This window comes from Trichomycterus rosablanca, chromosome 7 (genome assembly GCF_030014385.1).
Source record: "Trichomycterus rosablanca isolate fTriRos1 chromosome 7, fTriRos1.hap1, whole genome shotgun sequence".
Taxonomy (NCBI): domain Eukaryota; kingdom Metazoa; phylum Chordata; class Actinopteri; order Siluriformes; family Trichomycteridae; genus Trichomycterus; species Trichomycterus rosablanca.
The window spans coordinates 6,858,398-6,980,293 of record NC_085994.1 but is presented as its reverse complement, the minus strand read 5'-3'; the positions used below and the strand labels follow the sequence as shown (position 1 = coordinate 6,980,293).

Here is a 121,896-nt window from a genome sequence, read left to right as displayed (position 1 = left end):
AGGTTCCACTCGGAACAGGCTTCGCCAGGGTCGACCAAAGAAGTTGAGTCCACGTGTTCGGCGTCATATCCAGAGGTTGGCTTTAAAAAATAGACACATGAGTGCTGCCAGCATTGCTGCAGAGGTTGAAGACGTGGGAGGTCAGCCTGTCAGTGCTCAGACCATACGCCGCACACTGCATCAACTCGGTCTGCATGGTCGTCATCCCAGAAGGAAGCTGACGCACAAGAAAGCCAGCAAACAGTTTGCTGAAGACAAGCAGTCCAAGAACATGGATTACTGGAATGCCCTGTGGTCTGACGTGACCAAGATAAACTTGTTTGGCTCAGATGGTGTCCAGCATGTGTGGCGGCGCCCTGGTGAGAAGTACCAAGACAACTGTATCTTGCCTACAGTCAAGCATGGTGGTGGTAGCATCATGGTCTTGGGCTGCATGAGTGTTGCTGGCACTGGGGAGCTGCAGTTCATTGAGGGAAACATGAATTTCAACATGTACTGTGACATTCTGAAACAGAGCATGATCCCCTCCCTTCGAAAACTGGGCCTCATGGCAGTTTTCCAACAGGATAACGACCCCAAACACAACCTCCAAGATGACAACTGCCTTGCTGAGGAAGCTGAAGGTAAAGGTGATGGACTAAACCCAATTGAGCACCTGTGGCGCATCCTCAAGTGGAAGGTGGAGGAGTTCAAGGTGTCTAACATCCACCAGCTCCGTGATGTCATCATGGAGGAGTGGAAGAGGATTCCAGTAGCAACCTGTGCAGCTCTGGTGAATTCCATGCCCAGGAGGGTTAAGGCAGTGCTGGAAAATAATGGTGATCACACAAAATATTGACACTTTGGGCACAATTTGGACATGTTCACTGTGGGGTGTACTCACTTATGTTGCCAGCCATTTAGACATTAATGGCTGTGTGTTGAGTTATTTTCAGAAGACAGTAAATCTACACTGCTATACAAGTTGTACACTGACTACTCTAAGTTATATCCAAGTTTCATGTCTATAGTGTTGTCCCATGAAAAGATATAATGAAATATTTGCAGAAATGTGAGGGGTGTACTCACTTTTGTGATACACTGTACATCATATGTCTATTAACTTTGTGGCTACTCAGATGGTGCAGCGGTAAAGTACACTAGCCAACTGCTAGAATCTCAGTTGTACTTTTGGCCAGTCGGGCATATGCACTGACATGACTGGGTAATGTCTAAAGAGGGCAGATGGCCGAAACATTCTATCCATCGGTAGGTGTTAGTGTCAGTGCGCTCTCAGTGCCGGTCCCAAGCCCAGATACATATAAAAGGGTTGCGTCAAGAAAGACGTTCAGAGTAAAAACTGTGCCATGTCTGGTATGCGGACCAGATACCCAGTGGTGATTGCTATATATAAAAAAGCAAACAGAAAAATATGTCTGATTTTGTTTCCTTATGAGTACCCCATTAAATTCTACAAAACGGTAAATTACCCATAATGCAGTTTAACTATTTACATAGTTAATAAAACATAGTTAACTACCATATTAGTACTCAAGCTCAATTAGAAGTAGTGACCTCCCCCCCCACCGATACTCACTAAGTATGGACTATCAATTCCATCTTGATAGTAGGCTAGCAAAATGCATTAATTTCTGCAGTTGGTGAAATCCAGTACACAAATTCATTGAGTAATAGGACTTTATCTGGCTTCAGTCCTTGCCTGGCATGTTCTCCCCACATCTCAGTGGGATTCCACATTACTCTGTCCTATCACCTTTGCTTCTTATCCAGCTTGTAATTCACTCAAAATCCAGAAGGTGTCACTAATGCCTCACTATTCCAAACAGTAAGAGTTCATTGAAAGAGTGGAGCATGAATACAGTCACATAACAGTGCTGACAGCAGCCAAGGATCTGGACTGCTTTGCTTGAGGGGGGCAGTGAGAAAATCTAGGGGTAACAGGAAGCTTTTGTGGATTTCTGCAGGTAGGTGCATGAATAAAAGGGACGGCGGTGGAAAGATGGAGTTGAAGGAGTTGATGTGGTAAAAAAGTAGATATGTTTAAATACTTGCGCTCAAGTGTGTGATAGAGAGGTGAAGACGAGAGACTACATACTTTAATCTATTAGACTCAATTGGCTGTCTGAGGGAGGACTGGTCAATAGGGTTCATTATTGATGCTTTAATTGCGATCTCTGCTGACTGGTCAAGGCATCTGCATAAAACATGGTCACTTCATGGTTAGTAGTGCATGAGACTCTACACGATACAGAGTTTGTTTGTTTGTTTATCAGGATTTTAACGTCATGTTTTACACTTTGGTTACATTAATGACAGTTCATCAGTTCACAAGGTTATATCGAACACAGTCTTGGACAATTTAGTATCTCCAATTCACTTCACTTGCATGTCTTTGGACTGTGGGAGGAAGCCGGAGCACTCTGAGGAATCCCACGCAGACACTGGGAGAACATGCAAACTCCACACAGAAAGGACCCGAAGCGCTCCACCTGGGGATCGAACCCATGACCTTCTTGATGTGACCTTCTTGCTGTGAGGCTACCCACTTAGCCACCGTGCTGCCCCGGTGGAAAGTTGAAGGAGTTGATGTGGTAAAAGTAGATATGTTTAAATACTTGCAGTCAAGTGTATAAAATAATTGGCAGTGTGATAGAGAGGTGAAGATGAGAGACTACATACTTTAATCTACTGAACTCAATTGGCTGTGTCTGAGGGAGGACTGGTTCATTATTGATGCTTCAATTGAAGTCTCTGCTGACTGGTCAAGGCATCTGCATAAAACATGGTCACTTCATGGGTAGTAGTGCATGAGACTGTCTGCTATACCATCTCAGGTGAAAATTAGTGGCCTGTGACTGCATGAGAGAGGAAAATCTGACAGTTGTTAATTTATTAAGGGACACATGATAATCTGCGGCTCTCCTTGGTCAGGGTGGGGGTGTGCAGGGGTGGAGGAAGTTACAATAATTGTTGCGGGGGCTATCTTCTTTGCAGCAGTGTGTTGGGGAGGCAGCATCAGAGCTGGAGATGCAAAAAAACTTAATAAACTGATCAAGAAAGCTGGCTCAGTCTTAGGCTGCTTACTGGAAGGCTTCGAGTTGGTGGTCGAAAGGAGGTCTTTATACAAACTCATTTCCATACTGGACAATCCATCACATCCCCTCCATGACCTCCTAGTCAGACAGCAGAGCACCTTCTTTTATTTACTTAATACTTTTTTCTATTGTACCTTGAGCTGTTGTAATACTTGACTTTCCCTCTGGGATTAATAAAGTGATCTCTCTATCCCTCCCATCCATCCATCCATCCGTCCGTCCATCCATCCGTCCGTCTGTCTGTCTGTCTGTCTGTCTGTCTGTCTGTCTGTCTATCTATCTATCTATCTATCTATCTATCTATCTATCTATCTAATCTTTCTTATCTATCTGTCTATCCATCCATCCATCTATCTAATAAGGCAATTGGATACAACCTGAAAACCCAAAAAGAACAAAGTAAGGGACATATTCCAGTTTCAAAGCTTTTATTCTGTATTTAAAACCCACATGGTAAATTAAAAACAAAACAATACAGATACAGATGACACAGATACAGACGAGCTTTTTAACTTTCCCAAAGCGTTACAATCACAAAAAGTGACCTTCACACCCCAGTCTGTTTACAGGGTACAGTACCTTCTGTGGAGGAATTATATTGCACACTAATTTACACACATCTGCACCAAACCAAGTACCTTAAAATGCTATAAAGTGCTAGCTTCATCAGAGCTCAAACTATCACTAAATCACATTTCAATCATGTCCTGTTTAATAAAGTAGTACAGTAAAGGCTACCTTAATACTCCACCATTATTAACACCACACCAGAAGCAACTGATAAAAACAGAACCGTTATTCTCCCAAACCACAACCACCCGATAGCTTAACATGTACAAGAAACAAACATTTAGTTACTCGTTTTAAACAATTACACACCGTAAAACTAACTTTGTGGAATAGTGAGAACATCTGACAGAAATGTGCATAGATTCCTTCATGAATCCATTAGAAAGTGTGTAGCTACATAGCTAGCAGTGTAACAAGAATTCTATTTTTTTTTCTTTAAACAAAAAAAGGGTTCCAAAGTGTGGAAATATTAAGACAATGTGGAAAAAAAGTCATTTAAAAAAAGGAAGAGGTAAATATGTGAAAAGAAACAGTTAGTGTGGGAAAGAAGCTAGTGTCTTAGGAAAAGCATAGCATGTTAGCATTTAATCACTATTTTGACATGTGACTATACCAGCTGTACTACACATTCACTTTATTCTTTACATCACAGATAAAATAAAGTCAAATGACAAACTTTTAGGACACAACAGTTAAAATCTATTATTAATAAGGAGATTAAAAAAAACACAATATGTAATACCTTTCTTCAAAACAAAGCTTTTTAAACATGGTATGCTACGTTAATATGAAACAGAAAGTTACATATCGAGTAATAAAAGGAGAAACTAATCCAGTGTGGAATGAAGTCAGAAGTTTAGAGGCTCCCACACTGAAGCAGGCTGTTAAAATTTAGGAATAAAAAACACAATTTGGTTCCAATAGAATGAGAAGCCGTCAATGCTTCAGCAGGTACAGTGTAAACCTAACCCTAAACCTAATGACTGAAATTTCAAAATTCCAAAATACAAAACGTTTAGAACCAAAAAGAGGCAGTTTACAGAAAGTCCACAGGGCAAGTACCTGAGGAATCCCATAAATCCCACTGTAGCTATCTCTATCCCAGTCAAATCGCTTTACATACCCAGTAACCCTGTCGTCCACGCGAAGAATTTGATCTCTCGCTTTCAAGGCCGTATCAGTTTTCCAGTTCGTCTCATCCGTATTTGTTCTGTACTTGTTCAGTGCAAATCAAACTGATCACCTTGTGTTAGGAATCGTACCCTGATTAAGACGTAGCAGCACAGCCATGATTTAAATGCTACTTTGCATTAAAGCTGCAGTGTGTAACTTTGGAACATTTAAAGACCGTTCTGTTTCCTTTACTATGATATATCTAAAGGTTGTGATCCTCTACTTAGGATATTAGCTTAATTCAAAATGTTCTGTCTTCATTTACACCATTAGGGACTTGTACCTTGGTTCAAGCAGTACATTTGTGATTCAAATTCTAGTTCACATTAAAGCTGCAATATGTAACATTCGGGAAAAGTGGTACTGCAAGTACCCTGATACATTCTGTAACATCTGTTCTCTATACACCCCTCCGGCCCGGATTGATCCAGCAGTTATGATCGCCAATAATGTTACATTCTTTTACCCCCAGTGTTACTGTCAGTGAGGGTGAACAATAAAGAATCTGATCACCTTCCCAGCTTGGGATAGATGGGCCATTTGGAGTCGCCTCTCGTACTCAACCGGATTTTACAGACGTCATTAGTGAATTAATACACATTTAACATCTAAGTAGTCACTTTAAATCTAATCCAAGAGCTACCCTAGATTTGAATTAGCATTTTGGATCTTTGTAGCACCAGAAGCAGGTTTCCATTATTCCATAATTCATATTTTTAACAATCATTTCATACCGCAGCTAAAAAGAAAAAAAGACATGTTGTTTATGCAAGAACTATTAAATGTGCATTCGATTACATTATCAGCATGTGTCTGTATATATTTATCCAACATTCCAGCAAGCGAGCAAGCACTTATATTTTAAGACACACTGGACGGCATTTATTCATAACATCGTGTTTAACAGTCATTTAGTGTCAGTGTCTTTACAGTCAGAATAGTAAACAATTAGGTGTATTCATTCATTTGTTGTTAGTGCACAGGTGTTAAATAGTGCAATATAAATTGAAGTTGTCCCACATGTGACCTTCAAACAGGTGATTCTGCTTTATTTACATTGAAAGGAATCATGGATTTTGCATTTCTGTGAGTACTGATGAGACTTGAAATAAATAATGCAAACCAAACACCTGTTTAGTTGATCAAGGCACGTAGGCACTGATGCGTGGTCTGTTTCTTCTTCATATTACCGGTGTGCACGTTTTACAGGAAGCTACACGTCATGGCCAAATAAGTCGATCGGAGCAGATGGAGGAAGATCAGCGGATCGGCTTTCACATGTAAGAGAGCCGCTTGGCCGTAATAAACTCCTCCAGGTGGACGGCTCCACCCCCCATAAGGCCGAAAGCGGGGTACATGGTACCAGAACAGTCCACCTGCCGCTCGTAAAGGCATCGCATTGTGTCGGCATCGTAGAAGAAGACACGGCCGGCGTCGTAGTCCAGGCAGACTCCGATTCGCTGAGGCAGAGGAAGGACGCGGCTGCCGGGCTCGCCCGCTGCAGCGGGGGCGGATGCTTTAGGGATGAAGAGCTTGCCCATGCCCAGGGTCAGCAGGGTGAAGGGTTGAGAGGGTTCGTAGCATGTATCTTCACTGCCGCTGTCGTGTCCGCTGTCATGGTCGAATCTGGAATGTAAATTTGGACTGGTATGAGTGAGTAAACTAGTGATGGTTCACTGGCAGGAAGAAGTAACTGCTTCCCTCTGATCACTTAAGTTATTGCTAGGGATGTAACGATGCCCTACAAGACAGTTAAAAATCGGTGCACATGTGCCACGATTCGTTATTCATTTAAGATGAATCGATATTCACTTTAAACAGCAGAGAGCAGAACAGCTCTCGCTACTCACCTCGCCTGGTTGACGGCCAAATTTATTTATGTGAGGATACTTTCTTTATTTGTATTATTAATTTATTTATATGATGTCAGATTTGTTTTAAAATTTCATTTCATTTCTTTTACACAATAAGCATTATTTGGCATAGTTTGTACCTACCTCAGAAATAAAAGGGCATTCATTATTTAGATAAATAATAGATAAGCACAAATACAGTATTTTATTTTTCTAAAGAGAAATAATAAAAGCAATCTTTGCCATAATTTGGGAAAAAAATTGTATTGTGAACCCAGTATTGTGAATCGTATCGCATCGTGGGTAGAGCGTATCGTTATATCCCCAGTTATTGCACATCGTTATATCCCCAGTTATTGCACATTGTGTACACAATAAATCACTTTAGATCTGGGTTAGTGAGCAAAGTTATCCAATATGTATAATCCTCTTGTGTAAAATGTCATTCCTCACTGGTTACACAATCAGTTTACCTCATTTCATTTGGTAAGCCAAGTTAGCTATTTAAAACACATTCAGGCATGATTTGAGCCAGCTTTTTTTTATAACAAACTCACACCCTACTTAGCTCTTCAGGAATGACCTTGTAGTCCTGCTTCAAACTGATATAACTCAGCAATAATATAAGGTCATTCTTAGGGAAATAGGACTCCACCAAGTGACTATGAGAGCAATCATCTCTAAATTGGAGATTTTTTTAGTAGAACAGCCACTCTTGGGTAGGTTTTATCAATGGTTGAGTGTCAACATTCAAGAAAGACAGAAGTACTGAAAAAAATGTACTGCAGACCTCCAAATATACCGACTCATAATGCAAATACACAGAGACAAAATGACAAAGCAGTACATCTAATATAAATAAATAAAATAAACACAGTGGATATAAAGTCTACCCACCTCTGTTACAGTGGCAGGATGTGATGTAAAAAATTTGACCAAGATAAATAATCTCAGAACTTTTACCACCTTTAATGTGACATCTTTTAGGGAGGAAAAAAAACGTAATGTGGTTGCATAGCACACCCTTTAAACTAACACTTAGTTGAAGCACCTTTTAATTACATGACAGCATTTAGTCGTTTTAGCATGGCACATCTTGACTTGGCAATCTTTGCCCACTGTATTGTATTGGCATCTCGCATACAGAGTTCTTACCAGGTCACCACATAGTTTATATATATATATACACATTTTCTCCCTTTTAGTGGATCCAATTGCCTGATTGAGTCATGCTTCCTCTCCAATGCCGATCCCCGCTCTGATTGAGGAGAACGAAGCTAACCCATGCCCCCTCAGACACGTATGCATTTTGTCACCTACACTTTGACGAGTGCAATGCGGATCAGTACTGTGTACGGAGAGACACACCCTGACAGCACTCTTTTTCCTGTCTCAATCAGCCAGAGGTCGCAATTGCATCAGTTATGAGGGAGTCCCTATCCGGCGTTTTAATATCCCACCCCTATCTGAACAACAGGCCAATCGTTGTTCATGTGGCGGGCAGAGCTGAGATTCGATACAATGTATTCGAGATCCCAGCTCTGGTTCCAGCGTGTGTTTTACCGCTGCGCCACGTGAGCGGCCCCACCACATAGGTTTTTTATTGTATTAAGGTCTGGGAAAGTTTGATCATCTTCTGGTGAAGCCATTCTGTTGATGTGGCGGTATGCTTTGGGTTGTTGTTATGCTGAAAAGTGAAATTCCTCTTCATCTTCAGCTTTCTAGCAGAGGCCTGAAGGTTTTTGTGGAAAACTGACTGATATTTGGAACTGTTCATGATTCTCTCCACTATGACTAAGCCCCAGTTCCAGAAGAAAATAAAACAGCATATAATGCTGCCACCACCACACTTCACTGTGAGTATGCGCTTGTTCATGTGCAGTGTTGTTTTGTGCTAAACATACCTTTTGGAATTACAGCCAAGACCATAACACATTTTCCCCACTTGCTTTTGGCAGACCTGATGTACTTTTTTGCGAAACCCCACAGCTCAGACATATGAGGAATACGGGAGATTGGTTTTAAGAGAGCGTGCACACTTGCTACCACATTAAAAGTAAAATAAATCTGAGATGATTTAGTTTGGTCTGCCATTTAAACAGAATGGTGTATACTTTTTATGTATTGTATATACTAAGCCAATTCCTTTAACACATACACCGATCAGCCATAACATTAAAACCACCTACTTGTTTCTACACTCATTGTCCATTTTATCAGCTCCACTTACCATATAGAAGCACTTTATAGTTCTACAATTACTGACTGTAGTCCATCTGTTTCTCTGCATGCTTTGTTAGCCCCCTTTCATGCTGTTCTTCACAGGACCACCACAGAGTAGGTATTACTTGGGTGGTGGATCATTCTCAGTGTGTTAGTGTGTGCTTTGCTGGTATGAGTGGATAAGACACAGCAGTGATGATGGAGTTTTTAAACACCTCACTGTCACTGCTGGACTGAGAATAGTCCACCAACCAAAAATATCCAGCCAACAGCGTCCTGTGACCAGTGATGAAGGTCCAGAAGACGACCAACTCAAACAGCAGCAATAGATGAGCGATCGTCTCTGACTTTACATTTACACGGTGGACCAACTAGGTAGGAGTGTCTAATAGAGTGGACAGTGAGTGGACACGGTATTTTAAAAAAACTCCAGCAGCGCTGCTGTGTCTGATCCACTTGTACCAGCACAACACACACTAACACCACCACCATGTCAGTGTCACTGCAGTGCTGAGAATGATCCACCACCCAAATAATACCTGCTCTGTAGTGGTCCTGTGGGGGTCCTGACCATTGAGGAACAGGGTGAAAACAGGCTAAAAAGGTATGTAGAGAAACAGATGGACTACAGTCAGTAATTGTAGAACAACAAGGTGCTTCTATATGGTAAGTGGAGCTGATAAAATGGACAGTGAGTGTAGAAACAAGGAGGTGGTTTTAATGTTATGGCTGATCAATATATTCACTTTAATGGTAATGTTTGTTCTTTACTCTAGTTCTACACACCCCTTCACACTAAACCAGCATGTTACCTCATCAAGTTTTACAGGCAGACATTGTTTACACATCACATGCAAACACTGGAAATGAACTAATAAGACATACTGTTAGTATGGAAGGTGTGGTTAAGGACAGCAGACCTACGATAATCTCAAGGAGGCACGGACTGGCTAAGGAGAATCTGGTTCTATCCGAATAACCTTCAAGTCAGTATTTTATTGCTGCTGTTTATGCACACGAACAGCTTTTAAAACCATTGTAATAAATTGCCTCAATCAGTTGAGTGCTGGTTTAATGAGCTCTGCTCGTGTCATGGAAAGTCCCTAAAGACAGAAACAGGTTTTCCTGCAAGGGGAAATCACAAGAGGAACTAAACAAGGATGTGCTAAGAAGCATTTAATACAGAGCCGTGATCTACTCCACTAAAACCCTAATCAGCTTATGAGCATGAGTGATTAATTCATCATAGCAGATACTACCTGGAACCTTTTTTTTGTTTGTTTTTCATACTTTTTTCTCCCCTAATAGTCGTATCCAATTACCCTGGTTGTGTTATGCTTCACCTCTACAACCCTCCACTGCTGACTGAGGAGCTTCGCAACCGACACACGCCCCCTCCATCACGTGAGCAGTACCGACTGCCTTTGTTTGCCTGCACAAGGCGAGTTCATATGCGTATCAGCTTTGTGCACGAAGAGCCACACTCTGATCAGCATTGTTTCCCAACTCTGCGCAGGCGCCATCAATCAGCCAGAAGAGGTCGTAATTGCACCAGTTATGAGGTCCCTATCAGGCTTCCTAACCCTGTATGAACAACAGCCAATCGTTGTTCATGTAGCCGCCCAGCCCAGCTGGATGGCAAAGCTGAGATTCGATTTGGTGTATTCGAAATCCCAGCTCTGGTGTGCTAGTGTGTTTTTACCGCTGTGCCACCTGAGCGTCTTGTTTTTTATTCTTGCTGAATTTTGTTTTTTTAGGATTTTATGGATTTTAACCTGGGGATCGAACCTAGGACCTTTTTGCTGTGAGGCGACAGTGCTACCCACTGAGCCACCGTGCCGCCCCATTTTTGCTGAATTACCTGAAATTAATTGTAACTTTAAAGCTTTAAGCAGACACTTTTATCCAAAGTGACTTACAATTCTGAACAGATACAATGCAAGAAATTGAGGTCTGAGGGCCTTGCTTAAGGGCCCCAACAGTGACTTGGCTACCACTGTCCCAAAAAAATGCAGGTAAATCCCCAGTGAACTAACAGATGATGTGATGCTGGACACTTCCATTAGTTTTTAACAAAATGTAACAAACCTACCTCGGGCTGCTGGTGTCACGTGGGTTGTGGAACCACTCGAAGGTCTTCGAGTCCGATGCCACTCCCACTTTCACCATGTAAGAGCTCGGCTCCACGCGGAAAGCCCAATAATGTCGGCCATGTGAGATGCCTGTATCGCCGATGATGTAATCGAGACAAACGTAACTTCCTGTCTGGACTCGATCAGCAGCCAGGAGGAAGGGCATGCCGGCCACGCTCTCCACAGAGTCCTTCCTCTTGCTTAACCTCAGACGCTCTGCACTGAATCCGCATTTCTCATTGAACAGGAAGCCAAACACTGAGGAAAAGACAACAATAAGGTATTAATGTTACAGAAGATCAATCCCAATTCCAAAGGGATTCACTGCAGCACTCTTAAGCTCTTCTTACTTAATCGATCCAGTGTATCTGCAGTGTGCTCGATTCCCTTGGACTAAAATATAAAAGGTTTTTCTGAGGCACACCTACAGTATGTTAAAAATGTTTTTGGTCAGAGCTGAAACTGACTAAAATAGACCAAGTGTATTAACCAAAGTCATTGGTATCTACAATTCTTTATTTAACTATTTGAAAGAAACTATTTAGGGCAGTGGTTAGGACAAATATTTATGTAAAAATGTTCATAATTTTTACCAGTTTTACAGGGAAAATGTGAAATACTAGTATCCATCTCATCTGAACTTTCATTGTGCCACATTCACACTGCTGTGCAACTGAAATCAGTGTCATGGTTGAGCATATGGGAAGGTCAGTCGTGTCACCTATTTGCCATCAAAACCCCATCCAAACAAATGTCGTTAGGGGTCGCCGGCGGATCGTGATCCGCATTATTGATTTGGCACAGCCGGATGCCCTTCCTGACACGACACTCCCTATTTATCCGGGCTTGGGATCGGCACTACAATGCACTGGTTTATGAACCTATAGGACAATTCAGTGTCTCCAATTAGCCTGGCTGCATGTTTTTTTTTTTTTTTCATTTTTCTCCCACTTTAGCGCATCCAATTTCTTCCCGTCAATCATCCTCTCACTAATGCTGGTCCCTGCTCCTGATTGGAGAGGACGAGGCTGCTCCACGCCCCCTCCGACGCGTGCACAACAATTGAACATCTCATCACCTACACTTGACTGGTGCAGTGCAGTACAGCGCTGTGTACGGAGAGCCACACCCTCTACTGCACTCCTTTTCCATCTCCGTGCAGGCGCCACCAACCAGCCAGCAGTTGTAATCGCACTAGTCTGAGAGAGAGTCCCCATCCGGCTTAATCCTCAGCTGGCAAGGCAGAGCCGAGATTCGAAAACGATGTATTCGAGATCTCAGCTCTGGCGAACAGCGTGTGTTTCACCTGAGCGGCCTGGCTGCATGTTTTTGGACTGTGTGAGCAAACCGGAGCACCTGGAGGAAACCCACGCAGACACGGGGAGAACATGCAAACTCCACACAGAAAGGACCCGGACCACCCCACCTGGGGATCAAACCCAGGACCTTCTTGCTGTGAGGCGACAGTGCTACCCACAATTCTTTATTCAACTATTTGAAAGAAACTTTTTAGGGCAGAGGCTGGGGACAAATAATATAAATATTTATTTTAAAATGTTCATAAAAATTATTAACCAATTTTCCCAAAGGAAATGTGAGATATTATTGTACAATATCCGTCTCATCTAATTGCCCAAACCTTGCCCCTAAAAACAGCACTGTTCATTTCTTCACTCGTGTACGTGAGGGCGCATTATGTCTCTCGCCATGAACAGGTCAGGTAAACTGTGTGCATTTAGGCTTGAGCTCCCCTTTCATGCCTAGCGATATGCCTTATGCCAGGAGTGGGCAATTAAATTTTGCAAGGGGCCACATCAGAAACTGGGACTGTTGTGGAGGGTCGGAGCAATAGACTGAATTTAATTGTAGAATTTCATTGTAGATTCCAGCTGAACACACACAACTGAAATTATTCAAATGTGCCCCGTTTTACAGAACAGCAGATGAGCAAGACGGCAACCAGGCCATTAACATGCTCTGCTGGTTTATACAAACAAAAGCTGGCAGGCTGGATTTGGGCTAAATGCACCATGCTATTTATGCCAGCATGTACACCTAAACGTGCTCTGATTAAAAGGGGCATCTGTCTGTATGATAATTCTATGTTAAATCTAACTGTATTTGATTTAGACAAATAATGGCAGGAGGTGGATTATGATGTGCCACCTGAACACAATTAGAAGTAGCGTCCACACACTGGTATGGTGGTACTGGTGATACTGGTGGTATGATGTAATAAGATAATTACACTACAGCTGAGTTGAGACGGGGTGAATTACCTGGAGCTGGGGGTGTGTGGAAAGACACTTCAGCGCTGTAAGGACTGTAAACGGAGTTGCGGCAGCTTTGTACCCTGAAGGCGTAGCGACAGTCGCTATCCAGGTTACACACCACGGTGCTGGAGCCGTACACCGGCTCAGATGTGCACCACTGGCTCTCCTCTTCATCCTTCAATCCCACTTTCTTGTACTCAACAACATGGTGGTCCGTTGGGAGAGAGTCCTCAGGTAATCTCCAGTGGATCAGGCCCTCGTTATACACACGGCTTTGAGAGAGGTCGATAATAGGAGGGTCAGGAACTGTAAAAAAAAATGATCAAAATGATTACCAATTAGCTTCTCAATGACAAACACAAGCAAGTCACAAACACACGGTTAATTACAAATGTATATTGGCTAATGTAATCATACCCAGTATTTTTTTTTTGCTTTTTTATTGCGTTTACTCCCTTTTTCTCTAAAGTCTAGCATAGCAATTAGTTTTCCAATGCTGGAGACCCTGATCGCATCCAAGAAGGGTATATTTGCCTGACACCTCCCTCCGACACGTGTGCAGTCCACAACCCCTCCGACCCCTAGTTCGCCCATATTTTGGTGGATTCACAGATGAAGCATGGAGAGTCACACACTAATCTCAACACTGCTCCACTTCTGTAGAGGCGTCTCGAGCTACTAACCAGAGTCCTTACACGGCATCAAAGTCCCCACCCCTTTTAGTCCGGTCTTTTCCCACCAGTTTTGTCTGCTGCAGGCAGAGCTGAGACTCAAACTCTGAGAGTTCAGAATCCCAGCGCTGGTGTGCTAGCGGAATATCCTGCTGTGCCATCTGGGCGCCAGTCATCCCCAATGTTAACAGTTATGTCAAGGAACAATAATGCATTCTATATGGACAAACAGCGGAATAATCATAATTGTTGAGTGTTTATTAATTTTAACAAACCATGAAAAAACTGGTTTGTCAAAAGTATTGTGGTTAGGGTTTCATGGCCAATCAGCTACACAAGCCTAAGATCACTCTATGTCATGCAAGGTGTTGGATGGAGGCAGAAGATTATGGCATAAAAATGCTGGACAGTGGTGGTTTTTGATTGGTTGAGCTGAGCCTCTTGGACCAAAAAGAGGATCTGCTCCAACAGCAATGCAGTATAATTATTGAGTACATTATGCTTCAAACCTTAAGCCGTGTCCTCTTTCTGCATGAGGATGCAACAGTGCACAAGACAAAGTTTGAGCTTTGGAGTGGAAGAACATCAGAGCCCATAAACCTTTGAAATGAACCTGAAGACCAGCATCAGTGGCAAAACTCAATGTGTTGTGGCCAAATTGAAAGAATTCTCACATTTATGCTCTAAAAGCTGGTGGAACGTGGAATAAGACCAACTTCTTTCCAGTCGTCTAGCCATCACAATTTGGCCCTTGTCAAACTCACTTAAATCCTCACGCTTGGCCATTTTTCCTGCTTCTAACACATGAACTTTGAGGATAAAATGTTCACTCGCTGCCTAATATATACCACCCACGAACAGGTGCCGTGATGAGATAATCAGTGCTATTCCCGTCACCTGTCAGTGGTCATAATGTTATGCCTGGTGGGTGTATATAACATGTGAATTATAACCTATCCCTGAGCTTCAGTAGACATCTATTTAGGTGTATATATAAACATTTTATAGCCTGAAATTATTTATAATTTGTAATAATAATATTTGGTGATTAGTATGTTCGATACAAAGAAGCTACACTATATGGCCAAAAGTATAAGGGCAATGGACCACAAGCTTTAAGTCATCCTATTCCAAAAACACAGCCATTAACATAAGAGTTTGCCCTCCTTAGCAGAAATAACAGCCTCCACTCTTTTTTTTTCCACAAAAATGTACCCTGTGTCTATGGAAATTTGTGCACATTTAATCCAAAGAGCATGTGAGGTCAGACATGGATGTTGGATGAGAAAGTCCGACTTCTCTGACAATAGACATTATTTGTTCCCAGTTTGTACCTTGAATGTCTAAGGATTGAACATTACATAATTCTGAGTGAAATGCCAAGGCAAGTTAACACTGCATAGTAATTAAGTGGGACCCAAAGTGAGTTCCATATTTCAGATCTTAAGTAGATCTTGAAAGCCAGACTTCTATAAACCATAATAAATGCATTTTACTCCCTCCAAAAATACTAAAAACAGAGGAAAACCATCACCAGCAGGTAAACAGACATAACCTCAGAGCGAGGACGAAACAGAGATTGTCACTGTGACTATGCAGCCTGTTACAACCCAGAATCCTGCCAAGGCTTTAGGCATAAAGCCCGAGCACTTCACCCTGAATAATAAGCTATTGATCAGAACAGAGGCTGCATTAAGCGCTGGAGCATGGAAGGAGCTTTGTGCCCCTTCACGGACCATGAATCCGCTGCACCGGAAAATATGGCAAAGATTTGACAGAACAGATTTAAAGGGCTGAAAGCTGAGGAGCTGTGCTGAACCCTTCTAACAGCTTCCATCAGCCCTGCAGAGTAGCATTAAAGTCCACTTTAATCAGGGATGCAGTGTTGAGATGGATGCTGCTTTCTGCCTCGTCTGCTCTCTCTGCTTCGATCGATTTCGTTCCGGCTTCTGCTGCCTCCTATGCTAAGTGCATTCTGTCCAGCTCTTGCTATAAGAAGCATTAACACTGATTAGATACTGATCAAATTGGTCTTTTAGATCTGATGTCCAGATCTCAGAAACTTTTAAAGGCCCACTTCAAGTTTGTTTGTTCGATTGGTTTTTAATGCCATGTTAGCTGCTACGGTTATTATCATAGCTGAATAATAAGTTCTTTGAAAGTTCAAAGTGAGGGTAGATTTGTTCTTTTATAAGAATTCCAGAACAAACCAACGTCAAGTAATGATAATAATGCTGAGTCAACGTTAGAACAAAAAGAGATCTGCTCAGATCTTCTACTTCAGTGTCATTTGTCACTTGAGTGCGCACAGGAGACTCATCACACACAGACAATCAAAGTAAGCTTTGTTTTAATGTGGTAAGAACTATAGCTTATATGGCTGATGTGTACGTGGGCAGCACAGTGGCTAAGTGGGAGGCACTGTTGCCTCACAGCAAGGTCCTGGGTTCGATCCCCAGGTGGGGCGGTCCAGGTCCTTTCTGTGTGGAGTTTGCATGTTCTTCCCGTGTCTGCATGGGTTTCCTCCAGGTGCTCCGGTTTCCTCCCACAGTCCAAAAATATGCAAAGAGAAATAGAGGGCTGATGTGTACGTGAGAATGCGAGTCTATGTTTAAGCTTAGTGGGATTTTAATGGTAGAGCACAAAAAGCATTATTGACAGCATAGCTCAAAACCAAGTTAATGGTCAATATTCAGATAGGCCTAAACTCTAATGTGAGTGCTAATGTCTCCATCCAAATATTTGCACTATTCAATTATAGACACTGGTGCCACTGTAGTGAAATACGCTGGCCCACTAATATGCTAGCCAGTCATGTCAGTGTAGAAGCCTAACTGGCTGACAGCACTGCTGAGATCAGGGGTTATAACAGCCAGACATTGGGAGATGCACTTGTCAATGCGCTCCGAGTACATTGACCCAAGCCTAGATAAAATAGCAAGGGCTGTGCCAGGAAGAGCAGCCGGCGTAAAGAACTGCTTTTGATGTCTGAAAAACATCGTCTGAAAAGCACAGCTCAAGAGAAGTTATTTATACCTCAACTGCCAGTAATGATATAGACACCATCAAGAGCTCTCCACTGTGCAAGCAAAAACACCGTGATCCAACTACAAAACTGATCAAATCTACACACACTGGAGAAAATGTTACAATAATAATAATAGATGTAAAAAAGCTCATTTATTCATTGTCTGTTTTGCCCAGTGAATCTGAGCCACTTCCACCCCTAATAGGATGGTGGTGGTAAAAGGCAGGAAACACCCCGGACAGGTCACCAGTTCATCACAGTGCAAACACACACATTCACACACTCACACACTCACACACACTCATACCTAGGATGACTTTTTGTTGCTCCAATTAACCTGACTGCATGTCTTTGTACTGTGGGAGGAAACTCACACAGACACGAGGTGAACATGCAAACTCCACACAGAAAGGTTCCAAATGAGCTGGGATATGCGAAAAAATAATTGTATTGTACCCTACATGTGTATTTGTATATATGAAAAATATATGCCGTAGATTATCCCTTAATAGATTATTGTGCTGGGCAAAAAAGAGCAATGATATCAGAATTAAACAAGTAAATCTTAAAGACTTGCTTTTCTGCAGTTCCACAGAACCACTGTGTAAATAGGATGAACATGGGCCTACATTTTTTCTGAAAAGGTAATGCCACCATTTACAACTTATTAAATGTTTTATTTAGTCCCAGTATTTCATGCTGTTGTACTTTATAGTAATTGGCTAAATAGAATACGGAATACTGGACTGACACGGACACACTGTACCTTAGATCCAAATTATTATAAGACACAATAATTATTGTGTAAGGAAATAGACTAAAAGCTCCTGATACCGTTTGTGCCAAGATTTAGGATTTATTAGGCTTAGCAGCAGCTTTCTTAATTAAAGAGCTTCTGGTAGCAGCCACCCACGCCTCCTTCACACAGGGATAAAGTCTAGTGCACACAGTGTGACTTTAGGCCAGATTTACCAATCAGTAACAAATATTGGTGCAAAGACTCTTGATCAAAAGCTAAACATGACTTGTGCTTTTGTAGTTGCTTTTATTTCTGTTTAAATGAAAACTTGTAAAGTGTGATCTACACATGAGGAATATAATGACAGAAGAGAATCTACTGGCAAGGATATGATCATTATTTAAACTGTGACACAGGAACATGCTTCACAGTATATACCCAACACTTTGTGGGCACCTGACCAGGACCTTTTTACTTCCCATTCAAAAATCAGACATATTAGAACATTGTCTCCCCAGTCCAAGTCATTCTTACCTCGACCAAATGAGAGGTCTTTCAGTAGAGCCTCCTCCTTTGAGGTGTCCAAGGCAAACTCATCAAACGAGGGATCGGCTGCAGGATGGAAAGTCTTCAGAGATTCTGTGGCCTTGTGAACCCTGAACAAGAGAAGAAAGTAAGAGGATGTCCACAGAAGCTATTTCAGATCACTGGATAAACTATTTTAGATAGTGGACTAATATAGCACCAAGTCCAAAGCTGCTTTTTGGCTAATGAAGATCAATTAGGATTATAAAGAACCACCAACTTTCGATGTACTCAGATTCACCCGTGCAGGTCAGTCTGCTTACAGGCACATGGCCAGTTTTTTTTTTACTGACCTGAACCTTAAGTGAGAGCTCTAGCCACTGCTAAGCAGCTTCTGTCAGCACTAGAACAGCAACTTTTAATCCTCATTAAAACACAGTAAACAGAACGGATGATTCTGCTCAAAGTGACGAGCGCTGACAGTGGGAGAAAAAAACTAATGCAATGAAGGGATATAGATGGAACCTGAAGTGGAGCTGCTTAGCCGTCTGAACAAAGCAGGACTGATCGGTCTCTTTGAGGACTTCTTGGGCGTAACCCACTAATCCACTGTTCTCCAGCATTCCCTGGTACTCCTCCACCTGGCTTCTGAGCTCATCCACACGTCTGTTTCTGGACTGCTCGATGGACCGCAACATCTCGGTCTTTCTTTCTTGGAGAGCCTCGAAAAGACGCTCGAAGTGTTCGTGAGCTTGCCTTTCAGCAAACTGGCCATTTTCCTGCATATAAAAACCAATAGTTTACGTACTATTTTTTTAAATGCATTTTGTCCCTTTTTCTCCCGATTTTAGCACGTCCAATTTTTACCCAATTGCGTTATGCTTCCTCTGTACTGGAGCTGACCCCCGCCCTGATTGAGGAGAGCGAGACTGTCACACGCCTCCTGTGACACGTGTGCAGTAGCCGACTGCATCTTTTCACCTGCACGAGTAGAGGTCATATGCAGATCGGCTTTGTGAATGGAGAGCCACACCCTGATCAGCATTATTCCTTGCCTCTGTGCAGGCGCCATCAACCAGCCAGCAGAAGTCGTAATTCACTCAGTTATGAGGAGTACAAACCCTATGAACAACAGCCAATCATTGTTCATGCAGCTGCCCAGCCCAGCCGGGTGGCAGAGCTGAGATTTGATACGATGTACTCGAAATCCCAGCTCTGGTGTGCTAGCGTGTTGTACCGCTGCGTAAACCCGAGCGGCTTACATACTATTTATTATAACATTGTTATTTTAACCCTTTGATACACAACCTGGGTCAAAAGTGACCCGACTGAGTTTTTATTTTCTGTATCTTTGCAATAAATTAATTTCATCATTCAAGCTTCCATGAATTTTTCAATTAACTTGTTTTTGATCATCACAAATCCTTATTTCAGTTTTATATTTTTTACTTTTTTAATAAAAATCATTTTTGTATCACTACCCTTCTAATGCACAACATGGGTCAAAAATGACCCTTATGTATTTACTATGGAATTTGACAGAAACTACTGACATTTGTAAGTGTTTGTAGTCAAAACCATATTTACTGAGTAAATACATGAATAACTGACTAATGTGCATATGAAAATATTCTTGAATGGATGAATATGGGTCATTTTCCACCCATGTTGTGCATTAGAAGGGGTTTGCTTAGCTTGTGCATCAAAGGGTTAAGTAGGACAATGCAGTTTGCTCGGCAAACTGAAGAATATTAAATGATCTACACATTGGTTACCTCAGTCTGATGAATCAGGACCTCCAGCTCTTTAATTTGAGTCCTTACTTGGTCCTCTTTGCTAATTAAGTAATGGATACTTTTTGATAGTTTCTCCTGTTGGTGGAAATATAAAAGACCATTAGGCTTCAAATTTACATAATGGGTATTAACACTATAGCTGGGATATCTAGACAAATGAGAACATTTAATAGCACATTAAAATAAAGCTGTGTATTGAATAAGCATTAGATACATTAGATTACATTAGAAGTGCATTAGTCAGATCATTATAATCTAATCATATAAAGTTACTCAACTCAGACAAGCACCAAAACAACCCTTTTTCTTAGTTTCACATTTAGAAATGTATACCTGTCCAAATGTGAGGGACAGGAGGTCACATCTTACAGACACAGATGTATAAACCCTATTCACCAGGAACATGATCCTCACAGAACTTGCCAAGCAGATCAAATGGATCACTCAATATTTCATGAGCGAGTTGAAAACAAACTGAAACTGATCCTTCCCGAGTACAATAGACCATCAGACAATAAGACAGACAGATACAGTGTACATTTTTAAAATGAAAAGTGCAGGTTTACATACCTTAAGGACCTTGTAGGCATTGCTCATGGATGTGACTCTATGGTTAGCATGAGAGCCGCCGAGTTTACAGAGGTGACACACTGGCCGGCGACACACCTCGCAGTACATGTTGACTTTCTCCATCTCGTGCTCAGGACACATCAAAACCTGCAGTAAGAGGAAACCGTGAACTTGTGAGCTTTGTAAAAATGGGTAATAATGTCACTAAAAAGAAACTAAAAAGGTATTCAGGTATTATATTTTCTTTCAATTTTTTGGTCTATTTTAATGCAGTTGGTCTTAGTGCGCATTCACATGAGAAGCAGCAAAATGGCTTTGGCGCCAGCTGTCCCCGTGTTTCCTATAGAGTGAGGCCGTGCCGCTTAGCATGCCGCTGCGCTTCCCTGAGTGGTGTACGTTGCGCACTTCTGCCACGTTGTGCTCACGATTTTGACGCTGACCTTTTCGAAGCTCCTCCAATGAGACAAACTTTTTGATATGACGCAGTAAAACTGACTCAGGTCATACGAACAAGGCTTAACATAAACAAGGCTTAACATAAACAACACAACGTGACATTGTACTAAAACAACGAGCGAGGAATTTCATTAGTGAAGAGAACTGTCTTGTTCTTTTAGTTCATTAAACCATGTTAAGCTTTTTTATGACTCTCAGAAAAGCCCTGAGCTGTAACACAAGTTTAAAAGTGAAACAGTGCAGAAAATACAGATACATGTGGAGCTTTCAGAGTGAATTTGATGATTATTTCACACAAACGCAGATTTGTCTCATATTCGCAGTTTGATGACGTTTTTCTGCACCGCTCAAGCCGAGTGCTCAGCAAAGCGCCAATTTGTGCCAAGGCTTATGGTGAACGAAGCGCAAAACGCTTCTCATGTGAATGCACCCTTAGTTTTGTCTTGGTCCACTTTATTGTAATGTCATTTAGTGATATGGCCTTGGTCTTGTCTTGGCTCTGATGACAGTCTTGATGGCAACACTACACCACACACCAGTGCATGTAATTGGTGAATACAGTTTCCTTCGTCTTAATGCAAAAGTAAATAATGGTAATCCAGAGACCTGTGCCTCTAAAAATTTCCCTTCTTCTGACTTTACCTTCTCCTTTCCTTTAATTAAATATTTTTTGTTTATGTATTTTCTCCCATTTTTCTCCTGACTTGTTAGTGCGCCCAATTGCCCGATTGCGTCACGCTTCCTCTCCACTAATGTAGACCCCCCGCTCTGACAAAGCTAACTCATGCCCCCTCCGACACGTGCGCAGCAGCCATATGCATTTTGTCACCCACACTAGGCGAGTGCATATATGTGAATCAGCCTTGTGTACGGAGAGACACACCCTGATCAACGCACTCTTTCCCCGCCTCTGTGCACGCACCATCAATCAGCCAGCAGAGGTCGTAGTGCATCAGTTACGAGGAGTCCCTATCCAGCTTAATACCCCACCCCTATATGAACAACAGGCCAATCGTTGTTCATGTGGCTGCTCAGCCCAGCTCTGGTGTGCTAGTGTGTGTTTTTACCGCTGCACCACCTGAGCAGCCCCTCCTTTTCCTGAAGTGAACACCAGCAATGATCACATGACCTTTTGGAAATGCCAAAAGAAGTAAAAGCTAGTTCAGACCATACATTTCAAACTGTTTCACATTGACTGTCCTACCTTTGGTCTGAAGTTGGTGGTGGGCCCGACGTACTCGTGCTGGGCCTTGGGCGTCCCCCATGGATGGTTCAGCTTAAAGCACTCGTTGCAGTAGCTGGCCTTGCAGTCCATGCAGCTCTTAGTGGCCTCTTGAATGGCGGGGGGCTTACACACGTTACACATGATGGCGACGGCGGCGCGTGCCGCCTGCCTGTAACGCTCCACGATGCTCTCCAACGTGAAGTTACGGAAGAGCATGCTGATACCCCGCTCGCCGAGATCTATGTCCCGCTGGCAGCCAGGGCACGGGAAGGTGGTGACACGTGGCGCGACTGAGGAGCGCCTCCAGCCAGGGGAGGAGGACACTGACCCTGATTTCAAGAAAAATCACATGGTCAGGTAAAGACGAACATAAATACTTACTTCAGCGAAGCACTGCAGGACTAAAATGATAAAACCAAAGTCAAAAACAAAGCAGAACAAAACAGTGTTACAATGATCTGGACAAAACAAGTTTAAAAAAAAAGATCACAGATGTTAATGGATTATAAAATGACATCAAATGCAAACAAATATGATGACAATCAAGTAAACTTACAAAAATGTAATGAAAGTAACATTAGTTTATTAAGACAGTAATTTTACCTAAACCAAGAAGACCACAGTGTACACTGATCAGCCATAACATTAAAACCACCTCCTTGTTTCTACACTCACTGTCCATTTTATCAGCTCCACTCACCATATAGGAGCACTTTGTAGTTCTACATTTACTGACTGTAGTCCATCTGTTTCGCCTTCACCCTGTTCTTCAATGGTCAGGACTCCCACAGGACCACCACAGAGCAGATGTTATTTAGGTGGTGGATCATTCTCAGCACTGTCCACTCAATTAGACACTCCTACCTAGTTGGTCCACCTTGTAGATGTAAAGTCAGAGACGATCGCTCATCTATTGCTGCTGTTCGAGTTGGTCATCTTCTAGACCTTCATCAGTGGTCACAGGACGCTGCCCATGGGGCGCTGTTGGCTGGATATTTTTGGTTGGTGGACTATTCTCAGTCCAGCTGGGACTCCATCAGCGCCGCTGTGCCTGATCCACTCATACCAGCACAACACACACTAACACACCACCATGTCAGTGTTAATGCATTGCTGAGAATGATCCACCACCCAAGTAATACCTACTCTGCAGTGGTCCTGGGAGAGTCCTGACCATTGAAGAACAGCAAGAAAAGGGGCTAACAAAGCATGCAGAGAAACAGATGGACTACAGTCAGTAATTGTAGAACTACAAAGTGCTTCTATATGGTAAGTGGGGCTGATAAAAAGGACAGTGAGTGTAGAAACAAGGAGGTGGTTTTAATGTTATGACTGATCAGTGTAGATTTCACATCCTTTGTCCAGGTCAATGTATTTAACACTGTCGGCCACTGAGCATTTCACACACAAGACAGTAAAAAGTCACAAAGCACAAACATACGTTCACCACAACAATGACAAAAGCAAGCGTGATGTTTGCAACATGAAACGGCATGAAATGGAAACCAGACAGTGACTTCAGGTTGCGTGGAACAACAGTGATCAGCGGATGCAAAGACCATTCTGGGACACGCATGCAGTGATCACAGACGTACGGAGATGTAACGGACTCATAACAGCTGAGCGTTCCAGATGTGGCGATGAGCGTCTTTTGAGATGTGAACTGAATAACTAGTACCTAGTTTGAGGGGAAATGGGCAATGGGTGAGGGTGTGTTAGAATAAGGAGCGTGTACTTATGCCGTGGGTGCGGTGCGCTGCTCGGGTTGGGGAGGAACAGACGGCGTCTGCAGCACGGCAGGCTGTGGCCGACTGCTGCTGCCGCCATGACCCTCAGTTCAGAGAAGGGGAAAGAAAATAAGACGCTCAGACCGGTATGTCATCAGAAGGCTAGGCTGGCAAAGTGTATGGGTGTCTGGCACCACCAAAACTACAGATCAGCATGCACTCTCGGTCACATAAATGACACTACTAAAAAAAGAAAATGTTTTACTCTTTCATCTTACTGCTGACTGATGTGTCAGGGTGGTGCCACCAATGCTGATTTGTTGGAAGATGTACTTTTGACATGTACACTGAAGTGCCAGAAGAACTGGTACAGATGTGTCTACGCAAAATACACAGCAACACCACCTATGTGTTTGTTTAGCTGGCATTCCATGGGACCCCTGGTACACTATATTGCCAAAAGTATTCACTCACCCATCCAAATCATTGAATTCAGGTGTTTCAATCACTTTCATGGCCACAGGTGTATAAAACCAAGCACCTAGGCATGCAGACTGCTTCTACAAACATTAGTGAAAGAATGGGGCGCTCTCAGGAGCTCAGTGAATTCCAGCGTGGTACCGTGATAGGATGCCACCTGTGCAACAAGTCCAGTCGTGAAATTTCCTCGCTACTAAGCGCAATGCAAAGCGTCAGCTGCAGTGGTGTAAAGCACGCCGCCACTGGACTCTAGAGCAGTGGAGACATGTTCTCTGGAGTGACGAATCACGCTTCTCCGTCTGGCAATCCGATGGACGAGTCTGGGTTTGGCGCTAGCCAGGAGAACGGTACTTGTCTGACTGCAATGTGCCAAGTGTAAAGTTTGGTGGAGGGGGGATTATGGTGTGGGGTTGTTTTTCAGGAGGTCCAGTGAAAGGAACTCTTAATGCTTCAGCATACCAAGAGATTTTAGACAATTTCATGCTCCCAACTTTGTGGGAACAGTTTGGGGATGGCCCCTTCCTGTTCCAACATGACTGCGCACCAGTGCACAAAGCCACATCCATAAAGACATGGATGAGCGAGTCTGGTGTGGAAGAACTTGACTGGCCTGCACAGAGTCCTGACCTCAACCCGATAGAACACCTTTAGGATGTTCTATGCTCACAGTATCTGACCTCACAAATGCGCTTTTGGAAGAATGGTAAAAAATTCCCATAAACACACTTCTAAACCTTGTGGAAAGCCTTTCCAGAAGAGATGAAGCTGTTATAGCTGCAAAGGGTGGGTCGACATCATATTAAACCATATGGATTAAGAATGGGAGTCACTCAAGTTCATATGCGTGTGAAGGCAGGCGAGCAAATACTTTTGGCAATATAGTGTACGTCTACAAACGTCTCAGACAGGGGAACGCCATGTGTGCCTCCTTTCTGACAAGTTACAATCTCTTCCAATAGGACAATGCGCCACCACACACTTCTAGAGACACCAATTAATGGTTAGAGTTTAGGGTTTAGTGATTCCCACCTAAGTCACTGGATCTCAGTGTTATACACTGACATATCTGGGATACCATGCAACATGCTGTGGAACACAGAAATCCTTGGGCTTGGAGTACAATAAAATTGTGGATTGTTCTGTAGGAAGTATGGTGTTCATTGCCTACAGAATATTTCTACAAGCTTGGAGTCAATGCCACATCATATTTCTGCAGTCCTATGTTCCAGTGGGGGATCTACCAAATATCAGACTGGTGTACACGTTTTCCTGGCACTTCAATGTATATTACAAGTAGTCACACACAACATTACTATTACTATTTCTAATCAACTACATGATGCAAGCAACCAAATAGGAGTCTCTATTTAATTTACTGAATGTATCAAGCAAGGCTGGACATGCGTTGACTTAATAACTTGGCCTATTTATGCAATTTACTTTCTTAGTACTGGTCTGCTAGCATTTTCTCCAGCTGTGTGGTACCGCAGTGCCTCTCTCTGCTTGCTGGTGGGCATGTCTGCCAAGTATGTTTGGCTTTGGTAACAGCTAATGGAAATTCTTCCCTTTAATAAAGCCTGAGCCTGATAAAGCCTGATAAATGCTGCAGCATAACTCTTCATCGTCCAATCGGACTGTGCAAGTCCGCTGTCTGGGGTAGGGAGGAGAATTATTGTGGCATCTTAAAGATTCCCAGACAGTGTTCGGCAGCATTCAGTGATATTTAGCTCACTCAGCCGTTGGGTTACGCTTGCTGGGAATGATGTGTAAGATGTGTTGTGAAGAGAAACGGATAGCTCTTTTTTTTTTTTTTATGCATTTTATCCCCTTTTTCCCCCTTTTAGGGCATCCAATTTGCCCGATTGCATCATGCTTTCTCTCCACCAATGCCAATCCCTGCTCTGATTGAGGAGAACGAAGCTAACCCACGCCCCCTCCGACACGTGGGCACTCTTTTCTCATCTCTGTGCAGGCACCATCAATCAGCCAGCAGATTCGTAATTGCACCAGTCATGGGAGAGAGACCCCATCCGGCTTAGTCCCGCCCATATCTGAACAACAGGCCAATCGTTGTTCAAGTGGCTGCTCAGCCTTAGCCGGCAGGCAGAGCTGAGATTCAATACGATGTATTCGAGATCCCAGCTCTTGTTCCAGCATGTGTTTTTACCGCTGCGCCACCTGAGCTGCCCAAGCGGATAGCTATTTAATCAAATCTTAGATCTAGTAATTACCCACAATTACATGCAGCCTGATAATCTGTTAACAATCTGACTAATAACTCAATCAGAATAGACTAGTCAAGGGCCGCTCAGGTGGTGCAGCGGTTAAACACGCTAGCACACCAGAGCTGACATTTCAAACTCGTCGGCTCAAAACTCAGCTCTGCCATCTGTCTGGGTTGAGCGGCTACATGAACAACGATTGGCTGTTGTTCATAGAGGGTGGGAAGCCAGATAGGGACCTTATAACTGATGCAATTGCGACCTCTGCTGGCTGGTTCATGGCGCTTGCACAGAGTCGAGGAATTATGCTGATTAGGGTGTGGCTCTTTGTGCACAGTGCTGATCGGTATATATGAACTCGACTCGTGCAGGTGAAAAATGCAGTCTGTACTGAGCATGTGTCGGAGGGGGCGTGTGTCAGTTGAGAAGCGTCCTCGATCAGCAGTGGAGGGTTAAATCAGTGGAGGATGCAATCAGGGTAATTGGACATGACCAGAATAGGGGGGAAAATTGGGGGGAAACGGTTGAAAAAATAGAAAAACTGAACTGACAATCATTTTTTGACATCCGGGGTGTTGTTTGATTAATATATATAAAACACAACGGTTGTAGACATTACCTACTAGGAACAACACACCAAATTACATTCTAATTATTTCCAGTGTATTTATGTCCACCTAAATGTGGCTGCTAACAGACACTAAAAAAATGTCCTTGCCCAGAATTAAGCCATAACAAGACAAACGTTTGGCACTATTTTCTTCTCTTGCACTAAAGCATCACTGATAGGTGTGGTGGTTTCAATAATCCAGGTGAGAGTGGGAAGGTAATGGAAAGCATACAGCTCTTTAAAACTAATTCTCACTGCTTTCATCCCCTGTTTACAGTCACTGCTTGTATCTTTAGGTACATCAGGCGTCAGATAAAACTAAACTTGCACGATGCTGTACCACACCAGAGCATCACTAACTTTGCATAGTTGTTAAAGTCTGTGTTACAGGGCTGGGTGGTTTACATGAAGCAGACTAATGTTTAGGTGGAAGGAAAGGCATGCTATTATATTTAGATCTGGCTGGAGAAGCAAAGCTGGAGATGCTTTTAAACACATCCATAACTACACTGCTTTTTTATCCTTATCTAGTATGCATGACTTTTTTGGAGTTTTTTTATTATTAGGGGGCTGCTGTAATAGAAAGGACAAGGAGGAATTGGCCAGTCTGTAGTGATTCCAACAGAGAGCTCAAAAGCCAGATTAGCAACAAAACAAACTTAACAGAATTTCTGACACCATGACTAATGATGTGAACTTGTACGTAAACAAGATACACACTTGTGTCCTAAAAGTTACTAAGTTTTAATATGCATGTCAGTATTAGATGCAGTACTCGCCAATGATTAATTAATTAATTTATTTATTTATTAGGATTTTAACGTCATGTTTTACACACCGTGGTTACATTCATGACAGGACAGGTAGTTACTCATTACACAAGATTCATCAGTTCAAGTTTAATGTCAAACACAGTCATGGACAATTTTGTATCTCTAATTCACCTCACTTGCATGTCTTTGGACTGTGGGAGGAAACCCATGCAGACACGGGGAGAACATGCAAACTCCACACAGAAAGGACCCGGACCGCGCCATCGGGGGATCAAACCCAGGACCTTCTTGCTGTGACGCGACAGTGAGCCGATGATTAAAGCTGGTAAAAATGCATCTCTATACATACCAGGAATCTAGTCGTCTAATTAGGCTCTTTGTTGATAGGTTTAATATTGTACGGTCTTTTTTACTATTATTTAAGGAGAAATTGCAGGACTACAGTCTGAAACTGATACATGTAACAGTTGCTACCTTAAATCAACAAAACCTTGTCTGTGTATTACATTGGACAAAATCAATTCACAACGTGCTTATTGGCTCTAGACATATCTCTATTTTCTATTTCACTTTTGCATCACTTAAGCCCACTTTCCAAAGTTGTGTTTACCAGGGTGTTAACCAGCAATATACAGAATAGGCTGTGTAAAAAAAATACGAAATCTCAACGCTGAGTAAACTAATATGGCAATTTACTGAGCTCAGGTGTCGGGTAAAAACCAGACTGGTTAACATGTAATCATTAATGTAAATTATTTTTACTAAATGTTACTGGTCCAGTAACAACGAAGTCCCAACAGAAGCAATGTCTAAAAAACTGAGTGACTGGGAAATAAAAGTGCTGCATGTTACCCCACTCATAATGGGTCTCTATGATGGCGAATCAGTTGTGAATCACTTTGATAGTTAATCGAATTCTGTGAAAAGCTTGAACATGTAAAGGTAAAAAGCCACGTCAAAACCAGTAAAGGTAACTTAGTGTTTACACAGGTTTGGAGTATGAAACTTACTTACTTAGCTTTGCATGTGTGTTACATTCTGTGTTAGCAAGCTGGGTGGATACACTGATGCAGAGCGATTGGTTAGTTGGGAGGAGAGGAGTGCTTTTTACATCAAAGGTGGGTAATGGGATTTCGATCCTGTTTTTATTAATGCCTAGTCATGTCTGTTTTACTTAATATCCACCGATCAGCCATAACAATAAAACCACCTTCTTGTTTCTACACTCACTGTCCATGTTATCAACTCCACTTACCATATAGAAGCACTTTGTAGTTCTACAATTACTGACTGTAGTCCATCTGTTTCTCTGCATACTAGGTTAGCCCCCTTTCATGCTGTTCTTCAATAGTCAGGACCACTACAGAGCAGGTATTATTTGGGTGGTGGATCATTCTCAGCACTGCAGTGACAATGACATGGTGGTGGTGTGTTAGCGTGTGTTGTGCTGGTATGAGTGGATAAGACACAGCAGCGCTGATGGAGTTTTTAAACACCTCAGTCACTGCTGGACTGAGAATAATCCACCCACCAAAAAGCACCCTGTGGGCAGCGACCTGTGATCAGTGATGAAGATCTAGAAGATGACCAACTCAAACAGCAGCAACAGATGAGCAACTAGGTAGGAGTGTCTAATAGAGTGAACAGTGAGTGGACACTCCAGCAGCACTGCTGTGTCTGATCCACTCATACCAGCACAAGACACACACTAACACACCACCACCATGTCAGTGTCACTGCAGTGCTGAAAATGATCCACCACCCAGATAATACCTGCTCTGTAGTGGTCCTGTGGGGGTCCTGACAATTAAAGAACAGCATGAAAGGGGGCTAACTTTCAGTACAGTCAGTAATTGTAGAACTACAAAGTGCTTCTATATGGTAAGTGGAGGTGATAAAATGGACAGTGAGTGTAAAAACAAGGAAGTGGTTTTAATGTTATGGCTGATCGGTGTATGACTCAATATTTTGCAGTATAATAGCAGCCTGTAAGTCATATTACAATCCAGCTATCGGTGATGTGTAATAAAACCCCTGCTGAGCTTTTGCAAGAAAATAATTTACGTTTCTTAATGTTTTTCTGCTCAACCAGGCGCTGCATCGTGACCCTAAAATTCCAGTCTGAAGGAGCCCCATGGCAACATCCACACTTCTTTCTACACCATTTTCTCTCTAAATGATTCATTCTGGTCGTCTCGTTTCATCCTAAAGGTTTAGCAAACATCAGGCAATAAATCTGAGACAGAGCTGAATTACAGAATCCAGTAAACATGCTCAGTCAGACTTTTAAGTGTTTTGAAAAGTCAGCTTGGCGCTGTTATTCCGCTACACCATCTCGCACAAGGAATCACTTGTAGAAGGAAATACAGACACTAGTGTGTTCACAGGGGTTCTATAAGGGTTCTGTACTTACTACCGCTATTTAAAGTATATAACCCAAATCTACCTCTCCCTCCAAATGACCTTCTGTGTGAGGCTGCAAGCGACAAAGAAATGAAATTAAATGAGAGCAACAAATATGAATATGAACATATGCGATGCGAGACCTGGTTTACAGTCCAGGATTGCACAAACAAAACAGTTATATTACATATGACATCACAGAGCAAATTAGACACAGCAGATGAGAAAGCATAAATATACATAAAGAACTCAAGTCAACAGTTCACACACACGTTTTTCTGTGACTGAATGAAGGGTTTATTGAAAATGACAAATTCTGTATTCCAGCTTATTTTTTCTATGGCAGCCCATGGCAATGTGAAGTTCACTTGACTGTGGATAGTGCCAATGTTCTAGCAGCATCACAAAAGACTGGATTACTGGATTACATTTAACCAACCGAATCAACTCGCTCTAAGCACGGAGCAAAATTCTGGGATTTCTTTCTGACCTTGACATCACTGTTCCATGTACTCCGTAGTGGCTGCAGTCTAATGCCAAGTTTACACTACACGACTTTCCAAAAATGCACGTCAACAAGTAGCGAGCGATAACAGTTTGTGCGCTGATGTGCAGCGTAAAATCAAGTAGGAAAAATAAATGAATCTGAGAGGATTTGGCTACACGAACAGCATGGATTGTTCTATAGTGAGTTGGAGGTTAATAAATATTTTTGCAATGCAACATTGGTGTTATGTTTTGTACAGAACGATGAGGTCAGAATACTGTAAAACTTGTGTGTGTGTGCCGATGTATTCTGATATAAACTATACTATGCCCCTGTCCCACCTTTTTACATCTCCTTCCCTGTATTTCCCCTCACACCGTATCTTGCGTTCTCATTGGCTGTTCGACACCGCTCTCATTGCCAGTTGGGCAACTTAGATCCAGATATTTGACATGCTAGATATATTTCTTCAGTCGGCGAGCCACTCGGATCGATACATAGCGATTGAGTGCCGAGTTTCGATCGCCGAGCAAGCACAGAGTTGCTCAAAAGCCGGCAAATCTAGCGCCAACCAGTCGGCAAGCGAAAATCAGGGCAAAAATCGTGTAGTGTGAACTAGCCATAACTTGCCACATTTATATTTTTGCATTAAAGCCACCAGATCATGTCAATTATGATCAATAATGAGAAGCTTTGATTTTGAAAATGCTGTTATAAAACTTGCTACCCCTGAGTGTGTGTATGTTTGTGACCCAGCTGATTTTGTCATTTAGCAAAACCCCAAACAAACTTAAAAAATAAGAACTATTCTTGAACAAAAGATGCATGTTCCAATCATTCAGTCACAGAAAAAAATACAGTAGAATCAGAAATCATTAAAATCCCAAAACTGGCATGACATACAAGTCCCTTCTTTAGATCAAACTTAACTTCAGTGGTATGTTATTCCACACAGGCTTGATTTATATATTTATAGGAATAGAAAAACACTGAATAATTTGCTTTAGCACATGTTAGGAAGGCAAATCCTGGATGGCATGAAAAAGCCTGGAGGTTCTGGTCCGAGTTGGGGTTGACTGTTTGATTTAATCCTCTGCATACACTTCTGCAGGAGTGCCAACACCATGACAACTCCTGGTGAGCGGTACGACTAAGAATGCCTGACAATTCCTCCTCTCTGCTGGGGGTTCACACTTTGGATGCAACAAGTATGTATATCTGCCTAACAGACAGTAATGCATTAGCTTAGCTATAACAGTGGTGGATAAATCAGTAGCCTGGGCAACCAGGAAAGGCAGATTTACAGCTAGGCTAACTGTTTTTAATAAACACTAGTGACAGCACTTTTATGTTGTTAATTAACCAAAGAACTAAACTGCTCTATAAAGGCTTTTTATATGAGCTCTAAAAGTCTAAAGAATCTGAACGGATCTTGTATTGAGAAGCGCGGACGGATTTCTTACTCTAACTCTCAATCAGGCATAATAAGACCCCTGTTATATATTTATTTATTAGGATTTTAACGTCATGTTTTACACTTAGGTTACATTCACAGAAACGGTAGTTACTCATTACACAAGATTCATCATTAATTCCAAACACAGTCATGGACAATTTAGTATCTCCAATTCACCTCACTTGCACGTCTTTGGACTGTGGGTGGAAACCAGAGCTCCCGTAGAAAACCCACACAGACACGGGGAGAACATGCAAACTCCACACAGAAAGGACCCAAACTACCCCAACTGGGGATCAAACCCAGGACCTTCTTGCTGTGAGCCACTCCCCTGATATTTGTGCAAAAACAGATTGCACAAACTATCAATAAGTGTGACACATTACTGAATGATTTTTTGCTGCTCCAGTTATTAGGGGTGGCCACAGCAGATCTGGTCTGCATACCTGACTTGGAACAGTTCTTACACTAGATGCCCTCCCTGACACAACCCTCCTATTTCTATCCGGGCTTGGGATGGATACTAAATGCACACCGATACGTGCACCTTCCGATGACTAGGTTGTTTTAGCCATCCTCCCCCTTAATGATTATCCAATTATGTCCATGCAGACGCCTGATCGGTCTAAAGTACAGCCGAGATTCGAAGCCTGAATCCACATATCTCAAAAGTAGGGGGCTAGCATATTTAACAGCTGTACCACTTTAGCGACACGCATTATTAAGTGAATTAAACAGATTCATTTAGCAATGATTAACCTAACTATTAGAAACACAGGCTGCCACATCCAGTGCTTAGCCTGTATCCCAAATAGTTCTTACACATTACACATCCTCACTATATGGGTATTATTATAATGAGTCATACACTTCAAATGATCCACTACACTGGTCAATAAACTGTCTTTTAAAAGCCTATTTTAATAAATGATAGGGTGTAACAAAAAAGAAGCTAGTATTATTTTCATATTTTGATTAGCATAACCAAAACTAAGAACTGGTCCTTAAAATGAAAGAAAGATACACATGATAAGGAATAAGATCATTTTGTAAGAAATTAGGACCAGATCTCTATTCAGAACTTTACTGAATATTGCTCAAGTTGTACCGCATATTATAATTCATATGATTTCAAAACAGTCTTTAATCCCAGTGGTTTAAGTGGATTAACTAAATAAGGTTTGCTCAAGCATGTGTTAATGAACTTCATTTAAAACTCTGGATATTTTAATTAACCTTCTTAATTTTTCACAGCTTTTTAACAAATGCCCACCATTCAAAACCTCTAACCACTAAATCTATAAAATCAGTTAAACAATGTTAAGCATCCTTTCTTTTGTCTCCAACAGAAAACTCATAGACCTCCAAACCTCCCCAGCAAACCGTATAAAACATCGATCCATATCCAAACCTCAAATAGGTACAAGTTGTATCTGGGATGTACCTGATCGTACCAGCTTGTCCAGTCTCTCCATGCTGGGAGAGGGAACTCTAGAGCGAGGGCTTCCGGGGTTGGAGCACTCCGAGCCGGCGTCTATGCTGAACGAATCATCCTGGTTCAGCATGAGCAGTTCTTTCACACATTTGTGACAAACGCTGTGCTGGCAGGGCAAGATGAGGGGGTGGGTGAACAGCTCCTTGCATATTGGGCAGATCAACTCTCGCTCTATGTTCCTTATGGGGACCTGCAAAAGTGGAACAGCAAGAAAGACAGAAAAAAGGGGGTTGATGAATTAAAGAGTAGCCAAGTATCAAACTGCTAGGGGTAAGATATTTAAAAATTATTTTGTGTTTAAGAGTTCAAGACTTGACTTTATTGTAATTTCAGCTATATACAAGTACATAGTGAAACGAAAAAATGTTTCTCCAGGACCAGGGTGCAAGACAATACAATATACACAGTGCAGATAAATACAAAAAGGCCTACAATAAATACTAGATATTTCTAATCTAAAAAAAGTATATAAAGGAAGACAAGACTAGAGACAAGCGTAGGTTTGGCCAGTACATGATACTGAGTAATATCTTTTAACACATCAGTTTAAAATAATACAGTAAATTACACTGAATACTGAAAAGGGCAAGTAAGCAAACATAGACATATATAGACATATTTTTGTATAAAACTGGCACTGAGTAATATCTTTTAACATATTTAATAAGGATTGTATTCAAATATATGGAGTCTAATTTAAAATACATAAAAGTAAAATATCTGATTGTATTTTAAACATCAGTTTAAAAATAATACAGTAAATTACACTGGATAATAAAAAGGGCAAGTAAGTTAATATAGACATGTTTTTGTATAAAACTGGCACTGAGTAATATCTTTTAATATATTTAATAAGGATGGTATTCAAATATATGTAGTCTGATTTGGTATTCAAGTATATGGAGTCTGATTTAAAATACTTAAAAGTAAAATATCTGATTGCATTTTAAACATCAATTTTAAAACAATACAGTCCATTACACTGAAAACTGAAAAGGGCAAGTAAGCAAATATAGACAAATATATAAAGATGTCTATTAGACATGGCACTGAGTAATATCTTTTAACATCTTTAATAAGGATGGTATTCAAATATATGTAGTCTGATTTGAAATACTTCAAATTAAAATATCTGATTGCATTTTAAATGAATATTGAAAAGGGCAAGTAAGCCAATATAGACATACGTAGACATGTTTTTGTATAAAACTGGTATTGAGTAATATTTTTTAACATATTTAATAAGGATCGTATTTAAATATATTGAGTCTGATTTAAAATTCTTAAAAGTAAAACATCTGATTGCATTTTAAATATCAGTTTAAAAATAATACAGTAAATTACACTGAATATTGAACAGGGCAAGTAAGCAAATATAGACATATATAGACATATTTGCTGTTTTTGTATAAAACTGATCATTTATTTTTAGTCAATTTGAAATAAAACCATTTCACCATTATAAACAGTTCTATTTTTATTCATTTATTTTATATTTATTACAAAATTTAAGCTAATGAGACTGAAACCCACTTGCAAACAGATCAAGACTCATTTGCATATGAAAAGCCATGTGGGGAAATGGGGAAGGGTGAAAGCCATTGTTAAATGTCTGCTTAATTTTTCTGTTTAAATTCAGTCCTTTAATTTAACATTAAAACATTAAATCTTAAAACATTTGATGTAAAATAAACCAGGATATCCATGTTCCGCGTTACTCCTCTCATTCTAATGAAGTTTAATTGAGAAGTGAAAGCGGAGAGCAGGTTTGAGATTCTCTATCAGCAGATTCTTCACACTTATAAAATCACTTTTCTGTAAAACTCACCCCGCCTGAACTGCGTCTTCCTATCCTCGACATCTTCATTAACTTAAAGACCCAAAAACAGCGCGGTATAAAGTTTAAACGAGCTGATAAACAGTCTGTATATGAGGAGCAGTAGGAGATAAAGCGGTGACTGTAACTGGTGAAACTCGCACTGCTGCTGCTGCCGCTAGTTTATACGCTGCCAGGCTACAGAACGAGGATGACTGGGGGCGGGGCCAGTGGGCGGAGCTACAGCGAATACGCCGTGGTAGCTTAAAAGTATGTAAATTAGGGGGCGTGGCAAGAAGGCTACAAAAAATATACACTGATCAGCCATAACATTAAAACCACTCACTGTCCATTTTATCAGCTCCACTTACCATATAGGAGCACTTTGTAGTTCTACAATTACTGACTGTAGTCCATCTGTTTCTCTTTAACTTTTCTTTTACTCTGTTCTTCAATAGTCAGGACCCCACAGAGCAGGTATTATTTAGGTGGTGGATCATTCTCAGCACTGCAGTGACACTGACATGGTGGTGGTGTGTTAGTGTGTGTTGTGCTGGTATGAGTGGATCAGACACAGCAGCGCTGATGGAGTTTTTAAATACCGTGTCCACTCACTGTCCACTCTATTAGACACTCCTACCTAGTTGGTCCACCTTGTAGATGTAAAGTCAGAGTTGAGTTGGTCATCTTTGAGATCTTCATCAGTGGTCACAGGACGCTGCCCATGGGGCGCTATTGGCTGGATGTTTTTGATTGGTGGAGTATTCTCAGTCCAGCAGGGACAGCGAGGTGTTTAAACACTCCAACAGCGCTGCTGTGTCTGATCCACTCTTACCAGCACAACACACACTAACACACCACCACCATGTCAGTGTCACTGCAGTGCTGAGAATGATCCACCACCTAAATAATACCTGCTCTGTAGTGGTCCTGGGTGTAACTGTGTGCCTTGCGCCCATTAAAAAGCTGATATAGGCTCCAGCACCCACAGCGACCGTGATTGGATAAGTGGTTAAGAAAGTGAGTGAGTGTTTCATGTACTGTAGTTTTTCTTGATGCAGTGACAAACATTTTCAAATGCACTCCCAAGCGCACATGGTTATTTCTATTATGTAAAAATAGCATGATGGTTTCCCATCCAATGCCATCTGAGAACTCCAAGGTCACTCACATTCAACAGTGTTTCTGGCCTTGTTATAGACAGAGTGGGATTCTTAAGATTCCATGAATCTTTTCACAATGTTTCAAAATCTTGTGTTGAGAAATGGTGGTGAGCCAGAACCCAGGTAAACTCCTCAAATCAAATTGGTAAAAGTTTATTTTTTGGAATAAATAAGTGTGTTACATTTACTCTGTCACAGTAAAAAGAAAAAAAAACTATGACAGAAATACAACCCCAAATCAGAAAAAGTTGGGACAGTATTGAAAATGCAAATAAAAACACAGTGCTCCTTACATTTACCTGACTGATTTTTATTTTAAGATATTTTATGTTTTGTCTGGTCAATTTCATTTCATTTGTTAATATACATCCATTCAGGCCTGCACCATATTCCAAAAACAGTCTGGATTTAGTCAATTTAAAGCTAGTAATGAGGTGAAAAAACTAAATAATAATGTAATTCCAAACAGGTGATTGTAATCATGGTTTAGTACAAATGCAGTATCTACAGAAGGCTGAGTTTTTGAGAAGCAACGATGGACAGAGGATCTCCAGTTGGTTAACAAATGTGTGAGAATATTATTGAAATGTCCCACAAAGAAAGATTGGAAGAGATTTCCACATTTCTCTCTTTACAGTGCATAATATCATTAACTGATTCAAGGAATCTGGTAAAAGTTCAGTGCGTAAAGGGCAAGGTCACGAGTCTAAACTGAATATCTGTGATCTCTCATAGCTGATATAACCACATGAGCTAAGGCTTACTATGTAACTAAATAAATACATGCACAAATGACACTTAAAATTTCACTGAGCAAAAAGAAAGCATTATGTTAACCATGTCAGTGTTGAGCAGGGGCGGCTCGTTCCTTAGGGAGATCGGGCGACGCACCACCAAAGGGCGAAAGGGAAGAAATTTTTCTATCACATATAACCAGTGTTAAACGAGCTGTGACTGTTCTGCACAGTCTTGCCTCTGAATATCGCAGTCCAATCAGCGTCGAGTTGTGTTCCGTACAGTACCACCCCTTTTGGGGGCGACTTCAGCCTAACTGAAAATCGCCCCGGATTGCTCTCATAGACTCTCATGTTAACGCTCTTTTTTTCGAACTGCAGGCGCTGCAATACATTCTGAATGGGTTCCGGGAGGGCTCACACTTACGTGCATGCGTCACACGTAACCTGGTGTAGCGATCTCGTCACCATGACTACCATCACCTCAGTTCGGAGCAACTCGGAAATGCCATTCAGTAATGTAATTTTTTAATTGTGAATTGTGATTGCACTTATTGTATCTCCCCAATTGTTTAATTGTACTTCTTTATTCATTGCACATCAGCCCCAATGCCCCAATCTTTATTCTGGATCTGCTGCACCTAAAATAAAATGCTATCCGATGAAGACTGAATTAAATTGTTAGTGTGAAGCTTTACTTCATTTAATGATTAATGGTAAAGCTGCTCTCTCTCCATGTTCAAAGGTATTTGTGAGGGCAAACTGACAGATGACTTAAGATGTTAATTATTTAAGCTTTAATTTACCCATTAAACGGGTCACCTTGGCCATCATCGCAACAATTGCCCCCCCTGAGAGATTTGGCAGGAGCCGCCACTGGTGTTGAGTTCTCTGGGCTCCCCATCACACAGCGAAAATGTGTATTGTCGTTAAATGAATCAGTATTTCGGATCTTTTTTGGGAGAAATGAACACCGTGTGCTGCGAACCAAAGACAAAAGGAGCGTCCAGACTGCTATCAGCAACAAGTCCAAAAGCCAGGGTCTGTCATGGTATGGGGTTGTGTCAGTGCCCTTGGTCGTCCATGCATTTTTCAACGAGACAATGCAAAGCCACAAATATAAAAATATTAAATATTAAAAATATTATTTGCATTTTACATATTGTCCCAACCTTTTCTGATTTGGAGTTGTAATTGAAAATCATAGACTCCAATTTGTAAGTATTTGTATGCATTGTATACACATGCACCTTTGTATAAGTAAAGGTTTAACTTTATTTCTATAAACTTCTATTAATATTTGTCATTTATACTTACCTTGGACAAACATGCAGGGTTGTTTTATCAGGTACAAACCCAGGTGCACTTTATAAACATGCAGCATTATTTGGGTGGTGCAGCATTCCCAGCATAGCAGTAAAACTGACTTAATAATGCCATGAGGCATTTCTGTGTGTTTACTACAGGTACAAAAGTACCACATTAAGCAGCGGCACTTTAAAGTCAGGTAGAATTTTAATAATTAAGGTTGGTGTGTGGTTAGACAAGTTACTAAAAACCATTACAATTTCAGATTTAAGACTTTGTGTCTCACATACTGACGTTAAGTAGTCAGAATTTTCTTAATTATTATTATTATAGGTTTTTTTCTATCCCAATTACTTTCTAAATGGCTGCTACTGTAGTAGTTTTTGTGTCAGTACCACTTACAATAATCATGTTCAATTAACATCAGTGTTTAACCTTTACGACTTTGAGTCAATCATATCAAATATTCAAATGAAAACTTGCTGATCCTGATCAGGGTTGCCACTCAAAAACATACACGCATGGACAGAGCCAAAGACACTCACACATTCATTAAATCACACACCTTGAAACAATTTTGGTGCAGTCAATTTACATACTGCATGTTTTGATGAGCGTTCAGGTGTGGTGTAATGAAGCGATAGATTGGTGTCCTGTCCAGGGTATTCCTGTGAACCGAACCCACCGCAACCCTGACCAGAATAAAGCAGTAGATGAAAATCAAGAATCAAACCCAGGACCTCCGGAATTATCCTGCTGTTCCGCAAGCACTGGACCAGGTCACACCACCTGGCATGTTAAACTAATTCAACGTTAATACAGAACTTGTCACTGCACCACAAAGGTCACTTGGGGTCCCTTTGTAATGCAGGGCGGCACGGTGGCTAAGTGGGTAGCACTGTCGCCTCACAACAAGAAGGTCCTGGGTTCAATCCCCAAGTGGGACGGTCTGGGTCCTTTCTGTGTGGAGTTTGCATGTTCTCCCCATGTCTGTGTGGGTTTTGTCTCCGGGTGCTCCGGTTTCCTCCCACAGTCCAAAGACATGCAGGTGAGGTAAATTGGATAGACTAAATTGTCCAAGATTGTGTGCGATATAACCTTGTGAACTGATGAACATTGTGTAATGAGTAACTACCGTTTCTGTCATGAATGTAACCAAAGTGTAAAACATGACGTTAAAATCCTAATAAACAAACAAATTGTAATTTAATATCCTTAATTGCATCATGGCATGAATAATGTTGCACTTTCTCTACCCTAAATGATCTCTCTATAAACACTACATGTTTAAAAGTATGTGAACATTTGACCATGAGATTGTTGCTCTTTTCTGAAAAAGGCTTTGCACAAGATTTGGGAGTATGTCTGTAGGGATTTGTGCTCATTCCTTAAGAAAATTGCCACTGACAGGATGAAGGCCTCCATTTCAGACATAAAATGATTGCCACTCTCGTTTATTTAAAACATAATATTACAAAATTACTCTTTAAGTAGCACAGTGGTACAGCTGACAGATCAGGTGATGCACAGCAACATGGGTCCTGGGAACCTGGGTTTGATCATGGACTCCAGTCACGGTCTGTAAGGGGTTTAGAGTGTTCTTCTTGTATTTTGTAATTTTCCATCTCATACTGCAATTTCCTCCCACCTCCCCAAAACAGGCATCACTAACTGCTTTAACCTGGTCAAAGTCACGGTGAATCTAGTGCCTCTTGGAAACATTGTAACCAAGGCAGTAATACACCCTGGATGGGACATCAGGGCATTAAATGCACAGGCATTTACTAACACCGCACTCATTAAGACAAGTATCCAGTCCTTCCTCTGTGTGTTGTGGGATGATTTTAGAAGACCAGAGCATGTACATGTAGATAGAGTGAAAATATATGATACTTCTCTAACAGCCAACAGATTTCAGGATAAAAATCAGGCCCCAAGGACCCACGTTGCTGTGCAGCACCCGCTCTACCTTCTTGCCCCTATGAGATTATGTTGGTTGCTATAAGCTGACTATACACTGATCAGCCATAACGTTAAAACCACCTTGTTTCTACACTCACTGTCCATCTTATCAGCTCCACTTAGCATATAGAAGCACTTTGTAGTTCTACAATTACTGACTGTAGTCCATGTGCTTCTCTGCATGCTTTGTTAGCCTGCTTTCATATTGTTCTTCAATGGTCACCACAGAGCAGCTATTATTTAGGTGGTGACTCATTCTCAGCACTGCAGTGACACTGACATGGTGGTGGTGTGTTAGTGTATGTTGCCCTGGTATGAGTGGATCAGTTTTTAAACACCTCACTGTCCCTGCTGGACTGAGAATAGTCCACCGACCAAAAACATTCAGCCAACAGCGCCCCGTGGGCAGTTAATACCTGCTCTGTGGTGGTTCTGTGGGGGTCCTGACCATTGAAGAACAGGGTGAAAGCAGGCTAAAAAAGTATGTAGAGAAAGAGATGGACTACAGTCAGTATTTGTAGAACTACAAAGTGATTCTATATGGTAAGTGGAGCTGATAAGATGGACAGTGAGTGTAGAAACAAGGAGGTGGTTTTAATGTTATGGCTGATCAGTGTATGGTCAGCTTACAGCAACCAACATACTCCTACAGGGGCAAGATGGTGCAGCCGGTAGATTAGGTGCCGCACAGCAGTGGGTCCTTGGGGCCTGATTTTGATCCTAAAATCTGTTGGCGGTTTCATATATTTTCTCTCTATCTGCATGTATTTCCTCTCAATGCTCTGGTTTTCTCTAATCATCCCACAACACACAGAAGAAGGATTGGATACTTGTGAGGTAAATTGGAGATACTAAATTGTCCAAGACTGTGTTCGATAGAACCTTGTGAACTGATGAACCTTGTGTAATGAGTAACTACCGTTCCTGTCATGAATGTAACCAAAGTGTAAAACATGAAGTTAAAATCCTAATAAACAAACAAACAAAATGTAATGCAATATCCTTAATTGCATCTTCTTCTTCTTCCTCGGCCTTTGTCCCGTTCGGTCGCGGGGTCGGCTCTCGGCGGATCGTGATCCGCGTTATAGATTTGGCAAAATTTTTACACCGGATGCTCTTCCTGACACGACCCTTCCTATTTTATCCGGGCTTGGGACCGGCACTACAGTGCACTGGTTTGTGCATCTAGCGGCTAGGTATCTATAGGACGATTCAGTGTCTCCAATTAGCCTGGTGGCATGTTTTTGGACTGTGGGAGGAAACCCACACGGACACGGGGAGAACATGCAAACTCCGCACAGAAAGGACCCGGACCGCCCCGCCTGGGGATCGAACCCAGGACCTTCTTGCTGTGAGGTGACAGTGCTACCCACTAAGCCACCGTGCCGCCCAATATCCTTAATTGCATCATGGCATGAATAATGTTGCACTTTCTCTGCCCTAAATGATCTCTCTATAAACACTACACTACATTACACTACTGGATACTTGAAATTGTTTTTATTAGTGAGTAAATGAGTGTGCATTTTGTGCCCTGATGTCCCATCCATGGTGTATTACTGCCTCGGTTAAATTGTTTCCAAATTGTTTCTATATGGTAAGTGGAGCTGATAACATGGACAGTGAGAGAAGAAACAAGGAGGTGGTTTTAATGTTATGGCTGATCAGTGTAGGTGTGAGTGAATTAGTGCCTTGTCCATGGTGGATTCTTGACTTGGCCCAGTGTAAATGAATGATGATGATTGCAGCTTCCACACAGTAGATGTAAAGCCACACATGGTATTATTGTCACTAGATATCATTAATATTTAAAAGGAATATTTAATGTGCACACAACATCTTGCATGCGTCTTGCAAAAGCAGCTCAGCCTTGAAGTAAACATCAGCTCAATTGATCTCAAGATCAAAGCCACGAAAGATCTGAGAACATAAAGGAAGAAATCGGGTCTCACCTCTCCCTTCTCAATCCGCTCCACGATGCTGCCGAACTCTGTGAGCTCCTCCGAGTCGGACATCACGTCAGACGATCCTGATCGATACGAAGGTACCAAAAGCTCTGATAAAAGAACCAGGTGGAATGACTCTCTGTAGGGATCTACTCTGTAGAGATCTACTCTGTAGATCAGGGGTGCGGTTTGGGTTGGTTTCCCCGGATACAGGCAGCAGGAGGAGAAGGAGGATCCAGGAGGATTTCAGGTAGGAGAACCCTTGGACATCACATCAGCCTGATCACTGTGTGAGTGTCTGACTGAGGTCGGAGACGGCAGCTCTAATGTTCCATCGATCGCCGCTGATGTACGAGCTCATATATGAATAAAGCATAAGGATCAGGTTAGTGGCCTGTAGCTCCGCCCACCCTTTCGACTCGTGGGCGTGGCTTCGTGGATGCTGAAGTGGTACAGACCGCCTCAGCCTCACGTGACCGCTGGTGTCCATGTGCTGGAAGGTCGAGTGTCAATTATTTATTATCATTAAAACCCCATTCGCCCTAATCAGGGTCGCAGTGGGTCCAGTTTGTTTGTTTTGTTTTATTAGGATTTTAACGTCATGTTTTACACTTTGGTTACATTCATGACAAGAACGGTAGTTATTCATTACACAAGATTCATCAGATCACAAGGTCATATCAAACACAGTCTTGGACAATTTAGTATCTACACGTCACCTCACTTGCATGTCTTTGGACAGTGGGAGGAAACCGGAGCACCCGGAGGAAACCCACGCGGACACGGGAAGAACATGCAAACTCCACACAGAAAGGACCCGGACCACCCCACCAGGGGATCGAACCCAGGACCTTCTTGCTGTGAGGCGACAATGCTACCCACTTAGCCACCGTGCCGCCCCCAGTGGGTCCAGACAAAACTGGATGCAGGGCGTAAACCCACACTGGGCACCAGTCCTTCGAATGGCACTTCACATTCATGTAGTCACTCACACCTTATCTTGAAAAGGTGGCATGGTGGCTCGGTGGGTAGCACTGTCGCCTCACAGCAAGAAGGTCCAGGGTTCGATTCCCAGGTGGAGCTTGCATATTCTCCCCATGTCTGCGTGGGTTTCCTCCCACAGTCCAAAGACATGCGGTCAGGTTAATTGAAAATACAAAATTGTCCATGACTGTGTTTGATATTAAACTTGTGAACTGATGAATCTTGTGTAACGAGTAACTACCGTTTCTGTCATGAACGTTTGTTTAATAGGATTTTAACGTCATGTTTTACACTTGGTTACATTCATGACAGAAACGGTAGTTACTCATTAGACATGGTTCCATCAGTTCACAGGGCAGCACTGTCACCGCACAGCAAGAAGGTCCTGGGTTCGATCCTCAGGTGGGGCGGTCCGGGTCCTTTCTGTGTTGAGTTTGCATGTTCTCCCCGTGTCTGCGTGGGTTTCCTCCCACAGTCCAAAGACATGCAAGTGAGGTGAATTGGAGATACAAAATTGTCCATGACTGTGTTTGATATAACCCTGTGAACTGATGAACCTTGTGTACCCAGTAACTACCTGTACTGTCATGAATGTAACCGAAAGTGTAAAACATGACGTTGAAATCCTAATAAACAAACAAACATCAGTTCACAAGTTTAATATCAAACAGTCTTGGACAATTTAGTGTCTCTAATTCACCTCACTTGCATGTCTTTGGACTGTGGGAAAACCGGAGCTCCCGGAGGAAACCCACACGGACACGGGGAGAACATGCAAACTCCACACAGAAAGGACCCGGACCGCCCCACCTGGGAGACAAACCCAGGACCTTCTTGCTGTGAGGAAGTCTGAGGAATTCAATCAGTTGTGCAATTTTAAAAAAAGATACTTGGGGTAACGAGTTTCTAATACAAAAAAATGATGAAAAAAATGCTCAAAATAATTATTAACTGAATAATTGACTTTTCATTTGAGAAGGGTTTTGTTAAAGCATTTTATTGACTGCATTTTGATTTTCAAGCATTTAATTTGATCATAAACCTGTGTGAGGTGTTTTAAAATATATAAATAATGACTGAAAGCAGAATCCAACAGAGTTCTACAGAGATACTTTATTTTAATCCTCGATTAAATATGCGCACTTGTCTTCACTGGACATGAGCGAATGCTATTGATTTATTTACACAGTACATTTTACAGTAGTTTATAGTTAGAGAAAGTTGTCACTGTCATCTCAAACTCTTTTTTAATGTATACTATGGATATTTCATAAGCGTAGAAAAAATACATTTGATTTTTTTTTCTTTTTATTTTGCTGAAACATTCAAGTATCTTTTTTTCAGAAGTGACGTCAATTGGCAAAAACAAGGTAACGAGGATCTAAAGGTGAGTGCAGAGTTCATCATCTGAGGCACGTTCTATAAGAACAGTCATTAGACAACCTGGTTAGTAAACAATAACTAAAGCGTAAGAAGCAGTGTATAGAAAACATGATTAAATAATGTGACATTACTTAAGGTCACTGGGATGCAACCAAAAGCTATTCTAAAGATCGATTATTTTAATTGAATGCACAAGAGTCTAATTGTATATATCGAAGTAAAACATTAATACATGGCAAAGCAAAGTGTGACAGAGAAAGTGATGATATTAAGAACCTAACTAGAAGTTTGTCTAAGAAGAAGCAAGTGCAGCTCATTAAAAAAACTATTGATAATGAACAGTATGTCTTGTTTATGCTTTTAGGGCCCAAACAACGTTCTTCATGGACCAAGCGACAACCGTCAGTTTCACATTCAATAATTGATTATGCTGGCCTGATTATTTATTCATCGGCACCTTCCACCCTCCGCTGAAGCAGACGGATTGTGTTCGGCTTGTTTTTCTACTGCTAAAGTTGATACAGCTGGGTATCCAAGGGACAAGGCGTAGCTGGTACATGGCTTGGAGTGTGTGGGGGGAGGGAGCTTGTGGATATGGTGTCACTTTGTCATGTGCAGCGCTCCCTCCATGTCCGGTGCAGCTGCTGCATGCGCTCGAAGGCTCTGTAACTGATGTTCAGTGCTGGGTGCACCTTGCGCAGGTTTGGCTCTCCTATCAACGACAAGCCGCAAATGCCGAAGTAGGTGTGTAGAGGGTCTGCAGCACAGAAGGACGTGACAGAGACAAAAAACTGGGTCAGTCAGAGGGCACATGTGCTTAACGCTACTACTCTGAAGTAGCAACTCATCACAAAGGTTTCAACCAAATATCAGACAAACTGAAAGAGATCCCAGTCTACAATGTTCCTCTGTAAAATAACCAATTAAGGGACTGGTGTGACCATTTACACAGTATACAAGTTGTCAACCACTTTTGTTTTTGTTCTGTGATATACACCGATCAGCCATAACATTAAAACCACCTCCTTGTTTCTACACTCAAGTCCATTTTATCAGCTCCACTTACCATATAGAAGCACTTTGTAGTTCTACAATTACTGACTGTAGTCCATCTGTTTCTCTACATACTTTTTTAGCCTGCTTTCACCCTGTTCTTCAATGGTCAGGACCACCACAGAGCAGGTATTATTTAGGTGTGGTTGTATTATTTAGGTGGTGGATCATTCTCAGCACTGCAGTGACACTGACATGGTGGTGGTGTGTTAGTGTGTCTTGTGCTGGTATGAGTGGATCAGACACAGTAGCGCTGCTGGAGTTTTAAAACACCTCACTGTCACTGCTGGACTGAGAATAGTCCACCAACCAAACATATATACAGCGCCCCGTGGGCAGCATCCTGTGACCACTGATGAAAATCTCAAAGATGACCAACTCAAACAGCAGCAATAGATGAGCGATCGTCTCTGACTTAACATCTACAAGGTGGACCAACTAGGTAGGAGTGTCTAATAGAGTGGACAGTGAGTGGACACGGTATTTAAAAACTCCAGCAGTGCTGCTGTGTCTGATCCACTCATACCAGCACAACACACACTAACACACCACCACCATGTCAGTGTCACTGCAGTGCTGAGAATCATCCACCACCTAAATAATACCTGCTCTGTGGTGGTCCTGTTGAGGTCCTGACCATTGAGGAACAGCATGAAAGAGAGCTAACAAAGCATGCAGAAAAACAGATGGACTACAGTCAGTAATCGTAGAACTACAAAGTGCTTCTATATGGTAAGTGAAGCTGATAAAATGGAGTAATGTGGAGTGTAATGTTATGGCTGATATAACATGTATATACACACACACTATCATTATTACGCACATTTTGCACTAGTGAATGAAAGACAATTCTACACAATGGGATGAAATTTGCTGAGCTTTCTAGTATATTCCAGGAAGCTGTTTTTCAAAGTTATGAATAATAGATACATGAATACATGAATAGATAAATTTGAAGTGGCTGGATGTTCCCAAGAGAATCTGTGTAAAAATATATGTTGCATCTTGTACACAAATAATTGATTAATGAAATGATTGAATCTTCAAATGCGCAGGAGAGAAGCAACACACAAATTCAAGAATTCAATCTGCCTTGTCATTCTTGTATCATGATACAAAACACTAAATACACGAATGAGAAAACCATTAAAAACCAATCACCCTCCCATCCCCTACCCAAATTAGCATGGCAATGCCTAATGCATTGTGCATTTCCTGGTCAGGAATGGATGAATTGTTGGCTGATAGAGGTTCTCGCAGTTCCCCAAGACCCGTGACCCAAATCATTATGGCCAGACAACTGGTCATACTTGGAAATATATCTGAAACAGCAGGGGCTGCTAACAGGCAGCTGTGTTGTTTGTTTATTAGGACCTTAATGTCATGTTTTACACTTTGGTTACATTCATGACAGGAACAGTAGTTACTCATTACACAAGGTTCATCAGTTTACAAGGTTATATCAAACACAATCATGGACAATTTTGTATCTCCAATTCACCTCACTTGATCCCGGATGAAAACCATGCGGACACAGGGAGAACATGCAAACTCCACAAAGAAAGGACCGAGATCGCCCCACCCACGCCGAACCCAGGACCTTCTTGCTGTGAGGCAACAGTGCTACCCTGCTGGCCACCGTGCTGCCCTCAGCCGTGTCGACAGCGGTCCGAGGAGGGACAAGCCACAAACTACAGACAAGTTGCTAGGTGGCCAAGACTTACTGATGTCAGAGGACATGAAGGTTGTGGCATCTGTTTTCACATGGATGGTCTCATCTGTGTTAAACAATTTGGCCTTTTTCCTCTGTGTGTGACTAAAGAAAGCTAGGTAGAAGTGATTCAAAAACATCTATCAGTCCATAGAGCATTTTTAAAAAATTCTATTTATGCATCTTAACTAGGGCTGCACGATATATCGTTTCAGCATCGTCATCGCGGTGTGTGCATGCGCAACAGTCACATCGCAGGACGTGCGATGTCACTTAATGCAAATTAAATCAAATACGTCATGCTACAACTTTTTTGCTGCTTGACACAAAACGAAAATTCACACTGTTCTCATTTTCCATGACATATCTACCAGAGGCAGATTTTATCTGCCCGATTTCATTCATTTTACACCAGCATTAGATGCACGGAGTTTGTTGCTGTTTGTTGGGAGTGAGATGCAGTTTCTGCGTGCACCGCTAAAGCGGCCCCGCCCCCACTGGTCATTCACCACAGAGTGAGAATGAGCGAGCAACAGGAGAAAAGGACAGAAAGTGAAGATTTGTCTTTTCCAGTGTTTCACCATATGAGAGAGGTTCCAAACGACATACGGAAATCAGAGATGCGATAACTTTTTACCTCGCGAAAGACACAGTTACCAAAGAGGGTTTTAAAAACATGATCCGCTCGCTTGATAAGCGGTATGTAATACCGTCACGCACGTATTTTTCTCAAGTCGCCATCCCCGAGTTATACGAGAAATGCAAGGCACAAGTTGAAGCAGAGCTGTCGCAGTTGCAGTATTATGCAGCTACAACAGACTTGTGGTCCAGCCGGACAACGGACCCCTACGTAAGTCTGACCGCCCACTTTATTAATGAGGATTTCTAACTGAAGAGTCGCTGTTTGCAAAAGGCATTTTCCCTGGAGGATCCTACAATTGAGAACGTCGCAACCGGGCTGAGAGATTTAAAATGTAAATATAGCTTTACGTTTTATAGCAAATTGCATTTATTTTAAGTTGTACTTATGTATACCACTCAGGGAATCGGTGTATAGCTGCTCTTTTATTTGTATAGATTTATTTTAATGATGTTTACTACTTGAAGAGGTTTTGATTGTGAAATAAAATGATAAAATGACCCATTTTGTCAATCATGTTAATTTCCTCATGTGATATTGAAGCTTTCTTAGTTTAATGCTCAGTTTCAACCGAGTACAAAGATGTAGCTTGCCGTAATCTCTTGTATTCCTTGTAGACACCACCCTTTTTCACAGATGAGCCCCTTATTTAGAGTAAGAGACATGCATTATTAATATTACTAATAATGTGGTGAAAATTCCTGCATTTTTTTAATATCGCAATATATATCGCAGGAAAAAAAAAAATCGCAATGTCAGTTCTTTCCAATATCGTGCAGCCCTAATCTTAACCCATTTTTTTCTCCCTTTTTAGCGCATCCAATTGCCCGATTGCGTCATGCTTCCTCTCCACCAATGCCGATCACTGCTCTGATTGAAGAGAACGAAGCTAACCCGTGGGCAGCATGCCGTATGCATCTTATCACCTACACTTTGACGAGTGCAATGCGGATCAGCACTGTGTACGGAGAGACACACCCCGAGAGCACTTTTTTCTCATCTCCGTGCAGACGCCATCAATCAGCCAGCAGAGGTCGTAATTGCATTAGTTATGAGAGAGAGACCCTATCCGGCTTAATCACACCCCTATCTGAACAACAGGCCAATCGTTGTTCATGTGGCTGCTCAGCCTAGCCGACAGGTTCCAGCTCTGGTTCCAGCATGTGTTTTTACCGCTGGTAAAGAGCGACCAGAGTACTTTTTAGGAAGGTACAAGTTTATTATTATATGAGTTATACTGAGAGAAATGCAAAAAAAAGAAGCATTTTCATTAGTGGCCTTAGACTTTTGGTCCCCACTACATACTTGATCAGACACTAATAACACCTTTTCAAGAAAGATCCCAAACAATATGGAAATTCTGGACAAAAACAACACATTTTCCAGTAAACAATTTTGTTTTGTAACACTGAACCCTGAACAATCATCTCATTAATTATTTACACCCCACGTATTGAATTACACTTGGTTTTTATTTACAACTGCATACACTCACTCACTCACACACACACGCACACACTCTCTCTCTCTTACCTGGATGGCTGTCTGGCCATTTAGCAAACCCGCCCACTAAACTGTCCTGAGTGGACATGATATAGTTACGGTTCTTCTCAAAGTTGGTGTACTGAAAGACGTCCAGAAGCTGAAAAACACAACAAGTGGACAGAACAAGGATGAATGCTTTATTCATGATGCTAACAGCAAAACAGACTACGTATAATAGGACATTATAGGACTATAATATTACAGATGACAAGTGAGTCGAGCTCTAATTTTGAAATCGGGGTGACATGATGCAGTTTTTCCATCATATCAATTCCAAAAGGCCCAACAGTGGAACGGAAGTGGAATCTTCTGACCTTCACTGAAATGTTAAAGCATTCATCTTAAGAAATATTTAAAAGGGGAAGTGAAAGTGTGCACTTTAAAAACCATACACGACATACAATTGGGGTGGAAGGGTATGACAAAGTTACCTAAATGTTAAATATCACATTTCTTTTTTTAATAAAATACAACTACTATTTTCCACTGTTCACACACACACACACACACACACACACACACACACACACACACACACACACACACACACACACACAAGAGGCGTTAGGCTACTTTGTAATCATACAACGACCCACACTGCATTAAGAGGAATTTTGTACTGTAGCTATTTTTAGCTACACAGTAAGGCTAAATTACTAGAACCAACAATAGAGTCAAACAGCAAATCAAAGCTACAGTTAAGAATCAGTCGGCTCTTAAAAAATATAGAATAGAATAAAAAGGTGGTTTAGAAGTATGATCTTATATTTACCTGTAATGTTGCGCCCACCCAAAACGAGTAACATGTATCCACAGGTTTGTTGGGCCGCCCTTGGAAGCCGTTCTGTTGCCTCAGAATGCACCACCTCTGTATTCGGTTCAGCTCTCGCTCGCTGAACATCTCTTGTAATTTTCCCATCAGACACAGAGTAGCAATGGCACAAAATGTGGAGCCACCTGAAAAAAAGAAGATAGCAATGATAAAGCCAGTGATGACTTTTAGCATTTCCAGTCACTAAATCAAAAACGTATCTTTAAATACTTTGATAGAGACATAGGATTACTGACTGTAGTCCATCTGTTTCTCTGCATGCTTTGTTAGCCCCCTTTCATGCTGTTCTTCAATGGTCAGGACTCTCCCAGGACCACTACAGAGCAGGTATTATTTGGGTGGTGGATCATTCTCAGCACTGCAGTGACACTGACATTGTGGTGGTGTGTTAGTGTGTGTTGTGCTGGTATGAGTGGATCAGACACAGCAGCGCTGATGGAGTTTTTAAACACCTTACTGTCACTGCTGGACTGAGAATAGTCCACCAACCAAGTATATCCAGCCAACAGCGCCCCATGGGCAGCGTCCTGTGACCACTGATAAAGATCTCAAAGATGACCAACTCAAACAGCAGCAGTAGATGAGCGATCGTCTCTGACTTTACATCTACGAGGTGGACCAACTAGGTAGGAGTGTCTAATAGAGTGGACACGGTATTTAAAAACTCCAGCAGCGCTGCTCTGCCTGATCCACTCATACCAGCAGAAGAACAGGATGAAAGGGGGCTAACAAAGCATGCAGAGAAACAGATGGACTACAGTCAGTAAAGGTAGAACTACAAAGTTCAAAGAGCTGATAAAATGGACAGTGAGTGTAGAAACAAGGAGGTGGTTTTAATGTTATGGCTGATCGGTGTATAAGGTCATTTAATAAATGTCTTGACAACAGTTTTTATGTTCCAGGATATAAACACATGGTGTACTGTGAGAGTACTTTTGTGGCCAGTACTGAGCCTTGTCATTAACCTCATAAAAAAACGTTGGGTTGAACTGAAACTTTGATTGCACGCCAGGCCTTAATGTCTCACAAATGTTCTTTTGACTGAATGGGCACAAATTCCCACCAACTTCCCAACAAAATCCTAAAGAAAGCTAGATTTTGCTTTAGTGATATATTTCAACAACCTAGAAGCAGTGAACGAAAAAGTAAAACTGAAAAGTTTCTATGTTTAAAAGGAAGTAATAATTGCCTGAGGCAGCTCTGTGTTGTGCTTTTAGATTTAGTACCTGGGAAGCTCCACTAAATAAAGGCGTTTTCCCGCTACCCAGTAGTGAGCTATTGTGTGAGCTAGAGGTTTGGGCAGATCAAAGACGTCGTCAGCAATATTCTGTGATGTTCTGTTGAAACCCACAGTAATTATAGTAGCTGCAGAAACTGAAGAATTCAGGAAAGATGAATAGATGGTAAGAAGAGAACGCAGTTTGTCATCGTGTAATTCTTCTGTGTGAGTCAGCAGATGGCAGGTACGTGCTGAAAAGGCTCATGTGTGTGTTTAATGCAGAATCTGCACTGCAGCATACTCACCGTGTGACTCCAGGCCTGCCCCCTGCCCAATGCCATTGTCGTAGGACTGCAAAGAATGAACAACAATAAAAGAAGTGTTACTAAATCCATACAGAGTTTCAAAAGATTTTTTCCTGTGAATGTTTTTAATTGTATTACAAGTATCCAATTTCATAAAGTCAAGTCAGCAGAAATAAAATAGAAAACACACAAAGCAATAATTTGTAAATCATTTTTTGTCTCGAGTGCAATTTACAATGGCATAAAAATATTTAATGTTAGTGTATTAGTTTCTTTACTTAATTTTTGCATAAACACACTCAAACACACACAGCAATAAATTGTGAATAATTTTTAACCTGTATACCAAGTCAAGTCAAGTCAAATGTATTTATATAGCGCTTTTTACAATGGACATTGTCTCAAAGCAACTTTACAGAATCCAGGACCAACAGACCAAAAACCCCTATTGAGCAAGCCGAGGGCAACAGTGGCAAGGAAAAACTCCCTTAAAATAACAGGAAAAAACCTTGAGAGGAACCAGACTCAGCAGGGACCCATCCTTCTTGGGTGGCCTGGAGGATACAACCACCGGAAACACCAGGCCACACAGAAAGAATAAATAATTAGATATTGCTACAAGAGCAATTAGATTTCCAATACTCTTCGGGTGTTATTGTCCCCAATAACCACTAGGTGGGAGCAATGGCTCGTTGCAGCAAAAAAAGTGCAGAATTCACACAGATTTTCCATTCTATAGTTATTCTATTTTAAATCCTCCTGCACCCGCCGGTCCGTGAAATTATATCTTATATGAAACCGGTCCGTGGTGCAAAAAAGGTTGAGAACCGATGCTGTATACAATTAAAAACAGCATAAAGATATTTAATTTTATAGTGTATTGATTTTTTTCTTTTCAATTTTTTATAAAAAACAACACACTTAGTGGAACCTAAAACACCTGAAAGATCTTGACACAGACCCCCCTCACAAAAAAAACTTAGAAATAGAAATTGGTGGCGTTTCTGGATCCATAAACATTGGTGGCATTTCTGGATGTTGTTGATGTTTGGCTTTCACTTTGCATAAGTGTGTTAACTTGCATTTGTAGACTGGACAGAAAGCAGGAATACCCTGGTGACAGATACTACCATGTAGTAGTCCATGCATTGAAGCTACACAATATTTTGCAACATTAATAAGGGATGTAACGATGCACCACAAGGCAGTTAATAACCGATTCAAATATTCCACGATTCAAATCGATTTGACATGTAAAATGAATCGAAATTCACTTTAAACAGCAGAGGGGACTGGCCCTCGCCTGGCTGACGTCACTGGCACGATACGCCTGGTTGCCAGATTCCAGGGTTTTCTGCCTACTTGGGCTTAATTCAAAATAGTTTTGCATAGTTTGTACCTACCTCAGAAATAAAAGGGCATTAACTATTTACATAAATAAAAGATAAACACAAATACAGTATTTTAATTTTATTTTTTAAGAGAAATAATAAAAGGAAATGTCTTAAATTTCAGTTTAAAAATCGGGAAAAAATCGTATCGTGAACCCAGTATCGTGAATCGCATCGCATCATGGGTAGAGTGTATCGTTACATCCCTAACATTAATGGTTGGCATGTGTATAAATATAAATATATACACATATACACACACTCTGGGAAAACTTAATTGTGTGAAACAACAAGCATTTTGTAATGTTCAAATGTCTGCGTCTTTTTTGTGCCACTGATTGGTTTTGTCTAATTAGATTACACTAAATACTTTTCCCTTATACACAGATCCAACTCTAATGATTAGAAGTAACTTACTTACTTTCAATAACCTGCTCCTACCACAATGAGCATTTCCTAAATCTAATTAATTTAAATAAATGCTCAATGTTAGTTCTGTAAATCCAGAGCAAACATGAACAATATGTGCCTGTTTACAAAGCACAATAGATAAGAGGAAGCATGTTATAAACCAACCTGACCCACATTACCAACAAAAATATTTCACCTATATAAGCTCATCACAAAAGCACTTTAGTCATAAACAGTCTAACAATCATTTGTCATTTACACTGAATGTATTTATAACCCCTTTTTTCCACCCCAGGCAGGTTTAGCACTACAACGCCTAAATACACTTCATAAGAGGATCAGCTCCCTGAAAAGCTTTAGAGCTTTACACCCTTTATTTATCGCTAGCTGTATTATAAATAATAATAATAATAATACATTTTATTTATATAGCGCTTTTCAAGATACTCAAACCATAACCATACATTCTGCTAAAAGCCCAGAATTCTGGCCTACATTAATATTAATATAACACAATCAACAAAATCAGAGACACAGCAGCCTCTGCAAGAGGGCTTATACTCTGCCAGATTAGAATCGCTGCCAACACAGCACTCTGAACGCTCTACCCTATTCTCACCCTTGGCCATGCCAGTACAGTTCCCTGGGGGTAAGGTGGATATGCAGGATAGACCTAACAGAGTTCAGCCTTTTGCTAGGACAGGTACTGTAGGGCATTAAGCTCAGTTTTCAGTGTGTATCACGATTATGCTTTCACATACTGTCTATAAAACTGTCTATAAGACAGAGCTGTTACTCATTCCTGGAGATCAATCTCCAACCCAGGACCTAGTCATCTCTCTTGATGACTCCCAGATCAGACCATCTGATAAGGTAAGAAGCCTTGGTGTCGTCCTGGATAACCAGCTGACCTTCTATCCTCATGTAGCCAACATGACAAGATCGTGCCAGTTCCTCCTCTACAACATCAGGAAGATTCGACCATTTCTTTCCATGGAAGCTACTCAGATTCTTGTGCAGTCACTTGTAATCTCACGGTTGGACTACTGCAACTCCCTCCGGGCAGGAGCTCCCATGTCCACTATTAAACCCTTGCATCTCATTCAAAATGCAGCTGCCCATCTGGTTTTTAACCAACCTAAACACTGCCACATCACCCCACTGCTGCATTCTCTTCACTGGCTTTCTGTTGCTGCACGTATTCAATTTTAAACCCCGATGCTCGCCTACAAAGCCAAAAATGGACCAGCCCCAAGCTACCACCCAGGACTAGAGGAAGACAAGCATCAAGGCTCTTTTCTGTTCTGGCACACAAGTGGTGGAACAAACTTCCTCTGTCTGTCTGGTTCTAACCGGGTTTCAGCAGATGTGTGTTCTTGGACTGTTGTTTTACTTAAACTAGAGTAATGAAATGTTTATTATGGAAGCACTTCTGTAAGTCGCTCTGGATAAGAGCGTCTGCTAAATGCCAAAAATGTAAATGTACATTCAGAACAGCATAAATAAACCTCGCAATTTTTATTAATAAGACCATAAGACTTTCCAGCTGTCACTAGCCCAAAAGTCTAAGCAATGGCTTTGTACCAGCTCTTGTCTTGTTCAAGCTGCAGCTTATGTCTAGTTCACACTACACGATTTTTGCCCTGATTTTCGCTCTCCGACTGGTTGGCTAGACTTGCCGGCTCAGGAGCAACTCCGTGTTCGCTCGGCGATCGAAACTCGGCTCTCAATTGCTATGTGTGAACTACCCAACAACTCGATCCCAGCGGCTCACCGAGCGACAGAAGAGAGATATCTAACTTGTCATATATCTGGATCTGAGTCGCACAACTGGCAATGAGTGCTATGTCGAACAGCCAATGAGAACGCAAGATGCGGTTTGAGGGAAACGCAGGGGAGGAAAAGGTTTTACCTTGTAAAAAGGTGAGACAGGGGCATAATATTGTTTATATCAGAATACAACGGCACACACACACACACACACACACACAAGTTTTACAGTATTTTTGACCTTACCGTTCTCCAAATCCACTCAGATTCATTTATTTTTCCTCTTTGCTTTAACGCTGCACATCAGCGCACAAACTTTGATCGCTCGCTACTTGTTGTGCATTTTTGGACGTGGTATCATTAAACCCCTCGCCACTTCTCACGTGCGTTTTCATGACAACGTAGTTTGGGAGACCAGAGAAGCTCGCCTGCGATTCCAGTTGGTGATAGATCATGTAGTGTGAAAGCCACACCGACTTTGTGTAGTGTGAACTGTACAGCGACCTGACGACTTGGAAAGTCGTGTAGTGTGAACTTGGCATTAAACAACTTCAGTGTTGTGCTTGTAGCATCAGAAGAAAAGTTTTTAAGTTCCCCTAGTTTCCAATAGTGATGGGTCGGTTGCGAACGATCCGGCTCTAAGAGCCGGCTCTTTAAAGTGAACGACAGGATCAGGAGCCGATTCGGGGTTTTTTCCGTTTTTTTTTTTTGGTTTTGTTTTGTTAAAGCCGCACGTGATTGGTCAAGATGCGTGGTGGTGTTTGTGTGTTTACACTGAGCAGGAGGGGAGGGGTTACAGACACACACACACACACACACACAGTGAGCACACGAACAGGAGGGAGGGAGAGAGAGCGAGAGAACTTGATGAAGTTTTACATAGAGCTTTACATAGGCAGACATTACACGCTGGAAAGGTGAGGAAAATGAGTGAGAGGAAACATAGTAAAGTTTGGACACGAGGAGCCCCTTTTACAGAGAAGTGCAGACCCACTGAGCTGGTGGGAGACCAAGTGTTCAGTCTACCCACATCTTATACATGTGATGGCACATAGACTGTGTATCTGTCCCCATAACAGAAAGGAGAAACAGGATCAACCCCTCAAAGATGAGCTCCTTGGTTTTTCTGAATGCCAATCTTCGCTCAAGACTTACAAATACTGTCACCTGGATGCTGTTTTTTCTTTTTGTTTTGCACATTTTCATTTATATTTTGTTGAGTGATGCTTTGTTGATGTTGTGTTTTACTCTACTGTAGATGCAAATTTACAAATAATACACAATCAGACCTTTTTGTCTAATTGAGATGGGTTTTTGTTTTTGGATTTTATTGTTGTAGCACTCTGTTCCACGTTTAGTATATAAATAAAGCCATTTAAATAATAAACATTTGATACAGTGTTTTTACATTAGTAATTCACTTTACATGTAATTTGGTAATAAATTAATTGAAGCAACAAAAAAATCTAAGGAGCCACTTAGGAGCCGAAAGAGCCGGCTCTGTTTAGTGAACCGAGCCTAAAGAACCGACTCTCTAAAAAGAGCCGACATTCCCATCACTAGTTTCCAAACACATGTTGATGGCCGTAGGAAACTGTACCCACTGGCACCTTGGCTCTCTTCGCAATTTTGCTATATAAAATTCCTACACCTAAGGGTTAAAAGTCTGTCTATCTTCCTTTGTCAATGACCAACACTTATTTTAAATAGAATGAAGTTTGTAAGTAATCAACAAAATGTAGCAGTAAATAAAATAAATTAACTTAAAAAGAGCCTCACAGTGAAGATAAACCGGAGCAGCGCGCGCGAGTTTGTGTGTGTGTGTGCGCCTTTAGAAGAGACGCTTTGTTCACTGTATCGCTATAAGTGATTCATTGATTCACGAGTCATTTTTCGCGAAGCGCAAGTTTCTCTTCTCAGTTATCTCTCCGTGTTTACTGTTATTAATTAAATGTCGTGGTTTTAAATAAACACCAACTACTACAGAACATTTTGTGTGACTCTCTTACATTAAAAAGCTTCATTAAACTGCTATTACCACAGATCTGTAACCGACTGTCAGACTCGTTCCGTCTAAGAGCTAAAAGTTCAGCAGATGATCCTGAACTAACGAATTTGGTAATGAATAAACTTTTGCCTCTGATTGGCTCTGTAACATTTTCTGTTCTCATCTACATCACAAGTAAGAACCGCTTACGATTTAACAAAGTGAACCAGGAGTTTATATAACGTGCTGATAGAATCGACTCAGATGTGACCGGGTTAAATTATCTTTTTAAAGTAAATATTACAATCAGCAAAATTACATCGTATGTATGATGCACAACGTTAATGATGTTATTTTAGGTCATGAAGAGCTTTCACTGTGGTTTCTGTGTGATGGTTGATGAATGGTGATGTGATGGTTGGTGCTTCGTAGCTTAAAGTCTGGATCAATCCACTGAGCTGTTAACTTAACATGGTCTTTATATATCACACGATCGAATCGGCTACTTTTAGGAAATATCGCCGATAGCATATTTTGATTAAAAATCGGCCGATACCGATTCATAGCCGATCGATCGTCCCATCTCTAATATATATATATATATACAGTGTATCACAAAAGTGAGTACACCCCTCACATTTCTGCAAATATTTCATTATATCTTTTCATGGGACAACACTATAGACATGAAACTTGGATATAACTTAGAGTAGTCAGTGTACAACTTGTATAGCAGTGTAGATTTACTGTCTTCTGAAAATAACTCAACACACAGCCATTAATGTCTAAATAGCTGGCAACATAAGTGAGTACACCCCACAGTGAACATGTCCAAATTGTGCCCAAATGTGTCGTTGTCCCTCCCTGGTGTCATGTGTCAAGGTCCCAGGTGTAAATGGGGAGCAGGGCTGTTAAATTTGGTGTTTTGGGTACAATTCTCTCATACTGGCCACTGGATATTCAACATGGCACCTCATGGCAAAGAACTCTCTGAGGATGTGAGAAATAGAATTGTTGCTCTCCACAAAGATGGCCTGGGCTATAAGAAGATTGCTAACACCCTGAAACTGAGCTACAGCATGGTGGCCAAGGTCATACAGCGGTTTTCCAGGACAGGTTCCACTCGGAACAGGCTTCGCCAGGGTCGACCAAAGAAGTTGAGTCCACGTGTTCGGCGTCATATCCAGAGGTTGGCTTTAAAAAATAGACACATGAGTGCTGCCAGCATTGCTGCAGAGGTTGAAGACGTGGGAGGTCAGCCTGTCAGTGCTCAGACCATACGCCGCACACTGCATCAACTCGGTCTGCATGGTCGTCATCCCAGAAGGAAGCTGACGCACAAGAAAGCCAGCAAACAGTTTGCTGAAGACAAGCAGTCCAAGAACATGGATTACTGGAATGCCCTGTGGTCTGACGAGACCAAGATAAACTTGTTTGGCTCAGATGGTGTCCAGCATGTGTGGCGGCGCCCTGGTGAGAAGTACCAAGACAACTGTATCTTGCCTACAGTCAAGCATGGTGGTGGTAGCATCATGGTCTTGGGCTGCATGAGTGTTGCTGGCACTGGGAGGCTGCAGTTCATTGAGGGAAACATGAATTCCAACATGTACTGTGACATTCTGAAACAGAGCATGATCCCCTCCCTTCGAAAACTGGGCCTCATGGCAGTTTTCCAGCAGGATAACGACCCCAAACACAACCTCCAAGATGACAACTGCCTTGCTGAGGAAGCTGAAGGTAAAGGTGATGGACTAAACCCAATTGAGCACCTGTGGCGCATCCTCAAGTGGAAGGTGGAGGAGTTCAAGGTGTCTAACATCCACCAGCTCCGTGATGTCATCATGGAGGAGTGGAAGAGGATTCCAGTAGCAACCTGTGCAGCTCTGGTGAATTCCATGCCCAGGAGGGTTAAGGCAGTGATAATAATGGTGGTCACACAAAATATTGACACTTTGGGTACAATTTGGACATGTTCACTGTGGGGTGTACTCACTTATGTTGCCAGCTATTTAGACATTAATGGCTGTGTGTTGAGTTATTTTCAGAAGACAGTAAATCTACACTGCTATACAAGCTGTACACTGACTACTCTAAGTTATATCCAAGTTTCATGTCTACAGTGTCGTCCCATGAAAAGATATAATGAAATATTTGCAGAAATGTGAGGGGTGTACTCACTTTTGTGATACACTGTATATTTGAGTGCATCAGTTGCAGCAGTGTTGTTGTGATTTTTAAACACCTCACGGTCAATCCTGGGAAGAGAACAGTGCTCCAACCAAAAATCTGAAGACAACAGCCTCATGTGATCAAAAGGTGTCTACTAATAAAAGACTAGAGGTGGATTACCAAATAATGTATGAAATAAAGAATCTAAAGAAAATGGCTCAGGTCTGTAACTGTACACCTACAACAGATGCTAACAGGATACTGATCCTGAGGAAGAAGTCATCATGTGTCAACAGCAATTAAAAAAATTCCAACAACACCTGATACACTCAAAACCAGTAACATACAGATAAAATGGCTAATGAATACATGCTCAAGACATGCAATTCTAATAAAAATGCATATTTCATATACAATCAAAGACTATTGTAATATTTTTCCAATAGCATTGTTAGTGGTTGTCTATTGATTTTGCCAGAGCTCCAAAGGTTTTGGCTTTTCCTCTTAATCCCTTGTTAAGATACTTTTGTGTCTCCTCCCCTAACCTTTCAATTCTTTCATTATGGTTCCACACGGGTCTGAAGCAGAAATGTGCAGGAGAAGACAGAACGTCACACAGCTAAAAACGAGGAATACTTCCAAATCAGACTCACCATGCTCCTCCTGATGTAATCAATGGCTTTTGTGCAGTCTATTCCTGACCAGTCATCCAGCATGTAGCAGATACAAGCACCGCAGTACACAAACCTCATGTCATTCTCACTTCCCTCCGGCACTGCATAAAAACTGCACAGTAGACAAACACATCAAACAAAAGAATGGACACTAATGTCTATTTTCCAGCAGAAGAAATGATGAAAAGTTTACATTTACTTTTATTTATTGATCTTTTTAAAGAACACATTATCTGTCATTTAAGCATATACACATGTACAGTAAAATGAAATTCTATTTCCACATATCTCAGCTTGTTTTAAAGCTGATGTCAGAGCTGGATTTTGACCAACAACGAGCTTTCGATTGATAGCAAAGGTATTGGGACACACCTCTTAATCACTGATATCTGGTGGTTTAGTCCCAATGCCACAGGTATATAAAACGAAGCACCTAGCCATGCAGCCTTTACAAACATTTGTGAAAGCAGCCCTTTTTATCTAGGCTGGGGCACTGAGACCACACTGACAAATGCATCTCCCAATAGTTAGACTGTTCAAACCACCTTCCTCCCCCCTTAATCTCAGACATAGACAATCTTGTCTGTACAGACCCAACCGGCCGATAGCACATGTTAGATCAAGGGTTTGAATCTCAGCAGTACTATCAGCAGGTCTGGTCTATACAGACAAGACTGGCTAGCTGGATTTATTGCTGCACTACCAGAGTGTGGTTTATAATTCATAATTGTAACAAGCCTAGAAAAACAGAATTACAGTTTATCAAATTTTGAGAACTGGCCAAAAGTATGTGAACACCTGAGCTTGAGCTTGTTAGAAGTACTATTTTAAAAAACAAATGGCATTAAAATACAGAGACCTTAGTGGGATCTTTTTTAAGCTGTAACAACAGCCAAGCTTCTGATAAAACTTCTCACAAGATTTTGAAGTAGCTCTGTGGGAATTTGTTCCCATTCAGTCAAAAGAGGATTTGTATGGCTAGGCACTAATGTGGGTGTCCCAATACTTTTATCCATATGACATTACATTTTCAGCATTTAGCAGACAGTACTTACAGTACACTATCTAAGCAATTAAGGGTTAAGGGCTTTGCTTAGGGGCCCAACAGTGGCAACCTGGCAGTAGTGGGGCTTGAACCAGCGACCTTTCGATTACTGGTCCAGTACCTTAACCACTATTCTACAACTGCCCTAGTATAGTATAAACAGTATAAATAGTGTATATACACCATTTTTAATGTTTAAAAAAACAATAACAGGGAGCTTAACAACCTGCCATCTTCCAGCTGTAGGGCCTTTAATCCTGCCAGACATGCCTTCTTGTTGACCCGACTCAGGTCATCACCCAGAATAATAAGACAGGCGAGGCCAGTGTAGGTCATAGCCACATGGCCACTGTCATATGGATGAGCAATCCCAGGGCCCTAAAAGAGAAAAAACTAAATTAGATGCACAGACATGACTAGAATGTCCAATGATGTGGAGAAGTATTTGCCCTTTTCCAATCACCTGTTATTGCACTAAATTCCATTACACTGAATTTATTTGAATAGAAACACTTTTTCAGTTTGTAAAGGATTAAAAGAATCTTTAAGGCTCCAAGACTCCACCAAACTACTGTGAGAACCATTATCTTAATTATATGTTATACTGAAAAACTTAAAACATCAGTAAATCCGGGTATCAATCATTGATAACTTACGGAGTGAGTCGCAAAAGGATTAAAAGCTTGTTTAAAATCGACACTGCCATCTAGTGGTTTTATGCTAACTTCAGCGCCAGTGTTCTTTTTTTATTTAGGCACTTCAACAAATCAAAACCACCTCCTGGCTTCTACACTCACTGTCCATTTTATCAGCTCCACTTACCATATAAAAGCACTTTGCAGTTCTACAATTACTGACTGTAGTCCATCTGTTTCTCTGCATGCTTTGTTAGCCCCCTTTCATGCTGTTCTTTAATGGTCAGGACCACTACAGAGCAGGTATTTTTTGGGTGGTGGGTCATTCTCAGCACTGCAGTGACACTGACATGGTGGTGGTGTGTTAGTGTGTGTTGTGCTGGTATGAGTGGATCAGACACAGCAGCACTGCTGGAGTTTTTAAATACTGTGTCCTCTTACTGTCCACTCTATTAGACACTCCTACCTGGTTGGTTCACCTTGTAGATGTGAAGTCAGAGACGATCGCTCATCTACTGCTGCCGTTTGAGTTGGTCATCTTCTAGACCTTCATCAGTGGTCACAGGACGCTGCCCACAGGGCGCTGTTGGCTGGATATTTTGGGTGGACTATTCTCAGTCCAGCAGTGACAGTGAAGTATTTAAAAACTCCAGCAGCGTTGCGGTGTCTGATCCACTCATACCAGCACAACCCACACTAACACACCACCACCATGTCAGTGTCACTGCAGTGCTGAGAATGATCCAGCACCTAAATAATACCTGCTCTGTGGTGGTCCTGTGGGGGTCCTGACCATTGAAGAACAGGGTGAAAGCAGGCTAAAAAGGTATGTAGAGAAATAGATGGACTACAGTCAGTAATTGTAGAACTACTCCTATATGGTAAGTGGAGTGTAGAAACAAGGAGGTGGTTTTAATGTTATGGCTGATCAGTGTATAATCAAATGTTAAAATAAAACATAAAAACATATGCACACTGATCAGCCCTAACAATAAAATTATTTGCTTAATATTGTGTAGTTCCACATAAGTTCAACATAAGAAAACTGGTTTAAAAAAGCCACCTTGGAAGCACTGTATGGAACTCCAATGTGTGATGATCCTCGAAAGCCACAACGACCAAGATTGGATTCTGATAAATATGAAAACAGAAGACATGGCAACAAACATTAAGTATACAGCTCAAACTTTACAGCTTGTAAAAACATCAACACAGCCATTTAATTTAATTAGTCTTAATGATAACCTATAAACCATTGTTTTATCAATGTGAAATGAGTCAATTCATCAAACAATGAGCAATTTCTTATAATGAACAGACTATTAAGAATATCACACGTATTTGAACTGAAATCTACATAAAACCTTCAATATTTTTAGTAAGTTTTAGTATTGATATTGATCTGTTATGGTACACTTGTGTAGGGATGTCTTGATCACACTTTATAGCCGAAACCTGATACTGACCCAATAACAGACATTCTCACAGTAATCAAGTTGATTCTTCGCAACATCTAAAATGTTAAAGAAGTGTGAGCGGTTTAGTTTTTGACAGTATATGTTTGAAGTACAAGATCAGTATCATTTCATCCATTTAATTTCATTTTCTTGTTTTACCACCCATGTATTTTAGAACAGAATAAGAATGTCTTTATTTGTCATATATACATACACACTAGTACAGTACAATGAAATGCTTTTTTTCATATATGCCAGCTTGTTTGGAAGCTGGGGTCAGAGCGCAGGGTCAGCCATTGTACAGCCCCCCTGGAGCAGACAGGGTTAAGGGTCTTGCTTAAAGACCCAACAATAGCTGCATAGCAGAGCCTGGGTTTGAACTAACAATCAGACAATCATTTGACTGATAGCCCAAAGCTCTACCCACTAGGCTATCACTGTCCCAGTGGGTCTGGAGTTAAGACTAGCTACATCAGTTTTACTTTACATGTTAGCAACATGAACTACTTTCTGTTGGTGCCTTACTACACCCCTATGACCCATGTAAGTATTGTGCTGCCACAGTTTTGTCATCGCACCCAGTCTTGGCTGCAAGCATTCGCTGTTTAGTTGTAAGAATGATATAACTGCAGGATCATCCACTTAGTTACAGTTTATTAGAAGCAAAATAAGTAACAGTACTTACGATTCTCTGTGGGTAAAACCTGTAATGAGTAGATCCACTCAATTAGACTGGGCTTGTCTACAACATCCAGTGCATCAAGAACGTCAAGTCCAGAAAGAGCAAAGAATACAATAGTCAACCTAGAACAACAACAGAGATTTTAACAAGATTAAAAGGATGAAATATTGCTAATTATTAATACCTTTTTTATTTTTTGCAAAGTAACAGACTGCTCACATACTCAACAAGCACTTATTAGGTTCAATGATCAGATATGTACATTACATTTTCTGCATTTAGCAGATGCTTTTATCCAAAGCGACTTACAGTACTGTGACGGTGATTATTTAATAAGCTACATCTATCATATAGAACTTAGTGAGTATACAATTACTGAATGTATCCCATTTGTTGCTCTGTAAATCAGAATGTTTACAGCAGCCATTCAGATGAGTGGCTCAAACCCAGGTCTTGAGGACCATTAAGCTTTGCACCACTACCTGCAACAACACTATGCCGACCTGACGCATATATTTATTCGTTTTCATTAACCGTCTCCTGATCAGGGTCGTGGTGGGTCTAAAGCCTATCCGAAAACCATTAAAAAAAGGCCTCAGTGTTTGCAGGGGATAGACAGACAGACAGATAGGTAGACAAACAGAAAGACAGATAGATAGACAGATAGATAGACAGATAGATAGATAGATAGATAGATAGATAGATAGATAGATAGATAGATAGATAGAGATAGAGACAGACAGACAGATAGGTAGACAAACAGAAAGACAGATAGATAGAAAGAAGACAGACAGATAGATAGTAGACAGACAGATAGATAGAGGATAGGCAGTAGATAGATAGACAGACAGACAGATAGTAGACAGACAGATAGATAGAGGATAGGCAGTAGATAGATAGACAGACAGACAGATAGTAGACAGACAGATAGATAGAGGATAGGCAGTAGATAGATAGACAGACAGATAGTAGACAGACAGATAGATAGAGGATAGGCAGTAGATAGATAGACAGACAGACAGACAGATAGTAGACAGACAGATAGATAGAGGATAGGCAGTAGATAGATAGACAGACAGACAGATAGTAGACAGACAGATAGATAGAGGATAGGCAGTAGATAGATAGACAGACAGACAGATAGTAGACAGACAGATAGATAGAGGATAGGCAGTAGATAGATAGACAGACAGACAGACAGATAGTAGACAGACAGATAGATAGAGGATAGGCAGTAAATAGATAGACAGACAGACAGATAGATAGTAGACAGACAGACAGATAGATAGTAGACAGACAGATATATAGTAGATGGATAGTAGACAGACAGTAGATAGATGTTGAGGAGCCACGCCAACTTTTACATCTTTTGTGACCCACAAACTGTATAAATATTAAACATTGTAATTAAAAGGTAAAGTCTACGGTTCACGTTTGGAAAAGTGTACGGAATACCGTGATTGTATGGACTCATTTATAGAGAACGTAGTACTAAGCTAATACACCAGTTTGTAATGATAATTTTACTTACAATCATTTATTAATTTGTAATTGTTTGTTCACCATACAGTGTGTTAGTCGATAAAACAATTGTATTTTTCTCTAAATGACTTTAAAAGGCTTTAATATAAAAACGTTCCGAATGTCAACAGTTAGCTTGATTCTGATTTTCCATTTGATCGATCTGCTGCGTTCCAGACTGCACACTAGCGTACTAAACAGTATGTGAGAACAGTAATAACACTGAGGCTGATATACTATCTAAACACACTATTTAGTAGAGAAGTATGCGATCTGAGAGCGAGCTTTTGTAATGAAGCAGACCGCGGAACTGGACAGTAAGAGCAATAGGAAGAGATGTAATGAAGCACCTGCTGGTTTCCGATGAAGCGTATCTCTCAGGTAACACCTGCATGCATCTCTGAAAAAAGCGCACATGTCTGTCTCTTAAAAAATCCAGATGTTCAAAATTATCAACTAAATGCTCTTCCTCCGCCATGTTCCCTAGTTCCAGTGGCGTCACTGTTTCCTGCCGAACAGCATTATGGGAAGATGATCGTGACAACAAAAGTCCTTTTCGCCAGTTAACGTAAAATCACGGTATTACACACTATTAATGCACTCTTCTTACCTACACATGAATGTAGCGCCTCACAGCAAGAAGGTCCTGGGTTCGAGTCCCAGGTGGAGCGATCTGGGTCCCTTCTGTGTGGAGTTAGCATGTTCAAGATACAAAATTGCCCTAGGTGTGACTGTGTATGTGTGTGTGTGTTTGCCCTGTGATGGACTGGCGACCTGTCCAGGGTTTCCTTTGTTTCTCTAAATGAAATGCACCCACTGTGACCCTGACCAGGAAAAAGCAGTGATACAGACAATGAATGAGTGAAGGGGCCAAGCATGTCCACACATTTACATTTTTTACATTTTCAGCATTTAGCGGACGCTTTTATCCAAAGCGACTTACAGTTGAGACAGTGTACAGTCTTAGCAATTGAGGGTTAAGGGCCTGGCTCAGGGGCCCAACAGTGGCAACCTGGCAGTGGTTGGGCTTGAACCGGCAACCTTCTGATTACCGGTCCAGTACCCTAACCACTAGGCTACACCTGCACACCAGACAATGAGTTTGTTGGACATCCTAATTCAAAACCATAGGTATTAACATAGAGCTGCATCCCTTGGCCCACCAATACTTTTGTGTGACCCCTTCATTCAAATAGCATTTGTAAGGCCTGGCTGTCAGCATTCCACAATGAATCCAATAAGTAAATAAAGGTGTTGATGTCATAACTCTGCAGATTCCTGTTCCTTCACACCAACTTCATCAAACACATTTGATCATCATCAACCAGGATTTGTCAGACCAGTTGACCTTCTTCCATTGCTCTGATGTCCAGTTCTGTCACCTGCCTGCCCAATCTAGATGCTTTTGACAGAGAACAGGTGTAAGCATGGACACTTTGGCATGGACATACACAGAATGGTTTGCTGTATTGTGTTGAGACACAATCACCTTATCACCAGTATTAAAATGATTTGCAGTTTAAACCACAGTAACCCTTTTGATGGTCAGTACCAGATGCCATAGCCTTCATGTTCTCTTACACCAGTGAGCCTTGGCTGCCCAGCAACATTGTCCATCCTCAGACTACTGTCAGTGGTTACTCACCATGGCTGCCTGTAAGCACCCCTTGTGACACTTCAACTCTTTTGGCCATAATGATTTGGCCCTCATCAAAGTATTTGTACTGTATTACTATACATCTTTGTTCACACTTCAGTCATAATTATTATGCTTAGATATGAGCTAGAATTAATGTTTCTATCAGTGGGAGACCATAATTCTTTTAGGTTAAGAAGTGTTGTATTTAATTAAACAGGAAAAGAGAGTTAAAAAGGCAACGTGGGGCACTAAATAAAAAAATACACCAGGTTTGTGTCTAGAGCTGATTAAGCTGTTTAAGGCAATGAGGTAAATTAATACACAACAAATATTCCAAAACAATTAATTCACAGTTAATTTATATAATAGTGATCTGTTAATTATTCACCAATATTACAAAAACATTAATGTTCAAATAGTGGTTTTAGACACGATTTTTACAATCACAGTTCATTACATTCAGATGCAATGATTGCATCAGATCTGGCTGATTGGTTGCAGGTTAAGTCCAGGTTTAAAGTCCTTGCCTCCATGTTGGTATGGCCCTGTAGCAGGAGATTGAACATCAAGTGACAATATTAGCATAAAGCTGATAGAAAGCTCTACATTGAATTCTTCTATTTTTGCTAATCTGTCACAAATTTTATAAATCCATACCTATGAAACATTTGATATACAGGCCCGCCACCTGTTGGTCCAATTTCTTTGGTACGTTCTTCCCATCCTTTAGTTGGTTTCCAGAGTCTTGAAGTGTCTCGACTTACTTGACTTTCAACCTACATACATTAAAAATGCAGACTGTGTTTTGAGCAAACACTATTTATGGTAGAAGGTAAGACTGAAGGCAAGTAATAACACATTTCAACTAACTTAATGGCAATTCTATTACATTTACATCCAGGTAATTCAGCAGATGCTCCTGAATAAGAGCATTGATCGGGGGCCCAACAATGGCAAAGTGGTGGTGGTGATGGGGTTCAAGGTGGCGCAGCGGCAGGGTAAGCGGCACTGACCTATTTATTCCATAGCAAACAATAGCACAGCCAGGGCAGAATTTTATATATTTTTTTAATTTTTCTCAGTTTACCTACTACTTTAGTCATATCAAATCACCTAATCACATTTTGTTTCCTCTACTGTTGACCTCCACTCCTAACTGAGCAGAGCCATGTCTAACACACACCCCACGTGCGCAATAGGTTCATATGGAGATCCGTATAGTGCACGGAAAGTTACGCACTCTCTCTGTATAGACACCATAAATCAGCCAGTCAGTTTGTAATTGCAGCAGATATGAGGAATTCCCTCCGTCGGACGAGCCAATTACTGTCCATATAGGCGCCCAGCCTATATTTGAACTTGTGAGTTACTAGAATGCTCCACGCAGATGAATATATTTTAGTGTTCCCACTGATTACAACTATTACCTTTTCTTTTAGTTTAGCCTGCTTCTTCAGCTTTTCCTGCTCCTCCTGCTCTCTGGTCTGTTTCTCCTGCAGCTTCGACTCCAAAGTGTGTAGATCCTTTCAAGACAAAAAAAAAACCGCATGAAGTTTGCAAGTACCAGAAGTTTGCCTCTACTCCACTTCATAGGCCCAACTCACTCTTTCTTGAAAACGTTTGATGCCTTCAGCCGCCAATTTTCTCCTCTCCTCCATTTCCACCTGCTCCTGCATCTCCTTCTCCAGAATTCTCAGCTCCTCTTCTTCCTTCTTTTGCCTGGCATGGGCTTCCACAGCCAGCTTGACCTCTTGCTGCCTCCGTCTTTCCTCCATAATTGTTTTCCGATGCATCACCTCCTCCCTGAGTTTTTGCTCCTTTTCTTGTTCCTGCTGCTGTTTTCGTTGCTCCCTCCAGGCCTTCAGACGCACTGCTGCCTCCCTGCGCTCCTCTTCCAGTTTGAGGCGCTGGGCCACTGCTACAGCCGTGTCATACTCCTTCGTTTCAGCCTCAACAACTTGGGCTTCACGCTGCAAGCAAGCGTCCCGTTCTCTCTGCTTTTCCGCTCTCCATTTTTTAATAGCCTGAAATAGGACACAGATATTTTATTACTTCACAAAAAGAATGAAAAGAGGTATTATATATACAAACTAATTGGAAGGAAAGGGGGAAATCCAAAATACACAAAAGAAGGATGTTAATAACTTTGTATTGTGACATTTGTGGTGACAGAAATATTATTTTGTACTAATTTGGGACATTATAACAGTGCATTAACACTGGTGTCAGAGGGCCGCTCAGGTGGCGCAGCGGTAAAAACACACAGAGCTGGGATCTCGAATACATCGTATCGAATCTTAGCTCTGCCTACCGGCTGAGCGGCCACATGAACAACGATTGGCCTGTTGTTCAGATATGGGCGGGACTAAGCCGGATGGGGGTCTCTCTCCCATTAGCTGAGAAAAGAGTGCTCTCAGGGTGTGTCCTCTCCGTACACAACGCTGAGCTGCACTGCACTCGTCAAAGTGCAGGTGATAAAATGGCATGCTGCCCACGTGTCGGAGGGGGCGTGGGTTAGCTTCGTTCTCCTCAATCAGAGCAGGGATCGGCATTGGTGGAGAGGAAGCATGACGCAATCGGGCAATTGGACCCGCTAAAAAGGGAGAAAAAGGGGAGAAAATGCATAAAGAAAATATTTTTTTTCAAACAAAACACTGGTGTCAGTTCCTGAACACATTCATACCTCTTTTTTCTTTTCCTGGAGATGGCAGAGCTCTAAATACCAGTCCTCATGTAGTTTTATTTCTTCCTCAGTCTTGTCTGGTAGGTAAAGCTTAACCTCTGACCTATATGAGGGTTTACCGTGGTGCTTTGTCCACACTTTTAAAAAGCTCTGGTGGTCATACTGGTCCCAGGCACCCAGTTTCCCTCCTGTCTGCTGCAGGAATGTTTCCAAAGCAGTCACCTCAATAGGGAATTCCTCATTTCCTTTTTTAACCATGCAGTGCTTGGTTTTTGCAATTGTGGAAAGCTCAGTGTTCTTCAGAGGCAACGTCCAGGCATCAATCTTTCTCTCAAAGGCATTTATCTCCTGCCAACAAGTCCGTTCCTCTTTTAAGAGCTCCTCAAAACTTTAGAAAAGATAAAACAATAGTAATTTTTATGTATATTTTAATATGATAATTAAATGTCTATTATAGAAAGTGATCCGTACCTTTTATGTTGCTGCTCTTTGAAAGTGTTGATAGAACTTTCAATGTCAGTCATGATATCCTTTAGTTTTTCTATCACTGACAGACAGAAGAGAAAAGATTTAAGCTTGAACACTAATAAAGTTTATTTCTGATTATTTAGCTACTAGTCACTTACAACTGGGTGAGGGCTTCACATCGATCAAGTGCCCCTGAAACCTGTACACACCGTTTTGGATTTTTTGCAGCTGCTGCTGCACTTGCATCACTAGTAAATAAAACCAGGATCAAACAAATAAGAACAAAACATTTTTTTTAAATACAGCACATCACTGAATGCACACATCTAATAGTAGGTAATATTACAAGTTTGTTTGTTTATTAGGATTTTAACGTCATGTTTTACACTCTTTGATTATTCATGACAGACACGGTAGTTACTCGTTACACAAGATTAATCAGTTCACAAGTTTAATATCAAACACAGTCATGGACAATTTTGTATCTCCAATTCACCTCACTTGCACGTCTTTGGACTGTGGGAGGAAACCGGATCACCCGGAAGAAAGCCACGCAGACATGGAGAGAACATGCAAACTCCACACAGAAAGGACCTGGACCGCCCCACCTGGGGATCGAACCCAGGATCTTTAGGCATAACATTATGACCACTGACAGGTGAAGTGAATAGCACTGATTATCTCTTCATCACGACACCTGTTAGTGGGTGGGATATATTGGGCAGCAAGTGAACATTTTATCCTCAAAGTTGTTGTTAGAAGCCGGAAAATGGACAAGTGTAAGGATTTGAGCGAGTTTGTCAAGGGCCAAATTGTGATGGCTAGACGACTGGGTCAGAGCATCTCCAAAACTGCAGCTCTTGTGGGGTGTTCCTGGTCTGCAGAGGTCAGTATCTATCAAAAGTGGTCCAAAAAAGGAACAGTGGTAAACCGGTGACAGGGTCTTGGGCGGCCAAGGCTCATTGATGCACGTGGGGAGCGAAGGCTGGCCCGTGTGGTCCGATCAAACAGATGAGCTACTGTAGCTCAAATTCCTGAAGAAGTTAATGCTGGTTCTGATAGAAAGGTGTCAGAATACACAGTGCATCACAGTTTGTTGCGTATGGGGCAGCAAAAGGGGGACCAACACATTATTAAGAAGGTGGTCATAATGTTATATATATATTACTGCTTGAACATTTTAACTTGTAGCTTATAGCATTTGAAACAACAGATGGTCTTTTGTGTTGATGCTTTGCTGTGTCTAACCCTTTGCACAGATGTGTTCAGAACATATGTTATTATTTGTAGTAGTATATTTTAATGTTAGCCTTCTTAAAACTGTTTTTTTTTTTAACTTGTGTACTTACCTTCAGCCTTGAGTTCCATGTTGAGCTTGTTTTCATATTGATCTAAAGCACTAAAACATTCTCTGAGAACAACATTCCTCCTGCTCTGTTTATTTCTTTTACTTTCTTTCTCATGCTTATCAGCCCTACACAGAAACATTCACAAACAAACAATGCTGTCATTTAACAAATCCATTTTTCATTCTTGTGTCACTGGCAGAAATATAGCATAACTACTAAGCATTTACTTACAGTTTTCTTAGCTGTTCAGCTTTTCGTAGAAAATCGGTCGTTTTCGCCACAGTCATTTTTTCTTCCGAGATCTGCATGGTAGCAGCACTTGTACTTTACACGTTAAACCTAAATATGCTGCATACAGTCCAGAATTACTTTTGTCACTGTGTACAAAAAGCTTGAATTAACCAACAACTGCAGAATAGCGCTATTTCTTCTGAGCTGAGCTGTATCTTAAACGAGTACTTACACCCTACATTTGGACACTATGTAGGAGATGGAGTAAAGCTCTTTGCAGACTAGTTAGTGCACTTGCTGTGTGGTAGGAAGTTGTTTGAATTGCAGCCTAGTGTTTGTACTTAGTGTTTGGTCGTTAGGCGGATAAAACGCTTAGTTGGCCGCCAAGGTAAAATATATTGAGAATGCAAACAGAAGTCGGAGATTAATATTATCCATAAAACAGAACACTTCCGAATTTACTTAAATTATTACATTAAATTTGTACAAGCGAACGCTAATGACACTGCACCTGTGTTTGTTTGAAACTGTTGTCAGGGCGGCCATGTTGCAATTTGAATTTCGAACTTTATTGTAGTGTTTAGGGTTAGTGTTTTAACACAATTTTATCTAATTTAAAGCAATATTTTACATTACAAATCATATATCAGCATAACAATTTGAGTGAAAACGTAAATCTTAAAAATTATACATAAGTTTCAGAATTTCAAAGTATTAGGTACCACTAAAAAGCAAGTAAGCACATTGTGAAGTTTGACCATTGCTAATCGTTAGCTCCAGTCTTGGCCTTATCATTGAAGCACATCCTCAGATGACTTTAATCATGATTTATTTATTTATCAGGATTTTAACATCATGTTTTACACACTTTAGTTACATTCATGACAGAAACGGTAGTTACTTTTACACAAGGTTCATTAGTTTAATGTGAAACACAGTCACAGACATTTTGATTCTCCAATTCACCTCATTTGCATGTCTTTGGACTGTGGGAGGAAACCGGAGCACCCGGAGTAAACTCATGCAGACACGGGGAGAACATACAAACTTCACACAGAAAGGACCCAGACCACCCCACCTGTGGGTCGAACCCAGGACCTTCTTGCTGTGAGGTGACAGTGCCACCCAATCAATGAATGTATGTATTAGATAGGTGTACCTAATAAAGTACTTGTGAGTGTGTATTCTTGGAGTAGTATTGGATGACCAGCTATTGTTTTTGGTTCACGTTGGTACCCTGATGTAATCTTGCATCTTCCCTTCTTGGATCTGGATGCAATTTGCATTTTCCGTACTGCCCCAACATTTTTGATTTGGGGTTGTAAAACAAGTCAAAGTGGATATACCAATCACTGCTATCTATTTTTTTCTTTTCTAAAGTAAAGGTTTATTATTTTATTCACGCTTATTTCTTGAAGAAATGTTGCATGTCACATTATAAGCTACAAACTAATCAGGTAGTTGAGAATAGAAACATCTATTTCTGAGAAAATATATAATGGATGGAATATTCCCTTGATATTAAGACATAATTATCTTTGGAACTAAAATAGTAACTGTTCCTAAGGGGACAAAACACGACTCAACAAGAACGTATGATATTCAGAAAAAGCATTGGCTACACACTACATGTGGAACTGAAGGCAGATACAGTAGATGTACATCCTTCTGAATTATCAAAATACTGGTTAATTAGAGATACAAGTATCAAGAATGGAATGTTGGGCACTGATTTATTTCAGATTCAGTCTTTACCTGCAGTTACTATATATGAGGAGGTTAAAGCCTAGTTCACACTACACGATTTTTGCCGGCGATCGAAACTCTGCTCTCAATCGCAATGTGTGAACTACTCAACAACTCGATCCGAGATGAGAGATATCTAGCATGTCAAATATCTGGATCTAAGTTGTCCGACGGGCAATGAGTGCGGTGTCGAACAGCCAATGAGAATGCAAGATACGGTGTGAGGGGAAACGCAGGGGAGGCATTGTAAAAAGGTGGGACAGGGGCATAATATAGTTTATATCAGAATACATCGGCACACACACAAGTTTTACAGTATTTCTGACCTTATCGTTCTCTACAAAACACCAACGTTGCATTGCAAAAAATATTTATTAACCTTCTACTCACTATACTGTAGAACAATCCATGCTGTTCCTATTTTTCCTACTTGATTTTATGCTGCACATCAGCGCACAAACTTTGATCGCTCGCTACTTGTTGACGTGCATTTTTGGACATGGTATCATTAAACCTCTCGTCTTTTATCACGTTTGTTTTCGTGACAAAACGTAGTTTGGGAGACCAGAGAAGCTCGCCTGCGATTCCAGTTGGTGATAGATGGTGTAGTGTAAAACCCCCTATCGCCGATCAGTCGTGTAGTGTGAAAGCCACACCGACTTGAAAGACTCCCGACTACAAGAGATCCATTCATGTAGTGTGAACTGTACAGCGACCTGACGATTTGGAAAGTCATGTAGTGTGAACTTGGCATTACCTGAGATACTCCATTTTCTCCTACCTTCCCAAATCAGGTTTCTTCACTAAGGGAACTTTGTGAAAAATTAAAATTGAAAATCTGAACAGCAGGATAAAAGAGATGAATGAATTAAAATAGAACATTCTTTCATGAACATATATTTTCTTAATTATTTCTATATTTAACATGATAAGCTGGGTTGTATTATGGTGCAACTTATAAAGTTGGGACCATATAGCAACACTGTTTCTTAAGTCTTGGGTTCAAGCCTTGCTACAGTTCACTGCATTTTTCTTTTTAATGTTACAGAGTCGCAAAGACAATTTTGACAAAGACAAAAAATCACAAAAGGACTTCGCCCAACTCCCCGGTAGCTATAATAGTGTAAAAGCCTGGCTCACAGTTGACATAACAATATATCCGAAAGGTGTTTATTGGGGTCAGGGTCTGTGCAGCTTACTGGAGTTCCTCCATAAAAAACATCACACAATGTCTTTATGGAGGTCTCTTTGTGCACCGGGGCATTGTCATGGTAGAGCAGAAAAGAACGTTCCTCAAACTATTACCATAAAATTTAAAGCATATAAACACCTGTGAGCAGGGGGTGTGATAAACACTTGAACATACTAATTAGGAGGGGTGTTCATATACTTTATTCTAGACATATAGTGCTGCTTTGCATGTATCAGCTGGCAGAGGTCGTAATCGCAATCTGACAGAGAGAGACCCACTTCCGGTTCTTTGTCCCACCCCCCAACTGAGCAACCGGCCAATCGTTGCTCATACAGCCACTCAGCCTCGAACCGGTAAGGCAGAGCTGGATTTGATATGATGTACTCAGAATCCAGCTCTGGTTGCAGCTTGTCTTTTTACCGCTGCGCCACCTGAGCTGCACGCTTTGCATGTATTTTCCTGTATAGTTACTCCTGATGTTAGTCACACCCATTTCCTAAATCAAATTTGCACCCATGGACATACTTTTACTTTTTCGGCATTTAGCAGACCATGCTCAGGGGCCCAACAGCAGCAACCTGGCAGTGGTGGGGCTTCAACCAGCAACCTTCTGATTACTAGTCCAGTACCTTAACCGCTAGGCTACGGCTTGAAGTATATGCGTTAATCAAATCTTGTCATTTCTTTGTGTTTTTGTGATTATTTATGCACATTAGATATTATTATACATACGTTATTAATAGTACATTTTACTGATGTACAGTTTGCTGTTTCCTGAGTGAAATCTGACCACACTATCACACCATGTGACAAGCTTGTGTCCTGCCAGAGAAGGCTCTGGGAGACCGGACCATATCAGTGTAAATTCCGGGCTGTGTTCCAATACTGCTTAAATACACCCACATCACCTAGACAGCCTTTTTTAACTTGTCAGAATCTTTTCCAGGATGCATTACAATGCATTTAATAATAATAATAATGTAATGCTTTTAATGTAATTATATGAAATGCCCTGTGTTCATTTGGGTTTGACAGACACTGTACATACATAACAGTGTTTTATTCTGCCAGTGTGGGATCAGGGTAGCAACATAACATGATGGCTTTGCATGTTTGGCATATTCACTTTATGCCTGCATCAATTTTCCTAAGACTCTGATTTCCTTACACACATCCCAAAATCATGCAGAAGGTGGACTGGCAGCTCAGTAAAATATACAAGCCTCCTGTTTTAGCTGTTTGGCAAAGAGCTTACTTGTATTCTGGTCACGTCAGTGAAATTCTAGTCTTACCTTACGTTCCAGCAGAGGTCACTGACATTCCGTAAGGTGGCAGTACTGAGAATTATATCTGAGAGCTTTGGCTGTGTCCCAAGAAGTCATGCCAGGTTCAGTTAGAAGGCAGTCCTAACACAAAAATCATATATTATATCTGGAATATATTAGTTTAGTATTATATACAGTCATGTAAAGAAGTTAGGACACCCCATGAGAACCTTTGTCTTTTTGAACATATTTAAACATATGAACATTTGAACTTCATTTGAACAGTATTGAGAGATGGAGCTTATATCATTAAACAAATAAAACTGAAAACAGTACTTTTAAACACAAGTTGTAAAATGTACTGAACAAAAATGGAAATTTATTGTGAGGAAGAAGTTAGGACACCCTATGCCCTAATAGCTAGTATTTCCCCCTTTGGCTGAAATAACCTCAATTATATGTTTCCTATAACCATCTACCAGTCTCTGACATCGACTGGGAGTACGTTTTTCCCACTCCTCCAAGCAGATTTTCTTCAGCTGTGTGAGGTTTGATGGGTTTCTTGCATGCACAGCCCGTTTCAAATCTCCCCACAGCATCTCAATAGGATTAAGATCCGGGCTTTGACTTGGCCATTCCAGAACTCTACATTTCTTTTTTTTTGAGCCATTCCTTGGTGGATTTACTGGAATGTTTTGGGTCGTCAATATTTTGTGTGACCACCATTATTATCCAGCACTGCTTTAACCCTCCTGGGCATGGAATTCACCAGAGCTGCACAGGTTGCTACTGGAATCCTCTTCCACTCCTCCATGATGACATCACGGAGCTGGTGGATGTTAGACACCTTGAACTCCTCCACCTTCCACTTGAGGATGCGCCACAGGTGCTCAATTGGGTTTAGTCCATCACCTTTACCTTCAGCAGTTTTCGAAGGGAGGGGATCATGCTCTGTTTCAGAATGTCACAGTACATGTTGGAATTCATGTTTCCCTCAATGAACTGCAGCTCCCCAGTGCCAGCAACACTCATGCAGCCCAAGACCATGATGCTACCACCACCATGCTTGACTGTAGGCAAGATACAGTTGTCTTGGTACTTCTCACCAGGGCGCCGCCACACATGCTGGACACCATCTGAGCCAAACAAGTTTATCTTGGTCTCGTCAGACCACAGGGCATTCCAGTAATCCATGTTCTTGGACTGCTTGTCTTCAGCAAACTGTTTGCGGGCTTTCTTGTGCGTCAGCTTCCTTCTGGGATGACGACCATGCAGACCGAGTTGATGCAGTGTGCGGCGTATGGTCTGAGCACTGACAGGCTGACCTCCCATGTCTTCAACCTCTGCAGCAATGCTGGCAGCACTCATGTGTCTATTTTTTAAAGCCAACCTCTGGATATGACGCCGAACACGTGGACTCAACTTCTTTGGTCGACCCTGGCGAAGCCTGTTCCGAGTGGAACCTGTCCTGGAAAACCGCTGTATGACCTTGGCCACCATGCTGTAGCTCAGTTTCAGGGTGTTAGCAATCTTCTTATAGCCCAGGCCATCTTTGTGGAGAGCAACAATTCTATTTCTCACATCCTCAGAGAGTTCTTTGCCATGAGGTGCCATGTTGAATATCCAGTGGCCAGTATGAGAGAATTGTACCCAAAACACCAAATTTAACAGCCCTGCTCCCCATTTACACCTGGGACCTTGACACATGACACCAGGGAGAGACAACGACACATTTGGGCACAATTTGGACATGTTCACTGTGGGGTGTACTCACTTATGTTGCCAGCTATTTAGACATTAATGGCTGTGTGTTGAGTTATTTTCAGAAGACAGTAAATCTACACTGCTATACAAGCTGTACACTGACTACTCTAAGTTATATCCAAGTTTCATGTCTATAGTGTTGTCCCATGAAAAGATATAATGAAATATTTGCAGAAATGTGAGGGGTGTACTCACTTTTGTGATACACAGTACCTTGACATCAACTGTGGCAAGAGCTACCTGTAGGTCCCGTGATGACATTGTAGGATTATTGGAGACTTTTTTACGCATCTTGCGGTCTGCTCTTGGGCTGAACTTGCTAGGATGGCCTGACCTGACCATGTTGGCAGTCGTTTTAAATGTTCTCCACTTGTAAATGATTTTCCGGACAGTGGAATGGCTGATTTCTAATTGTTTTGAGATCGTTTTAAATCCCTTCCCAAACTCATATGCATTTACAACCTTCTTTCTGAAGGCCTCAGAAGGTGATAACACTCACTTCAACAATCAAGAGCAAACCAAACTAATGTCTGAGCTTTAAATAAAACTCCAACTTTCTTTAATGATGCTCTAATTATTGCAGCTGATGTGGTGCACCGGATTCTAATTTTAGACATTTTATGTAGTAATAAATGTGGGGGTGTCCTAACTTTTTCCTCACAATAAATTTCCATTTTTGTTCATTATATTTTACAATTTGTGTTTAAAAGTAATTTTTTTAGTTTTATTTGTTTAATGATATAAGCTCCATCTCTCAGTACTGTTCAAATGAAGCTCAAATGTTCATATGTTTAAATATGTTCAAAAAGACAAAGGTTTTCATGGGGTGTCCTAACTTTTTCACATGACTGTATATTAATCTACTGTCCTACATTCAGACTGATAAGGTACTCTTACTTAAATGTAATGCATTAATTAATACGTTAAAACGTAAAAAATAATACTTTAATGCTAAAGTAATACTTTAATAGTAAATTAATACTTCATGTATTCATTTATTAAATAATTAATAATACCTTGGTGGTGGTGGTTTCACAGACATGAATTAAAGTTAGTCTAGACAGGATTAAAGGATCAACAGAGATTTACATTCCAAGTCATTGGTCTGGAAAACTGGACCTACATGTTGTGAGCAGTGTGATTCAATTCATTTATGTTTGAAGATCAAACCAAAAAATAGCTCCAAAACTTTTAACATCAGTAAGCCAGTTTATTGCAGATCATTATTCATTTAATCATTCTTATGCAAAGGGTCATTTAAAGTTGCCAATTTGCATAGTTTTTTGAGATGTGTGAGGAAACTCAAAAGAAACCCCACACAGACAAGAGAGGAACGTCAAAATCTACCCAGTACCCAAAAATAATTTTGCAAATCCAAGCTGTTATCCTATAATCAAAGTACAGTACAGAGGCACACAGTCCAGTCACAGCTGCCCAATTCTATATGGAGTGGACTGTGCAACACTAATTTGTTTTTGGAATTAGAAAAGCTGCAAGCATTTCTGGAATGCTGATATTTACAAATCTTATTTTTAGAAAAGTTGGAACATTTTGTAAAACGCAATAAAAGTGTCTGATTTATAAATTCTTGAAATTTGATTTAACCCTCAAAAGTAGAAAGAAAAGATTTTTAATGTTTAACTGATTGTTGTATCACTGTAAATATAAACACAGTTAAAATTTGATGTCTGCAACACACTCAAAAAGTTGGGACAGAGGCATGTTTAGCACTGTGTTCCATCATCTTTTCTTTTAATAAGTTAATAAGTTAACCATAATTAATGGTTTGGGAAATGAGGACACTGAATGTTGCAGCCTTGCAAGCTTGAATTTTGTTCAGTCTTGCTTGATATGAGACATCATGATATATCTCCACCTCTTTGTTGCAATGTATACGTTTTCAATAAATAAATGAGGGGCTTCAATGAATCTGACTTGTTTGTTCAGCAAGTCCCAAAAATGCTCAACTGGATTGAGATCTGGGCAGTCTGAAGACAAATGAACATCTTTAACTCTTTGATGTGTTCCTCAAACAATTTCTTTACAATCTTTGCAGTGTGGCAGGTCACATTATCCTGCTCAATGAGGCTTTTGTAGAGCAGTTGTAGCCTAGTGGTTAAGGTACTGGACTAGTAATCCAAAGGTCGCTGGTTCAAGCCCCACCACTGCCAGGTTGCCACTGTAGGGCCCTTGAGCAAGGCCCTTAACCCTCAGTTGCTTACTGTCACAGTACTGTAAGTCACTTTGGATAAAAGTGTCTGCTAAATGCTGAATACATAAATGTAAATGTTCTGCCAGTAGAAAACACCATTTTCAAAAAGGGCTGTACTTGGTCTTCAGCAATTTATCGGTAACATCTGCATGAATGCTAAGACCCACGGTTACCCAGCAGAGCATTACCATGCCCCTGCCCGCTTGCCTTCTTCTCATAGTGCATCCTGGTGCAATCTGTTAGTCAACCGGGTGATTTATTATTGATTCCTCAGACCAGGCCACCATCTTCCATTGCTCATTGGTCCAGCAATTATGCTCATGTACCTTTTGTAGGCAGTTCTGGGGTTATACAGCAGTCAGCATGGAGACGGTGACTGGTCTGCAGCTTTGCAGCCACATGCACAGCATACTTCCTATCCACAAAGTTGAATCAGAACGGGGAGTCAAAGAGGCCATCTATGTGAAGAGAGAACAACTTTCTCCAAACCGGGGAGGGGGTCTGAGGGTACATCTCTCACCATCTTACAACGCCGTAATAGGAGCTATACCCCAATCATGTGTGAAAGGCACACATGACCATTGTAATTAATGGTCATTGTGATTTGCATATGGACCTGATCACCGGTTCCACTGTTATGCAATGGGAGTGATCGGTCGTTATGCAAATCGGCTGCATATAAGGTTGGGGTATCCACCACCAGCTCAGACTGAAGAAGTCACTTGGATCGAGTGGCGAAACGTATCTCTACAACAATCTTGTGTCCAGATGAACTGATTCAACTTTGTGGATTTGTGTAGCTGGATTATTGAGCATGCATCAACACATACTTCCTATCATAACCAACGTAAACTTTTTCAACTATTTGTGCTACAGTGGCTTTTCTATAGGACTGAACCAAACAGATTATCCTTTGCTCCTTATACACTTTAATAACCCTTGGACACAGATGATCCTGCCACTGGTTTATGGGTTGTCCCTCCTTGGACCACTTTTGGTACGTACTAACCACTGAATGTTGGGAAAACCCCACAAGACTTGCTGTTTTTGAGATGCTCTGACACAGTCTGTCCTTACTTTTGCTTCCAACACTTCAACTTCAAGAACTGACCATTCACTTGATGCCTAATAAATACCACCTCCTGACAGGTGTCACTGTAACGAGATATCTTTACTTTATCTTTACTGGATCTTTATCTTCACCTGTCAGTGGTTTTAATTTTGTGGCTGACTGATGCATGAAGGACCACATTCTTCATATTCTTTTTTTTAATGCATTTTCTCTCTATTTTCCTCCTGATTTAGCACACTCAATTTTGTCTTCCGCTGCTGAGAGATACCAGATTGCATCAGAGGAGAGCACGTCGCTGTACACGCTCTCTTGCGACATGTGTACAGCCCTCCTCTTCTCGCCCATGCATTCTACACAAGCATCTCTTCTGCCAATCAGGGTCCTTACACAGCGTATGAAGACCCACCCACCCACACATAGTCCGGTCCCCACCCGCAGATACAGTGGCCAATTAGTATCTGCTGCGGGCACTGCCAATTATGCCCGCCAGATAGCGCCCAGCCGACCGGTGCCAACGGGATATTCCGCTAGCACACCAGCACCGAGTTTCTGAACTCCTCGGTTCGAAACTCAGTGCTGGTGTGCTAGCGGAATATCCCGCTGCGCCACCTGGGAGCCTTCTTCATATTCTTTTGACCAGGCACTGTTGCAGCAATGAGAAGATTTTTTTCTTTCCTAGATGTGGCCAGTTTTGTCTACCAAGCACCCGGTCATGCTGGTAACACTGCTCAGACTCAAACTCTGACCTCAGTGCAGTGGTGCCTAATCACCTAATCACTTAATACTGGTATACAGCAAAGGCAATTAAACTAATGTAACTTAAACATAGGTGTATATTGCTTTTAATGTTTGCTCATCTTGGTGTGCTCATTATTTTGGCTAGCCCAGCGGAGCCTGGCAACCAAGTAAATGTATACCACTGCATAAATCCTGAGGGACGAGTGTCCTTGCCAGGTTTGGTAGCAAGACCTCGCTATAGAAAGCAAACCACTCTCACATCCCAACCAAACAGCTGCTTGCATGCGTCACTGATGGCTAGACTTCACATGCTGACAGCTCAACACTGTGACCTATAACTGTAACTACCAACAGCCAAGCTGGAAAAAACGTGAAGATGAATTAAACCATTTAATCCGACATATATTAACACATTTGTTTATTTCTACCCTCTGCAGTCAGACTTTTTCACATCTTTTAAATCATGATTCATAAATAGAATAGAATCTTTATTGTCACTTTACACAGGTACAATGAAATTTTTAATGGCATCTCTCCAATAGAGTAGCAAAATTCATTTGCCTACGTTTTGGGACACATCCCTCAGGGTGTTGCAATAACAAATGAGACTTTGACAAAGTTGTTGCTCCTGTTCTACAATTACAGGGTTTATTAGTCTAATGTGAAAGATTAAGATCATTTTACTCTGCAGTACACAAGAATCCCAGAAACGTCCACTGTAACCAAAGCAAGCTTAAGGTAATTAGCTGGTCTGTGGTATGTGCTAACATAACGTGGCTTTGTGATTACAAAAAATTTGACGTTGTGATTCTTTAAAAAAATGACATTCTTACATGTGACACACCTCTTGGACCTGACCTGTAACTTACTCACTCACATACCTACTCATAATAAGCGGGCAAATGTTTATTCAGAACACTGGTGCTTTACACCAGAGGTCTGAGGGGACTGACTTTTACTCCCAAAAGACCAAATTGTGCTCCTGGACTGTACTGGATTTAATGATTTCATGGCTCACGTGTAATGTAAGGTTATGTTCCTTACCTTCTACATTTATACAGACGAGCCAAAACATTACAACCACCCACCTAATATACTGTCAAAACACAACACCACAGGACATCTAAATCGAAGTCTTGTGGTATCAGCTACCAGGACATTAACAGCAGGTTCTCCACTTCTGTATGTTGTGAGATGGATCGTCCGAAAGTGCGTACTGGTTTCAGCTCTTCTGTGGGTAAATAATGCACCTGCCTGGCCGACCCCTAATCTTGGAGAAAACAGGATTCAGGAAAACAGTCTGGTGGAGGTTCCTTTAGAAAAGATTGTTGATTCATGGATGGTAGTGTGTAAATCTCCATATGTGATACTGCTCTCTGTCAGGTGAAAAGAAGAGTCTCGGTCAGGGCGGGTCAGCAGTGGAAGTTACATTACCATCAAGTTGCTGCTTTTGGGGCCCCCTGAGCAAGTCCCTTAACCACTTATATGCTTGAATTATATTTGGGGAAACTGTAGATCGCTGTGGGTTAAAGCCTCTGCTAAATTATGTCAATGTGCACAAATTCCTATACACACCGTACTAGAAAACTGAAGGTCGCTGGTTTAAGTCCCAACACAGAAAAGCTGTTGCCGACTTGTCCGTTGGTTGCTTTGGATAAAAACATCTGCTAAATCAGGGTTTGTCAAACCCTGGGTCACGACCCTTGGGTGGGTCACAGAGAATAATAACAATAATCAAATAAACAAATTTTAACAGGCACATAAAAAAGAAATGAACTTGTACACGAACACCCCCTTGTGGAGGTTTTATGTTACACCTTGTAAACCACAGTGGAAACAGATTGCCACCATTTTTTATTAAATATATTTAATTTGATGTTTTGATTAATTTGATGTGTCGGGGTAAAAATCATGGACACAATGTGGGTCGCTTGAAGAAAGTTAGAAAAACCCGGTGCTAAATGCTGCTAACATAAAAGAAACTTAAACATTTAAAATGTTTAGCCATGTCCAACCTGATGTGGCAGCAACACATGCAACCTAAAATCTGCTGTTTTTACACCTCAGTAAATTTCAGTGGTTGATGTTGTGAGAATCTGTAGCTACTCAGAGAATAAATTGTCGCTCTTGGCAGATAATTAATACTGTTTGTCTCTAGTCTACATACTCAGGGGTATCGAGTTCACCATCCCCACCCTGCTGCTCTCTGTTATACAGGACACTGCACAGGGAATTTTATGTAACAGGTGTTTAAAATGGAATGCAGGCCCAATTTAGAAACATAAGCCAATATAGAAAGAGAGTTAATTTTAATGACTTTGGTGACAAGAGGCTTAAACATGCATGTTTGTACCCTTAGATTCTATCATACACAGCCAGTTTTCAGTAACTTTGGGACATTTTGATGCAATCAAATGCAATAAAAATAAGAATGTGATTTGTTAATTCTCTTGAATCTTTAATTACTTGACAAATGTAAAAGAAAATATTTCCTGTATTTTCACTGATCATCTCCATTGTAGTTGGCAAATATAAACAAATTTGATGTCTGCATGTTTAACGCTTTTCTTGATCTTACCTAGTTTGTTTGTTTATTAGGATTTTAACATCATGTTTTACACTTTGGTTACATTAATGACAGGAACGATAGTTACTCATTACACAAGATTCATCAGTTCACAAGTTTACAACGAACACAGTCATGGACAATTTAGTGTCTCCAGTTCACCTCACTTGCATGAGAACATGCAAACTCCACACAGAAAGGACCCGGACCGCCCCACCAGGGGATCGAACCCAGGACCGTCTTGCTGTGAGGCGACAGTGCTACCCACGTAGCCACCGTGCCGCCCGACCTTACCTAGTAATGAAATTTTTTTGTGATTTGGGGACTGAAAATACTAAATGTTGCATTTGCCCGACTCTTTTATTCATGGTGCAACATACATTTTAATAGGAGACAGATCTGGGCTGCATGCAGGCCAGTCAAGCACATGCATACTGTTATAGTTTTTGCCAAATGAAACCTGGCATTTGTAGCCTAGTGGTTAAGGTCCTGGTCAAAAGGTCACTGGTTGCCACTGTTGGGCCCTTAAGCAAGGCCCTTAACCCTCGACTGCTTAGACAATATGCTGTCACAGTAAAGTAAGTCACTTTGGATAAATGCCAAAAATGTAAATGAATTGCCTGGCATTAAAATAACCATCCTGGGAAAAGCCGTCACCTTGATAGCAGCATGTGTCTTTCTAAAATCCCATACGTATCCATGGTCCCCCAATCCATGACCGATGTTGAGAACGCAACACCTATTTTTCCCCATAACAAACTGAAACAAGGATTCTGACCACAGTAAACATTTCCACTGTCGTCCAGTCCATCTGAGCTGAGCCCAGCCACAGATAACTCTGAAGCACTTCTAAATAAAATAAATGTTTGTTCTTTTATTAACTGTACGACAGTTCACTTACAAAGCTGGTCAAAAAGTGGTGAGTCGTGACCCATCTTTGCTGGCAAAGATTGCGCTTTTGGTGGAGCCTTCTGTTTATACATTCATGATTCCTTTATTGTTTGTTTATTAGGATTTTAACATCATGTTTTACACTCTTTGGTTACTTTCATGACAGAAACGGTAGTTACTCATTACACAAGATTCATCAGTTCACAAGTTCATATCGAACACAGTCATGGACAATTTAGTGTCTCCAATTTACCGGAGCTCCCAGAAGAAACCCATGCGGACTCCGGGAGAACATGCAAACTCCACACAGAAAGGACCCAGACCACTCCACCTGGGGATCGAACCCAGTACCTTCTTGCTGTGAGGTGACAGTGCTACTGTGAATATTAAATTTGAACATACAGTTCTAGTCATGATAATGAATTGGGCCAAGGCCGTAGAAAAGATTACAGAGAGGTACGCACGTTACAAACTGTCTCTGTTGCAGGAACAGTGGAAAAATACTGGGTGTTGTGATGAGGAATGGACCTCTGGGTGGGTTGACTGTAAAGTCTCAGCACACACACTACTCTGGGTCTGTTTGACTCTATCCTTCATGGGAGAGGCCACAGAACGCTGCAGCTAAAGATCTGGAAGAGATATCAACTTTTTCTAAATAAACTTATTGAAACTTACTGATTGTGTCTGAGGGTTCAATTGGTTCCAGAAAAGATTCGTCTTTGACACTACCCACCGAGCCGCCCCATTATTTATGTAAGCTTGTATGTATCACATACTTTGTAGGCTTTTTCTACCTCATCAGAGTTACATGTGTGGACACAATATATGTGCAGTATTTAATTTGTAAATGGGGTGGTGGTGTACACAAATCATTTACTCTCAGGTCTATGTTCAGTCCCCACCTGGGGATCAAACCCAGGACCTTCTTGCTGTGAGGCGACAGTGCTACCTACTTAGCTACTGTGCCACCCTCATGTTTCCTTCACTTAATATAATTATTATTGATCGTTTCTAAATAGTATAAAATGAATATTTTATTAAATTTCATGCTTATTTTGCCTCTCACAATTTTTTTTTACAAAGGCATCAAATTCAAAATGTAAAAAATACAACAAGTTGGTCAGCCAAAACAGTAAAAGTCATTTCTTTGTATTTTTGGTTAAATAAAGGATCAATTGACTCAACAAATCAGTGTAAAGTGCAATGAAAACAAAAATCAATGTCCCTTTTTTAAGTGGAGTTTGTACATCGAGTACAAGCCTGATAACTGCAATTAGATCTTTCCCCGGGTCATTGAGCCCTAGCAGAGACTGCAGATAAATAGTGTGTGTATTCAGGTTATTGCTTACATATTACAGATTGCACAGTGTCTCGACTCGGCACTGCAGTCCACTGCATGAGAAATGAAACACTCACATAATAGCTGCAATGTGGGACACTTTTTCTGTAGGGCATTCAAGGTTATTTAAAGAAAGTAGGTTGAGCGTCACATGTCGAACAGTGAAAGGAGGAAAATAGAAAGTAACAAAGGAGGTCAGACGACAGAACAGAAGCTACATTTTTTTTAGCTGCAATGACTCAGTTAAGGGTGTGCCCATCTACCAATGCCTTCATTTTCCATACTTCTTTGGCTGTGTTTACATAAATACCCATAATATATATATATACCCATAATACAAGCTTTTATATCCCAAAATAACCGTGTTTCATTATGGTGTATGTGCCGTATCAACATGAAAATGCAAATAACATACTTAGACAAGGAAAATCTGTAAACTAATGTTTATATACTTATAATTTTAGACTTGGCAGATTATTTAAAGAATTACCCTCTTTTTTTTTCTTCATTTTGGCTGCTCCACATACCTGATTGTGTTTATCAGGTACAGTGTTTATTCCACATGATCCTGACTCCACAACCCTCCTTATTTTATCTGGACTTGGGACAGACACTGACAAGTGCACCTCTTACTGGCTAGGATGTTCGACCATCCCCTTATTGTTGGGAATAGCCAATAATGTCTGTGTATATGCTCAACCAGCCGATAGCACTACTGTAATTTAAACCCCAGATCTCAGCAGTAATTTGCTAGCGTATTTTATCATCTAAGGATACCCACCATGTTAAGCTCTATAAAAACTGCATTTAGATCTGCCTCAGGCAGAGGCCTATACATGCACATCTATGCTGAATGAGTAAGTAGTCTGATTATTATCAGATCAGTTTGCTATTTTTAATCCTATATTTGCATTTTTCTTCCCAATCTAGTCATATTCAACTCCCCACATTATACAGTACAGGCTGAACAAACCCAACCCAACTAACCCAAAGTAGTTTCAAAATGAACCTTTTTTTAAGGAACTGTGATATATTAGAGACTGAAATGAGCTACAGAGCCAAAACAAGGAAAATAAAATTCTGTAAATTCATAGTCCTGCATTAGAAAAGTGAAGGAAAGGACTGTACAACTTTGTGACATATATAATAAAGGCCAACCAGCATGAATCATACAAGAACTTCCCATGCCTGTGCGAATCTGTCATACAAGGAAATAACTGACATAATGATGTTGCAGAAATGAAGGTAAAGTCACAGCTCAGATATACGGAAGTCCAGAAAAGCCAAGTGTTATTTCTTTTTTTGTATCTTTATCTCAGGATAACAAACACTGTTTTTTGTGTCCTCGCAATAAAGGTTAAATACTCAGCACCAAAGCTGGGCGGCATGGTGGCTAAGTGGGTAGCACTGTCGCCTCACAGCAAGAAGGTCCTGGGTTCGATCCCCAGGTGGGGCGGTCTGGGTCCTATACCCAGGTGGGGCGGTCTGGGTCCTTTCTGTGCGGATGTTCTCCCCGTGTCTGTGCGGGTTTCCTCCGGGTGCTCCGGTTTCCTCCCACAGTCCAAAAACATGCAGCCAGGCTAATTGGAGACACTGAATTGTCCTATAGATACCTAGCCGCTAGGATGCCCGAATAAATAGTGAGGGTTGTGTCAGGAAGGGCATCCGGCATAAAAGCTGTGCCAAATCTATAATGCGGATCACGATCCGCCGGCGACCCCTGACGGGAGCAGCCAAGGAAATATATAGACACAGCACCAAAGCTGGCAAATCTTATTAAGACTGCAAATGACTTTATGGCGATTTTGACAAAGGTTAAAGCTGCGTTTGTTTGTTTGTTTATTAGAGTTTTAACGTCATGTTTTACACTTTTGGTTAGGTACTCATTACACAAGGTTGATCGGTTCACAGGGTATCAAACACAGTCAAGGACAATTTAGTGTCTCCAATTCACCTCACTTGCATGTCTTTGGACTGTGGGAGGAAATTGGAGCTCCTGGAGGAAACCCACGCAGACATGGGGAGAACACACAAACTCCACACAGAAAGGACCCGGACCGCCCCACCTGGGGATCGAACCCAGGACCTACTTGCTGTGAGGCGACAGTGCTACCCACTTAGGACAAAGGTTAAAGCTGTGTAAAAATAATATCATACAGCCTAAAATATGTTATCAGTTAGCTATTAATCATCTGTTCCATTTCAATTTGCTAATGCCTTAATTACCAGAAAAACTGTGATCAAGAATGTTATCAAACATTGTTATCTTGAGTTAAAAGGATAAAAAACACAACACTTTGCCTTTCTGGACCTCAGTACAGACAGCTACTCATGCTGAATGAATGGGTTTGAGTGCAGACTGTGACTGAATGAGTGACAAAGCACATCGTTTGTGTTTGGACATGAATCACATGGCCATTGTTTAAGAAAACAACGACGAATAAAAAGAAGTGCAACAGAGGTTTATTGTTAAATATGCTCTGAGGACATCGACAAGCCATTGGAAAAGGGGATTTTTAAACTCCACCGCAATAAAGTGCAAGTTTTCTGAGAGCTAGTACTGTACATTTGATTCTCCGGCTGTGAAATGTGCGTCCGAATAGGAAAAGCCCTTGTTTTCTGTAAAACCTTATCTAGAGTAAGAATTAATCAAAGCCAAAAAAAAAAAAGGGAACAAAACTGAACCATTTTTCCAGCTAATTTAACAAATGCTGACAGATCAGAAATCCAGAAATCTCAATTCTATGAAACGATTTTCAGAGAAAATCAGCATTGATTTGAGACACTACATGCTGTGAATTAAAGTGGGGAAAAAATGACTGTCCGAATTTCCCAAAATAATCGGCTTCAAGACCTCTAAAAAGATCTCTAAACAACATCCAGATCTTTACCTCTGTAAGCATGATTATTAAAAAAATACCCCATAGCTCTTTGTTTGCTGCAGGTCTGCATTCCAAGAACTGAAACCCGAAGAAAATAATGACTGTATTCAGGCAGTTAGAAAACTGATGTTAGTGGCACAGACCAGGAACATGAAACAGTCGCAATATTATAGGCTGTGCATAGGATAAAAATAAAGCACTTATGGCATTTGCAAACGTCAAGCATGTACATCATAAAGCTTCTTTATGCTCGGAGGGCTTAATGAGTGCATTCCATTCCGAACTATTAACAAAAGAGAATGCAACAGAATGCAGGCAGATCCATGAATTCAGAAAACATTAGCATTAGAGTGGTATTGTGCAGATGCTGGCATGAAAATAAAATTCAAATCAGGCAAATCCCACCACCTTTGCATGGAGATCAGGCAGAGTTGAGAAAAGTGAAGCATTGTGGAGGAGAACTGTTTAAAGTATTGAACATGAGCACACAATTAAATCAATGAATCGCAATCGATTCTTATTGTCTGTGCAAGACTCCTCTATAAAAAAAAAAAACCCAAACCAGAGATGTTTAGAACGCGTTCCGTGCTTTTTCTTTCTGCAAACTTTAACAGTGTCTTAGTCATTATCTGTGCAGTAGAACAAAGGCCTCAAGCTTCTCTGGAATATTTCCTCTATACGCCAGATCATATTTGATAATAGTGCGAGCGGCCAAGCACTGCAGAGTGGTGTGATTGATGGGCTGAATCAAGTTCTTGGCCATTTCTTTCTCGTCCAGCAGGTCACATGCGGTCTGCCTGAATGAATTAGTGCTGTCAAAGTGCGTGCCGCCTGCGATCAGCAGCTTCATGATGTCTGGGTGGTTGTTGGAGGCGGCGACGTGCAGCGGACTGTTGTTATCTTCGTCGCGACAGTTCACGTCGGCACCGCACTCCAGCAGAATAGAGGTCACTTGGAACGAGGGGAACTTGCAGACGGGGTAGCGACCGACGCACGTGGTGTTCCTGTCTACAGCCAGGTGGAGAGGACTGTAACCGTTTTTCCCACATGGCTGCAGCTTGAGGAACTTATAAATGGTTTCTTTTTTAAAGTGATCCTGCTCGACGGTGCAAGGAACTTTCTCCAGCAAGCAAATAAGGTGCAAGATAATCGCCAGAGCTTTGCTGAGCTGAGCCGGGTCGGGTCTGGGGTGCCGCTGCTTCACAGCACGTTCGATTTCTAGTACGCTCTTGCTCAGGATGCCCATGAGGTCGCCGAAGGACACAGAGGTGCCCAGCAGACCCTTAGCACGGTCCTGCAACATAAAAGAGAAGAGCTCGGCAAATGACAGCAAGCTGCTTGCAGTCATGGGACTAAGTGGGTCCAGGTTGTTCTGCTGCATGTCCAAGGCGTACTTCCACAGGTTTATACAGCGTTCGAAATTCCCCGAATCAGCATAAACGGCTCCTCTGTAACGAATGTAGTACGACGTGTCGGGGTGCGATGGGCCCAAGATACGTTCTCTAATCAAAAGAGCTTGCATTCGCATCTCATCAGGGTCTGAGATCAGACTGTCCAGCTCTTCTATGCTCCTGGCCTCCTTGGCATAGTCATAAGCCATTATGAGTTCTTTAGCTTCTCCTTTTAAAAAAGTGCTGTTGCCATCACTATAGCGCATCTCCATGGCCCTCTTCCAGTATTTCAGAGCTCCCAGAAGATCTCTCTTTTTGTCCACAAAAGTAGCACCAAGTAGTTCCAGCGCGTTAATCCGTTCCGTTTTGTTCGTCTGTGGATGTTGAGTGAGGAAGTCGACTATGTTCGTATGACCGGTGACACTAGCTGAGAGTAAGGGGGTCATGCTGTAGCCATCCTTTTCCATAGTGGCGCCGTACTTGAGAAGCATTTTCATAATCTCCAAACTTCCGGACTCCGCACAATCATGTAAAGCTGTGTTACCTATGAAACACAAAGACATTAAATAAGACTTCCCTGAGTTTACTGGTACAACGTAACATTACCAGTTTAGCCACAAATGTTTTCAATACCTGAGACAAACATATGATGTCAGTCTTAAAATGAGAGCAAGCTAAAACTAGTGAGGTTTCATTCTATAAACTACAGTGTCATAAAAAATACCTCTCCTATCTGATTTCTTTTATTTTTGCATTTTTGTCATACTTAAACGATTCAAGTCAATATAAACAAGACATTATAACTGACGTAAAATTGGTGAAATGCTTTTCCCCCAAAACATAGTAAAGCCTATTTTACAATTCTAACTCCGCTACTGCTTGCACTACCTCAGTTCTGGGCAAGGGGCAATTCAGACCAGCACGCACCCAGTTGCCACACAGAGCTGTATTGCCTATAGATCGCCATGCTATGCTCCATGCGACCCTACCCTTGTGCTGTCACCTGGAACAGTCCCTGGAAGGGTGCTCTGTCCAACCTACTTAACCCCTTCCCAAACATGGCAATTTGTGTGAACACCCGGCCAGGTCAGTGGCTCTGCTGAGATTTGAATTTGAGAGTTCAAACACTCCGCAGTGGTGAGTTAGTGGTAGTAGATTCAGTTGGAAAAAAGGGGAAAATAAAGAGTGCAAAACGAGTACTGATTACTTTCTGAATCCACTGTAGGTGTTGCATAATGTTTCATCCAATAAATGATCTTTCTTTTTCTTTTTTTTTCAATTATTATGTTCTCCTTGTCTTAATATATTAATGAATGATTCCTTTTCAACTGCTCCTGTTAGTGGCCGCCACAGCAGATGATTCATCCCCATGTTTGATTTGGCACAGTTTTACACCTGATGCCCTTCCTGATGCAACTCACCCCAGGCTTGGAACTAGAATTATGGGTGCACTGGTCAGGGGTCAGCAACCTATGGCACGCGTGCCAAAGCTGGCACTTAAAGTATGTTTGCCGGGCACGCTGATTGGTAAGAGTAAAAAATATTTATATCATGCTCAGGGCTGCGCCTTATTAGTTGGATCCCTCGTTACACCCTATGCCATATGCTCAAACCCGACACTAACCTTAACAAGTATAAATTACTCCACCTTAACTGCCTCAGCCTATGGCCATTTAAGGTTGAGTAATTTATGCTAGTTAAGGTTAATCAAGATGTCACGAGTGAGTCAGCTTTCAGTTTCGTGTGAACTTAGCATAGGATGGCTGCTAAACGGGCAAAAGTAGATGTTCGTCCAGATTTGACAAAGCACCAAAGCTCATTTAGGGATGATGCTGACAAAACTGAATCAATCAAACGAGCAATTTTAAGGTACAAGAAACAGACAAGTGTTCTTCAAAATTTAAGCCATGGTAAAAGTTCACCTGATACACACCACAGATGGATCATCTTTGCAGAGAAAGTCAGGGACAGGGATCACACTGACATGCAAGTTTATTTAACTGAATAATTGGTTTATGCTACATACATAGCAACAGTTTGTGCTATATGACTGTTGTATTCCATGGCACACTTAGTACTTCATCTTCAATTTTTTTTTTTTCATCGGCACAGAGTACGAAAAAGGTTGCCGACCCCTGGGCTAGGTTCATGTAATGCCATGTACCGTCTGTATTTGTGAGCCCAGTCTGGAATTCGAACCCCTGGAACTCAGGCACTGCAGTGTGGCTCCAACCATTACACCACACAAGCTTGTTAAAAAGCTTAAAGTAATTAGTGTGGCATATGCAAAAAAAGAACTATTAAAAGGGGGCAAATGTTCCAGCACCACCAACAAAATTCTGTATAAATTTGGACTTAAAGTATTGTAAATTACAAAGTAGTAGAATACTTGTTGTCTTTTAATGTACTGTATTTACTTAAATAGGTGTTTTATTTAAAATACTGTGTTTATTATGCACATTTTAAAGTGAAATCATCTTATTTACTAACCCAAGTACATCATCTATCATCCATATAAAGTTCTGCCCTAAATTAACACTCCTTTGAGTCCACCAAATGCAACTGCCGGTCCAATGTGGCATGGTCATTCCTCACACTAACCTCTCTCTCTTCATATATAAACATAGAATATAATACCAGCCTTCCAATGTACACGTGTGCATGTGAACTTAATGTAAGAGGGGGGGGAGCAAATAACTAATAAAGCAAAAAAAAAAAAAACTTATATATATATATACAGTATCTCTATCTTCAGTGGATTTAGAACTAAGTCAGATCCCTTAACTTAACCTTAACTGTGTCATGGATTTGATTTAAATGGATATAATTGGCACTGTTACCCTCATCTACACTTAATCACCCATAATGATGAAGTGAAAACTGAAATCTGTTCACAAAAGAACTCAGACCTTTTGCAGTAGCACTCCAATTTGTGTTCAAGAGCATACTGTTTTTAATTATATGAATTTATGCATTTTTCCCTTTTTCTCCCAAATCTAGTCGTATCCATTTACTCAATTACATCATTCCTGTACATCTGCAGCCCCTTACCTGCACAAGGCGTTTCATACAGGGATCAGTGTCATGTACTGAGAAGCCAGCACTGATCTCCATTATTCCCCATCTCTGTGCAGGCACCATCAACCAGCCAGCAGAGACTGTAGCTGCAGCAGCAATAAGGAAACCCATTGGCCTGCCCAATCCCCGGCATAAACAATCATGTCTGTGTAGGTGCTTGGCCAGCTGATAGCAGAGTTGAGATCTGAGAGACTCGAGAGCTTAAAATCTTAGCACTGGTGGGCTAGTGTGTTTTATTGTTGCGACACCCGAGTGCCCTTTGATTTAATGATTCTTGAGATGTGCCTAGAACTTAGAATTATAATTCTACTAATGTCCACCTGTTGCAATTTGAATTGATTGGACATAGTTTCATAAGTCACACAACTGGGTTTATAAGTGGCCACAATTTACACTGCATTGCCAGACAAAAACCAAGTCAAAACGTCCAAGGAACTGTCTGTGGACATTACATTTTCATCAATGTTTCATCAGGGTTCAGTTCCACAAAAAAAAAAAAGGCAGAACTACCCTGGACAGGGCGCCAATCCATCAGAGCTGTGACGACACTAATGAACTAGTTCATAATAAAAAGATGACATTTGTTTATAGTTGTGATCATTTACACCAGGCGAAATTACATTCACTTTTATGGCACATCCATTTGTGCAGTTGTTTGTATTAGATCAATCTAAACAAATAGCTTCAACATCCGTATTGCCTAACCAGATTTAACCGGGACATCCCCGCTGCTTACCTTTGACACTTTTCCTGTTAACGTCTGCACCTCGTTCCAGCAGATACTGTGCAATTTCCTTATGGCCTTTATAACAAGAAATCATGAGGCACGTGTGGCCATGCCGATTGGCCACTTCCAGGTCGGCTTTGTGCTCCACCAGATACCTGACAATGTCAAGGTGGCCATCAAAGCAAGCAGCTCTTAGAGGGGTGGAGTTAGTCAGTGTGGTGTTGTTTACAGAAGCACCATGGCCCAGCAGAGACTGCACTACCTTCAGATGCCCCGCGGCCGATGCGGCCCACAGTGGAGGGGCTCCTTCAATGGTCTCGCCATCAAAATTGACAGAGCCTCCGATTTCAACCGGTGCACAGCAACATTCCAGCAGGTACTCAACCAACTCCAGGTGCCCGTAGCGCGCTGCCATCAACAGCGGCGTGGCTCCATTTGTCTTTTCGGACATCAGTTTTGTAACATCGTGGTCCGTTTTGTTTTCCAAAAGTTTTTGAAGCAGTTTGAGTTTGCCATCTCGGGCTGCGTTGAATACTGCAGTTTTTAAATCCATTGCATTTGTTTACTTGTCTTCTTCCTACACAAATACAGGAGAAAAACAATGTAAGACAAAATACCAAATAGTCTTATGGTCCTGGCAGTATTTTATATTTATGGTTTGTAATTCTATTAAGATGTAAAATAAGATGTATGTATTTGTTAATTAATTTTATTCTTTTTAAGAGTAAAACAGGCAGCAGTACACTGTATTTAAAGTTAAAAATATAGGGTTGACTTTCGCAAATACCTAATAATAAAGTGCTCTGATTGGGGCAGAAAATCTGCATTATTATCTACCATATTAATTAGATTAGCAAACTAGGGGTTCAGAATGGATCTCACTAGAGATGGGACGATCGATCGGCTATGAATCGGTATCGGCCGATTTTTAATCAAAATATGCTATCGGCGATATCTCCTAAAAGTAGCCGATCCGATCATGTGATATATAAAGACCATGTTAAGTTAACAGCTCAGTGGATTGATCCAGACTTTGAGCTACGAAGCACCAACCATCACATCACCATTCATCAACCATCGTACAGAAACCATCGTGAAAGCTCTTCATGACCTAAAATAACATCATTAACTTTGTGCATCATACATACGATGTAATTTTGCTGATTGTAATATTTACTTTAAAAAGATAATTCAACCCGGTCACATCTGAGTCGATTCTATCAGCACGTTATATAAACTCCTGGTTCACTTTGGTAAATCGTGAGCGGTCCTTACTTGTGATGTAGATGAGAACAGAAAACGTTACAGAGCCAATCAGAGGCAAAAGTTTATTAATTACCAAATTCGTTAGTTCAGGATCATCTGCTGAACTTTTAGCTCCTTAGACGGAACGAGTCTGACTCGGTTACAGATCTGTGGTAATAGCAGTTTAATGAAGCTTTTTAATGTAAGAGAGTCACACAAAATGTTCTGTAGTAGTTGGTGTTTATTTAAAACCACGACATTTAATTAATAACAGTAAACACGGAGAGATAACTGAGAAGAGAAACTTACGCTTGGCGAAAAATGAATCGACTCATGAATCAATGAATCACTTATAGCGATACTGTGAACAAAGCGTCTCTTCTAAGGGCGCGCACACACACACACACACACACACACACACACACACACACACACACACACACACACACACGTGCTGCTCCGGTTTATCTTCACGGTGAGGCTCTTTTTAAGTTTATTTATTTTATTTACTGCTAAACCCCCCCAACCCCCCCTCCCCCCGATCGCAATCGGCTATCGGCCGATGTCCCGGAATCGGTGCCAAAAACCCCGATCGGTACATCTCTAGATCTCACAGTGTGGCATGAATTCACCATGGTTGCAGCATGAGTTGATTTGTTTACACCCGCCTGCATGTTTTAAGACAAAAAGTTTACAAATTTTTGCATTGAGTGCTACAGAAAAGGAAAACAATACACAAGGACAATCAGTCGAAAATGCAAAAGAAAAACAATTCAAATAATTCAAATAACTACACTATCATGCATATTTAATAATAAAAGGGGATAATTGCAGGACATAGTAATTTTCAACCAGCCAGCTAAAACACAGCAGTGACTCAATTAAGGGATTAAATGCACTTATTTTTGTTGGTCTGTTTTTCTTAGTCTGTGTTCTTATCCATATTGTAAATGAAGTGTTTTAAGTTTTTTTGAAATGGTACATGGTGTTAACATAACCACACACAAAAGAGATCCAACTGAACCAGCTATAAATAGGGCTTTGGCCAAGTTGTATACTTGATTAATGTGAAGCAGTTTAACTGTGTGCAGATAATTAAAAACAAGTGCAGGACTGGTCACCTGTTGCTATCCCAAGTCTTATGCAATCGGTATCTAAGAGTATCAACTCTATCCTAATTGGGCATCCTGGCAGGAGGAGCCTTGGTTAGGAAGGTAAGAAAGAAGACAACTGTTACTCTAACTCCAAAGGAAGGAAACCAGAGCTCCCGGAGGAAACCCACGCAGACATGGGGAGAACATGCAAACTCAACACAGAAAAGACCTGGACCACCCCACCTGGGGATCGAACCCAGGACCTTCTTACTGTGAGCCCAACCGAGCCACCCCATTTGGAAAATTAACTTTGGGATTCAAACCAAGGATGTGCACTTGAGACAGGTGCTCTATAACCAAAAATGCAGACATCAAATCACTTTATTGTCACGTCACATTAACACAGGTGTGAAAGGTGAGTGAAAATCTTAGGTGCATAGTCCCTCACAGTTGCAACACACATTAATTAAAAACAATATACACATTAACTTACATAAAACTAACACCATTATAGTATAAGTATATACACTGCCTGGCCAAAAAAAAGGTCACACACTAATATTTGGTTGGACCGCCTTTAGCTTTGATTACGGCACGCATTTACTGTGTCATCGTTTCCACAAGCTTCTGCAATGTCACAACATTTATTTCTGTCCAGAATTGCATTAATTCTTCCCCAAGATCTTGTATTGATGATGGGAGATTTGGACCGGTTAGCCTCACTGACAAGTGGTTTTCTTAAGGCTACACAGCTGTTTAGTCCCAATGCCTTGAGTTCCCTTCACATTGTGCATGTGGAAATGCTCTTACTTTCACTGTTAAACATATCCCTGAGTTCTACTGTACGTAGTTCTTCACCAAACGTATAAGTGATCGCCGATCACGATCATTCAAGATTTTTTTCTGACCACATTCCTTCCTGGAAGATGATGTTTCCCCACCGTCCTTCCACTTTTTAATAATGCGTTGGACAGTTCTTAACCCGATTTTAGTAGTTTCAGCAATCTCCTTAGATGTTTTCTCTGCTTGATGCATGCCAATAATTTGACCCTCCTGAAACAGATGAACATCTTTTCCACGACCGCAGGATGTGTCTTCTGACATGGTTGTTTAACAAATGAGAAGCTACTCACTGCATCAGTTAGGGTTAAATAACTTGTTGCCAGCTGAAACAATCACCCATGCAGTAATTATCCAATGGAAGGCTCTTACCTATTTGCTTAGTTAAATCCAGGTGGTGACCTTTTTTTTGGCCAGGCAGTGTATAAGACATATTGTAATGTAAGTATAATTTGGAACCTGTTATCTATAAAACATAGGGGGTGATAGTGTTTCATACAGCAGTTAATATTAATCATTAAAGGTCAGTCGAGGATATAATCACTAAATGAATATCTTCTGCTTTCCTTGAGAAACATAACACCATGTATAAAGCGAACATAACATTGCGCCCTTTTAACACGAAATAATATTTAAACCTAACATTCAAGCAATTTTATTAGATGATTATTAAAATCAGTTACTTGTTCCAGACAGCAACACTTTGGTTACATGAACTATGTGAAGTGTATTGTGCTCCGGTATTTAGGTATCGTGAAGTCGTGTTGTATCGGCCAACACTTTAGTAACCTAGCTAGCCGAGTTAATTCAAACAATCACAAAAAATACATGTATTTCAAAATAAAACAATCACATTTAAAAGAGCAACAATCCAGTCGTTGTCATTATGTAATCAGTTATTATTTAATTAGTACAGACTTAGTGTAGGTTAGCATAGGAGAGAACTGCCTTACTGTGCTGATCCTCGGTGTTGCTCCGAGCTAAATCCACTTTCTTCAGTTCCTTCTCACTTCACCTGAACCATGACAGCACAAGTAACATTTAAACCCACAGTTAGTGGATTTCTCATCATATTTCGTTTCTAAACGATGTATTAAAGTGAAGTAAACGCGCAGAGTCTGTGCTGGAATCCGCCGCTCCTGTCCACCCCCGCTTAGCCCCAGCTCACCTAGCTTAGCTGAGCTAACAAACAGCTAATATTAGTGTTGGAGCACAGCGTCTGTTTCTATATTCTACACACTTTTAAAATCTTCTCACAGCAAAACCAACACCGCTATTCAAGTCCTAACAGTAAACATTAGTGTAATATACTGACTGTACTCGACATTTTAATCTATTTCCATTGCTAATAAGGAAGTGTTTCGGGTATCTCCGCGAACGCCTTAGTAGCTTTTCGGTTAAAGTCGCATTAAGTCCCGCCCCCTTTAATGATTGACATTCATTCTGACCAATCAGAACACCTGCCCTCAAAACGTCGTCAATATGAACGTAAACAATCTTTTTCGCCAGTCACGATTATGAACCTGAAGAGTCTCTCACGACTCTGAAAAAAAAAAACCTTAAAGGGCAACAAACGCCTGAAAATATTCGCCTGATCGCGGTGGCTCCCCGTGTCTGCGTGGGTTTCCTCCGGGAGCTCCGGTTTCCTCCCACAAGTCCAAAAACATGCAGTCAGGTTAATTGGAGACACTGACTTGCCCTATAAGTAAATGTGTGTGTGTGTGTGTGTGTATATATATATATATATTTATATATATATATATATATATATATATATATACCGATCAGCCATAACATTAAAACCACCTACTTGTTTTTACACTCACTGTCCATTTTATCAGCTCCACTTATCATATAGAAGCACTTTGTAGTTAGATAAGATAAGATAAGATAATATAAGATAAGACTTTATTGATCCCCTTAGGGAAATTAACTTGTTACAGCAGTATGAAGACAAGAATACAAGAAATACAACTAAGTAAAAAATATTGCACACATAGTGTGTAGTTATTTACTCTATAAAATATCTAAAAAATAATATATACATAAAAAATATGCAAAATACTGTATATTAAGTTATTGCACTTATTGTGAATAGGTTACATATTGCACTTGTTATTACACCCAACATGAAAGATTAGGAATGAGTGATATTATTATATATTATTATTGTTGTAAGCTCTGATGGCTGCGGGAATAAAGGACCTGCGGTAGCGCTCCTTCTTACACAGGGGGTGGAGGAGTCTGGTACTGAAGGAGCTTGTTAGGTCTCATACAGACTCATGTAGTGGATGTGTGGTGATGTCCAGGATGGATGACAGCTTGGCTATCATCCTCCTTTCTCCCACCTCCTCTACAGGTTCGAGAGGACAGTTCAAGACAGAGCTCGCTTTCTTGATCAGCTTGTTCAGTCTTTTTCTGTCTCTCTCCGATATTGCACCACCCCAGCACACCACTCCGTAGAAGATGGCTGATGCTACCACAGTGTCATAAAAGGATCTTAGCAGTGGTCGGCACACTCCAAAAGACCTCAGTCTCCTCAGAAGGTGGAGGCGACTTTGGCCCTTTCTATATAGGGCATCCGAGTTGCTAGACCAGTCCAGTTTATTATTGAGGTGAACACCCAGGTATTTGTACTAATTCACCATCTCAATGTCCAAACCCTGAATGCTCACAGATGTGGATTTGATGCGACTTTTTCCTGAAGTCGATCACCAGTTCTTTAGTTTTGCTGGTGTTAATATGAAGCACATTCAGTTTACACCAGGTAACAAAGTCCTTGATGATACTCCTGTAATCCTGTTCATTCCCGTCAGATAAACATCCAACAATGGCTGTGTCGTCCGAGAACTTTTGCAGGAAACAGTCTTGTGTGTTATGTTGAAAGTCTGAGGTGTATACGGAAAAAAGAAATGGAGAGAGGACAGTCCCTTGCGGTGCCCCTGTACTGCTAACCACTACATTGGACACACAGTCCTGAAGCCTCACGTACTGTGGTCTGTTGGAGAGGTAATCAATCGTCCACGTGGTGAGGTGACGGTCAACTCCAGCTACCTCCAGCTTCTTTCCAAGTAGTGATGGTTGTAGCGTGTTGAAAGCACTGGAGAAGTCGAAAAACATGACCCTCACAGTGTTCCCAGGGGTGTCGAGGTGTGAGAGGGATCTGTGTAACAGGTGGATGACTGCGTCCTCTACACCAATGCCAGTTTTGTAGGCAAACTGCAGGGGGTCCAGCGTTGTGTCCACAATCGGTCGAAGGTGGTTGAGTATAATCCGCTCTAGAGTCTTCATTAGATGTGAAGTAAGGGCCACTGGTCTGAAGTCATTCAGCTCCCTGGGGTGCGCAGTCTTAGGCACTGGAAGCAAGCAGGAAGTTTTCCATAGGACTGGCACCCTCTTCAAACTCAGGCTTAGACTGAAGATGTGAAGAACCACCCCAAAGAGTTGGTCTGCACAGTCCTTGAGAAGTCTGGAGCTGATGCCGTCTGGGCCTGTGGCTTTTCTCAATTTGTTCCTCTTGAGTTCTCTCCTCACCTGCTCAGCCGTTATAGAGATGCATGGGGAGGAATCTAGAGGTGGTAGACACAAGGAGGTTTCACCAATGAGTCGTGGGGGGTGGATTGGACCCAAGCTGTGCATGGGTGACGCCGTATTTGACTCGGGGGTTGAGGGGGTGGTTAAGTGAGATAGCATGGATTGTTGTGGATTGGACACTGTTTGGTTCATATGCATGTGAATGGGGGGCATGGAGAAGCCTGAGTCAAATCTGTTGAAAAACAAATTCAGCTCGTTAGCCCATGTCCTGTCTCCACACACTGGTCCATTTCCGCTGCTACTCTGTCCTGAAATTTTATTTAGTCCTCGCCAAACTTCTCTTGCGTTGTTTTGTTGAAGGTGTGCCTCCATTTTGTTCCTGTAAATGTCCTTGCATTCTTTTATTTTCCTTTTGAGTTCTTTTTGGACCCTCTTTAGCTCCTCCTTATCTTTTGATCTAAAAGCCCTCTTCTTTTCGTTAAGAAGTGCTTTAAGCTCAGGCGTCACCCAGGGTTTGTTATTAGTGAAGCACTGTACAGTTCGTGCTGGTACGGACGGACGGATGGATGGAGACACTTAATTGATCCAGAAGGAAATTAGAGTTGGTTCTACAATTACTGAGTGTAGTCCATCTGTTTCTCTGCATGCTTTGTAAGCTCCCTTTCATGCTGTTCCTCAATGGTCAGGACTCCTACAAGACCACTACAGAGTACGTGTGCAGTAACCGACTGCATCTTTTCACCTGCATGAGGCGAGTTCATATGCGGATCAGCTTTGTGTATGGAGAGCCACACATTATTCATTGACTTTGTGCAGGAGCCATCAATCAGCCAGCAGAGGTCGTAACTGCATCAGTTGTTAGTACCTATCCGGCTCCCCACCCTGTATGAACAACAAGCCAATCGTTGTTCAGCCGGATGGCGTCTCTGGTGTGCTAGCGTGTTTTACCACTGCACCACCTGAACGTCTTCAAATTGGAATTTTAATAAGTGCATGGGGTCATTGTTTTTTTGTTGGAAACTGGTGCTACCAAGGGTCTATTTATACCCAGTAGAATTTGGAGATGATTTCTTATGTCCATCTGAAGTCCTACAAAATGATCTCACATATCACACCCCAACCCCAAACAAAATCTATTGTACAAAACCATCCGAAATCACCCTACAATCTACACTGCAGAGCAACATCATATAATGTACGTGCTCTTCCAAGATCTTTATTTTACCTGAAATCTTTACTGTTAATCCATGTAAACATGTTCCTTTGACTTGAATCCTTAAAATGTTGAAGTAGCTTATTTGTTTACACTCATCCCCTTACTTAAATTTGGTTAAGAGACATGGTTGTCCCATTTCTGTCTAATTTAAATGTTTAAATAACTTTGACACTTAAAAAACTGTGATGTCCACTCCAGAATCCTCCAGGGCTTCTTTTGAAACCAAGGCTTGGTAGACTTTGAGGTATGTTTGGGATCACTGTCCTGTTGGAAGGTCCAATGACACACAAGCTTCAGCTTTCTCTCAATAGGCATTACATATCTCCTAGGATTTCCTAATACTTGATTGAATACATCTTGTCACAAAGCAGTTTCAGAACATTACTGAACCACCACCATGCTTCACTGTAGGCAGGGTATTTTCAGTGTGTGCATTATTCATTCCTCCTCCTCCAGCTATAACACTAATTCTTAGGTCTGTAAAGTTCCAGTTTTGTTTTACTGCTTTGCAGAACAGAATCTCAGAACTTCTGTGACTTATTCATATGGTTTTAAGCATACTGAAGCCGACTTTTCTTGTGTGTTGGGTCAGTAGATTTTACGTCTTGGAGTTTGGGCATGGAGACCTTCAGCATTTACAGTGTGCCTCACAGTGCAATCTGATACCTCACTGCCTGCTGCCACCAAATCCTGCTGCAGATGTTCTAGTCGAGGGTTTTTGACAACCTGCCTCCTCAGGAATCTGGTAGCAGCTGGTGTTAGCTACTCTTTATTGCACGTCCAGGTAGTGTAGCCAGTATTTCTTTAATTTTGAACTTACTTTAACTATGCTTCCAACTGCATCTCCATGAACATTCAGTGCCTATTTTGTATTTTGTTTCCTTTTCCTTGTTTGTGCAAGACTTCTCTTGACTTACCATATTTCTAACAGGCAAACATCACACTCAGGAAACCCCTAATCAGTCCAGGTGTTTAATGTGTTTGATCTCAAGTACACTTGATATGAATGAAGCCCTTGATATGTTGCATCCGGTGCACTTGATACAACACCTGATTTGTAAATGTGTGCTCGTCTGAGAGGTTCTATTCAGGGGGTAAATATTTTTAAGACTTGTATGGGGGGGCCTTATCCTCACATCCTTTTTAACAAAATAACCCAGTTAAAGATATTTCAATGTGTTCACACTGCCCCCTGGTGATAAACAACCCAAAATGAACTTTTAAAGAGACGTAGAAAACAGCAGTGCGTTTCCCAGATTTATTGTGTTCACCAGTATGACAGTAATGCCACCGAGTGGCTGTAGACGTAAAGAATACAAGGGTCATTCTTTATTTCCAAATGACTGTACAATTCGATTCTCGACATTAAACAAAGTAAATAAAGTGTACAATGAAACTGTCAGAAAAAAAAACTAACAACCTAAGATCAGCTTTCATATAAAATAACACGTTTTGAAAATAACTTGTGAACACTACTTAACCCACACTTATCCAACACTGGACTAATAATGGAAATCATTTTTACTTCATGCCAAACAAAAATCTACAACTGGGAATAATTACTGTAAACTACATTTCTTTAATAATGAAAAACCCCAACCCATTACCAGGTTTCCTAATGCACACCCATTTCCCACAGCTACAGTTTTACCAACTAAGCCAACCAGATCAAATACATTAACTGGGATAAGAAAACAATTTGTTTAAGTTATAGCAATATATATGTTGTAACTTACTTCTCAAACAGCTTCTCAAGAAGACTGAAACTGACCACCAGAATGGACTTATCATTTATAGAAAGAAATGTCATTCCGCATTGAAGGTTCTATGATACAATGCAGCACTACACATCTTAAACCATCACTTATTTTTATCTTTTGTTTGTCACATTTTGTAAGCTGTGTGCCTACACATAAATTATGTTTTCTTAATAATAAACCATTTGGACTTGTGTGGTAGCTGGCAAAAATCGCCAATCCTCTAGGATGGTTAAATTCAGTTATGGGGATTAGGCAAGGTGGTATGTACTTAAAAATGCAGTTGAGAAACCCTGTTATGCAATCATTTGCCCAAAGACAATACAGTCTTCTGTCTTAACCAGTTTGAATTTACTATCCTTAATTAAACAAATGATTTCAGCTCAAAACCAGATCTTCAGGAATATGTCTATGTAATTTATAAAACCAACTTGAATCAAACTACGAGAAAAAGCTAACTAACTAGTTTGCTATGAAAATACATTTAAAAAATGCACATTTTATGCATGAGTGGCAAAACAGGAAAAAAAACAGACCTATTGTGTGGACCCAGTGTGGTTATTGCTGAGAGATGAGAGCTGATTGGGAAAACAGCAAATTTGTCCACCACCAGTTACTTGTCGGGCGTCTGGCTGTCTGAATAAAAATGCATGCTTTGTGGTTTCTGCTTGAACGTTGTCAGCTTGGTTTCATGATTTCGTTTTTGAGTGTTGTACCCTGTAGTAGCTTGTCACCAAGTTTTTTTGTCCTGCAGCCAGAAACCCGCAGACGCTGATCGAAGTAAAGAAATGAATGCATGTTCCAATGTAGTACAGTGCCAAACATCAGAACAGCCGCATGAAAATGACTTCATGGAAATAAATTGGTCAGGAAACAAGCACACAAGGACCACTGAATTTGACTAATACACAGCATAATATAGATCAGGTGGTACAGAAGTAATCTCTCTCTCACTGAATAACAGGCTATGTGCAGTGCTTTGTCTTTTTGTCTAAGTGTGTGTTAAGTAGGTTTCTATTTACCAAACTGGGAAAACAATGTAAAATTAATCGCACAAACATGCAATAAATTAAGAGGTTACTTATCATGAAAAATTCAATTGTTTGATACGAAACCTCAATCCATCCGTAGGGTAAAAGCTAACTCAGCCAAACAAGAACATCTTTAAATGACCATTCTGTATGGAGTCCTAAAAACAGTGAATAAACCATGAAAATTCTGTCTGCTTTTAGTCCCATGTGAGTGTGTTTGTGTATGTTTGTATGGATGTGCTGAAATCAGCAATGAATTAGAGATGTTAGGATCCTACACGGGTCGTCGTCGTCTTCTTGTCTGAAAAGAAGCTCCTGAGCAGAACGACTTGGCTAATACTGACCACCAGCAGAATGAAAGCCTCTCCGACGGACCAGAATGCCACTCTGGTGTTCAGGTCTTCTGCTCTGCTGCGACCCTGAGCTTCCCTCAGGCGGAAATGGGTCTGATAGTCGATCACAGACTTCAGAGCCTCATGGATTGAGACACATGCTGATTCCATCTGACAAAGAGTAGAAAAATTAGAAGAAATTAGCCAGCGTTTAGAAATCAACACACAAACTTTAACAAATAACTGCCCTGGTACTGATGCAAAAATGTGACTTTGAGACACGACAAGAGAGCTGCTGCCTACCAGTTATTTAGGTTCTCCTCTATTGTATTCTCTTATAGTACAGATCCAAAGTCATGTGTCTTACCTAAAAAGTTACTGAGTGCTTTAAAAAATAAATTTACAGGTTTATTTATTAGGATTTAAATGTCATGCTTTACACACTTTAGTTACATTCATGACAGGACAAGTGGTTACTGGTTACACAAGATTCATCAGTTCAAGTCTTCAATTTCAAACACAGTCATGGACAATTTTATATCATCAATTTGCAGATCGCATGCTTTTGGACTGTGGGAGGAAACCGGAGCTCCAGGAGGAAACCCACACAGACACAGGGAGAACATGTAAACTCCACACCCTGGAACCCAAGACCTTCTTGCTGTGACACAACAGTGCTACTCACCGAGCCACTGTAGCACTGTGCAGCTGAAGTATTAAATGTGAGATTAGAGTGCAAAACTCCATTTCCGCCAGGCTTTTGTATTTAAAACTACAGATATCACTAATTGAGTGCACAAGCTGACTTTAAAAACAATATTTACTTAACACACCACAAAATCTTAGAAACTGCAGGATCATTTTATGGTCATGTTTTTACAGGGACTGAGTTAGCTTATTAACAGCTTTAAACTACCAACACGTACAAACTTTGTTTACACACAGGACCTAATATCTCACTTGTGTACACATAGCACCTAATACCTCTTTATTTTGGAAGACTAAATACCATTAATGAATTTGGTTACTCAGGTGATACGACTGAGACTCCAACACTGAAATCATACTCGCCTCTGCCTGAGACAATCAAAATGCATGAAAAACATACCTGAGTTAGTGCAGTCACTCTGTTCTCATTAGGGAAGAGTGGAGGGTCATCGCCAACTTGAAAGTCAAAGTAAACCGTCTTGTGGGTGAAGGTGGAAAACTCATTGCTAAAGCAGAACTTGTAGGTTCCATTTCTGGCTGCCGTGAACGTGAAGCTGTCGTACTGCTTCTTCATTTCTTTGTACAGAACTGTACCGTCTGGATCCTCCAAACGACAGTCTACATCGTAATGGCCCCCGGTCACGACCTGCACAATAAAATGAAATTGTTTTAATAGTTGAGTATGGTTGAATTTATAATAAAAGTAGTTTTGAGACAAGTTGGGATTGGGTTGCTTATTAAAAAAAACTAAGGAAACATTTGGCGTACACTGACTTGTTCTTGAAAGCAAGTTGTTCAAAGGAGTTACAAAGGACTAAATCTGCTTAGAAGAAGATGCAATACAGCACGATATTGTTTTCATAATTACTTTGAGCATGGGGCTAGCCTTTGATTTCAACTTAATAGTGGTAAGAGGCTCTCAAACACCTCACATACAAAACCTGGGCTTGAATTAAATATGCCAATGATTAACTGGTTAACCAATTTGTGACAAAGAAGCCACTTAATTGTTGTCAAATAAAAAAGGCATTTAAATTCATTCATTTCCAACTGTCCATACTTTATTCCAGTTGAGAGCCGAGCTGCAGTATGTACAAAGAAAGAGATTTGGAACACACCCTGACCCACCCTCAGCACACTTTTTATTGCATTTGTAATATTTAAATAACAAATACTGTATGTAACTTGGCGCTTGGGTGGTGCAGAAGTAAATTACGCTAGCGTACGACTACTGGGATCCAGGGATTGAATCCCCAGTGGTGCTAACAACCAGTCAGGCATTTAGGACTACACTTGCTATGCAGGTTTCTTTTATGTGGATATTTTGCACCACGCTCCAGTACAAAGATAAAACTCTTATTATCATCTTATTATAACTACACAACTGTAGTCAGAAGAGCTTTAAAATACAGACTGCATTTCTTACTTTTGCTTATGGTTGCTAACTGTTTTACATTACTGCTATGTTTGCTAGATTGCACAGTTTTTAATTAGTAAATAAAGACGTGTTGATGAGACACTCTATATTTTGATGGGACTTTACAAACTTGGTGGTTATTGGTTCAAAGAAAATTAAATTGCATCCATGGCCTGAATTTATCAACTCTCTGGGAGATCAGTCATACTTGTCCAATAATTCTGACTTGGTACATTTGAGCAAAATTCTATGCAAGATTCCTAATAATAATAATAATACATTTTATTTATATAGCGCTTTTCAAGATACTCAAAGACGCTTAAAACATCAGAGTGCTCACAGTCCCACAATATTTCACAAGACACAAAATTATGAGTTAGGAGTAGGAATGGGTGAAATGACTGTGTTGTTTTAGTGTTATACCACTTTATTAAAAGCAACACAGTAATTTATAACCCTTCCGTGAGAAAATAAACATGTAACTTGTAATGAAAGGTTAGACCAGACCTGTTACATATATATAATATTACATGAGCAGCCTACTTTTCTACTAAAAGGTACTATAAAAAATGTCTAGTATTGTGATTGTGAACTACATAGCAATGTAGTGGACACCTCTCCTTACTAGCTAGTTAGCCTTACCCATTGCTAACGTGTAAAGTCAATTTTATAAATCCTAGGCTCCCTTGGAACTCTTGCCCTAACTCTGTCCGATAAGCTCATGATCAAGTTTCCAGATATTTATAACCAAATGAATTTTGCACTGTGATAATGGGTCATCCAGCACTAGGTATAAGGTAAAAAAAAATGCTTGACATCAAATGCAGAGCCTTCTCCAGCCACAAGATGAATGTATGCAACTTGCTTAAGAAATAATTACACCAAGTTCCTAGGCTCCTTGGCTACAGGAAAGGCTGAACCAGGAGACATTAAGCAGGGCAGTCATCTGCAAAATGTGTTGTTAAACCACTTAACAATGGAAAAAAGCAAACAAACTGCCTCCCTCCCCCAAAAACCCACAAACACAAGCTGTCCTCATGTAGCTAACAGGATTCATCAGTCATTAACGCCACCCACGTTAAAATCATAGTGTGCCAGGAAATTGAACAAAGTCTGACAACTTTAAATTACTGGAAGAGATAAAATACAGCAAACAGGGTCAGTACATGAGAAAAAACTTTAGCTATTAAAATGTTTGCAGAGAAACCGGACGATTCACTTTGAACAGCTGTTAAAAACATTTGTTTGAAGAATCCTGTTTTTCAGGTAATTGTGTAACATGTTGCAGCTGCTGTAACACATGGAGAAATGTATTGAAACACACACAGCTGTTATGACATCTCATTCTTAATCTATAGGCATTAATAAGGAGTTGGTTCCATTTTTGCAGGTATAACTGCTTCCACTGTTCTGAAAAGGCTTTCTACAAGACTTTGGAGTGTGTCTGTGGGAATTTTTGCCCATTTATCCAGAAGACCATTTGTGGAGTGAGAAACTGGTGTTGGACAAGAGGACCTGGCTTGCAGTCTCTGTTCTAATGTATGCCAAAGATGTTCGATTGGGTTGAAGTCAGGGCTCTGTGCAGGCCAGTCAATTTCTTTCACACCAAACTCAATCAACTAGCCCATTATGGACCTCGGTTTGTAAACTGGGCCGCAGTCATGCTGAAACAAAAAATGTCCTTTCCCAAACTGTTCCCTTAAAGTTGGTTAATACTGGCATGACAAAATTATTCAACCCTTAAATAATACTGCTGATATTAAAACCTACTGCTAGTTTGTATGATCTAAAGTTGGGTTACGAAATGATAAGCCTTTGGGAACTCAACAACCATTCTGAATGTGCTTCAGCTGTGGTATGTTATCTAAACACCACCCAGAGTCTTAAGTGTTCAAGGTGTGCTGAAACATTTACAGATGCTGAGACAGGGGATCTTTTCATTGCAAGGTCAACATTTTTAAGACCTTGAACACGTCTAGATACAAACTTAGGAGTATTGTCTGGAGGTTCCAAACTTATGGCACAGCCTGACTGTGGAATACAGCAACAAATTTCATCCAAAATTTCATGGCTGGACTCTATGAAGCAAACAACTACTAAATAAATATTTTCTGTGTTTACTAATGTGACCCTGATTAACCCAATATAAAGTTCGGCTCTTTAGTAGGATTTTCCTGACGTTTACTTGGTTACATCCTACAGCAAGAGTTTACAAAACATCAAGGGAATCTCAGGGCAGAAAGACATCAGTCAGGAAAAGAGTACAAAAAATTTTTCAAGGCGTTTTATATACCATGGAAAACAATAAAGATGCACAGCAAAGAAATGAGATGTGTCTGCAGTTTAGTAGTTTTTTTTCAGCATTTAGCAGACGCTTTTATCCAAAGCGACTTACACAGTGAGCGGAAAACGATGAGCAATTGAGGGTTATGGGCCTTGCTCAGGGACCCAACAATGGCAACTTGGTGGTGGCGGGGCTTGAACCGGCAACCTTCTGTTTACTAGTCCAGTATCTTAACCACTGAGCTATCACTGGCCCACCAAAACACTATATACTGTACGGTTTGTGGGGGCCCGGTTGTGGCAAAAAAGCAATCGGTTAAGCGATGTTACTACCGGGGCAAAAATACTTCTGTTTAATTGTTATACCGTTGTTATACTAACACCAAAGCAAGCTGGAAGGGTAGCTATATAAAGGCGTCCACTTTTCTACAACAGTTGAAAGTTCTACAACAAATAAAACTGTGCAATTCATCAGTGGTAACTGGGAGACTGCAAACGTTGTTTTATTTGTTTAAGGGAGAGCTGAAGGTAATTGTACAATAACTAAATATTATACGCTCCTGATCAAAATCTTAAGACCAGTTAAAAAATTGCAAGAATTTGCATTTTGCACTATTGGATCTCAAGAAGGTTCCAAGTAGAGCTTCACAATGCTAAAAGAAGAAATGGGTGCAAGAGACAAAAACTTTTAAGCAGCCAATTTATTGAAAACTGCATTTACACTCAAACATGCTTTTTTCAGCTGATCAAAAGTTTAAGACCACAGCCTTTAAAAGCCAAAATGTGCGAAAAATTTTGGATTCCATGTCGTTTTCTGTCAAGTATTTACACTGTCAAGACCTCCTGAAGGCAAAAGCAAAAAAGCTCACTGACTTTGAACGTGGTAGGATTGTTGAGCTTCATAAGCAAGGCCTCTCACAACATGCCATCGCTGCTGAGATTGGATGCAGTAAGACAGTCATTTTGCATTTATTAAAAGATCCTGAGGGTTATGGAACAAAAAAGTCAAGTGATAGACCCAAAAACATTTCACCAGCGCTGAGCCGCAGGATCCGATTGGCTGTCCGTCAAGACACGGGACGATCCTCGACCCAAATTAAGGCCATTACTGGTGCTGACTGTAGCTCAATAACCATCAGACGGCATCTGCGAGGGAAGGGCTTCAGAAACAAAAAACGTCTTTAAAGGCCACGGTCTTCTTCAACGCCACAAAATTGCCCCTTTGGACTTTGCAAGGGAGCACCAAACATGGGACATTGAAAGGTGGAAGAAAGTTTTATTCTCTGATGAGAAAAAAATTTACCTTGACGGTCCTGATGGCTTCCAACGTTACTGGCATGACAAGGAGATCCCACCTGAGATGTTTTCTACGTGGCACAGTGGGGGGGCGCCATCATGATTTGGGGTGCTTTTTCCTTCAATGGAACAATGGAGCTTCAGGTTGTGCAGTGGCATCAAACAGCAGCTGGCTTTGTGGAGATGTTGCAGCGGGCATCCCTCATGACTGAGGGTCCTCGTCTGTGTGGTAACGACTGGGTTTTTCAACAGGACAATGCTGTAGTTCACAATGCCCGCCTGACAAAGGACTTCTTCCAGGAGAATAACGTCATTCTTTTGGACCATCCTGCGTGTTCCCCTGATCTAAATCCGATTGAGAACATTTGGGGATGGATGGCAAGGGAAGTTTACAAAAATGGACATCAGTTCCAGACAGTGGATGCCCTTTGTGAAGCCATCTTCAACACTTGGAGCAACGTTCCCACTAGCCTCCTGAAAACACTTGCATCAAGCATGCCTAAACGATTGTTTGAAGTGATCAACAAGAATGGTGGACCTACTCATTACTGAGTCCTTTTTTTGACACTTTGATTTCTGTTTTGAGGGGGTTTTCGGGTTTTTTTTGAGCTATGGTCTTAAACTTTTGATCAGCTGATGAACAGCCTATTTCAGTTAAATTGTTGTTTTCAATAAATTGCCTGCTCAAAAGTTTTTGTCTCTTGCGCCCATTTCTTCTTTTAGCATTGTGAAGCTCTACTTAGAACCTTCTTAAGATCCAGTAGTGCAAAATGCAAATTCTTGCAATTTTTTAACTGGTCTTAAGATTTTGATCAGGAGTGTATTAATAATAAACATCGTATATACTGCACCTGTTTCATGCGTACTGGTTCCATCATATATTGTGCCATTTCGTGGGGCCAAAATTAACACTTTTTATATTCTATGTACTTATGTCAGTAGATTAAGCCACAAACATATATAAAGTCCCAGTCATACAAAAAATAAAACATACCGTGATATACTGTGAAACCATCAGAACATAAAAAAAAAAAATACTGTGATACAAATTTTTGGTCATACCGCCCAGCCCCAATAGATAAAAAGATAGATGGATAGAAAGATAGGTGGGTGGATGGATGGATAGATGGAAATAGATAGATGATGGGTGGATGGATGGACGGATAGATGGATAGACAGATGGATGGACAGATAGAAGCATTATAAAGCAGTAAAGCTACACACTACAAAATTTCAACAGTATTTTGGCAAAAAAAATTTATGTATATGAATACCTATATATATACACACACACATACATGATCTCTACTAAATAATACAGTTTTATCATCAGCCAATGAAGTAAACATTGTCATGTCAAGCCCTAACGGAGCTCCATATGAGTTCGAGTCTGTTAACTTATTTGAAAGTGTATTACCTGAAACTCGAGGGTGCACTTGGTGCCGATGGTGATGTCCTCATAGTAGCACTGCTTGGCATTGTCGGGCAGCTCGAAGGTGAGTTCTGATGCCCAGACTAAACTCCAGAGCAGCTGGACACACAACAACTGCACCAACATCCTCCCCCGAAACCCTCCACCACCAGCAGCGAGCATCCTGCTAACACCACTGATCAGCAAACACAGATAGAGCTGGAAAGATAAAACATTCATGTTATTAATCACACAATAGTCAGACGGACCCAAACCAATGCAATTACACACGTAATTATTTCAGTGCAGGAGAGACGTTTCTGTGATGCTAGTTAGCATTTAGCACCCAAATAATGAAGCCGCTCAGGCTAACCCTGAGTTGACGTCGGCTAGAAGCTTAACATATGGGACAAAATACACCATGTTAAGCAATTAATTTAACATGTATTCCTTTAATATTAAAGTTTGTTGTTAACTCACCAAATTATACACAAGAATTATTCGAATTTTATATAAAACTAATCATTCGTTAATGTGGGCAAGCTTAACTCACCCTGTATCTGCTACCCGGATGACGGAAGTGTACCGGTGGCAATGAGCGAGCACGTACGTACGTAATGACGTGTCCGACCGAGTCAGTTGGTTCGGACCTACTCGCATACTATCGTACTAAGTAGTATGCAAAAACAAACACATTAACTATAACTTTACATTGTCAAATACCACTTAAATAGCTAACTTTGCATAGGTTTAAATTCATAGTTTGCATTGAAGGTTAACTTATATAGTAGTATTGTTTATTTTTTATTTAAATAAGTTAACTCTACATAGTCACATACTATTTAGATAGGTAGTATGCAGTTCACACTATAGCTTAACGTTTTTTGTTTACTACCCGTTTTCCGAAAAATCCCGCCTCTTGTTCTATGATTGGCTCATTCGTCACATTTACAAACGTGCTAAATGGCTGATCGCTTCTGAGTGTAACATTATTAGCCAATCATTAAGAGGTAGGCGTAACGTGTCGGAAAACAGGTTCGAAACCAATAACACGTCATCTATGTGGAGACTAGGAAGGTTTGGTCAATTCCTCAGGGAGACGTGTCAAGATAGATGATGGTACAGCCAACTCAAATATGGTTTATTTATTTATTTACCAGGATTTTAACGTCATGTTTTACACACTTTGGTCACATTCATGACAGAAACGTTACTCATTACACAAGGTATTCATCAGTTGACAAGTTCAATATCAAACACAGTCATGGACAATTTTGTATCTCCAAATCACCTCACTTGCATGTCTTTGGACTGTGGGAGGAAATCCACTCAGACACAGGGAGAACATGCAAATCAGGACCTTCTTGCTGTGAGGCGACAGTGCTACCCACTGAGCCACCGTGTCGCCCACTCAAATATGGAGCCAGCCATTGTACACCAGAGAAATGACCTGTTAAGTAAAATAAAAGTAGGTTTAAAAAGGATAATGATCATTCATTGTGTTTAGTCTCAGCTCTCATCTCAGCATGTCTGGCAGACATCTCACTATGGATGTCAGCTCATCACCTAAAATGTAACTCCAGTAAGACAGCTGATATTTATTCCTGGAGATCAGTCTCCATCTTAAGACCTAGTCATCTCTTTTAATAACTCCCAGATCGAGCCATCAAATAATGTACGAAACCTCGGTGTTGTCCTGGATAGCCAGCTGTCCCTCTCTGTTTATGAAGCTAATGTGACAAGATCATGTCGCTTCCTCTGGCAACATCAAGAAGATTTGGCCATTTCTCTCTATGGAATCCACTCAGATTCTTGTCCAGTCACTTGACATCTCAAGGCTGGACTAATGCAACTCCCTCCTGGCAGGTGCTTCAATGTCCATTATTAAACCCCTGCAACTCATTCAAAATGCTTCATTAGGGCATTTAGAAGCAATAGAACTAGTATGTTCACTCACAGTCAAAGTAAACTGTGAAGTTCATAGTAAAACTGTTTACCAAGTTTACAGTTGAACTGTCAAACTTCACAGTAAAACAATCAATCGGGTTTACAGTTTTACTATGAAATTTCGCAGTACATTTTTTCCTGGGTACTGCCTGTCTGGTTTTCAACCAAATTAAACACTGCCACATCACCCCACTGCTGCGTTTAAAATAGTGATGCTTGACTACAAAGCCAAAAATGGACCAGACCCAAGCTACCTTAGAGAACTTATCAAAGTCAAACCCCGTCTGTACCACGCAACCTCGGTGCTACAAGCCTCGCTCATCTTAATCCTCCACCTAAAACTCAGGAAAGACACCAAAATAACAGAAACAAAGTAACAAATAAGACACAAAAGGAGAGAAAGGATAGAACAGGGATAGTGCAGACCTGAGAATTGGTTGTCACAAAATGACTGGTTGCTCCGGTGTTACGGAGAATTCAGTTCCCCCTGTTTCCCCTTTAACGCGCATGTGCAAAAATCATGACGTTTTTTTCAGTCGCTTCGTTGAGCGTCGGTTTATTTGGAATATGTATTTATAGCGGTATGTTCTTTTCACATTTCATGTTGTATGTTAGGTAGTTTGTGATTAAATACATACTTTAAAGTATTGAATGAACTACTGTCAGAGGTTTTATTGCTCCACCGCAAGTCAGAGGTTTTCACACTGCTGTCTTCAGCCTTGCTGTCAATCAACTAGAATTAACGTGTCAGATTTTTTTGTAAATAAATCCTAATACAGGACATGCTCTTATTCACACACTAGTTTAAGGTTATTCATCTCAGCTGCACTACCATTTACTTTCAAGAATAGTTTCATTCATGGTGATCTCTCGTTCATTTAAACTTCACAAACTGCATCCATGTGATTTTAAAATTAACAAACAGTATGTAGAACAAGTTTAACCTATAGATCAGTCCATTACACTAACAACACAGGGGGGAACAGATTTACCTGGAGACCTGGAAAATATGGTTCCCCACATGTATATCACTGTGTGTGTAATTATAAAACACTACAGTGATGCTGGTGATGTATTTACCTGTTGTTATTATGTAGAACAAGTTTAACCTATAGATCAGTCCATTATACTAACAACACAGGGGGGAACACATTTACCTGGAGACCTGGGGAATATGGTTCCCCACATGTATATCACTGTGTGTGTAATTATAAAACACTACAGTGATGCTGGTGATGTATTTACCTGTTGTTATTATGTAGAACAAGTTTAACCTATAGACCAGTCCATTACACTAACAACACAGGGGGGAACACATTTACCTGGAGACCTGGGGAATATGGTTCCCCACATGTATATCACTGTGTGTGTAATTATAAAACACTACAGTGATGCTGGTGATGTATTTACCTGTTGTTATTATGTAGAACAAGTTTAACCTATAGACCAGTCCATTACACTAACAACACAGGGGGGAACACATTTACCTGGAGACCTGGAAAAAATGGTTCCCCACATGTTTATCACTGTGAGTGTAATTATAAAACACTACAGTGATGCTGGTGATGTATTTACCTGTTGTTATTATGTAGAACAAGTTTAACCTATAGACCAGTCCATTACACTAACAACACAGGGGGGAACACATTTACCTGGAGACCTGGAAAAAATGGTTCCCCACATGTTTATCACTGTGAGTGTAATTATAAAACACTACAGTGATGCTGGTGATGTATTTACCTGTTGCTATTATGTAGAACAAGTTTAACCTATAGATCAGTCCATTATACTAACAACACAGGGGGGAACACATTTACCTGGAGACCTGGGGAATATGGTTCCCCACATGTATATTACTGTGTGATGATTCTTTTCTTTTTTTAATGCAAACTACAGGCACACACACATTTTAAGAACAAAATATCTGTATTAGAAATTAGTGTTAAACTAAATTATGCATATATTACAATTATGCAAATATATAATAAAGAAATCCACCTCAATGCAAATTAAAACTTAAATACTTGAAAATCTAACATATTTATAGCTTAATAAAAATATATATTTTTTAAACTAAATAAAATAAAATCTGACGTGCAAATTTATTTGGGGATGGTGCCCTGAGATTGACTAGCATCACATCCATAGTGCACTCCTGCCATACGTCCAGTTTCCCCAGGAACAGTTCTGGATCCTCCACGGCCATGACCAGGATAAAGCAGTTACTAAACAGAAATGAATGATTAATTTACTATCTACTTTTTAAATCAACTAAAAGAGCAACATAAAATAAAATACAGCAACAAGCAAACTTTTTAGAAATAACGTCCCAGTTAACCTTGGTCTAATCTTCAGTACATACCGGACAATGAAGATCTTCCTCTACTGGTGGGTTGCCAACACATGACTGGTGGTACCAAAGAAATAGTAATAATGCCTTAATTTTATTGGCTTTTTCATTGCACCATGCTATTATATATGTCCTTGACTTTCCCTCTGGGATTAATAAAGTGATCTATCTATTATAGCCTGTGATGGATGTGACAGATGGTACCACCAGTCATGTGTTGGCAACCCACCAGTAGAGGAAGACCTTCATTGTCCGGCATGTACTGAAGATTAGACCAAGGTAAACTGGGACGTTATTTCTAAAAAGTTTGCTTGTTGCTGTATTTTATTTTATGTTGCTCTTTTAGTTTATTTAAAAAGTAGATAGTAAATTAATCATTCATTTCTGTTTAGTAACTGCTTTATCCTGGTCATGGCCGTGGAGGATCCAGAACTGTTCCTGGGGAAACTGGACGTACGGCAGGAGTGCACTATGGATGTGATGCTAGTCAATCCCAGGGCACTATCCCAGATTTTATTTTATTTCGTTTAAAAATATATATATTTCTATTAAGCTACAAATATGTATTTAAGTTTTAATTTGCATTGAGGTGGATTTCTTTATTATATATTTGCATAATTGTAATATATGCATAATTTAGTTTAACACTAATTTCTAATACAGATATTTTGTTCTTAAAATGTGTGTGTGCCTGTAGTTTGCATTAAAAAAAAGAAAAGAATCATCACACAGTAATATACATGTGGGGAACCATATTCCCCAGGTCTTCAGGTAAATGTGTTCCCCCCTGTGTTGTTAGTGTAATGGACTGATCTATAGGTTAAACTTGTTCTACATAATAACAACAGGTAAATACATCACCAGCATCACTGTAGTGTTTTATAATTACACACACAGTGATATACATGTGGGGAACCATATTCCCCAGGTCTCCAGGTAAATGTGTTCCCCCCTGTGTTGTTAGTGTAATGGACTGATCTATAGGTTAAACTTGTTCTACATAATAACAACAGGTAAATACATCACCAGCATCACTGTAGTGTTTTATAATTACACACACAGTGATATACATGTGGGGAACCATATTCCCCAGGTCTCCAGGTAAATGTGTTCCCCCCTGTGTTGTTAGTGTAATGGACTGATCTATAGGTTAAACTTGTTCTACATAATAACAACAGGTAAATACATCACCAGCATCACTGTAGTGTTTTATAATTACACACACAGTGATATACATGTGGGGAACCATATTCCCCAGGTCTCCAGGTAAATCTGTTCCCCCCTGTGTTGTTAGTGTAATGGACTGATCTATAGGTTAAACTTGTTCTACATAATAACAACAGGTAAATACATCACCAGCATCACTGTAGTGTTTTATAATTACACACACAGTGATATACATGTGGGGAACCATATTTTCCAGGTCTCCAGGTAAATCTGTTCCCCCCTGTGTTGTTAGTGTAATGGACTGATCTATAGGTTAAACTTGTTCTACATACTGTTTGTTAATTTTAAAATCACATGGATGCAGTTTGTGAAGTTTAAATGAACGAGAGATCACCATGAATGAAACTATTCTTGAAAGTAAATGGTAGTGCAGCTGAGATGAATAACCTTAAACTAGTGTGTGAATAAGAGCATGTCCTGTATTAGGATTTATTTACAAAAAAATCTGACACGTTAATTCTAGTTGATTGACAGCAAGGCTGAAGACAGCAGTGTGAAAACCTCTGACTTGCGGTGGAGCAATAAAACCTCTGACAGTAGTTCATTCAATACTTTAAAGTATGTATTTAATCACAAACTACCTAACATACAACATGAAATGTGAAAAGAACATACCGCTATAAATACATATTCCAAATAAACCGACGCTCAACGAAGCGACTGAAAAAAACGTCATGATTTTTGCACATGCGCATTAAAGGGGAAACAGGGGGAACTGAATTCTCCGTAACACCGGCCGTCTGCGACATCTCGGTTTTCAGAAAAAAGGAATGCACCAGTGGTACCCCAGTGATATTTAAATCAACTTGACCATAAAAATATGAACATTTTTTGTTCGAACTTGCCACTGCATGATACAGTCAGGTGGGAGTCTTCTTTAAAACATCTAATTGTTAGTTTCCTTTAAACATACCGAAATGTGTGGACAGCTTGATGTTTTTTTTTATATAATGCAGTTTTTATTTAAACCACAGGGGTGCAGCACCAAACCACATATTTTTTAATCACGACAATTAAACAGACAATAAAAGGGATTTTTTTTTCTTTAAGTTCACCAAAGTTCTTTTACTATTACCACAACTGCTACTAACGTTTACTTACAGGATGCAACTTCTATACTACTACCATTACTACTACTACTTACAGTATACAACTTTCATACTACTACTATTACTACTACTACTACTACTACTTCTACTTCCACAATTGCTACTACATCTACAACTATTACTTACAGTATACAACTTCTATACTACTACCATTACTACCACTACTACTCACAGTATACAACTTTCATACTACTACTATTACTACTATTATTACTACTACTACTACTACTACTACTACTACTACTTCCACAACTGCTACTGCATCTACAACTCCTAATTACAGTATACAACTTCTATACTACTACCATTACTACTACTACTACTACTACTACTACTTCTACTTCCAACTGCTACTACATCTACAACTATTACTTACAGTATACAACTTCTATACTACTACCATTACTACCACTACTACTTACAGTATACAACTTTCATACTACTACTATTACTACTATTATTACTACTACTACTACTACTACTTCCACAACTGCTACTGCATCTACAACTCCTAATTACAGTATACAACTTCTATACTACTACCATTACTACTACTACTACTACTACTACTTCTACTTCCAACTGCTACTACATCTACAACTACTACTTACAGAATACAACTTCTATACTACCACTATTACTACTGTTACTACCACAACTGCTTCTACATCTACTACTTACAGTTTACAACTTCTATACTACCACTATTACTACTACTATTACTACTTCTACAGCTGCTACTACATCTACAACTACTACTTACAGTATACAACATCTATACTACTACCATTACTACTACTACTTACAGTATACAACTTTCATACTACTACTATGACTACTACTACTACTACTACTACTACTACTACTACTACTACTACTACTACTACTTCTACAACTGCTACTACATCTACAACTACTACCTACAGTATACAACTTCTATGCTACTACCATTATTGCTACTACCTACAGTATACAACTACTACTGCTACTATTATTTCTACCACTACTAGTAGTAGCTATAGTGTTCTACTTCTTGTACTACTACTTATAATACATATCAGTAAAAATAACTATTTCTTTTTTTATTTATTCATTTATTTAGTGAGTCATTCTCTTGAAAGTGTGATGGTTCCAGAAAAACTGGATGTGGGCCAGGAATGCACCTTGGAGAGGGCAGCAATCAAACACAGGTCATCCAAATGGACCATCCAGGCTGTTATCAGTGCAAGGTCCAAAAGCCAATATCTGCCATTGTATGGGGCTACATCAGTTTTACCTGCATATGTGTGTGGGGATCATTGACCCAGAGAGTAATTTTTTATTTCATTTTCATGTTTTACCACCACTTTATCGTCATGGTGGGTATGGCTTTTCCGGAATCACTGGGTGCAATGCACTCACACACTCTGGACATGACATCAGTCTATTGCGGGGCCTCATTTCCACCTCAACATTGCCGGTATGTAGTTGCCCAACCAGTCTATAGTCCCGCTGGGGATTTAAACCCTGGATTCCCTGGATTAACTGCCTACAGCTAGATT

General features: G+C 40.8%; 5 protein-coding genes and 2 long non-coding RNA genes across 9 annotated transcripts; 2 read left to right on the top strand and 5 right to left on the bottom strand.

The window, feature by feature from the left end:
- Positions 1 to 6,069: 6,069 nt before the first annotated feature.
- trim36 (tripartite motif containing 36) lies at positions 6,070 to 42,980 on the bottom strand. Its single transcript, XM_062998320.1, has 12 exons — positions 42,918 to 42,980; positions 33,932 to 34,172; positions 28,723 to 28,731; positions 24,065 to 24,160; positions 22,309 to 22,658; positions 20,649 to 20,795; positions 20,058 to 20,153; positions 18,808 to 19,061; positions 18,292 to 18,413; positions 13,326 to 13,625; positions 11,007 to 11,304; positions 6,070 to 6,464 (listed from the first exon to the last, which is right to left on the bottom strand). The coding sequence occupies exons 1-12, from the start codon at positions 42,978 to 42,980 to the stop codon at positions 6,113 to 6,115; spliced, it is 2,328 nt and encodes a 775-aa protein (XP_062854390.1). The 3' UTR covers positions 6,070 to 6,112.
- A 1,960-nt stretch (positions 42,981 to 44,940) lies between these two features.
- pggt1b (protein geranylgeranyltransferase type I, beta subunit) lies at positions 44,941 to 66,829 on the bottom strand. Its single transcript, XM_062998915.1, has 9 exons — positions 66,676 to 66,829; positions 64,808 to 64,926; positions 63,729 to 63,796; positions 62,257 to 62,408; positions 60,965 to 61,097; positions 52,584 to 52,629; positions 51,000 to 51,184; positions 50,216 to 50,324; positions 44,941 to 46,035 (listed from the first exon to the last, which is right to left on the bottom strand). Exons 1-9 carry the CDS (start codon positions 66,801 to 66,803, stop codon positions 45,887 to 45,889), a joined length of 1,089 nt encoding a protein of 362 aa, XP_062854985.1. The 5' UTR covers positions 66,804 to 66,829; the 3' UTR covers positions 44,941 to 45,886.
- LOC134318138 (uncharacterized) lies at positions 66,623 to 86,815 on the top strand. Its single transcript, XR_010013341.1, has 3 exons — positions 66,623 to 66,706; positions 66,813 to 66,904; positions 86,629 to 86,815. It is a non-coding gene; the product is annotated as an uncharacterized LOC134318138 (long non-coding RNA).
- LOC134318136 (coiled-coil domain-containing protein 112) lies at positions 68,174 to 72,871 on the bottom strand. The gene is made up of 9 exons (XM_062998914.1): positions 72,696 to 72,871; positions 72,465 to 72,589; positions 71,274 to 71,363; positions 71,119 to 71,194; positions 70,648 to 71,035; positions 69,569 to 69,988; positions 69,392 to 69,487; positions 68,622 to 68,740; positions 68,174 to 68,509 (listed from the first exon to the last, which is right to left on the bottom strand). Exons 1-9 carry the CDS (start codon positions 72,770 to 72,772, stop codon positions 68,479 to 68,481), a joined length of 1,422 nt encoding a protein of 473 aa, XP_062854984.1. The 5' UTR covers positions 72,773 to 72,871; the 3' UTR covers positions 68,174 to 68,478.
- A 3,111-nt stretch (positions 86,816 to 89,926) lies between the features above and the next one.
- On the bottom strand, positions 89,927 to 100,117 carry fem1c (fem-1 homolog c). The gene is made up of 3 exons (XM_062998913.1): positions 99,691 to 100,117; positions 95,568 to 96,135; positions 89,927 to 92,297 (listed from the first exon to the last, which is right to left on the bottom strand). Exons 2-3 carry the CDS (start codon positions 96,109 to 96,111, stop codon positions 90,988 to 90,990), a joined length of 1,854 nt encoding a protein of 617 aa, XP_062854983.1. The 5' UTR covers positions 96,112 to 96,135; positions 99,691 to 100,117; the 3' UTR covers positions 89,927 to 90,987.
- Positions 100,118 to 104,731: 4,614 nt separating this feature from the next.
- Positions 104,732 to 115,296, bottom strand: tmed7 (transmembrane p24 trafficking protein 7). Of its 3 annotated transcripts, none has more exons than XM_062998910.1 (4): positions 115,014 to 115,296; positions 113,729 to 113,941; positions 107,716 to 107,961; positions 104,732 to 106,778 (listed from the first exon to the last, which is right to left on the bottom strand). In XM_062998910.1, the coding sequence occupies exons 1-4, from the start codon at positions 115,068 to 115,070 to the stop codon at positions 106,542 to 106,544; spliced, it is 753 nt and encodes a 250-aa protein (XP_062854980.1). In that variant the 5' UTR covers positions 115,071 to 115,296; the 3' UTR covers positions 104,732 to 106,541. The 3 variants fall into 3 exon arrangements, with proteins under 3 accessions (XP_062854980.1, XP_062854982.1, XP_062854981.1); XM_062998912.1 differs by lacking the exon at positions 115,014 to 115,296 and adding an exon at positions 114,276 to 114,290; XM_062998911.1 differs by lacking the exon at positions 115,014 to 115,296 and adding an exon at positions 114,203 to 114,252.
- Positions 115,297 to 116,143: 847 nt separating this feature from the next.
- Positions 116,144 to 118,512, top strand: LOC134317606 (uncharacterized). Its single transcript, XR_010013252.1, has 3 exons — positions 116,144 to 116,250; positions 118,198 to 118,298; positions 118,412 to 118,512. It is a non-coding gene; the product is annotated as an uncharacterized LOC134317606 (long non-coding RNA).
- The last annotated feature ends 3,384 nt before the right edge of the window (positions 118,513 to 121,896 follow it).

Bases quoted from the DNA above. Each gene is read 5' to 3' on its own strand.
- trim36 (XM_062998320.1), bottom strand. From the start codon at position 42,980: ATGTCCGACTCGGAGGAGCTCACAGAGTTCGGCAGCATCGTGGAGCGG. The intron at 22,659-24,064 runs GTACACGCTCCT...TCTTGAAATCAG, and splicing joins GCACCGCACCCACGGCATAA to GGTCAGTGTCCTCCTCCCCT. The intron at 6,465-11,006 runs GTAGGTTTGTTA...TTTACATTCCAG, and splicing joins CGTGACACCAGCAGCCCGAG to ATTCGACCATGACAGCGGAC.
- pggt1b (XM_062998915.1), bottom strand. From the start codon at position 66,803: ATGGCGGAGGAAGAGCATTTAGTTGATAATTTTGAACATCTGGATTTT. The intron at 62,409-63,728 runs GTGGCTTTTTTA...TTTCTCTTTTAG, and splicing joins TTCCATACAGTGCTTCCAAG to GGCCCTGGGATTGCTCATCC. The intron at 51,185-52,583 runs GTGAGTATGCTG...TCTTTTTTTCAG, and splicing joins GGCAGGCCTGGAGTCACACG to GTGGCTCCACATTTTGTGCC.
- LOC134318136 (XM_062998914.1), bottom strand. From the start codon at position 72,772: ATGCAGATCTCGGAAGAAAAAATGACTGTGGCGAAAACGACCGATTTT. The intron at 69,989-70,647 runs GTATGAATGTGT...GTCCTATTTCAG, and splicing joins TCCAGGAAAAGAAAAAAGAG to GCTATTAAAAAATGGAGAGC. The intron at 68,510-68,621 runs GTATGGATTTAT...CTCCTGCTACAG, and splicing joins GTATATCAAATGTTTCATAG to GGCCATACCAACATGGAGGC.
- fem1c (XM_062998913.1), bottom strand. From the start codon at position 96,111: ATGGATTTAAAAACTGCAGTATTCAACGCAGCCCGAGATGGCAAACTC. The intron at 92,298-95,567 runs GTAAGCAGCGGG...TGTGTTTCATAG, and splicing joins TAACAGGAAAAGTGTCAAAG to GTAACACAGCTTTACATGAT.
- tmed7 (XM_062998910.1), bottom strand. From the start codon at position 115,070: ATGTTCTCCCTGTGTCTGAGTGGATTTCCTCCCACAGTCCAAAGACAT. The intron at 113,942-115,013 runs GTGATTTGGAGA...TTATCTTTCCAG, and splicing joins TCCAAAGACATGCAAGTGAG to CTCTATCTGTGTTTGCTGAT. The intron at 107,962-113,728 runs GTAATACACTTT...TTTATTGTGCAG, and splicing joins AGTGCACCCTCGAGTTTCAG to GTCGTGACCGGGGGCCATTA.